Source organism: Budorcas taxicolor, chromosome 4 (genome assembly GCF_023091745.1).
Source record: "Budorcas taxicolor isolate Tak-1 chromosome 4, Takin1.1, whole genome shotgun sequence".
NCBI classification, from domain to species: Eukaryota; Metazoa; Chordata; class Mammalia; order Artiodactyla; family Bovidae; genus Budorcas; species Budorcas taxicolor.
Window position 1 is genome coordinate 13,884,170 of NC_068913.1, and position 125,044 is coordinate 14,009,213.

Below are 125,044 nucleotides of genomic sequence, written 5' to 3' on the forward strand. Positions count from 1 at the left end.
ATATGCAGTCTGGGCAGCCCTTCATGAACTGTAGATCTGAACTGTCAGATCCAAAGAACCACATTCACCCTAAACACTCCAAGAAGCAGTATATAAAAGAATAAGCTTTACAGGCCACAACGCTATTTAAGTAAATGTGTTACTCACTTGGAACACAAGAGCATATATTTATATATTACAGGAAGTGCTTAATAAAAATCTCATTAAATAAAGAATAAGTAGGTGAACCTGTTCCTAGCAATAAAAGATTCCTACTACACAGGAGGCAATCAAATAGTTTCTGAAGTAAATTTTGCCACACATCAGGCTTCATTAATAATATTTATTTTAAAGATCACTTTTTATCGTAACAAATATAAAGTCATCAATGTTTTACAAATTGTCAAAAATGCCTTAAGTACAAAAAAAATTAGTAAAATGAATGTTATACTGTATATTATTTGGTATATACTTAATACTGTCAACATGCATACCATATGTCAGAAAAGCTCATGCATTATTGGAAGAGAGAAAAAAAATGAAAGTGCTATATTAAGACTTCCCAGGTAGCTTAAGTGGTAAAGAATCCACTTGCAATGCAGGAGATACGGGTTCAATTCCTGGGTCAGGAAGATTTCCTAGAGGAGGGTATAGTAACCCACTCCAGTAATCTTGCCTGGAAAACCCCATGGACAGAGGAACCTGGTGGGCTACATTCCATGGGGTCCCAAAGAGTTGGACACAACTGAGTGACTGGACACTCACACACGCAAAAGTGCTTTATCGTCTGATTATAAATTCATTGCTTCGGTTAGTTTTCTTTCTTCAGGAATACCATTTACCTGCAATATGTAAGAATGAATATGAGTGTGAGTTAGACATGGACAACTTTTAGACTTTGAGCAAAACAAATTATGGCAAGGCATAATTTTCTATCTTCTTAACATAATTATGTTGCATTATTTCTTTGCATTTGGTTTTCAACAACAACAAAAAAGAGTAAAGTCTAAATTAGTCCTCTCCTTCTTGGAGAAGGAAAAGGCTACCCCACTCTTGTATTCTATCCTAGAGAATTCCATGGACTGTACAGTCCATGGGGTCGCAGAGTCGGACACTACTGAACGACTTTCACTCTTGGGTCAAAGTTATAATGTTTTATATTTCTCAAAAGGCATGGTCTGAAAATTCCTCCCACAATAAACAAAAAGAATGAGTTCTGACTGTGAGATGTATGACTGCATCATTTAATCATGCCTCTTTAGAAAAGATCGTATGGGTAGAAAGGACAGAGAAAATGAGAAAATCTGAAGGGACATCAGAACTGACGGCTTGGGCTGGTCTACACGGTAGTACTACTTACTGTCCGCTCTTAACTGCTCTATTATCTGAGCTAGCACTTAAGTGCAGGATTACAACCCCAGAAGTCAGTTCATTTCTTAAAGTTCTGATGATCTTTTAAGAGAAAACAACTAACTAAAGAAAACAAACTTCAAAATACACTCTCCATTGGCAAATTCCATAGAGGAAGCGCAAATAAAATATCTTGGTATCCAAGAGACAAACACTGTGCTTAAATTACCTTCATAAAGAAAACTGTGATACCAACATAATGCTTTGAGGTACTTGCAAAAAGCAAATTATGTAAACCCTGCACAAATGTTGTTGCCTCCTTGTGATACTAAGATCACCAGAATGTGGAGGGACAGGAAAGCTGTGCCATGATTATTTTGACACATCCATAGCACTGAATCTACGCATGTGCACACAGAATGGAATAAAATTGGGGAACAAACTTTGTTTTTTCATCCAAATGAACAGAAAGGGAGTAAGGAGTGTAATGTGCCCATTTAGCTCTTCTCTCCAGGAGTCACAAGTCTATTTGGTGTTATATTTATCCGAGGAAGAAACACAACAATCTATCATAATTATAAAAGATGCTAGGGTGGTTTCTCTCCCTTTAGCATTTAGGTACTTTGGGGACTCACTGAAAATGAGAACAAGTCAAAAATAACCAAGAAGAGATGGCGCAATAATATACCCCAAATTACAGAAAAATGTAAGAAAACAAGAAGGTAATAGGCTACCGTGTTAACTAAAAAGGAGATGAAAGCTTTCCTGACTCAGGCAAAATGCTTGTTTCCCAAAACCTGTTTTAGAAAAATAAGTTAGAAAATTAGGCTGAACAACCTAAAATCCCCCCAGGGAAATTCACTGGCTCTTATAACACTTGCTCAGGCATAAACTGTCTTTTAATCTGGAAACGGTGCCTATTACTAAAACATAGCAAGCTAATAAGTCTACTTGCTAAAAATGTATACAACTATTAAATAAATCTCTCTAACATCACATACTTAGGTTTCCTTATTTCCCCCAATGGGAGGGGAGAGAAGTAAAATCTAGATTTTTTTATATATTCAAAAGAACTATTTACTATTTTTCTAGATATTGTCTTCCTTTATTCCTTGTCTGAAATAATTAAGAAATAGCAGAAAAACATCTTAGGAGAGATTGAAGCCTATGAGGAAGAAGTTCTAGCATTTTCATTGTAGAAATACCCTTTTAAAATTTTATCTCTCGGGAGAAAAGTCATGAAATTAGTGGTAGTAAGGAGTCATTTATTTCTTTGCTCTTTAGACATTTATAGCAGTTTGTTCCTTCATCAATCACCTGAATGCTCACACAAGAATCACTGCATCAATATATTGAACAGTCTTGTTGAAACATGTTAACATTTAATTAAAACATAGCAATCAAAACTGTGGGGAAAATTCGTATAAACGTTATCTCGTACTTAAAATCTGATGAACAACTTCATTATACTTGCCTCAAATCTTTGAAAAGTTGTCAAACGAAAATCTCCTTAAATTCCCGAAAGCATTAACAGAGAAGATAATTTTTTGAATGGAAATATGCACAGATTTTCTATATGTGCCTAAAGTTCTAACGAGACTTACTTAATAGCTTCCCCACCACAATACCACTATTCATACTCAGAATTCCACATCCAACTTACAGTTTTAAAACTTCTCTTGCTTTTCCAAAAGAGCTACAAAGGCATTACTGGTTGCTTGGCAATCAGAACTAGGAATCAACCGCTAATTAGAAGACAATCATGAATAAGTTATCTACTTGGTACGGAGATGAATGAAATAATTGGCTGTGGAAAATTTTTAGGGACACTTGAAAGAAATAAACTTAAAGAAAGCAAGTCTTAGGGAAACAGGGAGGATTGTCCGCCATCTTGTTACTGGTCATGTTATAACAGCTTTTTAAAGCTGCATTAAAACCAGGCCAACCATTTCTCCTTTATCCCCCTGAAGCCTCACTGATTAGTCACAATGGTTTTCTTTTGTAAGAGTCAGTTTCAAGCTGCTCACTTACTGAGACAAATCCTGGAAGCATCCAAGCTAAGCATCTTTCATACCAAGGGGAAGAATAGGGAGCTTCGCTGAAGGAAGGGGATCTTATTCAGTCTTCCTTAATTAGACAGGACCTCCATGGATGCTTCTGCTTTAAGACCATTTACTCTGTGTTTATCACTCTGATGCCGATCTATGCAATAATCTAAGCTATTATCCTGAGGTTTTAACTCTGATTTAAGAATGACACAACTGTTTTGTCTTACTTGGTAAAGCTGAAGCTTCATAAATTATCCACTACTAAAACAATCTTTTAATCTATTAGCTTCATTCATAAACATCAGCTTACTATTCTTAGTACTCACCTGTAGTCTGCTGTTGGGGAATTTGAGTCTGATGTGGCAAGTTCCTAGAAATGATTAACATTTTTTAGTAAAACTGTTTTTATTCACACACATGTAAACAGAGAGCAGACACATTAGAATGAAAAACTTTATAGCTAGAAAGGACCCCAGAAATCATTTAATCCAGCACAAACATGGTCCCCCAACCCTCACAAGTTTATGGATGAGGAAACCGAGGTCTGAGAAAGAGGAATAATAACAACATTTGATAAGACTCAAGGAGATTCTATTACCTGTTAAACTCTATCTCATAAGAACACAAGGAGGTAGGTATCAATATTATTTTTCCCAATTTACAGATGAGGAAGTAGGCTGAGGTCCAAGGCTACATAGCTAGGACGTGGTAGATAAAGACGTGAACACAGGGACTGCTGGCCGTGTGCCTATAACCTGTACATGTTCAGATCCAGGTCTAGATCACATGTACACACTCACAGAACAACATGTATCACCACCTTCAATCACTGTGCCAAATCCGTGCTCCTCCATCCAACTCCCAGGAAATGACACTGGCTATCCACCAACTGGACAAGTCAAAAGTACAGGAATCTTCACTGACTCTCCCCCCTCATTCAGTCCCCAAATCCAATCACTTGGGAACCCTTCATGAGTCTCCTCAGTCCCCTGTGAGTCTGTTTACATCTTCCCCATCTCTAGCCTTGATGGAAGCCATCACCATTTCTCATTTGGATTTTTGCAACTGGTCTGAATCGTTTCCTCATTCCCATTCTTGCTTCCTTATCATTTACTGTGCACGTTGCAGCCAGACGATCTTCCAAGGCACAAATCTGACTATGCCATTCAAATGAACGCATCTCGTTATTTCCTTATACCTACCTGTGAATTAAGTTTCAAGTTTCTTAGTGTGGTACAGAAGTCCAACCCAATATATCTAGCTCCTATATGAAGCCCCCCCTGCACTGCTTGAAATGAAACCACCACCACCACGGCCTCTGTTACCTCTTGCCACCAACTAGCCCGCATTTATCCTTGCAAACTCAACCCAAAATTTGTTACAGTGGCCTCCTGTTACTCCCATAATTTAAAGTATCCCACAAGGAATGTTAATTAAAATATTTAACTTGTTAGTTTTAATTTATAAAGTAACATCTCAAGTACCCCCTCTTCTATGCCTCCTTCCTCTCCAAGCATTTCTTCCCCAATTAGGTTACCATTCAGCAAGCTTTCATCCTCATGTTGTCATTGTATTTCTCCCCACTTAATATTTAATTGCCCCAAAGTGCCTTAACAATGAGAATGTTCCTATTTTGTATAGTACCCCTAGCAGGAAGCATACAACGTTTGAATGAACACATACAAAAATGAAGACACTTAAAAAGATTCATATGACGTACATGTTCACGGACACACATTCACCCACTCATTTTCATATTTTGATATGAGAAGTAGTTTACAAAAATGTACAATTTAGATTCTGTGTAGAAGAAATTCTAAGACTCAATCTTGCAAGAGAATGGGGCCTGATCTAAGCCAGGGATTTTCAGGGTTTTTTGTTTCTCTTCAGGAATGGAATTCCTTTTAATTGAAATCCTAAGCAGAACTCTTGATGTACAAAAGAGATAAATGTGAGGTTGCCTGGGTTGAAACAAGGGAGCCAGGAATGCCGCCTCCTTTGTTTCTTTTGCCTCTCATGCTGGCCCCTAAGGCATTTTAAAGAAACCTCCAAGAAACAGAGTTTGAAAACCATTGATCTGAATCATTTCAGCCAGGCAAATATTATGCTCCCAATATAAGGACCTAAACTGGAAAACAGTACATGCTAGTTAAACATTGTTTAAACTCTTAAACTAATCCATAGGAATGTTAATGACTTCCAGTGATTTTTTTTTTTAATTTCAATTCTATTTAAAAGAGATGGTTAAGGAAATAAAATCAAATTGAATTCAGTTTGAAGAAGTTAGTTTATAATTCATCTCAATAATCACATTCTTTTTTTTTTTTTTTGCTATTACCTATCAGCCCTATTTATTCTTGGGAGGTCTCAGGGAGTATTTTCCTTTGCCTATTCTTTCAGTACTTCTCAAAATGTATTTGTAGTGCCTTTGATCACAAAAGCAAAAAGATGAATTTACAAATCCCGGAAAGGACATTAAGTTATAGATTTAAAGATGGAAAAACAAACACCTTTACTACCAAAGTCAAAAATGTAATTTCACTGGCATTTGGGAAGGGGATATTTGCCCCTTCAAGGGGAAACAAGAGTTTTGTTTTAACATCTCAGGTACAACTAACTTTGGGTCTATTCTATATTAGAAACAAATACAATATACCTTACACACACACACACACTCTCTTCCTCATTTCCTATCATCTTTAGCTCTATTTAGCCTATTGATGGATTAAATCAATACATTTTGACAAAACAGAGACACCAAATAGGACAAAGAAAGTCTCTCAAAAACCCTAGATAAAGATAACCAAACTCAAAAATCAAGCTGTGAATGACGTGGCTGCCCCCCACTCCCACCCCACTCACTGGTCAGCCCCTTACCCTTCTGTGGAACACAGGTTTCAAACCATAGATCAGAGTCAATCTATGCCCTGTAATTTCTTCTCTAGCCATCATTTTTCCCCCCCTCTTCTGCTACAACTTTCTAAACAGCTATGGGCTTGGTTAGGTTCGAAGAGAAGTGCCACACACAAATAAGCAAAACATTCAGAGAAGCATGAGCAATTGTGTGTGCCACACTGGTTTAGAGATTTGAAAGTGTTTGCAGTGTGTGTCCCAGCTGGTTAGCGATGTACATATGCTCCTTGCAACTTCAATGGAAACTTACATGAGTTGCATATATATAAGCACAGTGTGTACAAAAAGGTGCTCAACCAAAAATTTGTGGAGATTCAACATCCTCTGTCTCCAAGGTGTACACACATAACTGATTTTGCGGTTGTCCAAACCTGTGGCTACATGTGAGCCTGTGAGTGTTAATACACCCATGATGGGCATATCTGAAGTACGTATTTCATTTAAAGGCTGAAGGGAGGTACCTCATAAGAGGGCTGCTTAAGGCATACTGAAAAAATGCCCACTCCTGACTTTGCTATAGCTGAGCAGAGACTGCAGTAAGAAAATGGAAACGTTTTCATCTTTGGTAAAAGCAGGTTGCTAAAGGCAATTAGACAGGAGAGTGGGGTCTGACTTCAAATAGAAGTCTTATAATCCTTCAAAGAAAGGACCTTTTAAAGTCATAAGACTATTTAGAATAATTAAGTTATTAAAGGACTAACAGAAAGATTATTATGGGTAAACTGAATTATGTAGAGAAAAGATTTACAAAAACTGTAATTCTCTGAATTATTAGCATTAATTATTTTCTATTTTTATCATTAATTACAGGCATTTAAATAGAAAATTATGTAAATTAGCTATTGCACAAACTCTATCCTTTAAGATAGCAAAGGTAATAACTTGCAAATTAACAAGTAAGTGATTTAGGGGGAGTCCACAATCATTTATTATTTGTATAACCATTTTAAGATAATTTGATGTTCTTGGATACCCCGTTGAGTTATTCTATGAGTAAGGTTGATGATTATCAACTCATTATATTCCCACGTGCTTGAAGACCCAGAGCAAAGAAAGGTTAAGTGATTTCTATAAAAGCCACAGAATCTGTGCCAGAGTTGAAAACAAATGACATTAGTTTAGTTACGGGGAACATAAAACACTTCTCTTGTGAATTAGTATGGATTCATTTAACAATAAGAAATAATAACATCTTGGCATTTCTCAATTATCAACAAAAAGTGGTATTATCAAACCTTAAATTTTCTACAAATTCTTTTCTACAGAAATGCTGATTTGGGTCCTATGACTACTTTTACTAAGGAATCAAGTCATTATTTGGCTCAAAGAAGGAAGGAAGGACACAAAGAAATTGGAAACATCACCACAATTTTAAATTTCAAGATCTAATTTTAGTTAAAATCAATGTAGAATAAACATGCAATATAAAGAAGGAGATATTTGTTTATTTTAGGTTTTTCCCTCCTACTTTTATAAAGCCAAAAGCAAGTCTACCACAAGTTTAAAATGGAGTCAAAATCACTAGAACCAAAATCCATCAGAGAGATATACTTATTGCTTTTAGTGTTTCCTTGCTGAATTTTTTAAAAAGTCAATGGCTCTCACATATCCTTGGCTGCTTGACACTTCTTGTCAACAAGAAATTATCTTCATCTCCAGAAAGTCTCTCCAACTGATAATAACTTTTATTGAAACCTAATTTTTTATTGATGGAATTTTACCATGAAGTTGGTTCTCACTATTATCCAAGGGAGGACAAATGGAAAAATACTTTAGGTAAAAGCAAAATGATTAGTTACTAAATATCTATAATTAGAAGACTTAATTCTACTTTTATACTGTTAATTTGTAAAAGATTAAACACAACCTACTTCCTGTTTTGAGGGAGACCCAATCACCCTGGATTAAGTGTTATGTTTAGCATAATGAATAAGGAAAATTTTGGTATAGCCAAGTAAAATCTTCCTGGAAAATGTTTGGGTTACCTTCCCTTATCATTCCTTACATAAACTCCTCATTGAATATGCCTCCCATGCAGGAAAAATCAACTGATATTGATGTTGGTATAAGAAAAAAATAATGAGGAGTCAGATCTACCCCAAAAAAGACCACATTATACATTATAAATTTAAGAATAAATCATTTTTTAGAAAATTGAAAATTGGGGAGCCTCTGGTCAACGCTGTCCATAAAAATGCAAAGTGAGTACAATTTCCTGGGTGGTTTTTATCCTTTCCAGGTTTACCATTTCTCTGTCCCATTAAGACATCATTTTCTAGTCATCACTCACCTCTCACTTCTCCACACCATCCTCTTCTGCAATTTAAGCGAGTGTGAGAGCAGAGAGGCTGATGGGCATAATAAACTCATGAAGCCCAACAGTCTAGACTGCCACATCTTCTTTGGAACAGACCCCTCAAGGGGAAGTAGGAAAAACTGTTCCCCCTCCCACCACCCTCAGCAGAAATACCAGAAAACCTGAATCCTAAAACGGAAGCTCTTTAAATATTTTAAAGCTGGGATTCTCAATTTTATTTTTCCTGCTCCACCATAATACACCCTAGAAAGCAGGGCCCTGGGATCTGTATTGTTAAAGCCTCACAGGGGAGTGTGGCCTGAAACTTGCTTTGGGAATAACCAGGCTAGATTATCTCTCAATAGTCCTTTTAGGACCTAAAATCCTATGCCTTGGAATTTGACTTTCTTAATGTAAATTACTGTGTGTTAGTCGCTCAGTCATGTCTGACCCTTTGTGATCCCCATGGACCGCAGCCTGCCAGGCTCTTCTGTCCAGGGATTTCCCAGGCAAGAATACTGGAGTGGGTTGCCATTCCCTTCTGCAGGGGATCTTCCTGACCTCGGGATTGAAACCGGGTCTCCTGCATTTCAGGCAGATTCTTTCCCATCTGAGTCACCAGGGAAGCTCATAATTTAAATTAATATAAAAGCTTATCTTTGAGATACATAGTGTGTGTTAAGTCACGTCAGTCGTGTCTGACTCTTAGCAACCCTATGGACTGTATGTAGCCCCCAGGCTCCTCTGTCCATGGAATTCTCCAGACAAGAATACTGGAGTGGGTTGCCATGCCCTCCTCCAGGGGATCTTCCTGACCCAGGGATCGAACCTGTATCTCTTACATCTCCTGCATTGGCAGGCAGGTTCTTCACACAGCAGTTAAAACTATATTATATTTTTAATATTATGTCTTTGGTAAGAAACATAACATCTAATCACAACAATGATTCTTTGGGCAAAGAGAATTTACTCTTATTTTTAAGGTTTTTTTTTTTTTTAATGTGCACAGTTTTTAAAGTCTTTATTGAATTTGCCACAACATTGCTTCTGTTTTATGCTTTGGTTGTCTAGCCAAGAGGCATGTGGGATCTCAGCTTCCCAACCAGGGATCAAACCTGCACCCCTTGCATGGGAAGGTGGGGGTCTTAACCATGGACCACCAGGGAAGTGCCTAAAGCAAACTGACTTTTAAGAATTACTTGAGAGTGTGCTTTCTAGCAATAAATTATAATAAGTCAGGGAACTGCTTTCAGTGGGAAAAATTCTTCCTATTAACGGTCACATATTCACTAAGCTACAAAGACAAGCAATTAAGTGCAGATGTAAGAAGTCTGACTATACTTCAGGATGGGGGACATTTTACAGAAGACCTGGCCAGTGCTCCTCAAGACAAAGTCAGGAGAAACAAGGAGAATCTACACCACCTAGAGCTGCTGTGCTGCTGCTCAGTCGCTTCAGGCGTGTCCGACTCTGTGCGACCCCATGGACGGCAGCCCACCAGGCTCCCCCGTCCCTGGGACTCTCCAGGCAAGAACACTGGAGTGGGTTGCCGTTTCCTTCTCCAATGCATGAAAGTGAACAGCGAAGGTGAAGTGGCTCAGTCGTGTCCCACTCCTAGCGACCCCATGGACTGCAGCCCACCAGGCTGCTCCGTCCATGGGATTTGCCAGGCAAGAGTACTGGAGTGGGCTGCCTACACCAGAAGAGACTAAAGAGATATGCCGATTATTGTGTCCTAGATGGAATCTTGGAGAAGAAAAAGCTCATTGAGGGAAAAACTAGTGAAATCTGGAGGGGAAACAGTCTGAAGTCTGGTTAATAGTAAAGCAGAAATGTTGGTTTCTTGGGCTTCCCAGTTGGTGCTAGTGGTAAAGAATCTGACTGCCGATGCAGGATACATAGGAGATGCAGGTTGAACCCCAGGGTCGGGAAGATGCCCTGGAGGAGGGCATGACAATCCACTCCAGTATTCTTGCCTGGAGAATTCTATGGACAGAGGAGCCTGTGGGCTACAAAGAGGTGCAAAGAGGTGGATATGACTGAAGCAACATAGCATGCATGCATTATTGGTTTCTGGGGCAGTAAGATGTTAACAATGGGAGAACTGTGGTGGGGTACCTCTGTGAACTCTGTATTATCTTTGCAACTTTTCTGTACCTTTTAAATCATCCCAGAATTAAAGTTTATTAAACAATAAAGACATTGGGGCTTCCTAGGTGGTACAAGTGGTAAAAAAAAAGTCTGCCTGCCAATGCAGGAGACACAAGAGATGTGGGTTTGATCCCTGGGTCCGGAAGATCCCCTGGAGAAGAAAATGGCAAACCACTCCAGTATTTTTTGCCTGGAAAATTCCATGAACAGAGGAGTATGGTGGGCTACAGCCCACGGGGTGGCAAAAGAGTCAGACACAGCTAAGCACACACACAAACAATAAAGACATTAGCAAATATCAAATAAATACGCTTTATATTTCTACATGCAATAATTTTAAGACTGTCTGTGCTGTCTCTCTAATCTGAAAAGGAGAAGGAACAGAAAATAACTTCCTTTCTAGCAAGTCCCCTGTCTCTGGACCTGCTCCAGTTACCCTTTCTACTATCTGTTCAATCACCTTGCCTGTAGCCTGAATCAGAAATCCTAGAGGTCAATGATCACAGTATCTATCGCTAACTTGATATCAAGACTGGTTTTGACCTAATTTAAAATCTCATGAAATTAAAAGACGCTTACTCCTTGGAAGGAAAGTTATGACCAACCTAGATAGCATATTGAAAAGCAGAGACATTACTTTGCCAACAAATAGTCAACGCTATGGTTTTTCCAGTGGTCATGTATGGATGTGAGAGTTGGACTGTGAAGAAAGCTGAGCGCCAAAGAATTGACGCTTTTGAACTGTGGTGTTGGAGAAGACTCTTGAGAGTCCCTTGGACTGCAAGCAGATCCAACCAGTCCACCCTAAAGGAGATCAGTCCTGGGTGTTCATTGGAAGGACTGATGTTGAAGCTGAAACTCCAATACTTTGGCCACCTGATGCAGAGTCGACTCATTGGAAAAGACTCTGATGCTGGGAGGGATTGGGGGCAGGAGGAGAAGGGGACGACCGAGGATGAGATGGCTGGATGGCATCACTGACTCGATGAACGTGAGTCTGAGTGAACTCCAGGAGTTGGTGCTGGACAGGGAGGCCTGGCGTGCTGCGATTCATGGGGTCGCAAAGAGTCGGACACGACTGAGCGACTGAACTGAACTCAAAGTCTCTTATCCATGTCTCAATTTTATTATCTGCAAATGATTAAACATTTTTTACTATCTAATTTAAGGGGCCAGTCTGGAGTCATATGAAGCATTCTACCAAAAAGAAGGTTGTATAATTGATAAATAACAGTGGTAGTAGCCTCCCATTACACAGCGTTCTCTAGACTGTTTGTTACAAGGTTCGTTACACATCAGATTGACTTCTTTAAAAGACCCAAACAGGTTTCTGTGCAGCTCTGAAGAAAAGCTTTGAATGTTCTTGAGCCTTGCTTAGAAGTCAAGATAAACTTGCAACCCTATCTTATGCCTAAATATTTCTGATGTCAAATCTGAAGAATAAATACAAAATGATGTAGCTATCCACATTATGAACAATAAATTCAGTACAGTTAGTATGCCTATGTGAAGATGAAACTCACACCCTTTTAGAAAGAGTTTAATAAATACCAGGCAGGTCCATCCAAGGATATACCTGGTTATCAAGTTCTGTAATGCCTTATCAAATATAATATCTCATTTTAACACTGAGAATTCAGTTTGATCCAAATGACCAAAATATTTATATATGTGTGTACCTGAGCTGAAACAAACCTTCAAAAACAGGTTAGGAGTAAAAACTGAATTCACATAAAGGACAATTGTGATGAACCTGATACAATAAATTCCCTATTTTCTGGCATGGTTGGAAAATGAGGTTAATCACATATTCTGGCTTATAGAGAGTTACCATAGAGACCATGCACATATTATCCATTTCCAAGAATAAAAGAAAGATAATACACACTCAACACCGAAACTACATCGAATGTGATTTAATTTTCCTCTGATGAGTCAGACGCACTTGATGATCTTGCAGTGCCTCAGAATAATCATTGTGAGCATCATCAATTATCTATGTACCCTATTTGTATAGAAGTGCTAGTTAATGGACTTTTTCCATTAGCAGAAATCTGAATAATATAAAGGTTTTCTGGACTTAAAAATACATGTATGGTCAAACTGTTGCAAGTTCAATAAAATAATCTATTGCACTTGCAAACAGAGAGATCTGATCAAGATAATGACAGTCTTGATGGGGTTATGGAAGGACCAGGAAGATGCATTTAGTTATAAACTAGATAAGAAATTTTATTTTCCTTAGGTATTAGGAGCAACATTGTCAAATCCTAGTCACAGAGAATCAAAATAAAGCTTAAGGAGTTATCCTTATTCTCAACATAAATAGTTAGAAAGCACATCTAAAAAAATGACCCAGCCTTTTATCCTCCCTTAAAAGTTTTACTGACTTATTGTAAAATCACATTCAATTTCCCCTATTCACTATAATGAATATTCTTCTCTTCTAAGATTTGACAGCATTGTTATTTTGTCAGTAGAAGATTCCCAAACTTCGTTCTTCTGACCTTTTCCCATGGATTCACAGGGCATATCAACACCCTGAAGGCTCTGAGAACTCCCCCAGTTAAAATCAAAAACAAAAAGTCCCGTTTCTCAAATTTATTTGACTGCTTCTTTTTTGAAGATATATATCAACCTTTGAAGAACAGGTATTGACATTTACTAGCATTCTTAGGGAAAGAATGTGAGAAATGGAAACTTTAAAGAATTCCTCAATTCTTTTCAGTTTGAAAAATGAACGATAAAGCTGTTCATAATTTTCATCCAAGAAAGACAGGAGAGACTGCAAAACTGTGAACTATTACAATATTCTTGAATACTGTAATAGTCAACATTCTTGAATTTACTAATTTTTCTCAACGGCTTCTAATAATCCTGACAAAGAGGTTTCACAGTGACCCCACTAACCATTCAAGGACATAAAAATCCATCAGTCCCATTTAGTACAATTCGATTTTGTGAAACTTTAGTATTTATATAAATGACAGAATATTGTTTCCAAAACTCAAACTTTTAAATATATGCCATTTTCCCTACTGTTAATAGACTGAATCAGTTACTCACAGACACATACGTACACACACATGTACACACAAATATATACCTTGGCCTGTTCAACAATAAGTGCATACTGTTAGAGGACCTGAGGACAATAGTCATAATACTTTTAAGGGTTTCATGCTCTACTGACTGAGCTAGCTAGGCATGCTTTCATAATGCTTTGAGATTGTCAAAGTCTTCTGACAAATTTATAGTCTGTCTATACTATTCATATTAATCACTATTTTAATTACTGTTTAATCTTCAAATTACCACATGTCATTTACATGGCTGTAAAACAAGCATTTGCAGAGTAAAAATGTACCCAATATGCTGTCCAAATAAATCTCTAACCAGTAAGAGGTTACTTTTATATCCTATCCTAATATCTATGTGTGAGTGTCTCTGTATGTATGTATGTATGTGTGTTGGGGGTGGGAGGGATAGATATACTCATTCTATTTACAAAAGTCAACTGAAAAAGAGAAGACTCTCAAAAGCAAACTGTGACTTCCTTAGGGAAACTGAATTTAACCCATTTTAACATATGTTTAAAAGAGTAAGAGTCATGTTCTTCGAAATAAATGACACTTTCACTTACAATTTCTTTACACTAAAACAGAGTTTCTAGATATATAACGGGTTCTCAGGAACAACTGGAAATCTCCTCAACTAATTTCCTCTACACCTACCCCTTACAAAGGCGTCCTCCAAGCTTTCTGACCACAGTCCTTCTAGCACAACAGAGAAGGTCTCTACTAATAAAGTGTCTTTACAGCCAAAATTGGAACTACTCATTTTGATATATAAGCAAATCATTAAAAAAAAAAAAAAGAAAAAACCCCAAACCTTAAAAACCCTGAGGCAAAAAATTTAGATTAAATAGCTCTCTGATAATAACATTAAAAAACAGGTTAACAGAACCAAATAATTCTAATAATAGCTTTAAAAAATAATCAATTTGCTATGCTTTAGAATATGCCTCTCTTTTCACAATTAACTCATCTTTGAGCAAGCATATGTGAGTTCATTCAGTGTGCTAACATTAAGGTGAATGTCATCTTGTTTCGATTAGTGAAGGAAAAAAAAAATATTTCCTCAAAGTAATTTTATGTATTTGCTGTGCGGTTAGGATCTACACTATCAGTGTTCTCTGGGTACTTCTCTCCTCCAGTTATAAACAAACAAATGCAACCATAATGAGGAGCTCTGGTCTTGAAAGACAGTAAGCAGATACATTCATGCATTAATAATGACGGTTCCAAGTGGACACTTACTGCTGTGTTTGCATCAACGGCATATTGGTGCTCTCATAATTGTCTGTGTGTAGAGGGGGTAGGATTTCTCCAGTCACAGGGTGAAATACAGGAAGTGTGGACAGGGGCCATGCTATCTCTCTATTCTTGGACATGTCACGGAGTTCTTTGGTAGATTTCTGAATAGCACTATGATGGACCAGTTGGATGCTAGGTCAAAAAGAAATAAAACAACACAGATTTAAAATCACATATTAGCTCCACAGATTATCAGTTTGAAAAAGTTACAAAATCTTTTTTTTTTTTTAATAAAAAAACATTATTGCAGTTTGGGCATTCTACAAGTTATTTCAGAAAAAGATAAGTTTCACATATTTTTAACATAACAAAACTGAAAATTAGAAACTAACTTTTAAATAAATGTTATTTCTCGTTAAACTAAGCTATAAAGCACTGTGTTAATATTACAGCCCTAGGTAGCAAACTACTATTCTATTTAATCTCTATGATTAAGATAAAACTACCATAGCTTTTATACTGTTGCTTCTGATGGGGCATTTATACATACTCACATAAGTTTCACTTTATGGTAGGTTATTACTGTAGATTCAGGAATACGTGTATGAAAGGTCTTTTCATCTGTTCTCTGGTTTATAGAAATGCAGATTGGGAAATCACATAATATAAATGGCAAGTTAATATTCTGAATCTGAAATATTTTAGGTTTAATTTTTACCTATATAAGCTTAGTTTTCATATCTTTGTTTATTCTCTACCCCTCCTAAATTTCTCTATTTAGAAAGCAGCTTTCACATTTATGAAATAAACTATGAAAGATGATGAGTGAAAAAAAAGCATGACACACATGGATGGTGCATGATGAGCAGCTGAGACATGGAAAAGAAATGACAAAGAAAATAACAGGAAAGAAGACACTTACTCTGGTGTTTGCATGTTTCTCTTTTCCCTAGAAACAAAACAAAATTTATGAATTAAATACTAGCATTGAAATTTGGAACATTAAGACTATATGCTCACAGGTCTCGCATGAGGTGGAAATGCTGACATTGTCACTATTAAATGCAACCAGGCAGCATTTGCCAGCAGGTTGATGACATTACTTGGATGAGTGCACACACAGAAATGGAATACTGATGAGAAACACAGGAGAAAATGGGAAAAAATGGAGATCAAGCATCAAGCTCTTGGAAATAAATTCTATGACATAATGAAATCAGGCTACATGAAAAAATGGAAGAATGTGCTACTTGCTGCTTTATTAATATTTTATCATTTGCTTTGTCACCCTGACTTCCAGATAATCTCGGGAGATTATTTTAATTGACACAGATGTCCTGAAAGCACTAACTATTCATGAAGTGAAGACTCATTGCTCAAATTATCATTTTATTTTCCTTAATTTACTCCTAGGTTTACATATATCTGCATATGTACTTTTAAACATTTAGGTTGTACTGCCCTGGATTTTTTGACATCCAGAAAAATCGCAAGAAGAAATCTGACCATCATTTCTGATCAAACTGAGACTGAGACAATTTATTTAAAGTGCAATTACCATGTCAATAGGTTCCACAGTCTCTGCTTACACAGGACAGCTTATATAACCAAAATACCTAGCCTCAATTATCCTTGGGACTGTTTTGGCAGTATGAGCTTACATTTAGCCTTAATCATTTTTGAATATAATAATTACAACCTCTAGTTTACTAGACTCAAAACTATTTTAATTCATTTGAAAGGAATAAAGTACTGTAGTTTGACTTGAACATAATTTCATTTACAAGGTGTTTTATGAACTAAATGAAACTTGGGTTTTAATGGAATCTTATATATTATCTTAGAAGTTCTATAATTTTTTATTAGTGTTTTAAAGTACTCACACTCCTTCCCGTCGGCAGCACATGATATAAGCAAGTATTAGAAAAAGGACCAATGCTACTGCCGAGGGCACAGCCAGTGTAATTAGGAAATCCGTGTAATAGTCTCTGCTTTTCAAAGAATCGGAAGGGGGTTTGTACTCTCCACCATCAGGCAAAATCCCTTCTCCACGAATCACTTCCTGATAGGTGGACACTTGCTTTGTTTTATCAACCTGATACAAAAGAAGATAATTACACATGAAATTAATAGTTGCAAATAGTATGACAGCTTAAGATCTAGACATACCAAGACAGACTAATTTCTAAAAAGCAACCTTTCCTGATTACTTTATCACCTTGAACTTGCAATTATTTATGGAAACTAGGAAGAAGTAATAAGTGAAAGTTAACAAGTTAAAAGTTTATACTGGCCTTTCTAGGTCCTTCCTACAACATATATACATACATATATACGTACACAAAAAATGTGTACACATGTGTGACTGTTCTTTTTCACTTTACTTCCCCCAAAGCAAAAAGACACGTGACTACGAGTACTTCTTGTTTCCTAGTGTCAAATTTCTAGTGCAGATGTCAACAAACCGTCAACTGACAGATAACCAGTATGCAGGTACGGTTTCTAAGGTTAGTGAAAGGGAGTGAAAAAAGAGAGGGAGAGAGACAGTTTCTAAATGCCTACAACTTTGATCCTCTGCCATCCAGCAGACAGAAGTCATTTTTAGCAAAAATAAACTATTTTCCTTAAAAATAGTTTAAGGAACATTAAATGCTATCGCTTCATTAAATTCTATCCCAGGCACAAAAAATGTAGAACACTTGTACTATATTAATTTACCTCCACATTAACTGAATGCTTTCACTGAGCTGCATTTAATTATGCTAAATGTTTTTACTGAAGGACACAATAAAATAGCCATGTGAAATTTGTTACTACATTTGTTCCTGCCTTAAAAAATGTTGGGGAGAATTATCTGCAGCATTTTTCAGTATCCTCACCCTTAAACACCACTTGAAGAATTTTGCTACCGATAGAGTGCTAGTAAAAACTTTATCTTTTGCCAAGGAATTGATGCTCTGCCTCCTTTAAGAGGGAGAACTAAATAACAAATCAACTTCCTCATTTTACCAGGGACATTAGGAGGCTTACTGTCAAACTTGACCTTGGGCTTTATGTTTTGGTAAAGTGCAGGCCCTGATTTCCCAGTTCTTTTATATTTGCGCTATTATGCTTATTATCTGACTCTTAGTTAAGCATCTTGAAATCTTCTGTGGTAAGATGTAACCAATACATACATACATGCAAAAGGAAAAAACAAAAATTCCCAACCTTTCTTTTTATGCAGTCTCACCACAGAAAACGCAGTCTTCAGAGCATGTCATTTTTAAACCTTTAGAAATTAGATAACTTTCCTAAACATGAACAGTGCACAGCTCAAGCACAGGCAAAACGGCATCGCCGGGGCTCCCTGTCCACTGCTCTGGTGAGAGGCATCTGTTTAAGTTACGCCTGCAACCACGCCATCTTTTGAGCCCTTTTATGATCAGCACATGGCCAAAACACTGAGCTTTGTAAATTCAACATCCATTGAATAGAACATGTAAACCACACAGCATCTGAATACTTTTACTGAATTTGAGAAAACAGAGAAAGAAAGAGCATTGTTTTCCTAAGGCACATGTGACAGGGAAAGAGGACTCTGGGGCATAGGGCCACGGGTGCTAAGTGCTTCAGTGTGAGAAGGGAGCTCTCCCGTCCTGGATCTGGGAAAGGCGCCTGCAGCTGGTTTTCTAAGACATCAAGTGACAGTTGTGTTTATGTGTCAATCACTTTGTTCAAATGTCAACTTTAAACTTAGACCTAACTCACCACCAATCATTAAGAGTGGATTGAAGTTAAATCTAAAGGTCACTAAAGAAGTAAACCAACATTCCTAATTTCCAGAAAGGAGGATCAAAAATATAATAGAAATTATATGTATAATATCATATGTATTTGACATACATATGAAATCTTACTCATATGTTCCTAAGTCTTTGAGCATGCTAATTAAAAAGTGATTTGGAAAAAAAATTAATATTTAAGGGGTCCTGGGTAAGATTCTAACTTTCCTCTTCTTTTCCTTTTATTCCTTGATCTTTCCTGACAATGAGTCTCCAGGACACCGAATCATAGCACAGTTTTGCTTTAGTTTCAGATTTACCATTGCACTCCAGTCTCGCCTTCCGAAGTGGGGCAAGGCAGCATATTTGAGGCTTCCTGCCCATGTTACACAGACTCCAAAACTTGACTTAGTAGCCACCTGGATGTCCAGGGGATCATTCAGACCACCTGCCAAGCTAATCCGGCCCCAACAACTAATCAAGAGCAGACTGAATACAAAAGTGGAGGCACAATTTCTTAAATGGATGCACTGTCAACGGTCTCACCAAATCCTTAAAAGTCAAGGGAAGTCAATTGCAGTTAACAAAGTAAACCCAGGATTTGTTCCTAAAAGCAATTCCAATTTTAGTCAAATGCTCTTTGGCCACATCACTTCAAATTACAGTTGCAAAAACAAACTAAAAACTCACCAATGAAATTTTGCACCAGTCAATGTAAAATTGAGTACGGAATTTTTTGTCACATGTTATTACAGGCTCCATTTCTTGACTGCATCTCAATTGATTCTGTGGATTTTCAACTTCTCGTAAACAAGAAGAAAATGGGACGTCGGCACCAACCATGACATAAACGCTGCAAAAATGTGAAATTCTCAGGTTATCCTTTAAGAAAATTGGAAACACTGAAATAAATCTACCCTGAAAGCAGGATTTATCCTTTTGAATTGAGGGATTATCTGGAATCATCCCTAAGGTAGAGGCCTGGGCTTTTAAAGCAGTGATTCATGTAGGGGCTTCTTTTCATTCTTTCCTTTATTCAACCAATATTTACTGAGTGTTTTGGTGTACAGACACTCTCTTGACTCTGTTACTTCCTAAAAATTTTTTCACCCTATATCATATTTTGATTAGATTTGACAGACTCCATTCAAAATATTCTTAAATTGTTTAAAGAATATTATCACTAAGATAATTATCAGTAATAATTCATCTGATTTCATTTTAATAAGATTATGATATTACATCCTGAGGTGTGGAACTGCAGGCAGATCTATTCTTTCTAACAGTTCTATCTTTTAGGCTTTTCCACTGCACAGAGTCCCTACTGTTAGGTTCCTCAATACAAGGTCTCTAAATCTTTATCTAAGAAGCTAACATAAGAGAAAAACTACTGTTTGGTAAACACGAATTAGGCAAACAAAATTTATTTTCTTGATATGTATCTTGGCAACTAGGGAAACTCAATTTAATTGACCAATAAGAGTTTCACAATAAAAGAGAAGACAGAGATAATAATAGTGTTTAAGTAATCTTGCTTGAGCAGCTAGGAATTTCAAAGGTCTTTTCAAAAGAAAAGGGAAAACCAGAAAATTACTCTAAATAAATATTATTTCTTTTTTTAACGACAGTGCCATAATTACTTATAAAATGGAATAAACCCAACAAAATTTCTGCCATCTTTTTTTACAGAAATTGACAAACTGATCCTAAAATGCATATGAAAATTCAAGTGACCCCCCCCCCACACACATAAAATTCTTGAAAAAGAAAAACACAGCTGGAAGACTCACAATTACCAATTTCAAAACTTACTGCGAAGCAATAGGAATAAAGAGAATGTGGTGCTATCACAAGGCTTGGCATGCAGATCAAGGGACTAGAATAGAGTCCAAAAATAAAATCTTTAGCAAACCGATTTTGTCATGGATGCCAAGACAATTCAATGAGAGAAAAAACAGTCTTTATGGTACTTTAGAACAACTGGCTATCCACACGCAAAAGCAGGAAACTGGACCCCTACCTCACACCACATAAAAAACTGACTCAAAAAAAAAAAAATCAAAAGCTTAATGGAAGGGCTTATATACTTTAAATAGGTGAATTGTATAATATGTAAAATATATCTCAGTAAAGCTGTTTTTTAATGAAATGAAATAAAAGCATGGCACAAAAATTCAAAGTTATGTGACTATGAAGCCACACCCTTAATTAACAGCTGTGTCCTAGAGCACACTTACACAGATTCAGCTGGTTGCGTTTTATGTCAAGTTAAAAATTTATCAGTTCAGAAAAAGTAGAAGTAAGAAACCACTGGTAAAGAATTGACATGACTAGTGAGTAGAAATACATTCCATTTACAGGAATATTGCTCATCCATAAAAAAGAACAAAATAATGTCATCTGCAGCAAAATGGGTGGACCTAGAGATTGTCAAACTTGAATGAAGTCAGACAAAGGCAAACATCATATGGTATCACTTATACACAGAATCTAAAAAACAGTACAAATGAACTTACTAAGGAAACAGAAATAAAGTTACAGATGGAGAACACAAACTTATAGTTACTGGTGGGAAAGTGAAGGGTGGAGGGTGGGAGAAGGCATAAACTGGGAGATTGGAATTGACATACGCATTCTACTACATAAAAAATAGACAACTACTAAGGATCTACTGCATAGAACAGGACACTCTACTCAGCACTCTGTAATGACCTATGTGGAACAAGAATCTGAAAAACAGCGGATATACGTATATGTATAACTGATTCACTTTGCTACATACCTGAAACTAATACAACATTGTAAGTCAACTACTCTGCAATAAACATTTTAAAAGAGAAATATATTCTATTTAGAACAATTTGTTACTCTTAAGCTTCATAGAAAGCCAATTTCTATTCCCTTATTAACTGCCTTGCAAAGACCATATTTTTCCTTGAAAACTGTGAAATATATTTGTAAAATACAGAAATTAAATATTTCAAAAATTGTTAAAAGTCCTCTTGCTTTTACATAACATTGATTTGCATTTATAATTAGTAAGATTTTAAATTAATTCACTTCAAGATAATATAAGTAGGCATAAGCATGTTTTGGGTGCTCTGAAATGTTTTTTTCCCTCAAATTATAAAAGCGATATAAAAAAATTACATAAAACTTGGGATATAAAAACAATTAATTTCTATTACCAAGATCATGATTTTCATTTTCCAATGTACCTTGCAGAATACTTTTCAAGTGCATATATTTTAACCTAATTGCAATCATCTCCAAACTATAATTTTGTATCCTACTTTTTCACTTAATGCATCATAAGCATTTTTCCATATTTTATAATCTTTGTAATTACATTTTTATAGGAATATAATTTTTAAGTGCACATGATTTATTCATAATTACTTCAGAGCTGGCCACATAAGTTGCTTCTAATGTTTTGATGTTATAAATAATACTGTAAAGACGATCTCTGTGCGTATTCTTTACCATTACTATCTTAAAAGAGATGCCTAGAAGTGGAAACATTTTTATGACAGTTGACACATACTGCCAAATTACTTTCATCTCCACTTGGATGATCCAGCAGCTTCACAAACTTAGTATGTTCCAAACTGAGCTCATCATCACCCCATCCCACCTCCACCTGTCGCCCCTTCCATCTTCTTCTCGCTCAGTGATTGGCAAGGGCAGATGCTCAAGCCCCAGCATCCTTGACTCCTGTCCTTTTCCCTATCATCTGTCTCTGACATTTGCCCTGAAAGAACTCTCACACACACCTGTCCACTCTGTCCCTTCCCACAGCGAGCATCCCAGTGCTAGTCACAGGGAGTGAAGCAACAGCACCTTGACTGTTCGCCTGGAACTGTCTCCCTCCCTGTCCTCAGCGAGTCTGTTTGCAGCATGAACGATACCAGTTTAGAAACAGAAGCATTTGCATATTTGAAGGTTGCTAAGAAAGTGGTTCTTACAAGTTCTCATCACAAGAAAATAAAAACTAACTGTGAGGTAATGGATATTATCTGAAGTTATTGTGGTGATCACTTCATAACATATATTTCTATCGAATCTTCATGCTGTGCACCTTAAACTTACCCAATGTTACATCATCAATTGTAACAAAACTAGAAAAATCAACAAGTTAATTTAAAAATTGCAAACAGACTACTCAAGAGAAGTAGATATTGGATTAAGCTTGTAGGTTAAAAAATAGGTATTTATTTTATTTTATTTTTTTGTACAGCCAGTAAGTTTTAACATCTTAGCTTTTTAAAAGATAAATCTGTATGAGGCCATGTATAATAATTATAATTTCATGCTATACATGCTAAAATATATTTTTTATAATCTTCTCTTTTCCTAGATCTTTGCTATGCAGTTTTTGATTTACAGCTATTTTGACAGGCTAGCTTTTTGGTAGGCAGAAATTCAAAATTTTTATGAAGAGAAATGAGGATGATCTTTACATTTATGATCTTAGCCATGCTTTCAAACTTTCAAACATATGTAAACAGATGGCATGGCAGTGTATTATCAAGTATAAGGCTCTCAAGAAAATGTTAACAAAACATGATGACTCACAATCTTAGGAACTGAACACTCGAAATAAAGCTTGCTCCTGTGAAGAATTTTTTTCTTCCAATTTGAACAACTCAATTTCCCTTGAGGTAAAACCCATTTACTATGGTCTTTACACATACAAAATGCAGAACCATGCTACAGGTGAAAAAAATTATGTCAAAACTCTCCAGCAAAAGTCAGATAAACAGATCCAATGATTGTATGTTTTACCTAGTTGTCCAAATGATGAATGTATTTTATTTGTGATTCTATGTACATAAGAAAACAGAGGACAGTTTAGAGAAGAAAGTGTCCAGGTACGTTACATGCTGCCTGGGAACTCCTGAGCTCTTAAAAATGCATTTTGATTCTTGCCTCTGTTCACTTCTCTGTTCTGCGCATATCAGTCAATTAAAAAATAAGATGAAAAACAAAGAAGACATAAAACTAAATAAAGCATCTAATTCAGAATGAAAAATAAAGAAATGCATTTTGATTCTTGCCTCTGTTCACTTCTCTGTTCTGCGCATATCAGTCAATTAAAAAATAAGATGAAAAACAAAGAAGACATAAAACTAAATAAAGCATCTAATTCAGAATGAAAAATAAAGAATAAAGGTCATTTCTAGACTCTACTTCTACTCCTGTTTGTTGCTCCCCTTTACTGAAGAAGGGAAGAATGAGCTTATCAACTGGCGCCCAAGACTCAGACCTTTCTGGGGGATTTTGTGGGAGGATTTTCTGGGGGATTTTGTGGGAGGATTTTCCTGCTTCTGGGTTCGATCTACTTTTTTAGCTTGTGCCATGCAGTGGGTGGGGCCCAGCAGGCCTACTTGCTAAAATGAAAATGTTAACACACACGATTGTTTACAAGGTCCCTAGTGCGACACAAGATAAAACCCAAACAGTTCTTCCTGGAGTACGAGGTCTTAACATGGTCTGGTCTCTGCCTCTTTGGTCATTATTATTAGTGGGTCCCTGCCCCCCATTTGCGCACACAAAGCCGCTTTCCAAACCCACCGGGCTTCTTCCTACCTAATGGCTCCTGCTCAAGCTGCTCCCTCTGCCCAGACTCTCCCTTCATCATTCTTTGAACCGGCTGATTTGTTCATTTCAGTTCAGCTCAGTCGCTCAGTCGTGTCTGACTCTTGGCGACCGCGTGGACTGCAGCACACCAGGCCTCCCTGTCCATCACCAACTCCTGGAGTTCACTCAAACTCATGTCCATTGAGTCGGTGACGCCATCCAGCCGTCTCATCCTCTGTCGTCCCCTTCTCCTCCCGCCCTCAATCTTTCCCAGCATCAGGGTCTTTTCAAATCAGTCAGTTCTCACATCAGGTGGCCAAAGTACTGGAGTTTCAGCTTCAGCACCAGTCCTTCCAACGAACATTCAGGACTGGTTTCCTTTAGGATGGCTAATTTGTACTCATATTTGAAATCTCATCTCCTCTATGAACCCTCTGACATGGACCAGGAGTCGGGAAGGAGTCATCTCCACGAATACCTTAACTATGATACATACAACACTGTTTTCTAACTATCTGATTACTTTCTGGTCCCTAAGAGATGTGAGCATAGACTATACTCTTTATCTTTTAAATTTAATTTAATTTTTAATTGGAGGATAATTACTTTATAATCTTGTGATGGTTTCTGCCATACATCAACATGAATCAGCCATAGGTATACATATGTCCCCTCCCTCCCCAGCCCACCCCTCTAGGCTGTTACAGAGCACTGGTTTTGAGTTCCCTGCTTCAGACAGCAAATTCCCACTGGCTACCTATTTTACATATGGTAATGTATATGTTTCAACTGTACTTTAAATCACTGTACCCAACAGAGTAATACATTATTCCCCCAGAAAAAACATCTACTAAATGCTAAACAATGGAAGAAAAAAAATCGTCTATGCCTAGAACTTAGAAGAATAGAAACTAAAGACATACAGTTATAGACATATAGATATAGAGTTGCATGGATTTTTTTAATTAACTTATTTTTATATTTATAAAAATGGGCTTATATTGGCTTCCAATTTTGTTACTAAAGGCTCAGAAAGTCCAATCTCATATCATCATTCCCTAAAAGAAAGAATAGTTGCATCAAAAATACAGGAGGCATATTATTTAAGAATAAAGGGCTATCTTATAAATCACCAACGATGGGGACTGACTGAGCAGAGCGCTACAGACCGCCCAGGACCACGGCCTTGCATCAGATGAGTCTTTGGCAGCCTCTGACTTACATTTTCTTCTCCAAGTGTAACTTCTCTGTGAGCCCTTTACAGGGCACAAAGCAGACAATTAATTAGAGGGCACACTCTGTGAGATTGTCTAGAGAATAAACTAGGATTCTCTGTTGCTGATTGAGGCTAGATCCACAGGCTTTGGTAACCAGAGGAAACAGTGGTAGGTTTGACAATCTCTTATGAAAAGTGAGTATATTCTTTAATCCTCACACCCCATCATTCCCTTCATAACCACCATTTACACCACATCACTCACCCTGAGTTGGCAGCTACGCCATGCCCAGACTGAAATATGAACCTGCTCCTCTTTCCACCAGCTTTATCCCAGGCTAAATGCATCCATGAGTCCTTAGTCTCTGGCTCAAAGTCAAGAGCAAAAGCAGCCCTGAGACCACACCCAGAGACAGAGCACGGTTGCCTTGGGGTTATGGGTCTGGAAAGTAAAAGGGAACCTTTCCAGGAGGTTCAGCTTTCCTTTGCAGGAGCTTATTCACTCTGAAGGAAATCTTTACCATTGGTTTCTGTTAGATTTAGAAGTTTAAAAGCTGTCAGTGAGGTCTGCAGAAACGAGGGGGGAGAAACGCACATCAAGAAGGACGAGGAGCTTGGGCGCTATAGCAGGGACTCCTGGTGACTGATATTAATGCACTGTGGGCTGTGGAAGGGCTGGAGGCTTACTCCGAGGGTCTACCACTGAGAGCTCCTCTTGGCCATCTGCTGTGAGTTTGACTAATGTGGAAAAATTTCAGTTAGTAAATTGTGGCTGCCATGCATCATAATAGGAAATAATTTAAGGAGATTTTTTAAAATCACAGACTGAAACTCACTTAAAGTATAAAGCAGAACACAGTTAGTAGGTGTTTGATACTTCTGGAGTGTATTTTTTAATAAAATTTTAGAAAATAAAGTGATGCAATTCCTTTGCATCTCTGACCATATCCTTGATCTTTCCAGTATTTCATTTTTAATGACATTTGTAGGCCATGTTACTTTCAAAAGAAAGTACAGAGGCAAAAAGCTTAATAAGTGGATTAGGAATCAAGATGTTGTACAGTTGCTAAGTCACATCCGATTCTTTTATGACCCCATGGACTGCAGCCCACCAGGTACCTCTGTCCATGGGATTTCTCAGGCAAGAATACCAGAGTACATTGCCATTTCCTTCTCCAGAGAATTGTCCTGACCAGGAATTGAACCCACATCTCCGGCTGCTGCTGCTGCTGCTGCTAAGTCACTTCAGTCGTGTCCAACTCTGTGCGACCGCACAGACGACAGCTGCAGGTGAATTCTTTACTGCTGAGCCACCAGGGAGGCACCCCCCGACACACACAAAAGTTCAACAAGTGAATTTAGAATCATGATATTCGCCATTAAAAAGGAAGAAAGGCACAGGAGGTGAGTTAAGCACTGAATTTATTCTAAATTTAAGGCAAACAGGGTAAAAAAAAAAAAAACCAAAAACCTATTTTTGTTACCTTGACATTACGTAACAACCAAAGAAAATATGCAAAATTATTTCTAGGGACAAATTTTTCTTATGCAATTACACTCAAGTAGGACCCTACTCCATCAGTGCTCATATAGGTACACTGGAGTAATCAAGTTGGCATTGGGTACAATTTATAGAAATTCTATTTTAAATGACTTACCATATGAATACTTTGTAAAGGTTGCAGCTTAACATTAAATTAAAACTCATGGAAAGCATTTCTAGTTGGGAAGGGATCTGAGACAACAGGGTCCAAATAAATGCCACGGGACTGACAACACATGCCTCCTGCTAGCAGGTGCTGGGGGTCATCAGCTAATGACTAGATTCTCCAACCAGTACTTGTAGGACAAGAAATTCTGTTCTTAATTTAGACTCACATGCTCAGGCCCAGCCCTAGACTCAAAAGATCCAGAATCTCCAGGGGGGATCAGAGGCCAGGAACCTACGTATATTTTTAATAAACTCTACTGGCAATTCTCAAGCTAGACACATTTGAACAGTACCGTTTTAAGTCGGAGTTTGGTTTAGAGAGGTGTTAGCTCAATTTAGTCTCTGTGCTGTGCTTAGTCACTCAGTCACGTCCAACTCTTTGTGACCCCATGGACTAGAGCCCACCAGACTCCCCTGTCCAAGGAGATTCTCCAGGCAAGAATGCTGGAGTGGGCTGCCATGCCCGCCTCCAGGGGATCTTCCTGACCCAGGGAGCGAACCCAGGTCTCCCGCATTGCAGGCAGATTCTTTACCATCTGAGCCACCCTTAATTTAGTCTAGTGGTGGCTAAACGTGCTTCTAGGGAAGGGGTGAGTCCAGAAGAAAGCACACCTATGGCGAACTCTACCAATGACTGGCTTTCCTGTTGCTTCCTCCAGCATCTTTTGGTCATTGTTTTAACAATCACTGTGGAACACATTACTTTAAGAAACTGTTGAAAAGACTCCAGGGACTTCCCTGGCAGTTCACTGGTTAAGAATTTACCTTGCCATGCAGGGGACGTGGGTTCGATCCCTGGTGGGCGAACTAAGATTCCATACGCCATGGAGAAGCTAAGTCCATGCCCTGCAACTGCTGAGCCCGGCACCACAACTAGTCTGTGCACAACAACCTCAGATCCTGCATGCCACAGCTAAGGCTCAATGCAGCCGAATCAATAAACATTTCCTTAACAGACTCCACATCTGGAAAATGTCTTCAGAGGAGATACTCCTGTTCATCTCCTCCTACAGTTCTACTTTCATTACTCCCTGGGAAAAAGATCCAGGTTGTAACCTCTGAAGTAAAATGTTAAGCCCAGAATTCTGTTTTCACAGAGAAAGCCAACCAGCAGACAGGCAAGAAATAAAGCAACTATTTTTCTCCGAACGCTTGCAGGTATGCTTGACTGACTTCAAGAATCCATTATTGTACTGTACAAGATACAACTTAATTCTGAAATTTGTAAGTTGGACTTTACAGGTCATTGCTTATGATTCCATCCCCTTTCTGACTACTCGCCCTACCTTATCTGTGTCTGTTTGGGATTTCTTCCCTTATTTCCAACAAAGTTCTCCTTTGAAGTTGCCCTTAAATTTGATTCTTATTAATCCAGACATTCTGGTTAATTCAAGATGTCCTCTGTATAAATGTTCCCAAGGATATGGATAAAGGAGGAGCTGGAAAAGGATACGTTACGCACAATGTGATTTATTCTGTATCTCGTACTTTCACAGGATTTAGTTTTTTTAAAAAAAGCAGATTTGCCTCAACTTGCAGATTAGAAATTAAACAGGAAAATTTCAACAATGTGGGCATTCAATCTGTCATTGTGCTTGGGTATAAGTGTTTTATAACCCCTACAAGGGTGTAAGTCACATTCTATATCTGTAAAACTTGAGAACAGACAAGTCCCTTTCAAATGCATTCTCTCTTTAATCCTCGCAACAACCCCAAGGTTGTTCCCACTGGAGCAGACGAGGAAGCTGAAGCCCAGAGGGGTGCAGCAGTTTGCTCAATGTCACCCAGCTTGTGAGTGACAAGGCCAGGCTTTAGGAATAGGTTTCAAATCCACCCCAGCCATCAATCATTGCCACATGGTGGAAAGAATGTTAAAGGCGAAGAAATAGTTTCCTAGAATAAAGTTACAGCAATCTGTATGTCCTTCTGCAGCTGATAACTGGGCATCAATTTCCTTTGAAACTCAGGGCCCTAAATAATCAGCTTCTCTACAGAAGGTACAAAAAAGACTTAGCACTGTAATTTATGAGGCAAGTCCTGATCTACAATTAGCTTTCAAAGGACCTGGAACATCAGATACGAAGGACCATTAACGTAACCTCTTTGTCAATACAGAAAATTGCTATTTTTTTTCACATCTCTGCAATACCTATCGCTTATTAAAAAGAAAAATGCCACAGGCCCTCTTCCATCTACACTAAGTTTGGTAATATCGCCACATTTAAAATCCACACTTCAGGCGATGAGATGAAGTCCACTTACCCCTCCTTCATGTCGTTGATGGGCAGTGGGACCCGGCCGCCCCGGTCGAGGGCCGACGTGATGTTTATGGCGTTCAGGCGCTCAGGCTGCCAAACGTTTTTCACGGCCCCCAGGAAGTCTCCAAGAACCTCGCTGGCCAGCATTTCTTCTACGTTCATATTTTTAATGAAGAATTCTGCTTGATAGGGTAACGGGAAGTCTAATTTTGGTGGGAAAAGGGTATGAACACCTTTAATGAGGGAGTCTTTTGAAAGGGATACAAAACAACTTGAGATTTGTTGACGTGTCACAGTCCTGGCTTCGGGGAACAATATTATTCCTGACTTCAAAGGCTTTCCGTGTAATAGAGGCTGTATCTAAAAACACCACATACATTTGACCCAGAATTTTATCTATGATGTAATCAAATCCAAGGGACAGCAGGGCAGATAGCGATCATAGGAAAAAACAACAAAGAAAGAAAAGGAAAAATGCTAAATCTCATATCTGTCTCTAACTTGCCAGCGGCCTGCCAGCCTTCTCACCCGGCCGACGTGCCCAGGTAGAAGCAGCCCTTCCAGAACTGAGAAAAATATTTAGTGTTTGTAGTGTTTTCAAGTTGACAGATCTGTTTCACGTTGTTTAATTTAATCATTACAATCCTAGGCAGTGCTTTTTCTATTTGAACAGAGGAGGAAGCTGAGACATAGAACAATGTCCTTTCATACAGAGACGATATGACAGAATACCTGCGCTTGTTTGTGGGTTGCTTATATAGGATATGGAAAACCGTATCTTTAATTTGTGGTTATTACTGATCTTTTTAGAGCATGTTAAAACATTACATTTAACTAAAATAAATATTGACGGCATTTTCAATAAGTACTTTGAAATCATAACTATTTCATTCTTTGGATCACTCCATAAGTAGATACTCTACAGAAATCATATTTAAAATTTCTCTTCAAATTCCATGTCTCACATTGTTAGAGATTTACTTAGCTCTTTTCCTCCTCAATGTCTCATCAATAATTTCCCTCTAAAGATGCCAAAGAGAACATTTTAAGCCAACCCAAGGTCCAATTCAAACTCTTAATATAAGAAAATTGAAATAAATATAATTGATTTCAGCTTCTCACATGTTAGTCTTAAATCACAAACTGTCATTTCCTATATTCTGGCTGTTCTATTAAGACAAAGAATAACTTTCTTCTTGTTTAGTAATATTTCTGTAATAATAAAAGCTACTTTCAGTACTCTGAGGTAGGCCAAGCTAAGGGAAACAGGTGAATTACCATATTTAATACTCACAATCAGAAAGTGAGTAGGGACTTGTATTTTTCTGCATACTTTCAGAAGAGGAAGCTGATTTTTAGATCATATGAACTTACCTGACATGATTTTTACCTGAGCTAAAAGAGACTGTGTATATAAAGTGCTCCCCAGAGTTCCCAATATACAGTAAGAACTTAGAAAATATTAAACTTTAGCAATTATTATAATAATATGTGCAGGTTACTTATTTGGATTTTGCCATGAACATTTCTGGACTATCCACAGATTTAAGTCTCCAATAATAATTATATAATGTATTGTTGTTGTTCAGTGGCTCAGCCGTGTCCAACTCTGCGACCCCATGAACTGCAGCATGCCAGGCTTCCCTGTCCATCACCAACCCCCAGAGTTTACTCAAATTCATGTCCATTGAGTCAGTGATGCCATCCAACCATCTCATCCTCTGTTGCCCCCTTCTCTTGCCCTCAAACTTTCCCAGCATCAGGGTCTTTTCCCCTCTGACTTACTAGAACTCATGTACTATCTGTCCATTCTTATTTAATAAACAAAAAATTAAAATTTTACAATAAATAACTGAAACCTTGATGACTTCATTTATTATGAAACCTCTTTAATATAAAATGACATTTGATGCCAGAGCTGAAGTCAGGAGATACTCTGGCTCTAGAGTTTTCAGGAGAGTTTTCTGGAGTGTAGTATCTCTAAAGATTAAGTTTTTCAAAGCCCTAATCACAGAAGGCTCACTCTTCTCCTACACTGTAATTTATTCTGCTTATGATTTTGTTAGATTTGTTTGATGTATAGCCCATCTATAATCTTCTAAAATATGCTGTTTATTCTCTTTGATGTCAATAAGTTTCCTGTTTTATACAGATACATTTCCTGTTTTATATAGATAAACAGTAGCTTAATCATGTTACATTGCTCACCCCATACTGAGAAACAGTCAGGCAGAAAAATGTCAGGAAGAACCAGTGTCTTGGCAATAAATAATATTTATAAATAATACCAAGTATAGTTTGTTGAGTAGGCTAGAATTCTATCATCTATTCACTTCATTTGGTGTTTTACTATCCACTTGTCAAAAAAAGCCTGCAAAACTTTTTCCTGTTTACCATCAAGGCTCCTCCTTGGAGAGCTGCTCCCTGGCCTTCCCTAATGCCTGTGACCTTCCATGGCTCCTAAGGAGGCTGGCAGCTGTCACACCTCTCCGTGGCTCCAGGCAGTGTGAGCTGCCTGCCGTCTACCCAGCCAAGTGCTCTTGCCAAGTCTCCTAGAGATGAGTCACTGGAGCTTTCCAACTTTGGGGAAATCCCGCGCCTGCTATATTTGGCCATCACGGAGGCCAGGGGAACAGGAAGCCAACAGAGTGGTGGCACTAAAACCTGACTTGGAGAGTCACTCTAGTACTCTCCTCGAGCTTCACGCTGTGCGATTCTACACGACGCATTTCCCATTAGACCTCCCAGGGCAGGAGACAGAGCTGAGCACGGCTGTTCTGACGCTCAGCTCCTGTTACTGCTGTTCCTCACCTTATCTGGGGGCAACAGCCCACGTACAGGTCATGCCCACAGACGCACACCCTACTGACCACATGCACTCCAGCAAAGAGAGCAAGGGAAAATGACTGCCTGGTGGTGCACTGGTTTTCAGAGTTTCGGCCACTGCTGTCATTCACTCACTCAGTCGTGTCCAACTCTTTGTGGCCCCATGAATGGCAGGCACACCACGCTCCTCTGTGTTCCTCTATCTCCTGGAGTTTTCTCAAATTCATGTCCATTGAGTCTGTGAGGCCATCCAACCATCTCATTCTCTGTCCCCTCTTCTCCTCCCCTCATTCTTGCTATCTAATGCAGTCTAATAATCTATAAAAGGAGGCTTTCTAAACCCAGATATTCGTCCTCTCTCAACCCTAACTTAGATAAACAGCCCCTCAGGCCAACTGTCAATCCTATAGTTGACTAGCAGCCTTCCATTAATATCTGCTTGAATATGGTTCCCACACGTCAGCATCACCTGTTAGGATATATTCTGTGTCGACTGGACTGAGACCAGACTTGAAAAGAAAGCAGTTCAAACCACAGGCCAGGTTATTTTCCAATTTGTTGTTCAGTTGCTAAGTCGTGTCCAACTTTTTGCTTGTATGGATTCCCATACCTTGGAAAAGATTTCTGAGTCCCTCTGAGAACATACTAGTGAGGTCAGTGGTCCAAGTCCACTGTAAATAAGTATATAACTAAACTGATGGATTCCCAAGGAAAGGGAACGTCACAACCATTCTGCTCATTAAGGATATTCCAATTTTACATGGACAGCTTGGACTGGATGTAAGTACCCAATTACAACTGGAATAAAGAGTAAAAATTTCCTTAATCCAAATATAAGGACCTTACAAAAGCCCTTGGGAAGTGGAAAAGTGGACGGAGAATCTTCTGTCCCGACCAAAGGAATGGGCACTTGAACCTTCTTCTCATATATGAAAGGAACAGTGAAAGTCGCACGGTTGTGTCCAACTCTTCACAGTCCCGTAGATTCTAACCTACCTGGCTCCTCTGTGCATGGGATTCTCCAGGCAAGAGTACTGGAGTGGGTTGCCATTTCCTTCTCTAGGGGATCTTCCCAACCCAGGGATCGAACCCAGATCTATCGCATTGCAGGCAGATTCTTTACCAACTGAGCAGCTAGGAACAGTCATTTTAAATTTTAAACTAGCACATTTGTTGTCTGCAATTAATGCAGCTAAAACGCCAAAAGGAAAAATTCATGTTAAGGGATTCAAAATCATCAAGGATTCTCAATGGTATTGTATTACATTTTCATTTCTATTGAAATTAACTTTCTTTCATAGAGTGTAAAGATAATTTTAAACAGAGCCTTTACTGAATTACTATGAATTCCCTGATAAAATGTGTTGTACTAGTAAACAGAAGTAAGAATTTTCCTATCGAGGATACACAATTGTTTTTCTGTGCTGGGTTGGGGGGTGGAATATTGTATCAGTTCTTCTCCCATCACCCTCATAAATGATATCTGGTATAGCATCCCATGATTTATAAATTTTAACCACAAAATTTTTAGGGGTATGTCTTTCCCAACTGAATGCCAAAACAGCATCAGAATATGCTAAATGTCAGAGTAACTCTTATGTCCCTAACCTTCTAAATTCTAAGGTATCACTTCACAATTTGAGCATATGTAATTGATGGGAATACCAGACTACCTGACCTGCCTCTTGAGAAATCTGTATGCAGGTCAGGAAGCAACAGTTAGAACTGGACATGGAACAACAGACTGGTTCCAAATAGGAAAAGGAGTGTGTCTAGGAAAAGAAGTGTGTCAAGGCTGTATATTGTCACCCTGCTTATTTAACTTATATGCAGAGTACACCATGAGAAACGCTGGGCTGGAAGAAGCACAAGCTGGAATCAAGATTGCCGGGAGAAATATCAGTAATCTCAGATATGCAGATGACACCACCCTTATGGCAGAAAGTGAAGAAGAACTAAAGAGCCTCTTGATGAAAGTGGAAAATAAAAAAGTTGGCTTAAAGCTCAACATTCAGAAAACGAAGATCATGGCATCTGGTCCCATCACTTCATGGGAAATAGATGGGGAAACAGTGGAAACAGTGTCAGACTTTATTTTTTGGGGCTCCAAAATCACTGCAGATGGTGATTGCAGGCATGAAATTAAAAGACACTCCTTGGAAGAAAAGTTATGACCAACCTAGATAGCATATTGAAAACCAGAGACATTACTTTGCCAACAAAGGTCCATCTAGTCAAGGCTATGGTTTTTCCAGTGGTCATGTATGGATGTGAAAGTTCGACTGTGAAGAAGGCTGAGCACCGAAGAATTGCTGCTTTTGAACTGTGGTGTTGGAAAAGACTCTTGAGAGTCCCTTGGACTGCAAGGAGATCCAACCAGTCCATTCTGAAGGAGATCAGCCCTGGGATTTCTTTTGAATGACTGATGCTAAAGCTGAAACTCCAGTACTTTGGCCACCTCATGTGAAGAGTTGACTCATTGGAAAAGACTCTGATGCTGGGACGGACTAGGGGCAGGAGGAGAAGGGGACGACCGAGGATGAGATGGCTGGATGGCATCACTGACTCGATGGACGTAAGTCTGAGTAAACTCCGGGAGTTGGTGATGGACAGGGAGGCCTGGCGTGCTGGGATTCATGGGGTCGCAGAGTCGGACACGGCTGAGTGACTGAACTGAACTGAATTCTAAATTGCTGATGGACTCCAACAATTACTCCAGCTAAATGATTAGCTATTTGGAAAGGAGACTGTGACCCAAATGATGGTTTATTTCCATTGACATTTCTTTATCATCACATACAACTAGACTACGAGCTATGATAGATTTTAAAATAAAAATCCTACCAATGATGAATTCTACGACCAGCCCTACATCAAGCACACTTTGAGCCTTAAATGATCACTTCTTTACCTCAGAGTTACAAGAGGAATGGTATTAGTCCCACTGAACAGATGATTTAACCAAGGCCTGGAGAAATAAGTGGCCTCTGTATTTGGCTCCCTATCCTGAGGTTTTCAGCACCAAAACAAGTCATGATATTTTGTCATTAATTTTATTCCTTAGTTTTCTACATTTTACTATTTCATTAGGTATGGTAGGTATGTAGGGCTTCCCTGGTGGCTGAGAGGTTAAAGCGTCTGCCTGCAATGCGGGAGACCTGGGTTCGATCCCTGGGTCGGGAAGATCCCCTGGAGAAGGGAATGGCAACCCACTCCAGTACTCTTGCCTGGAGAATCCCATGGACAGAGGAGCCTGGTGGGCTACAGTCCACGGGGTCACAAAGAGTCGGACACGACTGAGCGACTTCACTTATGGTAGGTATGTGGAGCTTTAAAATCCTGAACGAGATTTTATATACCTATAAAATATAAGTGAAATACTTCTTGCAAATAAGGAAACAATCAATAACGTATTTTCCCATACCTACCTTCTGCTGACATTATATTAATTATCAAATTGTGCCTTGCGGTCTCAAAGGTACGCCTATTATAGGCCGTTATCTATTAGAAAAAGAAAGTCATATTAAAGAAGTGAAATGTTATTTGAAAAATGAAATTCATTAAGGGCTAAACAAAAACAAATTGTCATTCTTTCCATTTTCATTATTTGTCTATATACTTACAAAATATTCCTTCTCTGAACAACAAGAATCAGAGCTTTTAGCAATATTATGGGAAATAGATAATTAGTCAGGTCTATTAAACATGCTAAAACAAGAAGTTAAAATCAGAAAACCCCTTTTATAGAAGACTGTTAAGTGCCAGTAGCAAAGCAGATGCATCATTAGTAAATGGATTAACTATTATGAATTACTTACCAGAGCCATTCTAAACTTGGAAAAAGAAAACATACAAAATCTATTTCTGTGCTTTTGAATGGAACTTAAGGATCATACCAGGAAGTACACTTTAAAACAAGCACATCTCTGTGTTGTCCGCATTTAGTACTAAACTGCACACCAACCAGTGAGGACATGTCAGCACCCCTTCGGAAATCATATCTCACAACGGAGCACAGCAGTAGGGATCACAGTCTCATGGCACAGGCTCAAAGCCACAAATCAATTCCTTCACAAAAAAATACTGGTAAATGTTTGTGGAGTCAATGAACTTACATCAAAGTCAACTCAGAAACAGCCACTGCAAACAACAAACAAAGCAAAGGCCAACAGCAGGATGTGGCTTCAAAAATCTAAGAATAATTAACTTTATAACAGATATGAAATCACTCAGACAGGCCTTCGGTACCTCAAAAAAAACACAAAAAACAAATGATTGTCTTAGCATCCCAGCACTGTCCTGGCAGTAACTGCAGCCACAGTTGACACTGAGATAAAAAAGTAAGACAACAGAAATATCTTGCACACTCAGAACCAGTATCAAAGATTTTAAGCATCATATATGAGCTTTAAATACATCACCCTCATCAGAAATATCATTTGAGACAACAGCGAAAATCAGAATTTGGGAATTAAAAATTCTAAAACTTTAACAATATTTAAAAGCACATATTCTGAAAAGTGTATTATTCCACAAAGATAAAAGAACTCTCTCCACAATCTGTCAGATTTCTTCTGGATTCAGTAACTTCTTTGCTGCTCTCTGCTGGGACACATGATCAATGAGGTTCACAACCAAACACTAAAATTAAGACTAGTCGTTAAATAAATGGGGCATTATTGTTTGCAAAGAAGCAAAAGACATTTGGGAATGCTAATGAGTTTAAAAGTTTACTCTACAAAATTTTAATCATGTTCTCAATGGAAAAAAATACTAAATATTATTTGTTATAACATCTTAAAGCTAATGCTCAGGGAGAAAAAGTTAAACATTTTCAAATTAATTGTAATATTCTTCTGGCTAGGCTTTCCATAATTATCAGAAAGTTCATTATTGTAAATTTCATAATTTTAATAAGTTTTTAAAAATCATAGGCGACATAAGAGAGTGAAGAACCTTTTCATAAATCAGGAGGAAGGATTTTATTATCCAGATTTATATTTAATGCTCAATTTTAAAAGCTACAACAGAATGCAATTCTTCTATCATTTCTAATGAGATATTTAAATACTATAATATCATCTATCAAAGTCTACTTATCATGATGTGAAGCCCTTCATAGCAAAGAGCTATGCACATGTGTACGTTTTTGGATCCCTTATTTCTACAACTGATTTATTTTAGATGTTCATAAATATCTACTGAATAAATTGTCGATATAAGTGACTAAGTAAGATATGCAAAATCTTCTCACTATATTATTAACAGAATATTTTAAAGTGCTGAAAATATGTTTTTATAGATGGATGTAAAATGAGTTATTTACAGATAAAACACTACTTGTGTTAGATGAAAGATATGCTGTTTTCATCATTTTTTATGCATTTCATCATTTTTAAAGATACTTTATATTTATTCATAACCTTATATGTTGGATAATGCACCCCTGTGAATCATGGCCCAACACAAGTGTTTCTCTTCTGTCCTAGCTTCTTGCCTCTCTCCTACCAGAGAAACCATTTTGGATTTTGTGTTTATCATCCCCTTCATTTTAAATATAGTTTTATTATACATGCATGTATCTTTAAAATACATTGTTCACTTTGATGGCTTTTGAACTCTACAAAAATCATAAACTAGTCTTCAGAGGTTTGGGGTTTTTTCCAACATTATGTTTAAAGCATTTATTCATGTTGCCAGGCAAGTCAAACTTCATTCTTGCTGTAAGTGTTCACTGTGTGAAATAATAATTCCAGGAATTATTTATCTACTCTCTTGTTGATGGACTTCTGGTCTCGGTTGGTTTGTGGGTTTCCAATGTTTTCCTAGGCAAACATTGCTCAAGGAACATGACTGTGCATGCCTTTGGGTGCTGGACATTTGCAAATGTTCCTGTTTTTTTATATTTTGGTCACACCACGTGGCTTGCAGGATCCTAGTTCCTCGACCAGTGATTAAACCCCAGGTCACAGCAGTGAAAGCACTGAGTCCTCTCAGTCAACATGGAAGTTCATATCCACAGTCCATGGCTGATTAAAACTTAGGAGAAAAACGCAAAGCATGTAGCCTCCTGAGAATTTGTAAAATTACTACAAATTTCTGGTGGTAGAAAACATGCCTCCCATGACCTGTGCAAACCCCTGGCAATTCCACAAGCAGTTTTGATGCTGGTGCCCTGGTCACTACCAGTAAGTCTTTACAGAACTGGAGAGTTAAGTTCAAGAGGGTGGGGACACAGGTATACCTACGGCTCACTCACGCTGATATCTAGAGGAAACCAATACAATACTGTAAAGCAATTATCCTTCAATTAAAAATAATAATTTTTTTAAAATTCCAATTTAAGATCTTAGAGGCACTGAGGCCTAAAATTGTAGTAGAACTCTCTTGCCATTAATTGCCAGTGTAATTCTGATTTTGTTAGGTACAGTAAAGAGTGAAAGTAATTCTGATTTTGTTAGATATAGTAAAGAGTGAAACACATTTATATCCATTCATTAAAAAAAGTTATTTCCCATTAAAGGTTTGATGTCATCATTGTTTTCATTGTCTTAATTTCTTTTTTTTTTTTTTGGCCATGCCACGTGGCCTGTGGAATCTTAGTTCCCTGACCAAGGATCGAACCCATGTCACCTGCAGAGAAAATGTGGAGCCTTAACTACTGGATTTAACCACTGGACTGCCAAGGAAGTCCTTATTGTCTTAATTTCTAATATCTTCCAGGTATGATGTCAGGTAATGATAAAAATCTGATTAATTATAGCACCACCATAACTCCCAAAGTCAAGGTCAAACATATCTGCATGGCTTACAGAGCCCTCCACGATCTGCCCGTATCAGCATCAACACCTCTGTTCCCATCATTTGCCCTCTGGAGTGCATGCTGTCCTCTAACCACCCCTAAAGTTCTCTAAGACCATGTGGTTTTGTTTATGCCTCCAAGATTTTGATGCGCTGTATCTTCTTCCTAAAATAGCCTTCCTTCTACTTAGTGAATTTCTATTAACCCCTCTTACAACTCTGCATCAGACAGCACCTTCTTCTTATAACAGTTATGTCAGTGTTGGCTAAGTCTGAGTTTCCATTCCAGTGCTTCAACCTCAGAACTTTAAGACATGGCAGGGGATGGCTACTATTCATTTTTCTACCATCAACACCTATCATAACACTCAGTACATGGTAGGGGCTCAAAAGACATCTGTTTAAATGCTTGTATTTGAATGAAGATGAAATCTCAAATTAAAATTTGGAGGAAATAAGTGTATTCATCTTCTTAAATAGAATTCATAGGAATCTATTTATCTTAAATCTTTTAATTTTTTCACTAATTTAGACTGCCCTTTTTTATATAAAAGCTGAAACAGAAAACTCTGTAGATGAACAGAAAGAAATGGTATATTTCCAAATGTTATCTCATGTGTTTCCATGCATAAAATACTGAAAACCACTGCCAAATAATTTTAATTACATTTGAGACTCAAATTACAAATAAACAAGAATATAATTTTGCTCGAAGTAAATTACCTCAATGACTGTTGGTTTCCCCACATTTTCGGCTGTTGGAGACCCATAAAGGACTCCATCACTATATGGTGTCCTTTGGATATATCGAAGCCATCCAGGACGGTCTGGGTAACCCATTAAATTTGTGTTAAATGTTATGGGATCATTACTAATCTCACCTAGGTAAGAAACACAAAAGTAAGATATAAAAGTTATTTTCACGTGCTGCTTTGATAGTTTCAACAAAAATATGTCTGTCTAAAAAGTTTTTTCTTAACATTTGTTGCAAATTAAATAAAACCAAAAGAAATCCATCTGAGAATTTACATTAGGACCTCACATAAAGAAAAAAATCATTTTGGTGGTTTAGTTTGTCTAGAAATCTGATGCAACAAAGAGCATATTCATGCAATTTTTTTCAAACTATCTTTTCCTTTCTTTAATTTTTTTTTTTTGGGGGGTGGAGTCACATAGCAGTGGAGAAGTTCTATCAATGAGACAACTAACTTTCAGGAAAATCATGTTGATATGCTCATTCTTTTGAGAAATCTCTCTTTCATTAAACTCTGAACACTATCAACCTAATCTTAAGGGATATCTGAAAATTATAAAAGTATCATGAAAACAAAAATAATGTAATTCCAAAACACTGGAGGATGAGTTGAAAAATTCAAATCTAAAAGAGCTTCAATAACATGACATTTATTAATAATAAACAATAATAACAGCATCATTTTATTAGCATGTACCAAGCCCCATTGCTGTGTCTGGCCTCTACAGGCACTATTATTTCATCTGATTCCAAACATACCAATAAAAGTAGTACTATTATAGCCGTAATTTTACTGATGAAATATGTAATTTTCCATGTTAACTCCTCATAGTCAAATTAAGTGGGGAAACAAGAATTTAATCTTGGTTGAACCCAGAAACTATGCTCTTAACTATATGAAACTATATGTTTTCTTCTGCTGCTTAAAAGGTTTAGCTATACAGTTTTGCAAAAGTACAATGCCTCATGAGAAAACATTTTATAAATAATTGATGAAAAGATTGCCTTTTTTTCTTGAATACTAGCGAAAACATGCTTAACTATATAAGTATTTTCAGGTACGCTATTCACCATATAATCTACAAAAATAATATTTATGCCATATTTTCCAGAAAATTCATTTCTATTACTTAAGTAAGAGTCATAATAAGAATATATTGTCTCTTGCTATTCTTTCTATATCTTCATTAACTGGATGGTATTTATGACAATCGAACAAAACATAATTTAAACAAATAGATGATTAAATAAGGCTTTGTAATTGGTATTACTTTGAAGAAAAATTAATCTCCATTATATTATCATGAAGTTATATAAAATTATTTCATATTGTAAAAGTTTTTTTGAGAATTTTCTTAATATCATATTTCGTTCTCTTCTATGATATGTGGATACTTTTCCAAAAGTCAATGTCCTAGGTAAGACTCTAAGTCTTAATGTGGAAAACCATAATTTTACAGCTATAATTATTTCTATGAGAATACAGGTAGATGATTTGTCAGAGGTACAAAACTCAAGACTAGATAATCAGAAATGTGCTTTCTTCAAAATTCAAAAATGAATTGTTTTCTTCTGTAATTAAATGTTGAATCTTACAATGGGAAATATCCTGTAACAATCAATTTATCATATATCCTGACCATGTCAAATAATGTCAGAAATATCTGATTAAACATTATCTGGATTAGGCACACTGAATAGAAAGAAAAATTTAATAAATTAACCTCTTTTTTTTTCCCCCACCAAGAACATACCAGGTTTGGGGTAAGGTGGAAATTCCCCCTTAAAATACTCTCTTTCCAAAACATGAACAAAGAGGACGCCTGCGGAGGGGTAGACATTCCGATCAGAGTGTACCTTGGAGAAAATAGTGTACACTGCAAACAAAAAGGGAAGAGAAGAGATAGAAAGACAAATAATGAGGTCTGCTTTTGCAGATTCACTTACACTGTCAAACCGGGTTTCACTATAGACATTTCTGAGAAAACTGAAGCAACATGCAAGATAGTTAAAGTTTGTTTTAGGACAAACATGGAACAACTCTCAACTTGGTGTGTTTACAGACTTTTCAAGCACTGTGTAAGCAGAATTAGGCACAATTAATTTTTTAAATTGTTATTAAATAATGAAGACAACCATAACATCTCTTTGGTAATTTTTATGGAGATTATTACCAATGAAATACATCATGAGACGTGATCAACTATAAAATTGCTACAGTATCTTTTTCATTTTACCTTTTTTCAAAGAAAAGTATAAAGAGCAACTTTTAAATGGTAAGAATCTCCACTGTATTAACTGTTTGCCAGACAAAGCATAAATACCATTGATAAATATAAGGTGACTTTCAGAAATACTTATAAAAAGGCACTGGGTACTCTTTGAGTATTAGTTCTCATATCTCTCCTAGAAATGATTTATTCCACTTTACCTGATCTTGACATTTAATAATTCACACGTATAAGCTAGTCTATTATGCTATCTCCTAAATAAGCAATAACAATTACATAATAAAATTCAGGGCAAATCACTTCTTTAAGTGAAATGGGGCAGATTTTATTATTTACTGGTTCCTGAAGACACATGATGTGAGCACATTAAAATGACCAAATTGGTTTGATTAGTTTCAGCTTATCATTTTTTTCCCTCTGATATCATCATCTTCACCAACACATTATACCATTACCCTTGCCACCTCTCCAATCTCTTGGTTTTCTATCTTCTGGTTTGGCTAGTGGCTGCGATTTTTAAACAGATAAACCCTATCAGGCAAGTTCTTTCTCTTAGTCACTGATGGATTTGTAAATGTAGTAATTAACCTTAAGAACCCAAGGCTGCTCACTCCAGGCTCACAACTAACTAATAGCTCTGAATAGTAAAATCACTGACAGTAATTTTTCAGCATAAAAATAGGAACTCACAAAAAAACACTGCTGTATCTGTGAAAACTTGCCCCTGCAGTTCCATGGATGGCTGCCAAAAATGAGGAACTGAACTAAAACATTTGGCTGGTAGCTTCATGTATCCACAGCTTTACTACGGAAAACACAACTTCAGAAGCTAAAGCGACAGAAGGAGGGAAGCAGCAAGTAGGTGTAAACTAGGTATGTAGGGAGACTTGCTTCCGGACCTGTTTCGTACCAGCACTAGGAAGCATTCCCATGGTTTTAAGTACCCAGTCTTTACCCAACAGCAATTAACTCACCTGTGAATATGGTCTCATTCCAGAAAAAAAAAAAAAAAGAATGAACAAATAAATCGTAGAAATATAATGGGGATGAGAACTGGAGATTTTTCGCCAATCAAGACTCCAGTGTCCCCGGAGTGCTAGGTGCTATGGAGACTGTGAAGATGAAGGAGACCCAACCCCTGTCTTCTGTGAGTTCCCCTTCTAGTTTGGGACAACACCACCCACCTAACTAGGTATGACTCACAGAGAGACAGACTGCTCTAGCAAGACCCGGAAAGATGGTGAGAAGCAAAGGAAGCTGGAAAGATCTGGTAGAGGGTTACGGAAAAAGTAGAACTCAACATGGCTTTTTAAGTACCAGCAAGATTCTGAAACTCAGAGACGGACAATTTCGGTGGTGAAACATGCAAGATACAATTGTGGGAGACTGTGGGGCCCTTTTGAGAAAGGGCATTAAACCACTGATGCTAGATTCTGGTAGGGAGACGAAAACTGGGAAGAAGAACCAACTTACAGAGAGCTGTAAACTCCTGCTGAGAAGTCACTTCATGCTATACAGAAGGGTGTTTAAATTCCAGATCACAATCTTACACCCAAAGCACAGGAATGCTTTACATAATTTAAAGAATCTCTTCAGAGTTTATCCAGTTCATTCTTTCTAGAGATTAAAAACATGTTGAAGTCCAGCACTGAACTTTTTTACCTTTGTTGTTTTTCTGGGCACCTAGGAGGTGTCTGGCATATGTGAATAATTTTATAAATGCCTACTGAATGGATTAATACAATCTAATACATAGCAAAAGGTACAGGGAAACAGTTCTTATGCGTGTGTACTAAATACATATAATGCTTAACTTCAATTTCAGTTTTGTAACTTATATTAATTCCTATATGTGTGCATCAGTTTATGGGCTACCATTCTTCACTTACATTATAAAGTACTAACAGTCTTCCTTAGTCTCTGCTGCCATAAGGTAGCAAATGCTAGCTTCTAAATAAAAAAGAAAGGTTGTCCATAGTAAATAATATTGAAATGATGCTTTTTTCTCTATGGCTTGTGGCCGGGCCTGGAAGGGAACCATACAAGCAGCCTGTCGCTGCTTATCATCTCACTTCAAGGACTAGTATAGAACATCTCACTTTCTGCTTTCACAAAAAGAATTTCTTTTCTATGATCTACAGAGCCAAACCACAATCTACCATGGCCCTCCTGGGTTTTAAGATGACATGCACATTTCTTTATTCACGTGTACTCAACTGCCTTTCTGCAATCTGCTGAACTGCATACTTGCTGGTCAGTTACCTTGGCGACTCTGCTTCGCTTTAAGTATAGTATGCCATTCACTTTGAGAAAAACATGATACAGATGTACAACACATTCATCATCTAGAAATGGAAAATGACTAAGCCACTATATTTTGTTTGTGAAAATAATACTTCCTTTCTGTAGCATCAGTTTAAATTATGGGCACCCACACAACAGTTTAGAGAAGTGCCCTTTACCTTACCTTTCCCATTTGTTACTTGCAAAACAAACAGCTATTCAATAGAGGTTATTGGGGCAGTATTTACACCTAGCTTCCTTTCAAAAACAACAAATGACACAGAGAATTCAAAGTGATGAGCTCCTATTCTAAACATGAGCTATACAAACAATACTGAGCAAGTCTGCACTGACACCAACAAAGGCTGTTCCTTAACAGTGAACACATGTTGCACTCACAGATGTCTAGGTAGTCCTCACAAACAGTAAGTTTGGAGCATACTGTTTTCTCTCAAAGCAAGTTTTGAAAATCAAATTTAAACACTTGAAGAATCTCTGAAAGACATGTCTCTGAAATACGCTGAACAGTTTCCGAAATACACAAGCATACTGCGCTGTGCTAATCAAGCTGAGGTCACAGGGTCTGTGTACCGCAGGGCTCTGCAATCGTCTCCGGCTGCAAATCCATCACCTCTGCAAGCACATGCCATTGGATACAAATGAAACAGGAAACCAGTCTGTTGCTAAAACCATGCAAATCCATCACCATTAATGGTCAAAACAATTAAACCAAAAGTCCAACTCACAGGGGGTCAAAAAGATCATCTTCAAACCACAAGGGTAGCTAGATGTGCAAAGATTAAAAATTGAAAACAGGTAGTCATAAGTTAACAGAATTTTTTAAAGGAAAAATTACATATCTGAGTTAAGAAGAGCAAAAGAATATGTGGGTGCAAGTGGCTGGGGTAATATTTCACCGTCCTGATGCAGCTCCGAAATCCCTTGTTAACATGCAGGCAAAATCTTTCCATAAAACTATATTCTCTGTATGCTTTCGTCATGAGGCATAGAAACTACAGACCATTTTCAACAATGTATATTATGTGAACACAGAGAGCCAAGAACCAAATAACAGTGATGGCAGTAGCAATAAAGTGGGCCTCATGCTAGCTAAACAGCATCCTGTCTTTCTTTATTAATAGTCCATTTGAAATTTTCTCCCCATGGGAGCAACACTGAGATGAAAATAGGAGGGAGCACATTTGTGCGCTTATTTATAATTACTTAAAAACAAACGCAAATCTGCATGTGTTAACCAAACATCAAATCTGAAAGGAGTGAGGTGATACGTTGCCAACAAATCTAGAGCATGACACTTCACAATTATCAAAATGAGTTTTTAATGGCATATACATGTGCACAGACATATCTAAAGTCCACTCTCCACAAAAAAGTCCAGAGAACATTTACAAGCCCTTTGTCTGCATCAAGGAGGAGATGACTATAAACTGGCTGCTGAGTGTGGGACCAAGTCTCAGCTAGATTGAAACCTTAAAGCCTCCTTTCCTCTGAAATCTTTAAGAAGTCATAAAGGATTGTGAGTATTCACATCGAGGTGACCTTTATTAGGCAGCTATTATGTTGATCTCTCTCTCATAGAATGCTTATCAACAAATTAATCACTTTCAAAGGTCCACTTACATGATCTTCTCATTTTTTTTTTGCGGTTTAAGAGAATATGGTAAATTCTCAGTTTACCAGGAACCCCAAGGAAGGGAAACATTTTAGAGAGCTGAGTTTTCTAAAGTACTTGGTGGTCGATCCTTTTTCATTATGGGTATAAGATCATTTAGCACATCAATTATTGCACTCCGCTCTATTATACAATGACGCTCTTACGGACTGTTTCGTTGCCTTGCCATTTACCGATCATGCTAGTGCTTAGCAGGTAGCTGTCTGCTAATGCGTTTTGAGGTGGTGCATTTTATAGATTTTCTGTTTTCTCATCTGTAGACAAGCTGTCAGCTGTCATTTCTCATTGCTGTCAGTAATGTTTCCTCTAACTGCTTCTCTGGGCCTTCTAATTTGCGGCTATTAATCCACTGCAGGTTTAGAAACCAGACTACCAAATGAGGTGGGATTGCGTGTTAAAGTAAGAACAAATTTGTACTGTCGTAGCACTCACAAGGCTCTGTTAGAGCTGAAAAAAAGAAGCCTGCATCTGCCACGTCTCTTTTAGCAACCCAGAGACCCTTTTGCGGTTCCCGATTCTTCGTTGACACAGTATATTCTGAAAAGATGATCTTAGTATAATTGGGAGCCAGCCATGATTTGAGGAGATGGCAGCATAAACTCTACATATTAAATATATTCAGAAAAAAAAAAGTGTACCATAGAAAGCCTTTATTTAATCTATATGTTACATAAACAAACTGTCAAATCAAAATGAATGGATTTAATGTGCTCTATAAAATAATTTCTTACATATTTGCTGGGTGGGAAATACACTGCACAATTTAAACAAAGAGAACTATTGATTAAGTGATCTATTACCCTTAGCAATAGCTAAATCGGTCTAAGATTATAACACACTAAAATAAGTAATTTATTAATAAGAAATTGAAGCCTATTTACAAGAGCATTTCAATTTTGTTAATTTGCCTATCTTGTAAGCTACTCACTGGGAAGCATGACAAGGGTGCCTTAACCGAGTGCAAATTAGTTAAATAAGACTAAATGTTTTTCAGATGTTCACAGTACTGCTTTAATAGTAAATATTATTTGAAAAAAACTTTGGATAAAAATGATGAAGACGACTTTTAAATATGTTTAAGATACAAAGATAATACTGAATAGCCACTTACCTGGTACAGCTTCTCAAATAAACTTTTGCCTAAGCAACTAAATTTCCCAATTCCTCAAAATCCTACTTATAGAAGAGACACTTCTCTGCTAAAGTGAAGAATTGGATTATTATTAAAAAAGAAAGTTACACAAAAATACAATCGCTGAAAAGTTATTTTACTGTATGAGCTTTGCTGATAATTGAGAACTATAAGTGCTGATAGAAAAAACAACCCTTGTCTTCTCTTTACCCACTCCAGTGTTCTTGCCTGGGGAATCCCAGGGACGGGGGAGCCTGGTGGGCTGCCATCTATGGGGTCGCACAGAGTCGGATATGACGGAAGCGACTTAGCAGCAGCAGCAGCCTTCTTTTATAGTTTTAATATCTAAAAGCTCCTTATGAGGCTCAGAGCCCTGTATACACAGCACTCCAAGAAGCTTCTACCGATTAATCAGAATTGATTGTAAGAGATGAATTCCATTTTGCTATCTCTGCATCAAGAGAACTCATTCTAGGGTTTTCAGAGCCTGATATATCTATGGTTTTCTCCCTAATTTATTTTTCAATGCGTTATCTCTATAGTTTAATTGGAATTTAATTATTAAACCAGAAAATGTCTATAGAAAAATATTTTGAAAGGCATCAATATCCAGCTGGTATACAACCTGTTTTGCTTTTTTTTTTTCCCTCTTTAAACGTTACTGTGTGTTTTATCAGTCCAGCTTTATAAATCTTTGCTTAGAATCAAAAGCTTTTCTCGGCAGTCTGCCCTTCACCCCTTGAGTTTACTCAACATCAAAGTCCTGAAGATCATCCATTCAGCAGTGGTCAGCTATTGTTTTTATTTCAGTCCCAGACAGTCCACACTTGGGCTATAGAATTCATCAACGGGAAGGCATTAAATTGCCTTTTCAAACGTCATTCCTCTAAGAGATAGGACCACTTTTCTTTACATGAGGTAGAAAAGAAACCACTACCTGGATCTTTTTTCTACAAAAAACAGAAAGGTTTCTTCCTGAGATTTTTCCTCCCCAACCAAAGCCACTTACTAAAACCATTTTTCTACATGGAGTTAAATATCTTGATTTTTCCATTGAAAGATCACGTGTGTTTGTTTGTTCTGTTGTTATTTTTTTCATAAATGTCAGCTGGAAAGTGATTGCAAAACATTTTTAATTGGTAATCAATAAGCTTGGTCACATAGAACACTGCAATTGAAAAGGGCTTTATATATCATCCTGTCGGGATGTGCCAAACACCTTTCTCTACTAAGGGACAGATCATTGCGCTACTTCCTATTTGGATATGGCCTCAGCATTCTACTCAACCCAGAATTCCTGCTAGTTAATACCAATCAGAGTTAGCATCCATAAAAACAAGTTCAGTCCTCCAGTTTTAGAGTCAACAACATTGAACCCAGAGAGACTGAGTGACAGGTTCAAGCCTACAGGACTTGAGGAAAGAGGAAGAGCCAGAACTTGAACTGGTGGTAGTTATGCATTTTGTTGATTTTGATAACATAAGGTAATACACTTGGTGGCTGTCCATTATTATACCCCACACTACAGTAAACCCAGTGCTTGGTGCATATAGATATTTTAATAATGCAGAACTATAATAACAGGATTTAAATCAGAGGAGGACACCAGGAAGGGAGAAAAAGCTAAAGAGTGAGTTCAAGAGAAACTGGGGAAATAAGAGAACGTGGAAAACGGAACTGGTAGATTCAAGATGTATTGATCATTTCTATTTTGAGAACTATAGTTCTGGCTCAGGTTCCAAGGAGAAAATCATTGTGAGGGCCAGTGGGAACATGAAGCTTGAAGTAGGAAGAGATAAGGATCTCTTGGAGATTCTAAAAAATGTGACGGTAAAAGCCTTGGAATCGTATATTTCACTAAGAATACGACCACAGTGGAGGATTCAACTGAGCTTAACAGCAGGTGAGAGTTATCTATAGAAAATCGAACAGGAATGGAGTGACATGCTGAAAAGAGGACAGAGAGTCTAGACATCCAAGTTAAAAAGAAGAAACCAAAGAAAGGGGAAAAGAAGGCTGCAGGTGTGCAAAACAGTGTGAAGTCCAGAGGCAGGGTTTTGGTGATTTCATGTGAAGCAGCAGGAATCAGGGCAGATCCCAAATCCTTGGGAGATGACAGAATAGAAATACGATGCCAAATCTGGGGCATCGTATAGTTATAAGTTCTGAATACTAGTTATAAGTTTTCTTTTAACTAGAAAGATTAGGAAACAGGAAGAGTGGATGTGTGGAAGAAGCTGAAGGCCCTCAGCTTGATTAAGGAACAACCAGATAAGGTGGTGCTAGTGGTAAAGAACCTGCCTGCCAATGCAGGAGACGTAAGAGATGCCGGTTCGATCCCTGGGTCAGGAAGATCCCCTGGAGGACGGCAAGCTAATCCAGTCTAGTATTCTTGCCTGGAGAATCCCAAGGACAGAGGAACATGGCGGGCTGCAGTCCACTGGGTTGCAAAGAGTCGGACACGACTGAAGTGACTTAGCCAACACACACGCAGATCAAGTATTCAGAAATGAATCCCTTGAAAGAAATAGAGAAAATCCCTTGAGAATATCTAAGGAGGGTGTGGGGAAATGGCTATGGGACAAATCGCTTAGATCCTAGAAAAAGCGCATCTACTGCTTTTTAAAACAAATTTCTGCGAACTCTCCATGAGAAGTTACTGTCACAAAACTCTGTTTTCTTTTAGATATTAGAGACGAAAATTCCTTAAACACGCAAAGGTGTTCATGGGTTTGTTTCAAAGACAAAAGAGCAGAAGAGATCCTGGGAGCCTTGGTCCTACTGTGAAACCGATCTGGGAGTAGAAGATTTCAGCTGAGGAATAATTTGATGTTATCTGGAAAAAACTTAGTGACCCCCAACTCAGAAATGTAAGAAGAAAATGAGGTAAGCCAGGAATCACTCCTATAAATTCCAAGAAAGTCTTATATGGCAGTAAGTCCATTTTATCACAAAAAATTCCTATTTTTTTCAAAGTATTTTTATTTATTTTTATGTTTTTTTCCAAAGCATTTTTAAATTGCTGTTTTTTAATAGATAGTTTGATTTCCCCAAAGTCATAGAAAACAACCTACTGTTCTGCTACTGTTCCTGACCACATAGAGTAGAAATTTGCGGCGGGGGGGGGGGGGGGGGGGTGAAGGGGTGGGAGGAATGTAGTTAAGAGGGATTGTAAAAACAAATAATCCAGAAATATTAAGCGAAAGCTCATGATGATATTTTTAAAACAACTAATCTTTCCATTGTTAAGTAAGTCTTTTTCGCCCTAATGAAATGCATTATTTCAAAGGTCCTGACATATTGCTAATGGACACATTAAAGATAGGGAAGAAAAATTTAGAAGGACAATCAATCATTCCAGGGTCAGGACATCTTTTCAATAGAAAACAAATGCCATCTAATTATTTAATAGCAAAATACAAATCTGGTTTTGCCACAAAAATCATTCAAAAACTCATTGATAATTAGCCAAAATATTTTATGACTTTATGACCGTTTTTCTAAGGTTATGCAAATACTGTTTTTTGAGTGATTTATATTAAACATACTTCTTAATGGTTTTCAATGTTACAAATAAATTGTTACAACAGCTGCATTGCAATAAATTGTATAAGTGGCAAGCTAGTGACTGGATAGGTTAAAAACAAGGTATTATTTTTAGTTTAAAAAAAGGCAGAACTACAGCAAAGGAAAAAAAAACTGGAGAATAATGGATTAAGAACACAGACGATCATAAGTTTTGGATTAGGAAAATAAATTTTTTTCAGATTGACTTATTAAAAAAAAAAAAAAAAATCCACACATGACTAAAAAGCAAAAGGACTACTGGAAGCGGACATTTACCAGCTCCCCGAAAGGGCTTCAGATTACAACCTAAACTCACCATCTTTCTTCCCAGCAGTCATTTTTCTGCTGATAATAAAACTGTTGGCCTGTTTGGTCTTCCATTTAACTGTTCCATTTATGCCATCAGCACAGCTTAATAAAAAAGCTTTTCAGAATGAAACAAATGCACAAAAAATGAAATTAATTTCAAAATAAAATGACTATCACAGATTACCTATTGCTTATTAACTGGGATCAGATTCCTTCCAGCCCAGCAAGCTACTGAATTCCATTCAATACATATTTGTTGCATGTCAATACAGGGAATATGCGGGGATACAAGGTCAAGACACAGTTCCTGCCCTCCAAGGAGCTTACAGTCTAGAGGGACTGACACTTCACGTATAGAAATACATATGTCATATACAGAAACACATATATTAAAATATATAGTAATGTACAGATATATATATATACTATATAACCTCTTCCCAAGTGGTACAGTGGTAGAGAATCCACCTGCAATGCAGGAGGCCTGAGAGATGCAGTTTCAGTACTTGCGTCAGGATGACCCCTGGGGAGTAGGAAATGATAACCCACTCTAGTATTCTTGCCTGGAAAATTCCATAGACAGAGAAGTCTGACAGGCTACAGCTCATGGGGCCACCAAGAGTCGGACATGACTGGCCGAGCGCACAAGAGAGATGTAACATAAATATATATATATATATATGCATGTACAGAAATATATAGTATACTGTGTATGTATAGCAGTTACACATATACACAGAGCGGTGGAAACTGTAACTGCTACTGGAGGGAAAACAATTTTCCCTGGTGAGGAACGTCACGATAACTTTAACGTGTCTTTTAAATCTATAGTTGAGTTTGGGAAACATTACACCAGCAGCAACGGACAGAGAACCGGAGTAGGGGACACTAAATAGGGGCTATCTCTGGAATGTAAAGTAGCAATCAGCATAAACCAGGGGTTGAAGAAAGGAAGAGTAAGGGTGGGGCCAGTTATGAGACATCATGGGAGATAATGCTGATAATCCTTTCCAAATTGCTAGACGTGGGTGAAAAAAAGAATCAATGATGGCTTTGAATGTTTGACCCAGAATGACACAGAACAGTACTATACTGACTGAGTGAGTACAGGTCTCTTCGTTTCTGACACTTTTGTGACCCCATGGGCTGTACCCTGCCAGGCTCCTCTGTCCATGGGATTCTTCAGGCCACAACACTGGAGTGGGTTGCCATTCCGTTCTCCAGGGGATCTCCCCAATCCAAGGATAGAACCCAGGTCTCCTGCATTGGAGGCAGATTCTTTACCATCTGAGCCGCCAGGGCAGCCCCAAAAGGAGTTCATTTCTGGAGAGAGATGATAACTTTCATTTGGGATATGTCAAATTTGGGGTACCAATTGGATATCTAAGTGAAACCAGCTAAGAGGAAGATGGAAACAGAGCTCTGGTTCATAAGAGAACCTAATGCAGGCTTCAGATACAGATTTGAAGTTCATCACCAGAGAAATGATTGCTGAAGCCAAAGCCCCAGTGTACTTCCTTAAAGAGATCATGCCCTCAGGTAACATGTGTTAGACTGTCAGGTACAAAGTGATCTAGAGAAGATACACGTTAACGTTCTTGGCTTACTTGCCTATCCTGTTCCCAATTATCCAAACTGCCAACCTTACTGCTTACTCTCCCATCCTTCATCCTTATCTTCCAGACTTGATATCTGGGTACCATTTCCCTAACTACAACACTGGGTCACCATCTCATTCTTTTTTTTCCTCTAGGCATCTCAGATACGTTCCCTCTGGGTTTAGCTCAGTCCCCAAATCCCCCTGGGTGTACCCCGTACCTCTGCCCTAGCTTCTGGAGCTGAAATACAGAGCAAGAAGGGATCCACAAAAAGTGAAAGGGACAAAAAAGGCAGAGGAACATGTTAATAAATACATTCACGTAGCAAAAACACAAGACGATTCAGCAAAGAAATAAGAGACAAAGCGGTCAACTGAGCCTGAAGTGAAATATATATGTTAACGGAAGAGATGCCAAAAAGGAGTGTGATCAACATCCTCACTGACTGCGAAAAGGTCAAAAAGGATGAGAGCTTAGAAAACTCTGCTAGACGTGAAAAGGGAGAAGTTAGCGGTGACTCCTTAAAGTGGAGTTCCAATAAAGCGAGGCAACAGAAGCAGAAGGCCAAGATGCAGAAGCAACAGGTGCAGTGAACCTTTCAGGAATACTGGCCCGAAGAGGGAAGCAAAGAAGTGACAGGATACGGCAGACTGAGGAGCAGCAAGGTGGAGAGAAGGGCCGGTCCTTTCGGTGTGCAGAGACAGACTGTGTTTACAAGCTGAGGAGGAGACACAGGGAGGAGAGAGAGGCTAGGTGTAAGGAAAAGGAGCATAAATGATGAGACCCCGTCCCAGAAAAATTAGAACAGGTGGGACCAAGCACATATAAGCAAAGAAAATACTTTATGAACCAGAGAGTAAGGACAAGTGAAGACAGAGGTATTTGCTGGGTGTACAGAACACCTCATGGTAAAAGGGCTCCTCGCGCTACTGAATCAGAGATGAAATGTTTCTTTTCTTTTCAACTGAATTTTGAGTAAAATTCTGAACTTTAAATTACAAGACATACCGAGTCCCCTTCCAAAATGAAAAGAGAATACAATTCAAAACCCAAGTTATTAAAAATAAACAACTGAACAAAACCCCAGGTGATCATCTCAGTGATACTTGGGAGTGGAAAGCAAAGGCCTTAGCATCCAAGTGAATAAATGACTTGGTTGGTATTGAATGTTTAAATCATGCAAACTAAGTACGCTAATTTTCTATCTTCTAAAAGATCAATCTCACAGCTGATTCGCCTAATAAATGGTTTTTTCACCTAAGAACTGAAGTTATGTCCTTTTAAATCTAGATGAAGGCTACCGTAGTCATTTCCCAAGTAATTTAACATGAAATAGGGTCAGAAGTGTTCATGGTCTCTTGTGGCAAAATACCCCACCCCCCAATTTTTCCTAATTGCTGGGTTCCAAAGGCAACCTGCTGGTTACATAAGAATCATCTGGGCAGCTCTAAAAATACATATTCTCACACACCCTATCAAATGCATAACAAAAACTTTTAAAACACATATTCATGATTCCACCACGGAGAGCCCAGCTGAAGCGGGTTACACAATTTCATCAGGTGATTCTCACACACAAATACGAACTCTAGAAGACCAACAGAAGCCTTACAGAACCCAAGAGTATATAAGATATTCGACCAAGGTGTGTCAAAGTTGCCAGATGTAGGGGTAGCCTTATTACTGAAACCTTCACTCTATCTTAACTCCAGCTGGCCCATGGATGTAGCCAATTTGCAAGAACACGTAAGTCACTGTCGGGCAGTGAGAAATCTCAACCTAGACAGACGGGAAGCAGGTGGCCAAATTCTCCTCCACAACTCTTCAAAGAACAGAGTATCTATGTGGACCTGAAAAACACCACCTACATTTAAATCTATTGCATCCCTTAGTCCTGAGTTAGGTGCTTTCATGTAAATTGTCTAGTTCAGTCCTTACAAAACCAAGAGAATGTGTTAGCATGTCTGAAGGTTACAGACACTTGATCCTACAGCAGAATGGAGTAACTCCTGCAAGCAAGCAGGCACTGTCAGAGTTCCAGACTTCTTCATCGAATGGGAAGTCACCATAAAAAAAGAATGGGGTGGGCGTCCACACAGTACCCCTTTTGTTCCTTTCTTTATTCTAGTCCAGTGGTTCTCAGACCATGCTCTGCCTAAGAGTAACTGTTCAGTTATATACACAAAACTACACATATGTACTTTATAGTAGCTTAAAGGATTTAATAGGGTAATTTAAGTTTACGGAATTTTTTTAGTCTTACACTCTGGCTTTCAGAACCTCACTAAACCCATAAGATTTAATGCCATTGTACACCCTTGGGTGTTCTTTGGAAGGAATGATGCTGAAGCTGAAACTCCAGTATTTTGGCCACCTCATGCGAAGAGTTGACTCATCGGAAAAGACTCTGATGCTGGGAGGGATTGGGGGCAGGAGGAGAAGGGGATGACAGAGGATGAGATGGCTGGATGGCATCACCCACTCTATTGACATGAGTTTGAGTGAACTCCAGGAGTTGGTGATGGACAGGGAGGCCTGGCGTGCTGCGATTCATGGGGTCGCAAAGAGTCGGACACGACTGAGCACCTGAACTGAGCTGAACTGTACACCCTTGCTGGGTGAAGCAACACGCCATGACTCATACTTTCCAGGTCCTGTATAAGTACAGTCTACTTGACTTTTACAGACAAATTTCAAAATTCAGATCTGATTGGTGCTTCAATTGTTAAAAATTAGAGGCAGGGTGAAATATTTTAAAGGGCTTCCCAGGTGGCTCAATAGTAAAGAACCCTCCAGCCAATTCTGGAGATGCAGGACTCACCGGTTCAACCTCTGGGTAGGGAAGATCCCTTAGAGGAGGAAATGGCAACCCACTTCAGTATTCTTGCCTGGAGAATCCCACGGACTGGAGAGCCTGGCAGGCTATGCTCCACGGGGTTGCAAGGAGTCAGACATGACTGAGCGACTGAACACAGCACAAAGTAGTTCAAACACATCTTACAAATAAGGCTCTATTTGAAGGCTGGCATTGCTTTGCGCATGTTCATTTTTTTAAAGTTTACATTGATCCATCTAAAGTCCTACTTTGACCACATAAGACCACAGTCCAATAAATCTCAATAAAAAGACAACTTCTTAAGCCTCTGCTCACCAGACAGTATCAATAAAGGCAAGACACAACACCATGGGTAACATGTCCGCTTAAAGGTTCAAGTCCCACACCTTGAGGGAGCAATCTCAGTAATACTGAAATATCTATTTTTCATTATGCATTCAAGATCATGGATCAACCCAACTAACGTCTTGTGTAGAAAATTATTATAATCTCTATAATGGTGACTATTGTCTTCTTCCTTAGATCTTGAATTTCCCCTTTAGTTCATTTATGCTTAATAAAAAAAACTTTTTGAAATTCATTCTTTATTGACTAAAAGATTATTTAAATTAAACAAAGAAAATTATTACAATCTGTACATTAAGAAATGGAGGATATTTACTGGTCAAAAAAAGCTAGTATTTTAATAACTTTGATTTTCATTGAAAAAGATCACCCTATTTTTTTCTATGAGAACAAATTTCTTTAGTTAGGATGGGAAAATATGGCTCAAATTTTTAAAATATTTATTCTATACATTACAGTTCAAGATTAAATCCAGTGTTTAAAAAGAAAAATGTCAGCCTGTATAGACTGGTTCTTGGACTCTTTTCAAAGATAATGGACCATCCTCAAAAATCCTGAAAGGAATTCCACTGTGCTCATTGGGTTCATGAGCTACAGTTGTAGCTGGATGTGAGTTTCACTCTAATTCATAAATACAAAGCAAAGAATAAAATGAATCTTGTGTTTACAAAGCCCAAACTAAGACAGTCACACAATTAGCTAACATAGCATGGTATACAATTTAACCAGTTCTTCAATGCTCCCTCTCAAAAATCCTCAAAGCCTGAATTAACGCAATGGTGGCTGGCAGAACCTTAAATTCCCTAGAAACCATTCAATACTTAGAGTTTGTCTTAAGAATCCATGATTCATCTGGAGTCTTGTAGCAGCATGAGTACAGCTCATCTGGCCGGGGGCAAACACTCTCTGAAGAAACATTACTCTTTCCCAAACCTGAATAATTTGCTGACTTAGGGAGGTGGGGTTTGCTATTTAATAAAAGCCATTGAAGAGTTGTGAATAGTGACTGATTGCTGATGATCTAATCAAAATGTCAAGGGATAGAAATAATAAATAATAACTTAGTCCGACATCACTGTTCAAGTAAATAGCAGGATACGCCAAATGAAATGTAATCTCATTAACATACTTACCTTAGAACCAATCTGTCAAGTCTTTCTCTGCCCACTGTTTCATCTGTCTCTTTTCCTATTTCACTCAAAGGGGGCATAGACGAGGACACAAAGGGAGGCATAGGAGGGATACACAGCTCATGCCCCCCTCATCTCTTCCCCTCTCTCACCGTCCCCCATGTCATTATGTCTCTCCTTTGCCTTCTATGTTTTCCCTTCCCTTTTTCATGCAACTATCCTTAATATTTTGTAGACTGTCTCTTATACTGAAATCTTGTTTTTATATTTTTCTCTCTAAAAAACGTTAGCTGACATTATCCCTGGCTACCAAGTTTTGTGTGCTAAGTGCAAGGTACTAAAAGTTTTCTATATAACTAGTTTAATCCCTACATCATCAACTATGTAAAATAGGTATTATTAGTTCCATTTTAAAATAAGAATAAGAACTCCTAGGAAATTTTATGACTTAATCCCAGATCATATGTTTAGTAAGAGGCCGAGATGGATTTTGAACCCCTTTCTTGGCTGACTGCAAAGACACCATCATCTACTCATCAATACTATCCCCAAATGGTTAAACGAGGATGCAGTTTGTGAACTATATATTTTATGTAATTTGAGATAGTATTATTATTACCAGTAGGTCCTCTTCAACTTATTTTTCTTTCTAGAACAAAATAAATTTTCCCTGGCTGCTAGATTAGAAATAGCTAGCAACGAGGAAATGCCCATGGAAATTAATCCTGTATGTTAGGTACAGACACAAACAATTCATTAAAAGAAGAAAGTTAAAAGGTTAGCTGGAACCTACGGAGAGAAAAATGGCTTTGCTGAGAACTGTCCACCCCAACCTCCAAGGGAGTCTAGGAAAAATATTCCTAAGAGAAGTATAACTCCAAGAATTTAAACCGAGAATGCCGGAATAAGAAGCCTCTAAACTTTGTTAAAACAGCACAGCCTGGCAGGGCAGAACATAAATAATTATTTAATGTAAAGTTATTAGAATTTCATAATTTTAGCATAAGCTTGGTAAGATTTTAGGCTTCAGAGTGAAATAAAAATTAAGAACACAGAAAGGCTGGTGTTTAGTGTTTAAAATCAGCATCTCTGGAGACAGAGCACCTGGGATCCAAATCCCAGTTTCTGTCCACTGGGCAGGTTATTCAAGGTCTCTGAATCTCAGTTTCCTCATCTGGTAAGAACAAAACAGTGCTCACCTCATAGACATCGTGAATATACGTAAAACCCTGAGAAGCATGCCTAGCGCCTGATGACATTCTCAAAAAATGAGTTATTATTACACTTAAACTTCACTTAATATGAAGGAAACTTTAGATTTCTTTACATGTGTTTTGTTTTTTAAAAAAACAGACATTCAAATGAAAAAACCATTGTCACTACAGTTGGCATTACAGAATACAGAATTCTTTTTTTTTTTTTTCTCCTTCACAGTCAGGAGACATGAAAAAATGGTATTTGTATGGTGGAGTGGAATAAACGCTGGAGGCTGCTCTCCAGCCGAGACAAACGCCCAGGGGTTCCAACCATTCCAAACTCCACAGGGCTGAGAAGATGGCATGTTAGCAAGTCTTCATTCCCAGTATCTGCTAAGGCAAACTGGTGGAGAGCTGCAGTTTAACCCTTCTGAGGAAAGCCAGGTGTAATGAGAAGTAAGTTACACTGACATCTGTACTGTCTGACTGTCATAAACTCTTGGGTATTTATTCTGAGAAAATAATGCAACAAAGGCAAAAACCGCATGGGCACAAGATTCAACTCTGCATCACACATATCAGAACCGGAGAAAAACTGAAACCTCCAACCAAAGAAAAAGCGCTGGTTTGATAGAATGGTTTGTGGAGAAGGGAGGGTTATCCACTTCTCTTTGTGGTTTTACTCTGTTGCTCAAAGAGCCCAACCAAGACACACACTGGGTTTTCACTGACGGGATACAGTACTACCTATATTCTATCTCAAAAATACTAGAGGAAGAAGGAGCACCACTGAGAGCCTTGAAAATGGGATACATAAAACATGCAATAGTTCTATGCATAACAATTTAATGTCCCCATCTGCAAAATGATGGACTGTTTCGAAATTATTAAAATTAGTGAAAGGTAGAATACAAAACACCACACAAACTGAAATCTAGCCTAACACTGCAATCTAGTGGGAAAGAATTAAAAGGCAAAGCAGTAAGAGCGACTGGGCTCAGGAAGTAAAACTGTAGGCAAAAATTCTGTCCAAAATAAAAAGACATAGTAATACAGTAATAATGAGTGTTCATTTGAAACTGTCATTATTTTTCTTTATTATAGAAGCCTCACATTTTCACTGTAATACATCCAAAGAGATAACCAACAGGGTATGAAATACAAAAGCTCCTTCCTACATATCTATTGCTGTCCCTCCAACGCCACTGCTGAGGGTATCCCCTCTCAACAGTCCTCACATCATTCCATATTCTATGCATATATAAATGTATGTTTGTACACAAACACATGTAAACACACACATACCATGCTTTTCTTTCCATGATGTGATCACACTTTTTTTCCCTAGCATATATCTTGACATGTTTACATATCATCACATTTTAAGACTGTATAGCTTTACGCTTTGCGGCTCAATTGTAATTTATTTATCATCACCTCAAGCTCCTGATCTTTCCCTTAAAGTCTGGTCTTCTTCCAGCATTCCTTATCCTGAGAATGGCATCACCATTCATTCTCATGAATACAACAGAAATCTAGAAACCATCCTTGATTTTTTTTCCTAGCGAAAGCATCTCTGGTAACTCTCTGCCCAAAATTCACCCCCTGGCCCACTCCTGTCGCTGTCTACCCCTCAACATGCTTCATCTGCCCACCTCCACTCTAGCAAGGGAGATAAGTCTATTCCTCTCTGCTCCGGATTACTAATGTAGACTTGGAACTACTGCTTCTATCCTGACCCCCCCAATCCTTTCATCACAATGCAAAGTGCTCTTTCTGAAACACAAATTTGATCAAGTCCTGCTTAAAGCCCTCCAAAGAGGTAGGTTTCAGATTGTAGGATGAAGATTACACTCTTTAAGGTAGCCTAACAAGGTCCAGCAAAATTTGCTCCCTGACCCCCACACCCAGCCTCTTCATACCGTGCTTCCCCTTCTACCCGGGCACCAATCTCACTGGACTTTCTAGAGCACCTCCTGTTTGCTAGGGCACCCTGCTACAGAGCCTCTACAGAGCTCTTCCTTTGACCTCCAGTACACCTCTCCTCTTCACCTCACTCCCATCTACTCATCCTTCAGGTCTGAGCACCTTCTCAGATAAGCCTTCCTTAAATGTCCCTGACTGGCCAAATCCCCTGCTTAGAAATTCTATGAATATTTGTAACACTTAGCATAGTTCTAAGAGCACATTGATATGTGTGATTGATTAATCTTTGTCAACACCCTAGTATAAAAGTTCCCTCATCTAGGACCGTGTATTCCACAGCATTTAACACAGTCTCAAAACCAGTCAACACTCAAAAAATAAATGAATAAAAGAAGTACTAGTACGAGGAGCCACTATTTTATCTAATTTTTCATTGACTACTATCAATATAAACATCCTTATACTTTTATTTTTCATCACCTAAAGGAGTATCTTTGTAAGCTAAACTCCTAGAATTTCAATGGCTAGACAAAAATAACATATATCTCAAATCTTGATAAGCACATGTAGCAGCCTGTTCTGTTTCTCCTTCGGCAGTACTGGCCTTTGATTAGAATCAGCTCTGTAACTACAGAAGATGAAAGATGTTAAAGCGCTACATCGATTAACTCTTTCAGAGGAGAGAAAAGCCACTGTCATTTTATTGCACAGCGAGGAACACCAATTTGCTAAGAAGAAAAGAAAAATGAAAAACCTTGGGGCTAAGTTTTCTCTCCCTCTGCATTCCAAGGTAAAAAAACAAGAAATCAACTTTTACTTCTGTGCCTATTGCTGCAGAAATCCCAGAGAACTAAAATATTTCACTTTAACTGCTATAGCAAAATTAACTGTGATCTCTTCTTTCAAATTGACAGTGAACTCCAAATCTCCATAAGAATCAAAGTGGTGACCAAGTGAATGAGTGGAAAGCTAAAGAATGGGAAAGAATTTACACTGGAGCTGCCTAACTCCTAAACATTTCTGAAATGAGGTTTCATTTGTCAGAAAAGAGAAATGTCTGCCTTCTGTGTCACAACATAAGCCGGGGCAATATCCGTGGTACAGAATGCCAAAGAGCTAGTCTAAAAAACCTGATTAGTCCAAGGCAATTAACTAGAAAATGAGACATGCTAAAGATGGGTGCTTTTAAAGTGATGAAACACATTTAAAACACTATTGCATAGACACTGCATAGGAATTCTCGGATGAAGACATAAAACATAAGATTTTTACCAAAGTGACCCAAGAAGAAAACAGCATTTTTCTAACATTGAGTTTGGCAAGAATATAACATTAACAAGTATACCAGCAGTACATGTTTTGCAGCAACCTGCTTATTTCCCAAGGTAACTTCCTGAAGTTTTAAAATTTAAACACCGGGGATTATTTACTTCCCAAACCGAGCAGCAGGAGCAAGTACTGCATTCAAGGAATTGCAAGTAGCCGCCTGCAGATCAGGTGCACGAGCGTTGACAAGGCAAGCACTCAAGCTTTGAGCATTTCTCTCGCTCGGAAACATGAGCTCAGCTCAGGAACGCCTGTGGCATCTTCAACAACTGGGAGCCGGGCCATCGGCCATCGAAAGCTGCCCAGTATATTACTACAATCCCACAGAAGTGCATTACACTTTTATATAAGATAGAGAAAACAAGAAGAGAATGTGTTTAACATTAAAAATACACTTCACATATTCAGGATTCGAGACCATATCTCTGACCTCACCATCTGAGTGGAGGAGAAAGTTCTGGGTGTGGGGAGAAGGGACAGGAGTAAAAGAAGGGTGACAACGTTGATTTTAAAAGATGCCTGAAGAATGGTGTCTTCTTTCTTCACATTTGTCATCAGAATCCCCTTAAGTTTTCAAGGGTCACTCACAGGCATAAAAATCATCACCATGGAGTGAGACGTGTCGGGCTTATCACTTCTTAGAACTGAGGTCCTATGTGCCTACTTCACTAAGGAACATTGAGCAATCACATTTTCACAGTTGGAGATAGTAATCAAAATAAACAATCCACAGGCAGGTGGAAAGAAAATCTGCCCCAAGACATGTTTGAGACATGAAGCCGGTGCTCCTAGGGCAGTGATGAACCAGGCTCACTTCAAAGGGAGTTAAAAGAGCACAAGGTCAGCGGCCTACTTTTGATTGAAAGGTTTTCTTTTGGAGTGAAAAGCTAAAAATTGTAACTGTTATGTATTACAAGGACATAGAAGAGGGGACTGCAGAAGGAAGAAGGATGGCCTCACGTTTCCCCTGGGTAAGAGGCTCTAGCAGCGTAGGGCTCAGCTGTCCTGTATCAGCGGCTGGCAGCAGCCTGCTCCCCTTTAACCCAGGGCGCCCCCCGGGCACCCGCAGCGAGAAACACCAGGGAAGGAACAACTTCAGGAAGCAACTGAAAGCCACTTTAGTTCTCAGATTTTCACATTTGAAATGAAATGAGAAGGGAGGAAAGGATGCGTTAAAATGTCCAGTTGCAGCTGTTTTCAAGTTGTAAGAAATCAACCTGCATCACACAGGACTACTCTTTTAGACAGTTGATCAGAAAAAATAAAATGTTTACACCGCAATATCAGTGTATCTTTGCTGTCCTGCACTAAAATGTTATCATGGCCTCAAATTAAATATTCATTGCAAGAAAGATAAATATTTCTGACCCTTGAAAATAAGAGACCAAGTAGAGGTGCTAAGCTGATTCCCTTCTCGAGCTTCACTGTTAGAAAGGTCTCAAGTTGAAACCCATCTCTCGCTTTCACCCACTACAGCTGCTTCTGCTTTCTGAAGCAAACAGAAGAGAGTTCATGTCTACTTTTAGTCTTTAAGTTAAACGTTTCCAGACCCTTTGAGGATACCTCCTATGACAAGATTGCCAGATCCCTCACCGTCCCCACGGATTATTCTGGAAGTTGTCTGATTTGTCAATGTCTCTCTTTAAACGTGACAGCCAGAAATGGACACAGTACTACAGATGTGGTTAATTAGAGCAGGCTACTATTAATTTCTGTGACATATGGACACTATACTGTTACTGGAATCTAAATTTGATTTTTTTTTTTTTAAATTTTGCAGCCACACCATGCCACTGGTTCATATTAAGTGTCCTTCTTCTCAAAAACTGCTACCATATAAAGTCATCTCCTTCCTTTACACAAGCCAAAGAATTATGAGGCATTTACTGCTACAAAATATATTTCTGAATAGCACTGCAGCCTACTTAAACCATATTAACTCTCAATTCTGTTATCTATTTGTAATAGACTTTTTTGAAGTCAACGATGGATTTTAATGCAAGCGTCTTAGAACTTCATCAAAGTTATCCATAAAAATGTTGAAAAAGAGAAGACCAAGGGCAAAGGCTTGTGATCCTTCACCTAGGACCACTCCCAGACCCAAACCCAGTAACCAACACGGATTGCCCCAGGCTCACAAAGCAATCCTGCTTGTCTGTACAGCATCTTACATATGAGAGCCTCCGAAAAGCCTTGACAAATGCTTAGCTGAAAGTAAGATTCGCTTATCTTTCAAAGCAAAGTGTAAAAAATCTACACACATGAAAATTAAGAGTCAAGTGAAAATACATATGCACATGGAACAAAGACTAGAAGGGAAGGCACATCAATGCAAATGTTTGTTCTGTCAGACTGTGGAGACTATTTTTTTATTCAATACGGTCTTTATTATAGTTACATTGTTTGAAAAGCTGAAGTCCCCGGAATTTTGCTTAGACAGAAATGTGCGTGGAAGCTGTTCAGAAGCCATTCACGTGAAACAACTCTAAGAGCATCGAGCCTCTATCTGATTCTACCATCCTGAAAACCCCAATCAGGAAACCCAGTCACTTGAAAAGACTTGTTGATCTTTAGAAACACTAGTTTTCGTTTTTCAATTCTGCAGTGCTGCTTGTGGCTTAATATTTCTAGAAATCAGGGAGGCAGCAAACTGAAGAACTGCATCCTAAAGTTCAGAAAAAGCCTCGATGTCTTGCATGTGTGTGTGCCCATGTGTCCATCTGTCCATGTCTCTCTGTCTGCCTGCCTGCATGCCCACGTCTGCCGGTCTTTCTGTCACGTCTCTGTTAGAGAAGCTGGAAAGGACAGAAAGAAACAAAAAGCATCACAATAATATTTCCGTGAAGCTCTGGACTTCACAGAGCTCCAGCCCAAGGATCTGTAGCGGACGTGTAAACACATGTTATCTATTCACGTAGAGTCCTTTTTTACACCAAGAGTGGGTAATAAGATCAACAACAGAATCTACCCTTGGGTGTTTAGAACTGAGGGAACAGTAAGTTAAAAGAAAAGGGACCAGACAGAGCAAGCATGGACGCTTAGTAAAAAAGAATTAAAAACAAAGTGCCTGGTTATTTTAGAGAAAATGCGATCCATAAATACTGCACTTCTTAAAACCCCGACCCATCTGAATAACTGACGGAGAATTTTTTTAACATGTCAAGGTCTCTTCACTGCTTTAACGTTGTTATTTCAAGCCTGGTTTTCATCAGTTAAAACCAGTGCTAGAAACTGGATATGCGTTATCTTTCTCATCAGTTTTCTCTGGTGCTGTCCCTTGCTAATTTTCAAATCCGAGAGACAAGTGAAAATTCCACTTTGCTTAGAAAAACAATTTGCCTACCACACTAGAATTTAAAGTAAACAGATGAGGTCGATCGAGTTTTTAGACTTATGGTAAACTCTTTATAATAAATGGATGAAATGGTCAAGTATTAAGTCTAATTAATATTTGACAACTGAAAATTCTACTTTGCTGAGAAATAAATTTTTCCTGCCACACTAAAAGTTAAGTCAAATGCATGTAGTACATCAGCAGATTCATAGATCCCAAGCAAACTGTCATCCGAAATAGATCAGATGTCTAACTAGAAAGTCCAGTTATTGCTTGGCAAGTGAAAATTCCACTTTTTATGAAATACATTTTTCCTACTCTAGACGTTAAGCTAAATGTAAGGGGTAAATCAACAGCTTCACAGATACGTGGCAAATTGTCTTAAATAAGTAAAATATCCAATTAGAAAGCTATTATTTGAAGTTGGGTTTGAAATACAATTTTCCTACTACACTTGAAGTTAAACACAGGTAGTTAACAGCTTCATAGATCCACAGGAAATCTCATTAAAATGTATTAAAATATTCCCATACAATGCCCAGTGTTATTTGATAAATGCATATTAGCATCTCTTTTTGCTATGCGTGTAATCTTGTGCAAGACGGGTTAGAAACAGATAACACTGGGAACAACAATCTGAGGAAATCCAAAATTCACTTATGACATCAAATATCAAAAGAGTGTTTTAAATTCTTATGTATTTATGTGAGGGTGATTTTTTAATGTTGTTTTGTGCTTTAGGTAACATGAAAATGTCATCTCAAGTATTTACCTATTAACAACACTGTATTTTTGTTTTCATGTTTAACATTGTTTTGCTACTTTAAATTTTTTTTTTCAAAGCTACTTATCTATTGTTTTTTTCCTTAGAAAAATCTATTTCTAAGCAAAGTAAAAATGTTTTCATATATATAGAATAAAAAACACAAGGATATATACCAGACTACTGCGTGTGTGTTAGAACAGTGAGATCAGAGGAAACTCTCAGTTCTTCAGTTTTAAATATTTTTGTACTAATGTTCATCTAAATTTCAATTAGAAAAAGTAATCACTATTTCCATTTTTAAAAAGATTCTGAAATTTTAATGTTATTTAGATAGCTAAGGCTCCTTCAAGAGAAAAAATGGAGGAAATTAACTTGATCCCATTTTTAATTTTTAGAAATTATACACGTGCAACTCTATGAAAAATATACATTATTTTTCATAATACATAATTTTTCATAACTCTGGGCATGTGTATATGCACAGAGAAAGCAGAGTCCATAATGTTTACTGGGGTTGTCACAGGATAAAGAAGTTACAGGTGATCCTGATTTTCTTTTTGGGTCTTTTTTTTTTTTCCAGTTTTCTGGAGTTTTTCCCCCTAAATTCTGTACAATGAATAGGAATTACTTTTATTATGATAAACACTAAAGCTGGGTTTTTTCCTCCACCCCACCCCCCAAAAAAAAGTCCTAACATTCTGAAATAAAAATTCAAATAGGTTCAAACTTGTTCAAACTTTTTTGATTTTTAAACCTGAGTTTTTTCTATCACCTATCCTGTCTTTTAATCTCATGTTTTTAGAAAAAGAATGTCTATTAATTACCAAACAACTAGATGAAGTAACTTTCCTGGATTTAAAAAAGTGTAAGAATTTGAAGGTCTGGCAGTCACCAAAACAGTATTCTAGAAAACACAAGAAATCCTGAAAGCATTCAACATTGCAGGGAAGAGTGAACATCCTAAGCATGGAAAGACACTAAGACACTTCTAAACACTATAATTATATTCCCCCAACTTCCTAGGAAAATATCTTTCAGTGTTGGAAATCTGCACTTGATTTATTCATATATCTGATGGTCAATATTTTATTTCTGATTAAAAAGTAGAGTTTCAATAAATGTGCTAGAGTTTTGTTTACTCTTAGAAAGGCTGGCTTTAACTGAGATCTCTACCGTTCTGTCATCTACAACGGGTCAAATTCTTATCTATCCTCTATGTACAAATTAATATGTAGCAATGTTACTCAAATCTGCTATTTTAGCCTTTAAATACAAATTTCATCTGTGTCTCGGGAACCGCAGTTGTAGACAATTGGTTTTTTCATTTTAACTTAAAGTTCTTTTACTAAGATTATCAACAGATTTTCCCTTTTCTTAGTGCCTAACACTTTCCTAAATTGAAATCCACGTTAAGGCTTTTTTATTTCAGCTCCTTCCTCATCAGTATTTTAGTCTCGTAACTCACTGCAATTTTCTCTAATGTAAAATATATACATTTATAAACATAACACAAATATTTGTGGCCAAATCTTGGCAACGCACTTCAAAGGATTAAACTTGCGGTTACCGTAACTAAAGGTATTCATTTACCCTACAAGATTTAGAAAAACGTAACATTGCAGGGAGATCCATGTCTCTGCGTAAACCTCGTAATCATCACCAAAAGGCCATAGCTGGGAGTCTCCGAAGCCCGCCAAATACACCGGAGGCATCCACAGCTGTTTTTAATTGTTTTCGCTTTCTCAAAATAGTGTACTTGGTGGGGGCAAACCCTTGTGTTTGCAGCGTCTCTGGCCCCCAGCCGAGGTTAACCCTGACCTCAATGCCCTGTTTAGCTCCTAGCATTTCACGAGTCCGTTTCCCTGCTCCGCAAAACCTAAGAAAAATGAGATTTCCGTTGCTGAGAAATTCGCTTAGGCAGAAAGGAGAATTAGGCGTGTCAGATGCATATTTTTATGTTCCCTCCAGATCGTATTCAAGAAAAGGGGGGGGAAAGATGTGGTGTGTTGGCAGAGCTAGGCACAGCTCGACACCCATTTCCTATGGCTCGCCTCTGGGCCACAGAGCCCCATTCGCACGGTAAGCCCCCAACCTCCAGATGGTCGACGACCCCCAGCCTCTGAGGCAGGGATCCGGAGAGGTTCATCACCCGGACTGCTGTGGATGGGTGGGGGGCAATGGGAATGGAAACTGGAGACGGAATTTCGGCGCTGCCGGGCAGGGAGGGGCCCGCCGGGGGCGCAGAGAAAAAAGGCCAGGGGTCAAGCCTGGCAAGGGAAACACAGGGCTCCAGAAGCGGGGTGCGGGGCATCTCGGAGGAAGCGTGCACTGGGGATTCCACAACACGAGGGGCTCATGCCCAGAAAATGCACCCAGGTACCCCAAACCCGGGAAGGGGGGGGGGGGTGGGGAAGCAGCGGCCTGTGGCCCCAGGACCTCCCGTCGCGCGCGGGCCACTAACCTGTCAGCAAGAAGGCGCCAGTGGTCGCGGGGCTCATCCTGCGTGTCCCCCGACCCTGTCCCGTCCAAGCACAAGGGTCTCCCAGCTCCCACCACCGGGGCAATTGCATTCTTGGCCTGGCTAGGCCGGCAGTCCTCAATTCTCCCCTCCCCTCCCTTTCTTCTTTCCTCCCAGCTCGGCCAGTTCAGCATCAGCATCCTGCACCCCCCTCCTTAATCCCGAACTCCCTCTAGCGGCGGGCCAGCGAAGCGGGGCCATCGCCCCCACCCCCATCTCTCCCATCCCCCCATCCCCTCCGCCCCCGCTCCCCCTCCACCCCGCCTAACCCGCGGAGCACGCTGGGATTTGGCGCCCCCCTCCTCGGTTCAGCCTATATAAGGCTCCCGGTTGGCGCTCCCGGTACACGCGCTTCAACTTCGGTTGGTGTGTGTCGAAGAAACCTGGCTACGACCTGAGGAGACCAGCGGAGACAGACCACCGAACCTCGAGGAAGGTCCGCTGAGCGGGCTCGCGTCCGGAGCCACTCCGGGCTGCCGAGCACCCAGCGGCCCCCACGCCTGGCACAGGTGTGGGACCCCGTCTTTCCAGCCTTCGCAGGGAGTCCTCGCGTGGTGAGTATGCGGTGAGGATGTTTCTTTTTCTTTAAGATCACGTTCATTCCCCGTTCTTATCGAGAGCTGCGGGAGATGGAATAGCGCCCGAATGTCTCCACGCACACCTTGTCACGCCTTCACTGGCTGCGCCCCAAAACTGTGTGAAGAATCCAAGCCCTCAGGGCTTTGATTTCTAGTACCTAAGTCTAGATACGGGTGGTAGACAGATATGAGCTGCAGACGGACATGAGCTGCAGACGGACATGAGCTACAGACCAATTTGCAGATGTGCTGCAAAGTGATATCCGCTACAAACTAACTGGCGCTTCAGATGCGCTACAAACTGATGTGCGCTTCAAATGCGCTACAAACCGATAAGCGCTTCAAATGCGCCACAGACCCGATAGGCGCTTCAATGCGCTACAGACTGATGGGCGCATCAATGCGCTACAAAGCGATGGGCGCGTCAATGCGCTAAAAACTGATGGGCGCTTCTTTTGCACTGAAGCCAGTATGAACTGCAGCGATTTATGAATTGCCGCGATTTATGAACCACAGACTGATGACTGATTTGCGCTTTAAATGCGCTACAAAATGTGAGCTGTAGAAGATTAGCGCTTCAAAAATGATACGATAGCACTACAACGGCGCCTCGTTGCGCTGCGAGACTCAGGAACCGCAGAGGTACACGAGCTGTGGAACGATTTATACCTAAAATGCGCTACAGAGTAATAACAGCTGCAGAAATAGACAAGCTGTACTGTTTTGCGCTACAAAGAAACCAGTTGAAGCGGACAGGAGCTGAAGAGTAAGATCACTCTGTTCTTAGAGGAACCCCACCCTTTGTCTCTAACACACCTTTGGAATGGCTCCCACTATGTTTTTTCTCCAGGACGGTTCTCTGATGGTGCTGTTAGACAAAATGGAGCCCTGGGCAAAAATTAGTGTTTAACATTCGGCCCACACCATTCCTGCTATGGCAGTGGAGTGGAGGGGCTCTGACTGTAGCGTAAAAGGGAATCTTTTGGTGGTGGCAGGGCTGCCTTGCTTAGTTGCGCTTGATTGAAGTGGTGGTGTAGTTGTAGTGGTGGCGCGAATTGGCATCCAGCAACAGTTTGTGGAAACTGTTGGTTTGCTTAGTATTGGGAGGTGTGGGGTGGTGGTGGGGGGAATGGATCTGGGGGTGATTGCTCTTGTTGCATGAAATGAATCTGGCTGGTGGAAGCTGGTGGGAGGGGTTTCGGGAGGGGGGATCCTGGGAGAGGCATGCAGCCCATCTTAGACCAGCCCCGCCCATCCTAGCGCGCCTTCTCTGCAGTATCTGCTAAGAGCAGGCTTAGCGCCGCCCAGCGCCTGCTCCGAGCGCGCCTCCTCTGTGGCGCGCCTTCCCAGAGCGCGCCTTCTAGATCCCGCCTCTGCCGAGCCCGCCTCCTGTGAGGCGGCTTCCCTAAACCCCACCTTCCCCTGAACCCCGCCTCCCTTAGGTGGTACCTCCAGACCCCGCCTCTCTCTGAGCCTGCCTCCTCCGAGGTAGCTCGTCCAGACCCCGCCTTTCAAAACTCGGCCCCACCCTGAGCCTGCCTCTTCTGAGCTGGTCTATGGCCCCGCCTCTCCAGAGGGTGCCTGCGCCTGCGCAGTGCGAGCCCCCAACCTCATCGGTTCCCCCCCCCCCCGCCCTCGCTCTTTTGCGCCTGCGCACCTTCGCTGCCTGAGCCTGGCTGCACAGCCCCGCCCTCCTGCGGTTTTTCTGCTGTGGTTTCTCTTCGCAGGTTTTGCCTTTTATCCACTGGTGTCTAATAAATATAAGAATAATATATAAGGACAATTAACAACAATAACAATTATACATGGCATTAAAAAGCCACTTTGTATATATTAAATAACATAAACCCACAATTTAAATTCCTGATAGTGGGTTATGAAGGGTGCTTCCAAGCTGACATGGCTGGTGCCTCTAAAGGCAGTCTAGCTAAATGTTTTTACTACAAATGAAAAATAAAATATTTAACATTTTTAAGTTTTAAGGTTTTTTTAAATCTTAATAAATATTTAACTTTTTTAAAGTAAAAAACTTTTTAAAGTGTTTCGGACACACTAGTGGACCTTTGTGGTGGGACCCAATGGAATCAGATGGTTTGGTGAATACAAAATAAAGAACAACTTGAACTTTGTTTCACAGGAGTTTTAAGTAACTTTGTTGGTGCTGCTGGCTTGGCCTCTAAAGGAGGATGATGTGTATTTCTGGATTTTTTTTCTTGGAATCTCTAGGGCATCAGCCCTGGCTAACTTGCCTACATATTATTAATTGGGTCTGGCATATTGTAGGCATTCATTAAATGATCAGAGTAAAATGGTTTATTCAGTGTCTTCCTTCGTGTGTGCAGGTGTTTTCTGGTTTTTTGTTCCTGGCTCTTTCCTGTGGTGTTTTGCTGTGCTAGGTTGTCCAAGATGCTGCTTGTTTTATCTTGCTCACATTTAACAGGATCTTAAAAAAAAAAATTGCATTTTTAAGTTTGAATAATGTAAGCTGTAATTATAATTCAAAACAGCTAAATTAATTCAAAACACTAAAAATAATTAGCTTTTTTATAAACCAGAAAGCAAAGCTAATTATTTAAATTTGGGGCAAGTGGATTAGTTAATGGTACATAATTGTCATATTTAAAATTTGTGTAATGTAACAAAGTGGTTACACAATATTGATTGACAGTTTTAGCTGGCATTTTAAAATACCTATATAAAACAAATTTATAGTGTACTGCCAGTTAGATATTTATGTTTCTAATTAAATGAAGACATTTTAAAACCTGGTTCCATATGTTGTAGACCATGAACCAGGACTGTTACAGGGGCATTTGGAAGCGCTGGCTCCCCAAATTTGTCACTCCCCACCAATCACCCCCCCCCCCACACACACACACTACCTCCAACAAGTATATAGTCTATGGATACATGGATAACATATCATAATTACAGCTTCAAGTCCCCAGGTTCCATTTACCAACCTTGCTGCCCTAACCCCTCTTCTCTTTGGAAATTCTGTGTCTGCATTATAAAGAGGTTCAAAACAATGGTTTTTAAAATTTGCATTTCATTAACTGTACAGTTCTCAAAAAGAAATGTGGACATTTGCAAATGTAAAACAATTAAGCATTGCTTGGTGACTATCATTTACTAGTGTGATGGTTAACATGTGATGGGTTTTTGCTACTGTTGTGCTTTGGTGTCTTTGGTGGGGGCATTGAGGGAGGGTAGGGTGGGGGGGACAGAAAGTTTCAAAAATCATTGTGAAGAGTAAAGATTAATCAAATGTATTTAATTCTTAAATAGAGTGATACTGTTTTTCGTGTGTAAAGGTGGCGTCTGTCCCAGGTCGCTTAGCTATATGCTGTGTGTTCTTTGAGGTTTTATTTTAGGAATGGAGCCTCTTGACCCCACCTCTGCAATCCAGTCCCTACTAAGGAGGCATTTAAGGAGCCATAGTCTTGTCATTCAAATCAAGTCACAGTGCTCCAGTTGCTGTTTAAACATTTGTAAACTTTACTTCTGCCTTTAACTTGCTTGCCCACTACCCTATCAGTTTTGTTTTTTTTTTATAGTTTTTTATTTTATTTTTTTTAATTATTTTTTATTTTTAAAATCTTTAATTCTTACATGTGTTCCCAAACATGAACCCCCCTCCCACCTCCCTCCCCATAACATCTCTGTGGGTCATCCCCATGCACCAGCCCCAAGCATGCTGTATCCTGCATCAGACATAGACTGGTGATTCAATTCTTACATGATAGTATACATGATAGAAAATCTTTAATTCTTACATGTGTTCCCAAACATGAACCCCCCTCCCACCTCCCTCCCCATAACATCTCTGTTTTAATGGATAAACAACTCTGTTCTGGGCAGTTGACCCTTTTAGGACTTAAGAGTCCCACCCCAAAATTACAAACCCTGGGAGTGGGAGCCTTAAGCCTGATACTGGTAAAAGTTAGGGACCTCAAACTAGTAATCTCACAGGTCAAATAAGGCCCTGAATTTGTTTGACTGGCGCTGGATTTAAAAATCATACAAGAGTTAAAAGAGTTTGTGGGGGTTGGGGGAGGCATTCATCCCCAAGTGAAATAGCTGTAGTCCCTCCCGATTGCCCAGTCTCTTTTCACATTTCTGTACCTTCGTGTCCCCAAAAGCATTTGAATTTTAAGGTCTTACTGATCTTCTGTTTCCATAAACAATTCAGTGATTGTTTACTGATTTCCTAATGTATTGTTATTTTTGTCCTGTCCTTGTGTTTTGCAGATGTGAAAACCATCAGACCTGGGCCTCAATAAAGCCCACCCCAGTGACTGTGATTGACATATAGGTGGTTAACCTTTCTGACCTGCTGCAGGCCATGCTGTGAAATGCCTTTTCCAAAGTCTTGTCTCTAACTTTTGAAAGTATTAGTGTTTTGATGACAGAAGTGGCACCTCAGTCATCATGACATGACACAATGACCTGTGCTTATTAGTCGCTTTATAATGGGACATTAAAACACTTCACTTAATTAATAAAAATGGCATTATTTTGTGACCTCATATTCTGATAGTCACCAGTGTAATCGTCTGAAGGAACTGGACATGAAACAATGTCACAGGCTATGATATGTTAATTACATCTCATTTTCTAAACTTGAATGTCTTATCTTCAATGTCAACTGTTAATTGTTTCCGTAGTCTAAGTTATTAAAGTAATTAAGTAATAGTTTAAAAATATTAAAATGGCACAGTAATTCTGTCCCTTAAGGACTCTGTGTGCTGAATAGCCTCCTTGAAGAGGCTGAACCAACAGCCCAGGGCATAAGGGGAAATGGTTGTGGTTGGTGGGGCTGGGGCAGGGGAGGGGCCTAAAGAACTTGGAGGGGTCTCAAAAAGAGGAGGAGGAAGGGGTATTTCTCTGTAGCCAGGTACCATCTTTAATTACCATCACCTTCCTGCCCCCACCCATACCCAATTGATGAAATATTAGCAATTTTTCACCTAACTTCTCTGAATAGCATGTTTACTTTTGTGGCTTTATTTTACATAATTAATTTGGTGTCTGTTTTTGCCTTGGTGGGTCAGAAAGGAATAGGTGGCCAGGACTGCCAAGTTAAAATGGAACAAATAGGTAGTCTACGGGCTTTATATAGTCTATTTAAGTTTTGAGCACTTTCCTAGTTTTCCAAATATGAACACTTAATGTCCATTTTAAAAATCATTGATGTGTTAAAATAATTACTCTAAATTTAACCCTATTTCCAGGAAGTACACATGCCCCTGTGTGCTGATTTAGTATATGTGTAATTTATTGTCACCCTACCCATAATTAGGGCATTAAGTCCCCTCATCATTTCCCCCTTACACAGTCATTCACCCCTGTAGACACAGTCTTTTTTTTAAAAAAAATCCTGAGTATCATTAGGTGGGATGTGGGACCCAGGTTGCCATAGTTGCAGCCCCTCCCTGTTTTAATCTCAGCCTCATTATATAGAAAGTTAAAGTTTCTGTTTTTATTAATAACTTTATTAATATCAGCTAACAGTTGTTGAATATGCACTATGTGCTTTACTTGCATTATCTAATTAAACCCTCATTGTAAGTTTGAGGGCCACTATTACTGGGCTTCTTTGAATGTTCTATTTTGTAGCCTAGCTACTCCTAAGAGGCATCAATCAGTAATTGTTGGTTGACTGCATAATAAGGAGAGAAACCAGTATATACAGGTTGCTGCTCAGTACCATTTCTGTCCCAAAGGGGAAATCTAATTCGGGTTTGAAAAGGAATTTAGACAGTTTTCTGTTGGCTTTGTGGCAGTTGTTTGTTTTGATGACCATTCATAGTTACCTTCTCTATAAAGGTGGATCAGGGTAGGGACAGTGGGCCAAAGTGCCACCCCCCCCTTGATGGGTTGATGAATAACAGTCATTGTGATTTTTAACACCACCCCCCCCCACACACACACCTTTCTTTTTCTTGGTTCTTTATTGGCTGGAATAGTAGCTGTTTTTCAGGTAACAAGTAGTTATCATTTTGGCTTCATTTTACATAATTTTTTGGTATCTTTGCCTTGAAGGTTTCTTGCTCTGCTTATAAAGGTTCTTATTTGGAGTATCTCTACATTATTTGTCAGTAAAGGTAACCATGCTGCTTATGAGTTGCATATTGTTAAATTATGATGAACAGGTGATTCTTGAGGAGGAAAGGATCATTTGGACATCAAAGAGGATTCTTTTCATTGTCCACAGTCCTAATTGATTAACATCTTTTTTGTGGGGCTTTGGTCTGTTTATTAACTATTGATGTAAACAAGGGGAATAAAGAGGTACTTTAAATACTCATGTATTTAAAGTACTTTAGCAGATACTTCCTATTGTGGTGCTTTGAATGTATGTGTTGAATTTATGCTTTTATCTTCATTTACAGAAACAGAAAGCTTCTGAAAACCAGAAGGCGAAAAGGTGGACGCGGAGGCCAGGACACAGGCCTCCATTCCCACAGGAGTGAAGCTACTACGCCTGGGAGGTCTCCTCCCACCCCAACCATCACCCTGGGGCCCGACTGCCCACCACCTCCGCCTCCTCCTCCCCCCAACGATCCTTCCTCCCCCTCCCATTCCCCCTGCAGCAGCCAGAGGGGCCAATACAACCGCAACCTGGGAGAACGCCGGCGGGAGGATCTCTCGGAAGAGATCAACAACCTCAGAGAGAGGGTCATGAAGCAGTCCGAGGAGAACAACAACCTGCACAACCAGGTGCAGAAACTCACCGAGGAGAACACCACCCTCCGCGAGCAAGTGGAGCCCGCCCCCGAGGAGGAAGAGGACGACATTGAGCTGTGCGGTGCAGCCGCCGCCGCCACCCCAGCCACCCCTATCGAGGAGGAGTGCCCAGAAGACCTTCCCGAGAAGTTCGACGGCAACCCAGACATGCTGGTTCCCTTCATGTCCCAGTGCCAGCTCTTTATGGAGAAGAGCACCCGCGATTTCTCTGTCGATCGCGTGCGTGTCTGCTTCGTGACCAGCATGATGACGGGCCGCGCCGCCCGCTGGGCCTCGGCCAAACTGGAGCGTTCTCACTACCTGATGCACAACTACCCAGCCTTCATGACCGAAATGAAGCACGTCTTCGAAGACCCCCAGCGGCGCGAGGCCGCCAAACGCAAGATCAGACGTCTGCGCCAGGGAATGGGGTCGGTGGTCGACTACTCTAACGCTTTCCAGATGATCGCGCAGGACCTGGATTGGAACGAGCCCGCCCTGATCGACCAGTACCACGAGGGCCTCAGCGACCACATCCAGGCGGAGCTGGCGCGCCTCGAAGTGGCCAAGTCGCTGTCGGCGCTGATCGGCCAGTGCATCCACATTGAGAGAAGGCTGGCCCGGGCGGCCGCTGCCCGCAAGCCGCGATCCCCGCCACGTGCGCTGGTGGCGCCGCAAGTCAACAATCACCACCACCACCAGGCAGACCCGACCGAGCCCGTGGGGGGCGCCCGCATGCGCCTGACGCAGGAAGAGAAAGAGAGACGTCGCAAGCTGAACCTGTGCCTCTACTGTGGGAATGGAGGCCACTACGCTGACAACTGTCCTGCCAAGGCCTCGAAGGCTTCGCCGGCGGGAAACTCCCCGGCCCCGCTGTAGAGGGACCTTCAGCGACCGGGCCGGAATTAATAAGGTCCCCCCAAGATGATGCTGCGTCATCTCCACACTTGCAAGTGATGCTCCAGATTCATCTCCCGGGCCGACACAGCCTGTTCGTCCGAGCCATGATCGATTCTGGCGCTTCTGGCAATTTCATTGATCACGAGTACGTGGCCCAGAACGGCATTCCTCTGAGAATCAAGGACTGGCCCATACTTGTAGAAGCAATTGATGGACGTCCCATAGCATCGGGCCCAGTGGTCCACGAAACTCATGACCTGATCGTCGACTTGGGAGATCACCGCGAGGTGCTGTCGTTCGATGTGACTCAGTCCCCGTTCTTCCCCATCGTCCTGGGGGTGCGCTGGCTGAGCACACACGATCCCAACATCACGTGGAGCACCCGATCGATCGTCTTCGATTCCGAATATTGCAGATACCACTGCCGGATGTACTCTCCAATACCACCACTTCTCCCACCACCAGCGCAACCCGCGTTCTACTACCCAGTAGAGGGGTACAGAGTTTACCAGCCTGTGAGATACTACTACGTGCAGAATGTGTACACCCCAGTGGATGAGAACGTCTACCCAGACAACCGTCTGGTGGACCCTAACATAGAAATGATCCCCGGAGCACACAGTATTCCCAGCGGGCATGTGTACTCACTGTCGGAGTCTGAAATGGCAGCCCTTCGAGATTTCGTTGCCAGACACGTGAAGGATGGGCTGATCACTCCCACCATCGCGCCGAACGGAGCCCAAGTTCTCCAAGTGAAGAGAGGGTGGAAGCTGCAAGTTTCTTACGACTGCCGGGGTCCCAACGGTGTCACCATCCAGAATCAGTATCCTCGACTCACGATTCCAAATTTAGATGACCAAGCTCACCTGGCAACGTACACTGAATTCGTACCTCAAATTCCAGGATATCCGACCTATCCCGCCTATGCCGCATACCCGACCTACCCAGTAGGATTCGCCTGGTACCCCGTGGGGCGAGATGGACACGGGCGATCCCTCTATGTCCCCGTGGTGATCACCTGGAATCCCCATTGGTACCGCCAGCCGCCAGTGCCCCAGTACCCGCCGCCTCAGCCGCCCCCGCCGCCACCCCCACCGCCGCCACCGCCTCCTTCTTACAGCACCCTGTGAATCGGCATCCTGCCCTTCAGGATCTCCACCCTCAAAATGAACTCCTGTTCAGCTTCTCATCAGTGACTGTGTGCTACATTGGGCCGCTGTACCTTCAGACCAATCTGAGCACAGGCTTTCCTCTGAAATGGTTACAGAAGGTCAGGGCCACCCTGGACTGACACCCATTTCAAAGCACCCACTGACCTCCACTGTTTGGTGGGAACAACAAAATATTTACCAACAAATTATCTCTGATTTTCCACCTTAACTGCCAACCTAATTAAAATTCATAACAAGTTTACTTCCCAGCAAACCCTGGAAACCTGGGTTTTACCTGCTGAAACCTCTCTCACCATCTGAATTACGAGCTGTCAGATTCCTCATTTAACAGTTACTGAGAAGCTGATGCAAACACAGGAAATGCTGTTTTCTTTACTGAGGGGGAGGCGAGGAGGAGGACAGGACTTTCCTTGCAGTTGAGGTACCTTACAGCCTTGGAGGAGGGAGGCCTTATGAAGGAAGCCACAGTTACTGGTGCAGTGCCAGCGGCTTCCGTGATCTTCTGGCTGCACCCTTTGAAACTTCACCATCTTCAAACTCCACTTTCATGACTGAAGGAGCGGCAACTCAACCGGTTCTCTGGGGAGCAGGCAAAACCCCTTCAACAGAACACCTCAGGCCACAGGAGGAAGGGCTCTCAGAGGGACTTGTGCATGTTTGAGTGTGCCTTCACATCCTGGTGCAAATCATACGTACCCAATAACTCTGACTTTGTCACAACACCTTACCATCACCATGCCAGCAATGGCTTCCACACAAAACAAAAAGCCTGGTAACCAGAGACTGCTGGTGACTCCAGGTGGTTAGACATTTGTGAAGTGTGATCATCTCTCAGCCATGTATGAGGGCTAATGAGTAGCTAATAAGGACTCCTAAATTGCTGTACCCAGCTCTTAAAGGAGAGACTCACCGTTAATGGTACCACCTTGACCTGGAACTTCAGAAGGAATGTTCACGAGCATTGTTCACTGGCTGGCAGTGTGTCAGCTGAAGTCTTGGGCGCATCTGTCCTTGTCTCTGCCTCCATATGCACCTGGGCATTTCATTATCAGTCCCCTCACTAGACTATAGCACTGGGATGCTAAGGGAGGGGGAGTGTATTTTACCATCCTCTAGGGGATGGAGCCAATAAGCTGCCAATGAATGAAAGGCCTCAGAAAGCAACCCAAAGCAACAGACAACAGAAGAGTTGTCTTCGGTCCAGTGACATCAGCTGGTGTCTCCTGGATGCTTTGTGCTAACCTGGGACTGCCTGACTTCCTTTAGCCTGGTCCCTTGCTACTACCTTGAACTGATTATCTAACCTCTCTCTCTGTTTACTACTGCCACTTACCCTGCTGCAGGATTTGACATCCTGCCTGCCTGGTTGCTGAGACTCCAATTTGCTGCCATGGCATGGAGAAGAAAGAGGCAGGCTTCTGGGAGCATGTGTTTCAACACAGTCTCCAACCATTTGAGCAGTAGCAAACGATATGGTGTATTTTTCAAATAACCTGTCATGAAGAGGAGTCCAATGGTGAAGTTTCACTTTTCATCAGCATCACCCTTCACACGCTCATTATCACTCACCCTCACCCTTGCATGTTTAAATACTTAAAAGTTTAAGCTGTAGGTTGATAGTGTCCTTTAATGGTGTTTTAAAGTAGTGACTCTGCTTTCAAAGTTATTTCCATTGAATTACTATCCAACTCTTCTTAAATCAGTTAAAATTGATATGTAAGGTAGTATAAAATAGTTCTTTACTGTGAACTTCTCTTACAACACTGTGAATAAGAGGCTCCTCAGACTGGAGTACTTGTATAATAGTTCATCCTGTTCATCTTCAAACTTCTATTTTAACATCATCTATAGTTTAATTTTTTTTTTTGATTGGGCCTTTAAAAATCAAACAAAATGAGACACAAATTCAAAGAAAATACCTAATTGCCTAATTGGCTGTTTAATCCAAAACAACTTTTCCTTTTTCTTTTTCTTTTTTTCCAAATGGAATCTGAAAGCTTGTTAGTCGCTCATGTGTTTTGGGTTAACTTCTTTTTAAATGGTGCATTTGTGCTTCTGGACTTTTTGAAGCATCACGTCAGTTTACCTCAATCAACCCATCCTCCATACATTTGAATTCAAGTTGCTTTGTGTCAAATTTACAGTTGTCAGTTGATCTTCAAGCTGCAGAGGGCCTAGAAGTGGGCTACTGTCTGCAGCCCCAGCATGTGCACACGGACATTGCCATCGCTGCAAGCGGAAGTCTGGAGATGTGACGGCAGCAAGCATGAGGGAGCATGGTGGTGTGGGTTAACTCCCGGAGGAAATCCCTGACACACCTTTGGCTGTTTCGTAGAGCTTGTGAAAATCTGTTTGGCAGTGTGTACGATGCCCTATAGCTATATATACTATCTATATGCGTAGGTGTTCAAGATAAGTAATCTCAAACTTATTCTGTAGAATCGGAATTTTATTAAGTTTCCTTTAGCTCATGTGTTTTCATCAACTTTGTTTTAATTGAATATTTTAAAAATTTTTGGCATTTTCCAACAAAATGCCTTTATTCAGAAGAAAGGAGAAAGCAAATTAATCTCTAAAGAATGTGGAAAGGGAGCAAAATAAAGACAAAGATGATAAAGAAAACATCAAAATTATTAGCAAAGCCAACAGTCTGCCTTTTGAAACAATGACAAAATTGATTGACTTTTGGCCCAAATTTTCAGTGTTGGTTAAAAAATGAAGGAAGAAGATATAAGCTCCCATTGTTAGGCAGACCTGGAGAGAACTAGCTAAGGTCACCATGCTAGGTTGTTGAAGTGGAGGAAGTTTATGTACATTTCTGAAGGGTCAATTTAGTTTGAGCAGTGAGGTACTTGTATTAGATGCTGGAAAATGGAGAGTTAGTTGGAATAAATCATGTGAGTTAGCACAGTGAACTTCAGGTGGACAAAATAAGAGGGGCACACCTGCAAAGTGCAGTCAGGATTTCTGTTTAAGTTTGCAGGTACCTCTTGGACTCCTGAATTGATCCAGTCATCACGCACCACAGACATCTAACATCAGAATTCCAAGACTGGCAACAGAGAACACTCTGCCGGAAAGACCTGGGCAGAAATGATGAGAACCACCTGCAGAGATGAAGAGCCTGATGGGAGCCATGCCACGCTTTCATCTTAAAGAAAGAAGGCACATCAGTTAGGATTGAGAGTTCTTTGTTGTTTCAGATTGTAGAAAGCTATCAAAGTGGTCTGTGGAAACTTTCCTTGTTTTTATTTCTTTGTGTAACGATTTAATTGGGGACATATATAATCATAAGTATTTTAGGGGGGGGCTATTAAGTAATCTTAAGTGGGTGGGGTCAGTTAAAAAGCATGATACTCTGCATTAGATACCTTTATAAGTAAACGTGTATCTCCTTGTGATTCTTTACTCTGATTGCTACCCCTAAAGATTTCAGATAAACTTGAAGGGAACTGCAGGGAGATCAACCTTTTGGGGGCTGTTGGACACAGATAGAAACTAGCAGGAGAAAGTTCAGGGATGACTGGATAAATAGTCTTAATAGAGGCTCTTTGCCCTGAGTATTAACTCCGGGGATTGAGATTGTAAGCAGTCTTTAGAGAGTTAAGATAGATAGATGCCCTTTGAGAAATTGTTGCTGGAGTGATATTGATAACGATAGATGGTAAAGATTCATGGAAGTTACAGAAAAGTGATGAATAAGAAGCGTTGCTTATGCCCCTGTCAGTGGCCCTTCTTCTTACCCCTGCCCCTTTTTCCTAACTCTGCACTTCCCACCTGCCCCTGCGCAACATCCCTACCCTTGCCCATTTATTGCTATTTACTCTGTATTTCTCTCTATTTGCTGATGTATCGATTGATGTTATAATAAAAATTCAATAAAGATTTAGTGGTTAAGTGCAAACTGTCTTGATCATTTCAGCGTACACTGGACATCAAGTGGACGGGGTTGAGGAGGATGGGGGAGGGGGAGGAAGAGGAAAGGAGGGGTGGAGAGAGAACAGAAGAGTTGGTGAAGGAAGAAGGCAGAGTGAGGAGGGTAGGGGAGTCTAGAGGATGGGGCTGGGGGTGGGAAGACAGCAGGGTGGGAAGGGTGGGGGTGCTATATATCAATCGAGCAACACCGTGTCCCATTATTTACCCAGAATATTCCAAGAAATTGAAGTCATTCCCAATGCAAACCTTTATAAAAATAAAGCCCCATGATTAATAGCAACTCTATGGACATAATATAAAAAACTTTCTAAGCTGAAAAACGTAAGGCCACACAATTAATAAAGATTCTGTTGACATGTATAACTTTTTATATGAATTTACCATGGGGTCACAGAGTCAGACACGACTTGGTGACTGAAGGACAACAACAAAAAACTGGGAATACCTGAGATTTATTAATAGAAAATTTTTAAAAACTTAAGGATAAAAGAAGACATACCAAATGTACTCAAGTATGACATGAAGGGAAATTAGCAGACATGTTTTTAACACCAAATAACACTAAAACAATAACAGAGTTAGCATGAAAATCATCTAAAGTGACAAATGAGGTTGAGTGACTCCTATCGAATTTTATAACGGTTGTAGGGTAATATAGAAAACCTAAGCTAAAGGTATGATGATAATTTCACAAAATATATGTTGTCAAACTATTAAAGCTGCTCACCTTATATATATTAATTGATCTCAATAAAACTGGAAGAAAGAATAACATTGCCAGCTTCTGCCATTCCTTGGAAACCCTGAGAAAAAGGACTCAGTGATGGGCAAGTTTTGAAGGATTACTGGGTTCATTGATGGGGTAATGATGTAAATGCAATCATTTGTTGGGAGTTACACATGGGAGACAATGACTAAATGGAATGATTTGGGGTAAGAAAGGACACACACAACCTGAAAACTTTCACCTTAGAAGCACACCATCCTGAATGGTTATTCATCTAGCCCAGAGTTCATGGGCTTCAACAGTGTGCTGAGTGGTGGGCGGGATTTGAAAAATTGGTGGTGGGACACAAATGCTTACTTGGGGGTGGGCTTTACAAACAATGCTGTTCACCAAACCACTTTGAAAAGAAATGGGAGTATCCATACGTTTCTGTTTTGTTGCACCTAGACTCCTCCCCTTTCTGACCCCCACCTTGATTCCTAAACCACATGATTAAACAAAACTTAAGGGAAAATACACAAATTATGAGTGAGTGAGTGAGTGAAGTCACTTAGTCATGTCCGACTCTTCGCGACCCCATGGACTGTAGCCCACCAGGTTCCTCTGTCCATGGGATTCTCCAGGCAAGAATACTGGAGTGGATTGCCATTTCCTTCTCCAGGGGATCTTCCCGATCCAGGGATCGAACCCAGGTCTCCCACATTGCAGGCAGATGCTTTAACCTCAGCCCAACACAAATTATAAAAACATATAAAAGCAATTAAGTATTAATGTGGGAAACTTTTTGACCCATACCTCAAAAACATACACTCGTGAATTCTAGATAGATCAAGAACTACAAAAAGGAAGAAGTACATAATGGCAGAAGAGGGTAAACAAAATTACTCATGGAATTAAATTAGCAATCGCAACTAAGACCAGTGGTTTTGAGTTCACAGAGAACTGTTCAACATAATGAAAAAATGCATGGCATACACCTATAAACTATGATGACTAGCTAATTTACCAAGCAACTAATATTTTCCTAGAGACATTAAATACCCAGCCCCCACCCTTTACTCATTTTGGGGCTTTAAAAATATATAAAGAATAGAGATGGGTAAATAAATAATAAATTAATAAATGTGTGCACGTGTGTGTGTGTGTGTGTGTGTGCGTGTGTGTGTTCTGGCTTCCTTGAATATATAGAGAAAAATCTAAATGGATAAAAAATAAATACATGTGTGTGTATGTGTTTTTGCTTCCTTTCTGAATATATGTAGAGAAAAATCTTCATGGATAAATAACTAAATACGTGTGTGTGTGCACGCACGCGTGTTCTGGCTTCCTTGAATATGCATAGAGAAAAGTCTACATGGATAAATAACAATAAGAACACACATATTTATTGTTTAATTAACAGAATAAATATGTGTGTGTGTTCTGACTCCCTTGAATATATGTGGAGAAGAATCCTGTTGGATAAGTAATAAGTGTGTGTGTGTTTCCTATGTGTTCTGGCTTCTTTGAGTATATATAAAGAATCTAGGTGGATGAATAATAAACATTTAAATAAGTAAACAACGGTGTGGTCAATAAGTATGAATTTCTCTTCATGTGCCAGACACAAAGCTGGCGTTGGGGGACATGATGCTGGGCACAGACCTTGCACGGAGATGCCCGCTGCACTTGAAGGATGAGCACCCAGGGATTCTCTAGCCAGGGTACCCCAACTTTTTAGGCATCATAGTTACCCAGGTTATTTTTGACCAGGCGCAATCTAACCATCATTTACTGCAAGTTCAGTTCAGTTCAGTCGCTCAGTCGTGTCCGACTCTTTGCGACCCCATGAATCACAGCAAGAAACTTGCTTAATTTCTGGCATTATATATTTTTTCTAGAATACACTAAATTTCTCAAGTATTTGTTTTTATTAGTGTTTAAATGAGAATTAGAAAGAATCAACGAGAGAAAGAGAGCCTAGATGGCTCTTTTCCTCCCAAATTAAGAAACCTTTTCAGCACACAGTAAACCTCCTCCCTAATTCCATTCCCAGATAATCACTGGAGATGGATGATACACAGACATCAGAAATCTTGTATCCTGGAACTCAGGGTAATTTACAGAATAACATTTTGATCTAAGACAATAGCTATTATTAATTATTAATTACTCTGAAAGATCATTGATTACTATTTTTTTTGTCTTATTACTATTGTTTTATAGTCCAACATAAGAGAGCAGCTGGATTAAAATGATCAGTTATGTAACTGTATCATTGACTAGTTCTTTCAAGCAGTCCATGTCACAAAGCAAGAATGAAACAGGTGCAAGTTTTACCTAGAGACAGACACTCATGAAAGTTTATAATGGATAAAATTCTTTTCAAAAATAACAAATTTTTTCTGTTCTAAGAGGTTTCAACATTATTGAAGGAACCTAATGTTGGAATAATTCTAATAAAAAACACAGCATCTTACCTTCTAAGCCTAACCAAACTTTGAGACTATGTATTTTTCATTTCTGTAACTTTGAATCACCTGAGCACTGCCACCTCAATTTTCATCACCGCCTGCAGTTCTTAAGACTAATCACAAATAGGGTAAAGGCATTTCGCTACTTTTAGAACCACAAAATCTGTATGTCGAATTACCAATTTTGTGTCAACACAACACTGAAATAATGCCCAATTCTGACAACTAGGTTTAAGCTTTGTTCAGTTCAGTTCAGTTCAGTCGCTCAGTCGTATCAGACTCTTTGTGACCCATGAATCGCAGCACGCCAGGCCTCCCTGTCTATCACCAACTCCTGGATATCACTCAGATTCACGTCCATAGAGTCAGTGATGCCATCCAGCCATCTCATCCTCTGTCATCCCCTTCTCGTCCTGCCCCCAATCCCTCCCAGCATCAGAGTCTTTTCCAATGAGTCAACTCTTCGCATGAGGTGGCCAAAGTACTGGAGCTTCAGCTTTAGCATCATTCCTTCCAAAGAAACCCCAGGGTTGATCTCCTTCAGAATGGACTGGTTGGATCTCCTTGCAGTCCAAGGGACTCTCAAGAGTCTTCTCCAACACCACAGTTCAAAAGCATCAATTCTTCGGCGCTCAGCCTTCTTCACAGTCCAACTCTCACATCCATACATGACCATAGGAAAAACCATAGCCTTGACTAGGCGGACCTTAGTCGGCAAAGTAATGTCTCTGCTTTTGAATATGCTATCTAGGTTGGTCATAACTTTTCTTCCCAGGAGTAAGCGTCTTTTAATTTCTTGGCTGCAGTCACCATCTGCAGTGGTTTTGGAGCCCCAAAAAATAAAGTCTGACACTGTTTCCTCATCTATTTCCCATGAAGTGATGGGACCAGATGCCATGATCTTAGTTTTCTGAATGTTGAGCTTTAACCAAACTTTTTCACTCTCCTCTTTCAGTTTCATCAAGAGGCTTTTTAGCTTCTCTTCACTTTCTGCCATAAGAGTGGTGTCATCTGCATATCTGAGGTTATTGATATTTCTCCCGGCAATCTTGATTCCACCTTGTGTTTCTTCCAGTCCAGCGTTTCTCATGATGTACTCTGCATAGAAGTTAAATAAGCAGGGTGACTATATACAGCCTTGACATACTCCTTTTCCTACTTGGAACCAGTCTGTTATTCCATGTCCAGTTCTAACTGTTGCTTCCTGACCTGCATACAGATTTCTCAAGAGGCAGGTCAGGTGGTCTGGTATTCCCGTCTCTCTCAGAATTTTCCACAGTTTATTGGGATCCACACAGTCAAAGGCTTTGGCATAGTCAATAAAGCAGAAATTGATGTTTTTCTGGAACTCTCTTGCTTTTTTGATGATCCAGTGGATGTTGGCAATTTGATCTCTGGTTCCTCTGCCTTTTCTAAAACCAGCTTGAACATTAGGAAGTTCATGGTTCACGTATTGCTGAAGCCTGGCTTGGAGAATTTTGAGCATTACTTGACTAGCATGTGAGATGAGTGCAATTGTGTGGTAGTTTGAGCATTCTTTGGCATTGCCTTTCTTTGGGATTGGAATGAAAACTGACAGTTTCCAGTCCTGTGGTCACTGCTGAGTTTTCCAAATTTGCTGGCATATTGAATGCAGCACTTTCACAGTACCATCTTTCAGGATTTGAAATAGCTCCACTGGAATTCCATCACCTCCACTAGCTTTGTTCATAGTGATGCTTTCTAAGGCCCACTTGACTTCATATTCCAGGATGTCTGGCTCTAGGTGAGTGTGAGTGATCACACCATCATGATTATCTGGGTTGTGAAGATCTTTTTTGTACAGTTCTTCTGTGTATTCTTGCCACGTCTTCTTAATATCTTCTGCTTCTGTTAGGTCCATACCATTTCTGTCCTTTATCGAGCCCATCTTTGCATGAAACGTTCCTTTGGTATCTCTAATTTTCTTGAAGAGATCTTGTCTTTCCCATTCTATTGTTTTCCTCTAGTTCTTTGCACTCATCACTGAAGAAGGCTTTCTTATCTCTCCCTGCTATTCTTTGGGACTCTGCATTCAAGTGGGTATATGTTTCCTTTTCTCCTTTGCTTTTCACTTCTCTTCTTTTTACAGCTATTTGTAAGGCCTCCTCAGACAGCCATTTTGCCTTTTTTCATTTCTTTTTCTTGGGGATGGTCTTGATCTCTGTCTCCTCTACAATGTCACATCCATAGTTCATCAGGCACTCTGTCTATCAGACTAGTCCCTTAAATCTATTTCTCACTTCCACTGTATAATCATAAGGGATTTTATTTAGGTCATACCTGAATAGTAGTTTTCCCCACTTTCTTCAGTTTAAGTCTGAATTTGGCAATAAGGAGTTCATGTATCTAAGCCACAGTCAGCTGCTGGTCTTATTTTTGTTGACTGTATACAGCTTCTCCATCTTTGGCTGCAAAGAATATAATCAATCTGATTTCGGTGTTGACCATCTGGTGATGTCCATGTGGATTACCGTGATATTGAATGGTTTGCCTTGGAAACAAACGTATAGTGAGATCATATAGTGCTTGTCTTTCTCCGTCTGACTTATTTCTCTTAGCATAATGCCTTCAAGGTTCGTCCAACTTGTCTTAAAGGGCAAGATTTCATATTTTTCTGATTGAATAATATTCCATTGTATAGGTGTGTGTATATATGTATATATATTTTTTCTTTATCCATTCAGCCATCAATGCACGCTGAGAGTGTTTCTCGGCTATTGTAAATAACACTGCAATAAACATGGGGTTGCAGATATCTTTTTGAATTAGTGTTATCATTTACTAGCATAAATGTGCAGAAGTAGATCATGTGGTAATTCTGTTTTAATTTGTTGAAGAACCTCCATACTGTTTCAACAGTTACTGCAACCAATTTACCTTCCCTTTTCCACACATCCTTTCCAACTCTCATTTCTTGCCTTTTGGATGATACCATTTCAAAAGGTGTAAGGTGATATCTCATTGTGGTTTTGTTTTGCGTTTCCCTGATGATTACTGATTTGGAGTATATTTTCATGTACCTGTATGTCTTATGTGAAAAAAAAGTCTATTCAGATCGCTCACATTTTTATTTCAGGTTGCTTTTCTGCTGTTGAGTTGTAGGAGTTCTTCATATATTTTAGATACCAACCCCTCATCAGATATATGATTTGCAAATATTTTCTCACATTTGGTGGGCATATTCAGTTTCTTCATGGTTTCCTCTGCTGTGCAGAAGTATTTTAGTTTGATGCAGTCCCATTTATTTATTTTCATCTTTGTTGCCTTTGCTTTTAGTATCAAATTGAAAAAATCATTGCTAAGACTGAGATCTAGGAGCTTATCATCTTTTTTCTTCTAGGAGTTAAATGGTTTTGGGTCTGACATTCAAGTCTTCAGTCCATTTAAGTTGATTTTTGTGTATGGTGTAAGATAGTGATTCAGTTTATTCTTTTGCATGTAACTTTCCTGTTTTTTTTTTTAATACCATTTATTGAAGAAACTATCCTTTCCTCATTGTATATTCTTGGTTCATTTTATGTATATTAATTGACCATATATTTGTGGATTTATTTCTTTGCTATCTGTTCTATTTGATTGATCTGTTTGTCTGTCTTCACGTCTATACCATATTGTTTTGATTACTATAGCTCTTTTGAAATATAGTTTAAAATCAGGAAGCAAGACACGTCTAGCTTTGTTTTTCTCTCTCAAGGTTGCTTTGACCATTCATGATCTTTTGTGAGTCCATACAAATTTCAGGATTGTTTATTCTGTCTGTGAAAAGTGCCATTGCAATTTTGATAGAGACTGCACTGAATCTATAGATTGCTTTGGGCAGTATGAAGATTTTTTTTAAACAACAGTAATTCTTCCAATCCATGAGCCTGGAATATATTTCCATTTGTTTATGTGATCCATTTCTCTCATCAGTATCTTAGCTTTCAGTTGACAGATCTTTGGCTTCTAGGTTAAAATATTCCTAGGTCTGTTATTCTTCTTGATGCAATTGTAAATGTGATTGCTTTCTTAATTTCTCTTTCTGATAGTTTGTTATTAGTGCACAGAAATACAACAGATATTTGTTTATTGATTATGTACCCTGAGGCTTGGCTGAATTTATTTAAAACAGTTTTTGTGTACAGTATTTAGGGTTTTCTATATATAATATTATGTCATCTTCAAGTAGAGACAGATTTACTGTTTCTTTTCCTATTTGCATGACTTTTTTTTTCCTTGACTAACTGCTCAAGCTAAAACTTCCAAAACTATGTTGATTAAAAGTGATAGAGTGGAGGCATCCTTGTCTTGTTCCTGATTTTCAGCTTTGAGTATGATGTCAGCTGAGAGCTTGTTGCATATAGCATTTATTATGTTGAGGTACATTCCACAAATAACAAATATTGGCAAGGGTGTAGAGAAAAGGGAACCCTTGAACACTCTTGTGCAAAGGTAAACTGATGTAGCCACTGTGGAAAATAGTATAGAATTTTCTAAAACAAACTCAAAATAGAGCTACCAGAGACTCAGCAATTCTACATCTGAAAAAAACAGAAACACTTATTTGTAGATACATGCACCTCAATGTTCATAGCAGCATTATTTACAATTGCCAAGATTTGGAAATAGCCCATGCGTCTGCCAACAGATAATGGATAAAGAAGATGTGGTGTATATATATATATATATAACTCAGTTATTAAATAAAATAAAATTTTTCCATTTGCAATGACATGGATTGACTTGCACAGTATTATGCTGAGTGAAGTCAGTCAGAGAAAAGACAAATACTGAATGATGTCACTTATATGTGGATTCTAAAATGTAAAACAAACTAATGAATATAACAAAAACAGAAAAAGACTCAAAGACATAAAGAATGAACGTGTGATTACTGGTGGGGAGAGGGAAAGGGGAAAGTTCAAGATAGGAGCTGGGGATTAACAGCTTAGTGACCAGAGATGTATGTGTTTTGCTACCTGAATGTTATTGACTGGACACATTTCAATATTCACTTTAATAACAAATGGCCAGCCACAGGCATTAGTTTCTGCAAAAATCCCCCAATCAGTAATGTTTTAGGAGCTGCAAACTACTATGTATAAAATAAATAAGCAACAGGGATATACTGCATAGCAGAGTTCTCCTACTGAGAGCTTCTCTACCGCCCACACGCCCCCCGCCCCTCACCACACCCTCCCACCCCGAATCCGGGCAAAAACAGAGCATTAATTTCTGCAAATGTGATGGGAAAAAGCTTAAAAAGCGCTTGTCAGGGAATAACGGGTATCTTTCCTGAAGGACCCAGAGATAAAAGGGAGACAATGTGCTGACCTTCCTGAAATGGTGAAATAAGGAAAGGTTCACTGTGGTCCAGTTAATTTAAACCTGAAGTTACATGTTCTTTGTTCTTTTCTCCATGTCCATTCGTGTCCATCTGGGGATCAGATTTTACATTGGTGACTTACTCCAGCCCAGGAGGTCATGGTGGATTTTCATTTTCCATGAAGTAGCATTTGCACATTATTTAACTTTTCTAACTGGGGTTAGCTGTAGGCTAGAGAACATTCAAGTTGGGACTGTCCCAACTATTGCACAATTCTTTAATGAATTGGCTTCCCAACTGGCCTATGGCCAGCTCCCATTAGCAACCCTGTTGACTCAACACTTTGCATTCCTTTGCGCTTTCTAGCACTCATCCTGCTAGCTACTTTATATTTTTAAGAAATTCCTCAAATTTTCAGTATCATTAGAACATCCTGCTTTGTTTTCAGTGCTGTAACAGATTTGTTGGTTTTCGTGTATCATTCCTATTTTTCAAGGTGATCTTATAGATGAAGGAAAATAATGTCTGTCATCTTGGTGTGAAGGGCACTTTTTTTTTTCCACTTCACAATGGGTAAATAAAACCATGGGTAAAATCAGAATGAACAGGCTAACTTAGACTAAATAGGCATTGGTCTGATTGAAAATTCAGCTATTTATCAGTATTTTTGGAATTTGTGCTTGTGCCAAGAATAATGGACATGAACATCTTTATCACTTTTAAAATGCAAAGCATTATTTGATGTTTATACAGTTTGATGTTTGTACAGTCATTTCAGCACCCCAGAGAAATTTTTTTCTCAGTTCTTTTCTGAATCACATCTATGTCCATTAACATAAAAAACAATAACATAAATAGATTTTTATATGAGGAATAACCATTTATTATGGTTATTTTGGAAGGTGAAATTTTGACTGACATTATTTTCATTTCTAAATGTATTTTCTACAACAAACACACATGTAATTAAAAGGGGGATGTTTGTTTTCTTTCATTTTGCTAGACAAATGTTATACCATATCCACCACTACATAAACAAAGTAATTACATTTTTGAGCAATAAATTTAAGGTATGGAAAATCTAAGGCATGAACAGTCTTATACATTCTGGTTGCACAGAGATCTTTTTGTGAAGTTTAAAACTTCATGCGTTATTTCTTTTCTACTTTTTCCTGCCAGCTGCTGACCTTCAAAGTAACATTATTATTGAGATGACTCCTGAGAGTCAGTGTGAAATAGAACATTTTGCTGCTGGAAGTTCTTAGATTGCTTAGTACTATTTGGCAGTATTGTATAAAGGAAGAACAAAGTTATAAAAACTAAGAAATTAGCTCTGTCAGCACACCTTAAAAGAACTATAATTTTGTTAGGAATGTGTAATAAAAGAGTCAGTGTGAACTATTCATTTAACAATAACATTTATTATGCAGAAGAAATAATGTGTTACTAGCATTAGAAGATGAAATCTCTTCTAAGGTCTAACCTGGCAAATACATCTTTTAAAAAAAAATATTTACTTATTTATTTGACTTTGCTGGATCTTAGCTGTGGCTTGTGGGATTTTTAGTTGTGGCATGCTAACTCTTAGTTGTGGCATTTGGGATCTAGTTCCCTGGACTGGGGATTGAACCCAGGCTCCCTGCATCAGGATGGAGTCTTAGCCACTGGACCACCAGGAAAGTCCCAAGATAACATCTTTTAAAATAAAAAATGTTTTCTGTATTCCTTAACTGTTTATCAAGTTGTATTATATGATTATTATTAATCAGAAATAATTTCCTCCTTGTTATCATTTAAGTAGCTTGTAAAGAGTCCTTTTCACATTAACGTAGAAATATACAATGTGGATCAATGTACATTCCTTACAAAAATTTGGTGGCATCTATATTATTAGTAGGTAACAAAGAATACATATTTTTGCACCTAAAAATAATAATAGAACATGGAAGCTAGGAGTTTATGTGTTTTTCCAGAAGTTAAGTAAATAGCTGAGCTATTATATAGTGATCAGTTCAACTCCCAATTTATCACTACTTTCCTGTGGGTCCTGGGAAATCCCTAAGTATTTTAGTTCTTTTGTATCACTGTTGGCAATACAATGACAAGTACAGTAACATTTATAGCTATATGATATATTAATTTTGAGAAGCTATAGGTAACATTTATAAATTGGATGGTTTAGTGAAAAAAAAAGTAGTATTAAACTTGTAGTATCTTCAAAACCACCATGAGATAGTATTTCACACTTGTTAAAACAAGTACTATTTTTAAAAAAAAGAAAACAGAAAATAACAAATGTTGGCAAAATTGGAACCCTGATGCACTGTTGGTGAAAATGCAAAATGTTGTATATGCTATGGAAAACAGCGGCCTCAAAGTATTGAAGACAGAATTAGCAAGCCTGCTGCTGGGTATATACCCAAAAGAATGGAAAGCAGAATCTTGAAGAAATATTTATACACCCATGTTTATAGTAGCATTATTGACAATAGTCGAGAGCTGGAAGCGATCCAAAAGTATGTGATATACATAGAAAGGAATATGATTCAGTTTTGAAAAGGAAGGAGAGCATGTCACAGGCTACAACATACATGAATCTTGAGGACATCATGCTAAGTGAAATCAGCCAGTCACAAAAAGTCAAGCACTGTATTATTACACTTATTCAGTTCAGTTCAGCCACTCAGGCTGTCTGATTCTTTGCGACCCCATGGACTGCAGCATGCCAGGCCTCCCTGTCCATCACCAACTCCCAGAGTTTACTCAAAGTCATGTCCATCAGGCTGGTGATGCCATCCAATCATCTCATCCTCTGTCATCCCCTTCTCCTCCTGCCTTCAATCTTTCCCAGCATCAGGGTCTTTTCCAATGAGTCAGTTCTTCACATCAGGTGGCCCAAGTACTGGCGTTTCAGCTTTAGCATCAGTCCTTCCAATGAATATTCAGGACTGATTTCCTTTTAGGATTGACTTATATGAGTTATATGATTACATTTATAAATGTGTTATCTATAGTAGCCAAACTTCTTGAACAGTAGAAGAGTTGTTACCAGGAGCTGGAATGGAGGGAGAAATGGGGAGTTGTTACTTAATGGATACAGGATTTCAGTTTTACACCATGAAAATGTTCTCTAGAGGCATTTCACAACAATGTGAATATACTTAACCTTAGTGAACTGTACAGTTAAAAAGAAAAGCTAATATGGCAAATATTATGTTTTCTTACCACAAATAAACATAGAAAAACGTATATCAATCTGTCTGGATAGGATTAACTTTATGACTTTATAAGAAGGCAGCTATAGGAACAGAGAACTCACTAAAGGATTCTCTTCTCTCTAATCTCTCTTTATGCTTTAAATGCCTCCCTTAGAGCATCATTCATTGGGTTATAGCATATTCCTTATTGTGAGTAAATAGCTAACATAATGACCCATAGTCAAGTATTTACATTTTAAGAACATTTATATCAGATTGTTAAGAGTAAGCTTTGAAAAAAAAAAAAAGAATAAGCTTTGATAGAATAGGGCTTCCCTTGTGGCTCAGCTGGTAAAGAATCCGCCTGCAACGTGGGAGACCTGGGTTCGATCCCTAGGTTGGGAAGGTCCCCTCAAGAAGGGAAAGGCTACCCACTCCAGTATTCTGGCCTAGAGAATTCCATGGACTGTATAGTCCATGGGGTAGCAAAGGGTAAGACACAACAGAGTGACTTTCACTTGATAGGATAAGGGAGGAGAAAGAGCAGAAGGGAAGGTGTCCTTGGTGAAGGAGGAGTCGGAGCCTGGTGAAGACTAGCTGTTTACCAAAAGTTCATCTATTAACTCCATCTCAGACCTGCAGAAAAAATTTCCCTTCCTATTTCCTGTTGCCCCGGGGAAAGATTCTGTTACCATAGCAAAGGGATTCTCTATGTGTAACCTACACATGCCTTTCTAGGGGCACACAAAAGAAACATTGTAAGGGAGTGACTTTCACAGCTCTTCCCCTAACTCCATCAGGGTGCTTCGTTTTAAGCAGCATTTTCCCTGGTTTTGAAATTAAATCCCATATGGATTGTTTCTCCTCATTTTCACATCTTCCTTTAGTTCAGCTGTAGAACAATACATTATGATCCTTCCAAGGGGACCAGAAGTGGCCATTCATTCTAAGATCCATTCCAACACAGATCACTCACCTCCCAGCCTTGTGCTGTGGGACTCTCTTCTGGAAGAAACTCCATTTTTCATTTTGCAATTTTTACATATATGAATAGTACTCCTCCCCGGCCACCACCACCAAAAAAAAATGGTTACTATGGAAACCGGGGAGTTAGTAACTTGGAAACTTTAAAAGAAGCCTTTAGCTGCTGTGGCCAAAGCTGGGATAATAAACATGCATTTACCGGGGGAATACAGAACTTTCTGTCATAAAGTTGGCTACTTTTTCTGCCAGGTGCTCCATAACTCTTCTACAAGTGTATTCCCAATACAGGAACAATATTTTCTGTATTACTGATGTAGGAAAATGTTTATTATTTTGACATAGCAGTATGGTGGTTAGTGAAAAAAAATTAATTAAAACTTGATTTATATTACCTTATGTGTATACATCTTTCCCTTCTCTTCAGCCTAAAGCTTCAAAAGGGCATCCTTGAGGGTTTTATAGGTTTAAGTTTCCTTTATTTTTAGTTAAGAATTGAAGTGATTTATTACACAAAATTTGGATAGCAAAGTAAGTTACAAAGGTGAACAAAACCCATAAACTCATTCTCCTAACTCACTCTAGTAACTGATCTATGCTCTTCCAGTATTTTTTCTTAAGCATGTTTTTTACACAGTTGAGATTATTGAAGGCTTTCATTGCAATAAATTTTGTTTATCACCTAGATCTTGTACCATCAGATATTCAAATTGTTGATACTCCATTTAGCTGTTTCCTATTTCTTAGGCTTGATAATAGGAAAGGGTTTGACTGTTGGTAATAGGGGATGGAGAGGGGGCCATTATCAATATGTAGAACTTCTTTTTCTAGTCTGAATATTAAATGCTTTAAGCTCTTCTTCCTCTAAAAAATGCTCCTAAAAATACTCTTTATCCAAAATTGTTCTGTGGTCGTTCTTGTTGTTCTTGAAATATTTCTTCTGGTTGGTGCCCACATCAATCTCCATTCTTTCCTATTCTTGTGGCAACATAAACAGCATAAACTGTAGCCCAGAATTCACACATGGAGTCTGAATATACTAATTTAAGGCTGAAAAAATATGCTATGTAAGTCTTTGATCCTCAGTATGACACTCGAAGACACTATTGGGAATTTAGAAATCACATGTAGGGGCAGGTAGATAAAGAGCTTTCCTCACAAATAAATTCTGAAGCTGGAGAAATGCTGAACAATTAGCTAAGATGAGGGTACCGAAAGTATTCTCAAAACAACCCTGTTTTTCCTGCAGTTTCTCTGCACACACAAAATGATAAAAATAATACTCTTTCAAAGGCCCAGAAGCCATCCCAGCTCTTGCCTACAAGTCTCAAAGAATAGGAGGCTTTAACATCCCTGAAAGTCCCAAGCATAGTGAATTTGCCATTAGCAAAATGTTTGAACTTCTGAGGACCAGAGGCTGGAGACAAAAGAAAGGTAATTTATCCTTAAGCTGAAACTACAAAGGCTATATATATTTTTTTATTTTCAGCTGCCAAACTGCTACTATGTAAACATTGCTTAGAATGCCTCTTTAATCTAGATGCTCTATAAAATGAATAAGATGTCAAAATACTCTTCTAAAACAAAGAATTCTAAAGTTCAGTAAAACTTAAAAACTGACCAGTGTTGGCCTACACCCTGCACAGTGCTGCCAAAAAAAAAATAATAATAAAATAAAGCTAGAAGTCATTAGCTGGGATCTGGGGCAAGTACATAGGAAGGTCAGTAATGTGACATGGTATAGGGGAATTAATCTTTGACAAAGGAGGCAAGAATAAACAACGGGGGAAAGTCAGTTTCTTCAGCAAGTGGTATTGGGAAAGCTGAATAGCCACATGTAAATCAAAGAAGTTAGCACACATTCTTACACCACATACAAAAATAAACAAAATATCTTGAAGACTTAAATACAGGGCTTGAAACCATAAAACTCCTAAAAGAGCACATAGGCAAAACATTCTTTGACATAAATCATACTGATGTTTTCTTAGGTCAGTCTCCCAAGGCAATAAAAGTAAAAGCAAAAATAGACAAATGGAATCTAATCAAACTTATATTTTGCACAGCAAAGGAAACCATAAATAAAATGAAAAGATAACCTATGGACTGGGAGAAAATACTTGCAAATAATGTGAAGGACAAGGGATTAATTTCCAAAAATATACAAACAGCTGATATATCTCAATAACAAACAAGCAAAACAAAAAAATGGGCAGAATACCTAGACATTTCTCCAAAGAAGACATACAGATGGCCAATAGGCACGTGAAAAGATGCTCAACATTGCTAACTATTAGAGAAATGCAAATCAAAACTACAATGAGGTGCCACCTCACATTAGTCTGAATGGCATAATAAATGCTGGAGAGGGTGTGGAGGTATGATCCAGTAATCCTACTCCTGGGCATATACCCAGACAAAATTATAATTGGGAAAGATACATGCACCCCTATGTTCACAGAAGAACTGTTTACAATAGGCAAGACTTGGAAACAACCTAAATGTTCATCAATGGATAAAGAAGATGTGGTGTGTGAGTGTGCATGTGTATATACACACACGATGGAATACTACTCAGCCATAAAAAAGAATGAAATAATGCCATTTGGAGCAACACAGATAAATCTAGATATCCTCTTACCAAGTGAAGTAAATCAGAAAGAGAAAGACAGATGCTGTATGACATCACTTGCATGTGGAATCTAAAATATGACACACATGGACTTACCCATGAAACACAAACAAACTCACAGACACAGATAAAAGGCTTTCGGTTGCCAAGGTAGAGGGAGGCCCAGGGATGGGAGACAGGAGTCTGGGGTGAACAGAAGAAAACCGTCAGAATGGATAAACGACAAGACCCTACTGTATAGCATAGGAAACTACATTCAATATCCTGTAATAAATCATAAAAGAATATGAAAAAGAAGATATACGCATGATTGAATCACTTTGCTCTATAGTGATTTAGAGCAAAAAGCAATTTAGATCTAAAGCAAAAATTAACACAGCATTGTAAATTAACTATACTCAATAAAATAAAATTTTAAAAATAGTCACTGAAAGGCACAACCTTTCCGTTGTAAGACTAAGTCTGGGCATCCCATGTATAACACAGCAATTATAGTTAATAATACTGCTTCATATACTTAATGTTTCCAAGAGAATAGATCTTAAATGTATACACCATGAAAAGAAATTGCTAATAATGTAACACGATGAAGAGTTAGCTAAGATGGTAGTCATTTTCGATATATAAACATATCCAATCAACAAGTTCACCTTAATTGTATACAATGTTATATGTCAATTATATCTCAATTAAGTTGGAACATCAACAGCAATAATAACAACAACAAACCCTTAGTCTCTGGCAAAAAGCCAGAAGCAAGTAATTGTGAACTGTTTGCTTTACTAACAGGAAAATGTATGCTTTAGCTTTCCTCTCCTAAGAAGGTAAAAGTAGGTAAACTTAGACCTGCGCAGCAATTAATGTTCCTTTATTTATCCAATTTGAAATGACTATCCAGAGAGTCAACAAATTCTCTTCAGTTTAGTTTAGTTAGGAAAGACCCTGAAGCTGGGAAAGACTGAAAGAAAAAGGAGAAGAGGGCAGCAGAGGATGAGATGGTTAGATAGCATCACTGACTCAATGGACATGAATCTGAGCAAACTCCAGGAGACAGTGAAGGACAGAGGAGCCTAGCGTGCTGCAGTCCATGCGGTCACAAAGAGTCACACATGACTTGGTGACTAAACAACAACAGTTGCAAGTTACCAAAACCTGAAGACTGCTTTAGACAGACATTCCCAAAGCATAGTTATTTCTAAACCGTTTTAAAAGGTCTTTTTTCCTCCTCACTCTTAGAGATCACATAGGAGTAAAGTTTCTGAGAGCCCAAGTAGATGACTTATATCTCAAAAGCACAAGAACAGAAATACCAATTCCTTCTAGAACACTAACTTCCTCTAATGGTATATGCAAAGTCCAGCTTTAAAATGATAAAACAATTCCCACCTTGGCCATTTTCAGAGATCCTTTTTTTTTTCTAGGTTCTAAATAAGTTGAAAGAAATAGCTATACAATATATCATTCACTCACATTCATACACCTCACTTTCAGAGGAACAGGAATCAGCATGCAAGTTAACCGATACCGCGACTGTTAACTCCAATCTGTGGCCTTTCTTAAATAGAAAGCAGTTGCTAGCCTGCAGTTGCTAGCCTGCAGCTGCGGCCACCACCTATTGTCTCTTTCTTTCCCGTAAAAATGGCAGCCAAACATCCCCACAGTAACCTTAGGAGGGTCTATGATTTCTCGGTACTCTCTTGGTGGCCCCCATTCATCAAGGACCGTCACCAAAGGGCCCTACATACCAGCGGGTGGCCACGCCAGGGTTACAACCTGCAACGTTCAGGCCCCACCTGCTAGGTCCCTGCAACTTCCCATCCCCCATCTCTATTTCCCAACATCTGGTGGCTCTTGGGAGTTCCCTGGGTCTCCTGGCTGATTCTCTACTTCTTGTGCCGCACCCCGAGGCCTCCAAAGCCTTGCCCAGCTCAGGACCAAAGAATGAGCCCGAAGGCAGTCACAGGGACATCAGTGGTTTAATGGACAGGGGGATCTTCATCTGAAGCAAGGTTCTGGAGCGAAATCCCGCCATGTGCAGACAGCAGGACTTGGCAGCAGTGTTTGCTGCTGGGGGCAAGGGGAGGTTATCTACCAGGGGAGGAAGTGGCATCAGATGGGCTCATAGGTTATCAGGGAAATAAGCCTTTGACAAACATAGTGAAGAGTTCCAATCTAAAGCTAGAAATCATTAGCCAGGGCCTGGGGCAAGTATGTAGGAAAATCAGCTGGGTGAGTAGGGGGTAGGTGAAGCAGGCATCGGTTGAACAGGGGATGTACAGGGAGCAAGAGAACAGCCACTCGGGAGTTCCCTGGTGGTCCAGCACAATGGTTAGATGTGCTCACTGTTGTGGCCCCAGGTTCAACCCCTGGTCAAGAAAACATCTTCAGTGACTTGACCAGACAAGTAGCTACATGTTTTAAATGGTGCTTTACCACTAATATCAGCTCAGTTCAGTCGCTCAGTCCTGTCTGACTCTGAAACCCCTTGAATCGCAGCACACCAGGCCTCCTGGTCCATTACCAACTCCCGGAGTTCACCCAAACTCATGTCCATTGAGTCGGTGATGCCATCCAGCCATCTCATCCTCTGTCATCCCCTTCTCCTCCTGCCCCCCAATCCCTCCCAGCATCAGGGTCTTTTCCAATGAGTCAACTCTTCGCATGAGGTGGCCAAAGTATTGGAGTTTCAGTTTCAGCATCAATCCTTCCAATGAACACCCAGGACTGATCTTCTTTAGGATGGACTGGTTGGATCTCCTTGCAGTCCAAGGGACTCTCAAGAGTCTTCTCCAACACCACAGTTCAAAAGCATCGATTCTTTGGCGCTCAGCTTTCTTCACAGTCCAACTCTCACATCCATGCATGACCAGTGGAAAAACAATAGCCTTGACTAGATGGACTTTGTTGGCAAATATAATATAATATTCATTTAAAATAATAATTTTAATACTTAAAATATTTAAAATGTCAATATCTGATAATTTTAAAATACATAAGGATAAATTTAGACCTTTTTCTACTGATTAAGAAACAAAGGTGCTTTATTTTCTTGCATCAATTATGTAAGACAATGCTTACTATACTTAAAATAATATTTAATATGAAATAAGTTTTATTTTGGGACTGAATAGATGTTTAAAGATATATGAATGTGTAACTAAATGTTATACATCAAAAAAAACAAAAATGACTTTGCAATTTTAACATAGTCTTCAAAAAATCAACTGATTTGTTAATTTTGTTAAATTATAAGGCCAAAGCTGTGTTTTCAGGCAATTTCTGGAGATCTTTCCAAAATAAAATAATAACCTTGGGGTATAGTAATTATTGATATTTTACAGCACATGGCTAACACATTATGTTTTCTCCTTTTAACATAAATTTTTAAAGTCCTTTTCTTGAAGAACTATTTAAGAGTACTATAGCTCCTGGATTTGATTAAAAATAGCCTTTTTATTATAACCCTTGAGGAAACAGAACTGCCTACTTCTGAGTATGATTAAACTTATGAGATTGATTTATTACAGTGACAAACAACATCAAAATTGAAACAGTAAACTTTTCCATTAGAGTACAATAGATAAAAAAATTTTAATATATAATATTTCTAGGATTAGATTCCATTGTGGACAATGAAGGCATTCACAAACCTCCTGACTCTGTCAATTTATTCTGCACAATGTACAGTCTCAGAATATTTTATATGAACTACCTTTTCATTTGATAATTCTCATGAATTCCTTATATAGTGATGAGTTAGTTCAGGAGTATTAATATAAAGTATATCAAAGTAACCTAAAATATTTCTGGCATCTCTCTTTTTATAAGATAGATGTATAAATCATTGTGATTTTCCAGGGGCTCTTTGAGAAATGCCATAGATAATTTTAATTTTGAAAGACATCTAATTCTCATTTTGGCAGCACCTAAGCTAAAACTGGAATGATACAGAGATTAGCATGGCCCCAGAACAAGTATGACATTTAAATCTGTAAAGTGTTCCATATTTTTTCAGCAAATGTTGCCAGAAAAATTGACTATTCACATGCAGAGTAATGAAGTTGAACTCTTACCTTATACCATATACAAAAGATTAACTTAAAGTGAATCAGAGACCTAAACATAACAGCTAATACTAAAAAGACACTTGGGAGAAAACCCACTTAAGGTCGTTAAACTCAGAGGACAGAAAGTAGAATATTGGTTGCCAAAGACTGGGAGGAGGAAGGGATGGGGAGATATTGTTTAGTGGGTATAGAGTTCCAGTTGGGGAAGATGAAAATGTGCTGGTGACAGATGGTGGTCATGGTTGCACAATAACGTGAAGGGACTTTTTGTACCTGATGCTATAGAACAGTATACTTAAAAGTGATTAAGATGGTAAATTTTATATTACATACATTTTGACACACACACAAAAAGACATCTTAAATTTTCAGTTTTTTGAATTTAGGATCAGTAATTCTTTCATAATCTTGAGGAAGCAAAATAAAAGTTATCAAAACGATTTGGTCATCTGATTGAGACAGGAGCACAATTACCTGTAAGCAGGGATGAGTATACATAAATCAAAGTAAAAACTACATTTTACGATAAAGATAGAAGGTAACACAATAGTAAGGAAATTTAGCTGTTCTGAAGAAAGGAATTTTTTAAAAATAATCAAGGGCTTAATAACATCAGCACAAATTACTAAGAACTTATACCTTGAACATTACCAAGAAAACTATAGATCTTAGTCTTAGCAAACTTAGTGTTAGCAAACAGTTTAGGTAAGATTATGAAGGATGCTCTTCACCATACAAACAGTAAAGGCAGGGAAAGGACATTCTTAGTATCCATGCAAAAGACATAAAATTATGACCAAGTGTATCATGTTCACAGCTTATGAAAAATCTTATAAAACTTAGAAATAAAGCCAAGAGGGTATAGCCGATCATTAGAAAGATGGTAATGATAACCCTGTATGAGAGACAGCAAAAGAGACACAGATGTATAAAACAGCCTTTTGGACTCTGTGGGAGAGGGCGAGGGCGGGATGACATGGGAGAATGGCCCTGAAACATGTATATTATCATATGTGAAATGAATCGCCAGTCCAGGTTCGATGCGTGATACAGGGTGCTCGGGGCCAGTGCGCTGGGATGACCCAGAGGGATGGGATGGGAGGGGGTTCAGGATGGGGAACACAGGTACACCCGTGGAGGATTCATGTCAATGTATGGCAAAAACCACTACAATATTGTAAAGTAATTAGCCTCCAATTAGAATAAATAAATTTCTATTTTTTTAAAAAAAAGCACACACACACACACACACAAACATCTGAGTGTTATTGTTAAGAAAATGAAACTGGCACTTTCACCTATATTTTACCATTCTCTTTCCTATTTGACTAGAACTCAGACAATGTAAAATTCATGTGATTTTGTAGATTTCTATGTGATAGAAAAGTTAACTTCCAGAATTATGTTGGGGTTTTTTTGTTGTTGTTGTTCATTTTTTTCTGTGAAGTAACAAGTTTCGCATCTCACCTAAAATCTTTCTCTAATATTGGTGCCTATAAATAATTCCTCAAAATGTTTTTGAATTAGCTTTACCATCTTACTTGCTAATGTTAGGAGAGAATTCTCCATGGGTGTCTCACATTTCTGTGTGTCTTATGAGCAGAGGCACTAACTGCGTTTGTTCAGGATTATCTTTGAAAGAATGTTTGTATAGCAACAGCCTTGGAACACAGTATTTGCGTCCAGAGAAATGTGCAGGTTTGCTCAGAGTCTTGGAACATAGAGAGATAGATTCTCCTTCTGAGTCGGATGGGAGTCAGGCATGCTTAGCACGCACTACCTAAGCTCAGCGTTTCTCTCCTGAAAGGCACCCATGTGCAAGTGTCACCTGGCCTTCTTCATATCATTGTGCAGAAATTGTGTTTTGAGAAACTGGCACCAAATATGCTTATGTTCATACAGCTTGTTGTGCTGTGAGTAATACATCTCTTCTTGCCTCTGACCCAAACATCTTGTGTCTTCTGCTGGCAACCATGAATCCTTGGCAGGCGGCCTTTCAGCTTGTAACCAGGGTAAAATCTCCACCCCTTCACGGTACTTGATAGTTTCTTCACTTTTTAAAAAATAAGCAAAATATGTGTTCATTCTGTATTGATAAGAGAGCTTGGTTTCAATTATTTGAAAACTGTACTTCAACATGATGATAGATCATCCACTGAGATACCCGAGCGGCCTAACCTGCGGGTTCAGTAGAACAGCATTGTGCAAGAACTGAGCTTAATGTGTCCTTAAGCTGAGGCATGTCTCTCCTTGACCCCTGCAGGGATTCCCAATCAACTGTAGAAACTTAACCTTTGTTGACTCACTGTCTCCAGCTTTTTCCTTTCTTTCCCCTCTCCTGATTTTTGTTTTCTTTCTTGGGTAAGTGTGTGAGTTGGTCTATGCTTTGTCTGAGTGTTTGGGCTAAGTTGCTTTCCACAGTCAACTGCAGGGACAGGTCAGCTTGCTTGCGTAGTCAGTTGAGCATCTGTTGTGTAAATAATTTGATTTGTGTGTGGCTGATCAATGTTTCGTGATTGATTGCAACAATTTCTGGTAATCTCTTTGAACTGTCCTGACATTTAGTAATCTCTGTGAGGGTGATGGAGACCTGTTCTTTGTCAGGTAAGAGATAACAGAGAATCTGGTTTGTTTTCCTTTTTGACTATTTGTGAACCCATGTCAACTAAGAAAATATTTCTGTGTCCATTGGAAAGGAAAAAGAACTGGGGAGCTTTTGTGCTCTGTGTTTACATTTACCCATAGCTGAGGTTGGAGAAGTAAAGCTGCAAACTTCTTCTGTGGTTTTGGTGACTGAGAAAGTCTTTAGCTCCTTCAGGGTGATTTCAAATATTTTTCTATCTCCAGAGGGTATTGGTAAATTGGACTGCAAAGTCTTACAAAAGCAGAGTTCTGTTCTGATTATTTTATATAAGTTAATGTTATTAAATACATATAATGTTCCCAGAATTTCTAGAAGTTAAATAAACTAAATTCTAATATTTTATATAGGTTAGTTTTTAAAAATGCATTTCTAAAGAAACTTAGTTCAGAAGCATTTTTATATAAGAATCCAAAATCTACATTATGAAGATGAAATTTTGGACAAATCAGACGAGATCTGTAATTTTGGTTTAAACTAGGGTTTCTTCAGTTTGGCACTGTTGACATTTTAAGCCACATAATAAGAATTTAAAAGATTAATTTTCATTTAAACATACTTTAGTATTTTTTTAATCCTAAAAATACTTGTGGAAACAAAGATAACTTACTGGATCTATGGAACTGATGTAGGAAATCTTAGACATTTAAATCATGAAAAATTAAACTCATCTTGTATTTAACTAAAATCTTTTGCTAAATATTTTGCAAGTTGATAAAATTAGCAAGAAGACATTATGTTGATTTTAAACTACAATTAAAATATTCTAATTTGTCCAAAGAATTATCTTTTTAAGAAGACTATCTTCCTGGTTTTTTATATATAGGTAAATCTCTGTAATAATCTCAAAAATTTTAAAGACTGTGAAACTTTGCTGGAACTTCTCAATGTTGAGTTTTTCTTTCTAGCTGGGAACCACATGCATTGCTTAACATCACAGTTAAATTTTCTTTTGAGTTTCACTCTTGGTAAGGAAAAACATACAAATGAAACACAAACAATATAATATTTCCTCCATCCTCATTATATTTTGGAAACTTCAAACATTATATCTGCATTAGATACTATAGAATTTACACATCATGACTGAGCAAAGTTCATGAACAAATTAACTTCCAAATTTCCAAAGAGAAGGGGAAAAGAAAAGGAAAGAAGAAATAAGAGAAAGTAAGCTTAAGACAGATATAGAATTATCAATAAAAGGCTAATTATCTAACCTCTGCAAGGAAGAGAAAGGGGTCAGATGAAGGAAACTCTATTTATACAGATATGCACACAAGATTAATAAAGCATTACAGTTTATCTGAATAATAACTAAGATTTTTAGCAAAACCTTATGATTAAAAAACTGGTACCCAGAAGATCCCTTGGAGGAGGGCATGACAACCCACTCCCGTATTCTTGCCTGGAGCATCCCATGGACAGAGGAGCCTGGTGGGCTACAGTCCATGGTGCTGCAAAGAGTTGGACACGACTGAAGTGACTTAGCACGCCCACACTCAGTAATCACCAAAGTGGGAAAACTTAAGAGGGTGAATCTCTTATGTCAAAAAGTAATCTCTTTTACATGTAGCTGTCCAGTCTTCCCCAAACCACTTACAGACCATCTTTTATCCATTGTATATTGTTGCTTCCTTTGTCATAAATTAATTGATCATATGTGCACAGATCCATTTCTGGGATTTCTATTCTGCTCCATTAATCTATTTGTCTGTTTTTGTGCCAATACCATGCTGTGCTGATTACTGTGTCTTTATAGTATAGTCTGAAATCAGGGAGATTGATATTCTGTCTTTGTTCTTTTTCTTCAAGATTGCTTTGGTTATTTGAGGTCTTTTGCAGTTGCAAACAAATCTTAGTGTCATTTGCCCTAATTCTATTAAAAAGTCATGATTATTTTGATATTTCACTTATATGTAGAATCTAAAAAATAAAACAAATGAATGAATATGACAAAACATAAATAGACTCACAGATACCATAAACAAACTAGTGTTTACCAATGGGGAAAGGGCTAGGGGAGAGGCAAGTAGAGAAAAAAACTAAGAGGCTAAAAACTTCTAGGTATGAAATAAACAAGATACAAGGATGTGCATGGGGAATACAGCCAATATTTTATAGTAACCTTAAAAGGAGTATTAACTATAAATGTATTGAGTTACTATGTTGTACACTTAAAACCAATGTAATACTATAAAACAATTATAACTCAATTTTTTTTTAAGTTACCTCTTATTTGGACACATAAGTCAGAGAATCTCCTCCCAAGATTTTCTTCCCATTTGCATCTTGTTCATGTCAGGAATTCCCTGAAATGGCCAGAGTAATTCTAAATCCTCCTTGGTGAAATAGGTTAGTGAGAGAAATACGCACGAGAATGAAAGCTCGAAAGCAGTACATGCGTGCCTCAGAGTGTCAAAGACGAGCTTATGAAAACCACAACACTTGGTGAGAATCTGGCCAATTAGCAAGCCTCACAGCCTTCATATTTCCATCTCCAAGCAAAAGAAATTAAATTAAGAGATGAAACAAAGGCCAGACAAAGAAACAGCTTTATGAGTTTTGGATTGGTGGTGCAAGGCAAAAACGGTCCTGTAAGGATGAGGGTCTGATAAAGTGTTCTGAACTTGTCAGCACTAGGGGATGGATTGAGAGGCAAACTGCTAAACCTATGCTAATCCTTCCCCTCTCTAAATCTTCTCTGATGGCCTTACAACAAAAAAGTGACAAGAACATAAAAAGAACCTTTATGCTGTGCTATGAATAACAAGTGTAAGTTTTCAAACTGGGCCAGATAGACAAGGGATTCCCATGAGGAATTCTCTTATTCCCAGGAAACAAAATAAACTTGGCTTAAGAGAGTTTCACATAAATCTACTGGATTTATCTACTGATAAATCTACTGAGCACCAATGTAGGACCTACTTGACCACTGCAGAGGAAGAGATCCCTGAACAGGATGTTCAAGAAGCCTCAAGGATCCATGTGGTTTCACAGCTGAGGATCTTGGGCTGTGTCAACCAGCTGGTGTTGATCAGATCTTCTTGTGTCTCCGGGCTGTCAGTGTCAATTCACCAAAAGAACAGCAGAGAAACCTATTGATCAAGTGACGCTAAGGTTATTAGAGTTGCCGTCACAAGGGGGAGCACCCCCATGACCTTATATGAGAAGGAAGATTTCAAGAAGTAATATTTGCAGGGTTTAAGAAGCTGGACTTACAAGGTTTATAGCAAATATTTCATAGCAATTTATTTTTGTGATATTATTTTGACACAATAATTTGGAATTGGTGGACATAGCAAGGTGTTTTGATGACCAAACTGCTGAAGAATAAAGCTCTTTACCCAAAGCAGCTAGAGAGTATTATCTCAATAGGATAACTGTTTATCCAAATGAGCAAAGTGTATACCTGAACTAAATTGGTTTGCAGAAATTCACGGAACAAACAGTAAAATGTACTGATTTACAGTCTTAGCTCCTTGGGGCATGAGCTTCCCAGATGGCACAGTGGTAAAGAATCTGCCTGCCAACGCAGGAGATACAAGACATGGGTTCGATCCCTGGTGCAGGAAGAACCCCTGGGGTAGGAAATGGCTACCCACTCTAGTATTCTTGCTTGGAAATTTTCATGGACAGAGGAGCCTAGAAGGCCACAGTCACAAAGAGTCAGACATGACTTAGTGACTGAGCTTGTTCGCACGCCATGGGCCAGAGTTCTCTAGAACAAATGGTTGTGTCATGATGGCAAAGGTGGTCCAAGTTCTTAGAACCTTTCTGTTCTGTGACCCCTGCCATGGCTTGCCTAGTGGCATACATGGAAAGTATCATTGCTTTCAGATGATTTCCCTTATAAAAATTAGTAAATATCTTTCATAGGAATAATTTTCTTCTCTTTTCTCAAAATATACCCTTTCTTCAGAGTGGTATTATCCTTTCACTGATCTGGTAATGTTTCTTTTTTCCATTTTCTTGCAAATAAGTTACTAATTGTTAATAGCATGCATGCCTGCTAAGTTGCTTCAGTCATGTCCAACCCTTTGCAGCTGGAGAATACTGGAGTGGGTAGCCATTCCTTTCTCCATGGGATTGTCCCAATTCAGGGATCCAACCCACATCTCTTACGTCTCCTGCACTGACAGGCAGGTTCTTTACCACTAGTGCCACCTGGGAAGCCCAGTCGTTAATAGGCTGGAGTTAGAAGTTTCAACAGGGTTTAGATCTCAGATTCTTTCCAGCTTCCTGGGCACACTGGGCTCTCCTTCCTTAATCTGCTTCTATTTATAGCTAGCAAGCATTCATCAAACTTCTAAGGATAGTAACAATTTTTTCTGACTTTAATGTTTTGCAATTATTTCCATAAAAATCTAGGTTGAGAAAAATTAACAGTTTGACCTTACGGCCCTTTTGTAAAGCAAACAAGTCAGACACTTTCATTCTAACATGACCTGTAAAATAAAAAATAAGATTACAGATGACAGAATCTGGCCACTGTAATACGACCACTGGCCACGTTGTAATACAGCTGCTTCAGTGTTTTGGATTACAGTAAAAACGTTTTCATCCATTGTAATGAAGTGAAGTAGCCTGAGATACATATGTTACTGCTTGGGTTTATTAAAACAGAGAATTAAAACCTAAATTCTAATGTTGCTCAATATTAGAAACATTTCTAGAAACCATACAAAAGAGCTTTTTAATTCAACGAGTCAGATTAAGAGGGAGACAGAAACAGACCATACAGATACAAAAGGAAAACGACCACATTGCATGTCCAAGTGCCAAGAGGAAGATTTTCAAAGTCAAAAGTGCAAAAACTAAAAAAGCTATGGAGATGCCTGGAGGGTAATTACATATTTTCTAACATGTATAACAATTTGAGCCTTAGAAGATAGAAAGAATATGAAAAGAATGCAAGATATGGTCACGTCCAAGGCTTTTTGAAGATAAACAGGAAGCTACTTAAGTATGTCAGGACACAAAGAAGTGAAAAGCCAAATAATATGAAGCAAGAAGCAACAATCAGTGGGGGCCCCACACTCCTTTTGGAAGACAAAAGTAGGCATCTTCTGATTAATGTCAGTAAACTGTTCCTGACAATCAACACTTACACACAAAATTGTTACCAGAAGCCTATGTCCAATTATTTTAAACAGAAACATGTTTAATATGTTAACCATCAACTCAGTGCCTCCAATGAGTGTCTTAAAATACAGAAAACAGTTGCATATGAGTAACAGACTCTAACATTAGGATGTGAAATTACTATAATTAAATGTGTTGTGTGCAATAATGCTACTATGCCTTTTTTTAACACTATGGGCATCATAAGAATCACAATAAAAAATATTTTTTATTGGCATTATGTTATGCTTGTCAAGGCTTCTACTCTGATTCTGTCATTCTGTCAATTGTATTTGGATCACGAGTCAACACTTTTCCCTCTCATCATTTTCATTTAAAAAATATTGCATTGAGCTTTGGGAATGAAAATATACATTTGATCCCATATAAACACCAGCCTAAAATATTGTTTTGAGAAATAAACATGTTTTATGACGTTAGGGGCATTAAAATCTAAGAGGCATCCTAGTGGGAAAACCTTAATTGTGGAGAGAATCAGCAATTTATGCCTATGTTTAAAAAATTGTGACTTATTTGAGGCTTAAATCTGTAAACTATGTGAAATTTCTCCATCCCCTTTTGGAAGGTACAGTGATTATAACCAAGACTTAGTTCGAACCTCTACACTATTGTCATTAGGGATCATTCTAGGGCCTTCCCTGGTGGTCCAGTGGCTAAGACTCCACACTCCCAATGCAGGGGGCCTGGGTTTGCTCCCTGGTGGGGGAGCTAGATCCCACATGCCACACTGAGAGCTTGCATGCCACAACTAATAATCTCATATGCTGCAACTAAGACCTGGCACCAAATAATATTTTTTAAAGATCATTCTAGAATTTTGCTTAAATAGGAAGAGAACTCTGATACACTACCATAAGGATGAATTGGAGAGTATTAGGCTAAGTGAGATAGCCAAACACAAAGAGACAAACACTATAAGATGCCTCGTATATGAGGCATCTGGAGTGGTGGCCAAATTCATGGAAAGAAAAAGCAGAAGGGTGGTTGCCAGGATCTGCAGGGAAGGGAGAAATGAGAGTGTTTGTTTTTTTTAATGGATATATAGAGTTTCAGTTTTTTCCAAATGAAAAAGTTCTGGAGATCAGTTGCCCAACAAAATGAATATACTCAACATTATTGAAATGCAAACTTATGGCACAAATGGTAAAGATGGTAAAGTTCATGCTATGCATTTTTTTTTTTTTACAAAAAGAAAAAAAGGTGGTGGGGGTGGTGGGGAGAATTATTCTAGATGCTCAGCTTACTCAGAAACCATCTCTAAATGTTCTTGGTTTGACATATTATATCTTTAGTGATTAAGCATCTTTTTGCCCAGGAAGAATCAGGAGTATGTATAAAAATCTTAAGATAATAAAATCCATAGTGTCAATATTTTGCACTAAGGAATCTTGCATGTTTGTCTCTGTGGTGCTTTAGTCACTAACTTTTGTCCGACCCTTGTGACCCCACGTACTTGTGAGCCTGCCAGGCTCCTCTGCCCATGAGGTTTCCCAGGCAAGTATACGAGAGTGGGTTGCCATTTCCTTCTCCAGAGGATCTTCCCAACCCAGGGACTGAACCCAGGTCTCCTGCATTGCAGGCAGATTCTTTACCAACTGAGCCACCAGGGAAGCCCTATTTGCCTCTGTATTTTCTTATTTATTTGTATTAATACCCTCGTAATTCCATTTGCCGAAGCGTACTTGTATAATTGATTTAGGTTTGTGGTATTAAATTCAATTCTTACTAAGTTTATGTACATTCTTTAAAAATTTAAGATAACTGAATGAGATTAAGAAGAGTTAAGTAGCCAGGAAAGCTGTATTTAAGCTAGGCAATTGTTTTGCCAAAAAGAAAACTGAACATTTTAATGTAAAATCCTAAACGTAAAAGGCAATGTAATAAACTGAGATGTTTAAGGGAATTTAATACGGTTCTAAAATCCAGCTTAAAAGCAACTGTAAAAATGTTCTAGACTTTTAGAAAGAATTCAAAGACTATAAAGGTACATTAAAAGCTTAAGAAAGAACCAAGTAAATAAAATATTCATTTAAAAAGTAACTTAAGTAAACCTCTAAATGGCCTTTTCTACACATAAAAGCTGTCCTTGAGGGCAATTAAAAACACACACACACACACAAAACCTCACTTTCACACAGACAATAATACGGAATGCAAAGAAGGGAATGAGAGCTGGGTTGTAGCAGCTAACAAGTGGTTGTGAACAGCCACTGACCTGTGAGCAAGTCAGGTATCTGGGAGAACAGAAATAGAACCAAACTCAATTGACTGCAGAGAACCACAGCTCAAAATGGACGTGCAGACTGCTATACTATTTAAATTATATCGCAGTCTTCTTGATAATTTTTAACCTCAGAGCCTTTCCTCAGTTTTTTATTCATTAATTGCCTCACCAGCCGGCAATTTGTGAGTTCTAGGGTCGGCCTGAACCTGTGGGGCTAAGACTACCAGGAGCCTTGATAATGAGCAAGGCTTAAGCCTCTCTTCCTCACAGGGACAAAGTAACATAATTCTGCTAAAAATTATAGCAGAAGCAGCGCAAAAGCAGTTTGAAACTGTCTCTGTCTCCGGCTCTCAAAGATTTTTCTCACAATCAAAGAATAGATTTTCCTTTCTTTTTAAGCAATCTGCAAAGCACCTCACTCAGTAATGTGTACATTAAATAATTTGGGGGGAAAGTATTAAGGATGGCCTGGTGTGATACCATTTTAATGAGCCAGTTTCTCTCTAAAAGAGCTCTGGGCTTTGGTGAATCAGAGGCACAGTTTTAAATGAGTCAGAATCATATATTGATCACCCTCTGTGTGCAGATGATCGTGTTAGTGTTACTGACAATTTAAATGAATAACAAAAGAGCCTTGGATTTCAAAGAGTTTCTAACAGCCCGTTTGGAACACGGAACGCTTAGAGACAGGTAAGCCCAGGGTGACATGCTGCAGCCATATGTCACTTCAAGGCCTTGAGTCACACAGCAGGAAAAGGGGAAAGGAAATGAGGGCTCCAAGTAGGCTGTAAAAGTGAAGTTGCCTTCAAAGGAATCCTCAGACTAGTCATCAGATGGAAGATGTCATGCAGGGACTGGAGGAATGCATCCAAAATTATACCTCTTACTAAACACAGAACTTGGTCCAACTGTCAGTTTGATGAAGACTTTGCAGATTAAAAAAATGAAAAGTCACTGCCCTCAAGGACAGCCTGAAAATACTGGTAGATAAGATCAGAATGTGTATCACGTACAGCTTCGCCCCAGGCCTCTACAGCAATCAGCCGGAAGAACCACAACTTGGTCAGCAACTGCCAGCTCCCTCTCACTGGGGGACCCAGCTTGTTGCCCAGGACCAACCAGAAAAAGCAAAGTATGTGTGCTTAGCCGCTCAGTCGTGTCTTTGCCACCCCATGGACTGTAGCCCACCAGGCTCCTCTGTCCCTGGGATCTCCCAGGCAAGAATACTGGAGTGGGTTGTCATTTCCTTCTCCAGGGGATCTTCTTAACCCAGGGACTGAACCAGAGTCTCCTGCATTGCAGGCGGATTCTTTACCGTCTGAGCTACCAGAGGCCAAATATATATTTTATATATTTTTTATATATTTATATATATTTATATTCCCAAATCAGTCATGGAGGAGGACCCACCTCTCCTCAGCCCACTTCTGGCCTCCCCCCAGAGGCCTATCCTCCCACTCTCGCCTCATTAAGCCTCCTTTCTTGTCTTGGAGTCACTGCTAAAAGCAAGTGATTGGGTTTGAGTGCCCCAACTGGCATCAAGCTCTGAATACATCACCTTCTGAAATTCTAATTCGGCTGGTACTCATTTATTTCCATAGTTCTGGTGGAAGCCCCACGCAGACACTGTGTACTCTATATGCGGCCGCAGACCCCAGACTTCAACCAGACACAAGAGACCCCTCCCCTCACCACCCCCGAGGGTGCCCCAGTTATCTGGCTGCTCGTGGCCTAGGGAGGGCACGCCAGAATAGTGGGTCAAAACTGGGTGGTGAGCCACCTCTGGGTCTGGACACTGCACTCTTTGCAGACCTCCTCTGCTATTCATCCTCAGATTATTAGGCAGGCTTTGCTACCGGCTCTCATTTGTTTGGTGTTCTTGGTGGAATCAGGTCATTCTTCTTTACCCTTCTTTGCAGTGTTATGCGCTTTCTGTTTTGTGTGGCGCTGTCTGAAAGTGTTGTTTGTTATAAGAGAGTTCCAGCTGAAAACACAGGCTAGGTGTCTGTCAGGGTCCCACTCAAACATACCCTCTTTGGGGCTTCCTTGTAGCTCAGATGGAAAAGAATCTGCCTGCAAGGCAGGAGACCCGGGTTCTATCCCTGGGTTGGGGAGATCCCATGGAGAAGGGAATGGCAACTCACTCCAGTATTCTTGCCTGTGGAATTCCATGGACAGAGGAGCCTGGTGGGCTACAGTCCATGGGGTCACAAAGAGTCGAGCACTACTGAGTAACTAACACTCCCAGTGCCAGGCTCCATAAGTCTGCTCGGTTACTTCACAGACCCATGCATTTGTTCTTCTAACCCAACAGGCATCCATTTGAACAAATTCTGCTAAGGGTCACCAGAAACCTGATGAGTGTTTTCTCCCATCCTGACTTTTTATCTTGAGAGCTTGGCTTTGATCTAGGCTGACGGTTCACTCTGGAATCCTGCCTGTGGGGTGAAGAGTTTGAGGGGAGGTGTGAAGATTATTGGGTCTACATTTGAAGGCAGCCAGGCCGCCTTCTCATTAAGAGCCCAATATGTGAGGACCACAAGCAGCACATTAGTAGCTCTCATGGCGTCATCTAAGCCTAAATCCTATCCTCGGAAAGAATCTTCCCCTGTATACTCCTATTACCATCCGTTTTTCTGAGGCTCTCTTACTAAAATAACATAACTTCACCAAGGATGATCTGGGCCTTCAGGGGCACTCTGGAGAATATTTGACTTGAATGAAATTGTTCACTCAGGAGGTGCCCGGGAAAAGAAAGAAAATAATGTTTTGGGGGGCCTGATGGGCAACAGTTTTTTGATTGGTATGAAGAAACCTCTAAATGAAATCCTAAATCAAAATTTGCTTCACTAAAAGAGGCTTTGACCAAAAACAATGAGCAATTTAAAGAACTTAAGCAAAAGCAAACTAGTCTTATTTCCCTGGTAGGGTCTTCAGTTGCCTCCTTGTATCCCTTCCCTTAAACTCTGATCTCTCTCTTTCTTCTTTCCCTGGTCCAGATCCTCTTTCTCCTAGTGACGACCCCCCAAAGACTCTAAAATAGCACTTGCGTCTAAAGATCCATGCCTCCCATGAGCCTGGCATGCAGACAGCTATAGAATTTAAACCTTTGAACCAAGGTGAATTAAAAGCTGTACTTAAGGATTTCCCCAACACAGATAAGACCAACAACTATTCATAGATGAATATAGACTTATTTCAGATGCATATGACCCAGCATTATCTGGCCTCTATCAACTTGTACATATGGTAGTCAGAACTTCAGACCTAAATCTTAGATGGGAAAAGTTGATGGAACCAACTCAGAAAGGAACCTACAAGATGTCTTTCTGCTTTTCAAAAAAAAAAAAAAAAGTAATGTATTTGACTGCACCAGGTTTTAGTTGCAGCACGTGGTATCTATTTCCCTGACCAGAGATTGAACCCTAGGCCCGCTGCATTGGGAGCATGAAGTCCTAGCCACTGGATGACCAGGGAAGTCCCCAAGATCTCTTCTGACAGTCAAGCTGAAGGTCAGAAAGAAGCTCAAAAAGGAGACCACAGTATTCTAAAAGCCAATACCTGAAACATTTCCAGTAAAAATTGTTTGGACCCTAACTGACTTATACAAACAGAAAAGAAAGATGAAACTTTAGGAACAGGTTCTCAGTCAAGATTTAAAAGATCTAAACTTCCCCTGTGATTCAGTTCTGATGCAACATAAAGATGATGTCATCCTTTGTTCAGAGAACAAGGAAGCCTGTGGGGAAAAGATGCCATTTACAGTCACAGAAGAAAAAAGACATCAAGTTTCTAAAGACATTACAGTTTTTCCAAAATATTACTCATTATTTAGGGCATGACCTAATTAAGAAGAGAAAAAACCCTCTCTGAATAAACTAACAATATCCAAATTTAGCCTACAGTCCTTATAAAATGACAGTTGAGAGAATTCCTAACTTAACCGGATGTTGCAGACACTTGGGTGCCAAATTTTTTTGAGTTTAGAGCACTTCTTTATGAATTGAAGAGTTTGCAGTTCATGACTATGGAGACAGCTGAACAATCTCCAACTGGTGAAGATCTGGGTCTCTAGCCGTCCCTGAACTGGTCAGCCTCTCACAAGTGATGGAGTGAGCAACGTGTGAGGGGAGGTGGACTGAGAGACACACAGATGGACGCCAGCCAGATCCTATGTGCAATCCAGTTCTGACCCGCCACTTCTGCTGCAGTTGGCCCAGAGAATCAAAACTTGGCCGATGACTACCAGCTTTCCTAATTTTTGCCCTAACTTCCAACTTGGGAGGAACCAGAGAAAGCTAAGTAATCTATACCAAATTAATTACCTAGGATGCCCCATTTTTAGTTAGCCCTTGTTTCCTCTATGATGCTTTTGCCTCTGAGTCCCTCCCAAGTGATGGAGACTGCCTTAATATAGCAAACTCTGAATAAGTAACCTCTGTTTATCCTCACTTGGGCTGTCTTTATTTATTTTCACATCTTCCATTCAGAATTTTCCCACTGGAGAATTTTGGTTTCTAGTTATAAAAGTTTCTAAGCACCATCCAGCACACCTAGAGCCAAGATTAAAAGGAGGCAACTTGATCCCAAGGGCTTCCCAGGTGGCTCAGTGGTTAAAGAATCCACCGGCAATGCAGGAGCTGCAGGTTCGATCCCTGGGTTGGGAAGATCCCCAGGAGGAGGGCATGGCAACCCACTCCAGTAATCCTGCCTGGAGAATCCCATGGACAGAGGAGCCTGGTGGACTGCAATCCATGGGGTCGCAAAGAGTCAGACATGACTGAAGCGACTTGGCCCAGATGCACAGAGAGGAGACCTGGGTTCAGTCCCTTGGTCAGGAAGATCCCCTGGAGGAGGGCAAACTCACCCACTCCAGTATTCTTGCCTGGAGAATCCTATGGACAGTCCATGGGGTTGAAAAGAGCTGGACACAACGGAGCACACAACCACTGATCCTGAACTGCAGAGTCAGAACCTCTGAGTGAAAATGCCATTTTGTCTTACTTTCACTTTCACCAAAGTCACACTCAGTGAAATACCAGCCACCCCTGCAATAACGATAACATATTGTCTCCATCAAGGTGATAGAAAAATAATCCAAAACCAGAAGTAGGTAAAAGCGAGTGTTGGGTATTCCCTAAGCACAGTGCCGGGCCTGCTGCTCTAACTTCTATTGCCTGCACTATCATGTAACTCTGTAGGGACAGAGGTTACCATGCAGATTGTTTGTTCAGTAGAGACATAAATAACTTCTATCCTGTATCATTTATTGTCCTGTAAGATATGAAACAGCTTAGTATCTACCTCAGAAATCTACTAGTAATATTCTTTTAGTAGATTAAAATTTACATTCCTGGCTCCTCAAAAGCCCTCTGAACTAGTTTTACCGTCTTACTGGCTCCTTCATTGATTGATAAGTTGAATAAAATCTTTAACACATGTTCATTTGATATTTTCCTGAGACACGATTTTGTTTTATGAAAATTATACTTTAACCATTTAAAATGTAAGCTCTGAAAGGAAGAATGTCACATTTTTTTCTTCTTAAATATTGTAATATGATAATATATACTAGTAGCTGTCCTAATATTGACTCAATCGTGCATTCCTGGGATGTAGTGTACATGATATTGTGGTGCCAAACTCTAAACTACAAAATATGCAATTAGAATTTGGCACCACATGCATACATACAATGGAATATTACTCGGCCATTAAAAGGAATGCCTTTGAGTCAGTTCTAATGATGTGGATGAACCTAGAACATGTTTTACAGAGTTAAGTCAGAAAGAGAAATATAAATATCATATGCTGACACATATATACGGAATATAGAAAGATGATATGGCTGAATTTATCTGCAGGGCAGCAATGGAAAAACAGACAGAGACAGACCTATAGACACAGGGGGAGGGAAGGAGAGAGAAGGTGCGATGTATGGAAAGAGTAACATGGAAACTTATAATACCATATGTAAAGTAGATAACCCATGAGAATTTGCTGTATGACTCAGGGAACTCAAACAGGGGCTCTGTGACAATCTAGAAGGGTGGGATGGGGAGGCAGATGTGAAGGAGGTTTGGGAGGGAGGGGATATGGTTGTACCTAGAGCTGATTCTTGTTGATGTTTGACAGAAAACAAAATTCTATAAAGCAGCTATCCTTCAATAGAAAAAATAAAGTGGCAAAAAAAAAGAATTTGGCACTACAAAGAAAGGAAACCTGGAAAATGATATTTCAATAAGATAGTAACAGCAAGGAGATAAAAAATATAAGACCAAATAGTATAGCTGGAGGTGAAAAATACAAAAATGGAAATGAAAAATTCTGGAGGGGTTCACTAGCAGATTTGAGGAGGCAAAAGAAAGCATCAAACAATTAAAAAATAAGTCAAGTGAAATTGTGCAGTCTGAGTAGAAAGAAAATAAAAGGAGGAAGGAAAATAAACAGAGCTTAAGAGAACTGTGGCACACTGTCAAGCATGTGAACAAATGCATAATGGAAAGCCCGGAAGAAGAGGGGAGAGAGAACTGGGATAGCTGAAGGATACACAATATTGCAAGCAATAGTGGCCCAAAATTTCTCAATTTAAAAAGACATGCATCTATACATTCAATAAGCTCAACCCTGCCTGTTCATTTTTGCTCATTCTCTCATTTTTACAATATTTTATATATATATTTCATCCATTCTATGGCTTTGTTTATAGTGTTTTATTGATAGATGATTTAATTTTTATATCAGCAGTTCTTTTTGTTTATTTATATTCTGGGGGTTCCTGTATTGCTTATTAGTTACTCCATCCTCTTCAATATTATACAATTATTCTGTTATATTTGCTTCTAATATTTCTATAGTTTAATTTTTAACATTTAAAACTTGATTCCATCTGCAATTAACACTTCTCATGTGAGAGATCAGGGAAATAAAACCTTTTGTTCTAAATGTTCAACCAGTTGCCTTGACATAATAATTGAATAATATATTCCTCTCCCCACTAACTTTTTAATACTACCTGTCTCTACCCTTACCCTTTAAGATTTAACATATACATGGGAAAATGTATAGATCCTTTGACTGTCTCTTTCTATACCAGCATCTTTGCAGATTCAAGAAAATTGTCATATCTAATAGCACAACTACTTCAATGTTATTTTTTTTCCACAAACTTCTTGGCAAGTTTCATTTATTTATTCCTTTACATGAACTTGAGAATTATTTTATTGTATCAAATTAAATATCTTTGGAATTCTGATTGGAATTGTATTCGATTTATATATAATTCTGAGGAGGATGGATATGAAGACTTAGCCTAGAAAATGATGTCTCTCTATTTAATAAGATTTGGTTTATAATCTGAATAATTTTCAAAGTTCTTTTTATAAAATCTCATTCTTTTTGTTAAATTCATTAATTTAATCATATTTTTTTCCTGCATATCATATAATTTATTATGGATACAGGAAATTTTTCTATTTTGATTTCTATCTGGTGATTTACATATAAAAACTATTAATTTTTATATGTTTTTTGTTAGTGGTTTATTAAATTCTCAAACTAGCTGTCATAGTTTGATTTTCTTGGTATAGATCCATAATAACTATAAATAATAATAATTTCTTCTTTCAATAATTATTTCTTGTACATTTTGTATTAGCTACACTCTAGGAAAAAATGAATAATAGTGAGTGAACAGTAGACATTCTTGTCTTTTTTACTTGTTTTCTTGGCAATGCCTTCAGTATTTTTCTGTTTTATATGATTTTTGTTGTTGGAAGTAGTTTCTGACAAAACATTTTTTCTGTCTTTAAGGAATTTCTCTTTCTTTTTGCCTGGAGTTTTAATCAGGAAAGGCTAATGAATTTTACCAAATCTTTAAAAGTTATCAATTGATATCACATAATTTTGCTTTTTATAATTTGAAGCATTACTTTGATAGATCACCTAGTTATAATTGCCTTTCTAGAATAAATCCTATTTATTTTTCAGTAAAATCCAGGGCATTAAATCATGCCCTGCAGGATCTGGTTCTTACCTATTTTCAACATCTTTTGAAACCCATTTCCCTCTTAGCCCTTCCTGGCTACTATTCCACCCCACTAGCCTAACTTCTGGAGAAGGAAATGGCAACCCACTCCAGTGTTCTTGCCTGGAGAATCCAAGGGACGGGGGAACCTGGTGGGCTGCCGTCTATGGGGTCGCACAGAGTCAGACACGACTGAAGTGACTTAGCAGCAGCAGCAGCAGCAGCAGCAGCCTAACTTCTATACCCCAAGATCACCAAGCCTTTCTTGCATATTGTTATATTTGCCAGGAGTGTTTTCTCCCTAATGCTTCACAGGTCAGACACAGTCTCACCTTATAGACCTCAGCTTCTCTTCAGAATCTCTTTTCCTGACTAATCAGTCTAAAACTTACTCTTCTGGGTATTGTTTGCCTGATTCACTGATTTGATTTTCTTTACATCAGTTTTCAAAAACTATTATTATCTTGCTGGGGTGTTTTTGTGGTTTATTTCAGGATAAGCAAATTATTTCCATAAAGTGGTAGGTAGTGAATATTTTAAACTCTGGTCCTGTTGGTCTCTGCCACAGCTGCTCAATCCTGTGACCCTTGTGTGTAAGCAGCCATAAACAATACATGAAGAAATACATGTGGCTATGTTCCAATAAAACCACAACACAGGCAGCAAGCCTGTGGACGGGGTCTGTTGACTTCTGGTTGTAACTTTAGTTGTCTTCTCTCAGTTTACCAAATTGAGCATGGATCAAGATTTCTACTTGAAGCACATGTTCAAGCAGAGGTGAGGCTGCATTCTTTTAGGTTTTTATCCAAAATGCTATCTTTTCTTTTACTCTCTGGGTGACTTTACATTTCATTTTTAAATTAAATTTCTTCTTAGAATTATATTGAAGTGTGCTTTCAATTATGAAAAAGTTTATTATTTTCTTGTTATTCATTTTAGTTTTTCATATTTTAGTGAGAGTATTACTAGTGTTCTTTATTCAAATTTTTTCCAAGCTTCTTATTGGAAGCTTCCAGGCTTCCTGCCCAATTACAGGAAATTTTTTTACAGTTGTTTTGAGTGAAATAAAATAACAAATACATATAGTGATAGAGATACAAAATATCATATACATATATATGTATGTTTTGTTCAAATGAGGAGTGTTCTTAATTATTTGATAAATATCAGTGATTATCATATCAATTTTGCTGTATTTTTATCATTATAAATATCCCTCTTTTGTAAAATGCTTTTAAATTCTACTATATCTGTTATTAGTAATATCATCCTCTGATTTTTAATTTGTGCTTGCCTAATGTTTTCGTTCCCATCCCAAAGAAAGGCAATGCCAAAGAATGCTCAAACTACCACACAATCGCACTCATCTCACACGCTAGTAAAGTAATGCTCAAAATTCTCCAGTCCAGGCTTCAGCAATACGTGAACCGTGAACTCCCTGATGTTCAAGCTGGTTTTAGAAAAGGCAGAGGAACCAGAGATCAAATTGCCACCATCCGCTGGACCATGGATAAAGCAAGAGAGTTCCAGAAAAACATCTATTTCTGCTTTATTGACTTCGCCAAAGCCTTTGACTGTGTGGATCACAATAAACTGTGGAAAATTCTGAGAGAGATGGGAATACCAGACCACCTGACCTGGCTCTTGAGAAATCTGTATGCAGGTCAGGAAGCAACAGTTAGAACTGGACATGGAACAACAGACTGGTTCCAAATAGGAAAAGGAGTATGTCAAGGCTGTATATAGTCACCCTGCTTATTTAACTTCTATGCAGAGTACATCATGAGAAAGACTGGACTGGAAGAAACACAAGCTGGAATCAAGATTGCCAGGAGAAATATCAATAACCTCAGATATGCAGATGACACCACCCCTATGGCAGAAAGTGAAGAGGAACTAAAAAGCCTCTTGATGAAGGTGAAAGAGGAGAGTGAAAAAGTTGGCTTAAAGCTCAACATTCAGAAAATGAAGATCATGGCATCTGGTCCCATCACTTCATGGGAAATAGATCGAGAAACAGTGGAAACAGTGTCAGACTTTGTTTTTTTGGGCTCCAAAATCACTGCAGATGGTGACTGCAGCCATGAAATTAAAAGATGCTTATTCCTTAGAAGAAAAGTTATGACCAACCTAGATAGCATATTCAAAAGCAGAGACATTACTTTGCCAACAAAGGTCCATCTACTCAAGGCTGTGGTTTTCCCGGTGGTCATGTATGGATGTGAGAGTTGGACTGTGAAGAAGGCTGAGCACCGAAGAATTGATGCTTTTGAACTGTGGTGTTGGAGAAGACTCTCGAGAGTCCCTTGGACTGCAAGGAGATCCAACCAGTCCATTCTGAAGGAGATCAGCCCTGGGATTTCTTTGGAAGGAATGATGCTAAGGCTGAAGCTCCAGTACTTTGGCCACCTCATGCGAAGAGTTGACTCGTTGGAAAAGACTCTGATGCTGGGAGGGATTGGGGGCAGGAGGAGAAGGGGACGACCGAGGATGAGATGGCTGGATGGCATCACGGACTCGATGGACGTGAGTCTGAGTGAACTCTGGGAGTTGGTGATGGACAGGGAGGCCTGGCATGCTGGGATTCATGGGGTCGCAGAGTTGGACACGACTGAGCGACTGAACTGAACTGAACTGAACTGAATGTATCTTTCTCCATCCCTTTGTTTTTATTCTTTGTTTCTTGCAGTCCGTTTATGGCTAGATTTTGTTAAACCAATCTAAAGTTTGTCTTTTTATGAGGGAATTTAACCAAATCAGTTGTTCAGTTTGATTTTGTTTCATCTAACCTATTTTATATACTCCTTTATATATTTTGCTATAACCTTGTTTCCCTTCCTAGGGGCTTCTTGCATTGACTGTTTAAAAATGATGTTTCCCTTGGTAATTTATTCTAGTATATAACTCTACAGTTCTATTTTAATCGACCATATTTAAACTTCTAATTCTCTCTAATGGCATGCCAAAATGAAACAATTCTTGTGAAGCTGTGTCCCAACTCTCTCTTCTATCATTCTCTGTTTTTTTCTGATGCTGGGGATTGCTGGTCTCTGAGAACTGTGGAGGCACAATACCCACTCGAATATTCTCAGGCTCTCCTAGATATTCTAACTGAATGTAGATAGAGCTAATGAGGAGGGGAGACTAGGGACAAGAATTTCCTCCCTCAGAATGTATCTACAATGAGAAGGTGATGTCCAGCCAATTTCCGGTTGTTGACCCTCTTCCTGTCAACGGGCTGCATACATTCCCTGCTGCACTGTTCCAGGGCAAAAGGTCAAGCTTTCATTGGCTATGATTAGACTTGTTTAAACCTTAACATCTGCTTGTAATTAGTATGAACCCTTCCAAGTTTCTGATATATGATGAATTCTAATCCTCAGTTTCCAGAGCCATTGCACATGTTTTTCTAATGTGTGTTTTCATAGATATTTCATAAAAATTTGGGGGTTTCTTTAATAGATATTTAAAAAGTAACACATGTTGCCTAACGTTTAGAAAAGGCAGAAAAGTCCCCAGAAAGAAAACATCCATAACCCATTTATAAAAAGATCATTTATCAGACTGTTTATATATATATATATATTATTCTAATTCTGATTTTATATCTGTCTTTGTAATACTAGAGTCTATTTGCAAACTGTTCCATATTTTAAAATTTTATATACATGAAGTTTTTTCATTCTATTTGGTATTCGTCAACAGCATAATTCTTATTGCTACTTAGCATTTAATCTATAATTTCTAGAGAATTAATTTTCAAATTTATTGGTAGAGCTGTGCTAGTATTTTCCTTTTACCTTTTAGTATCCCCTGGACTATGCAGATATCTGCTTTCTCATTCTTAAATTTGTTTATTTGCGTTTACTTTCTATTATTTTTATTAGTGTATGTAGAGGTTATTTTAAAATCAACACTTTAAAACTCTGGTAAAATTTTATTTTAATATAATTTCAAACTTGTATAAAAGTTGAATGAGTAGGAGGACATACCTATATGCCCATTACCCAAATTCACCAATTGTTTGCATTTTGTCTGCTTGCTATATTACTTTATATGGGTATATTATATATATAATATAATATGTACTGCTATCACTATTCTACATCACACTACTATTTTTCTGAGCCATTTGGGAATAAGCTGAAGATATGCCTCCTTTTCCCTAAATACTTCCATGTGTATTTATTGTGAACAAGGATATTTTCTTACTTAACCATAGTATAGTTATCAAAATTAGGAAATTAGACATCGATAGACTATTGTTGGCACAGCAACCCACTCTAGTGTTCTTGCCTAGAGAATCGGTACTATGGATAGCAGAGCCTGATGGGCTACAGTCCACAGGGTTGCAAAGAGTCAGACACAAGTGAAGTGACTTAGCACGTGCACACACATTATTGTTGAAACCACAGTTTATATTCAAACTTACTTATGCCTCAATAATGTCCTTTATAGCATTACTTTAGTTATCATATCTTTTTAGGATTTTTAGTCTGGAAGAATTCTTTCTTGAATTTAATGTTTTGAAGAGGGCTGTTATTTTTGTTGTAGTTATTTACTCTTTTTAAAAAATTAGTTAATTTATTTTAATTGGAGGCTAATTACTTTACAATATTGTGGTGGTTTTTGCCATATATTGACATGAGTCAGCCACGGGTGTACATGTGTTCCCCATCTGGAACCCCCCTCCCACCTCCTTCCCCATCCCCTCCCTCAGGGTCATCCAAGTGCACCGGCCCTAAGTGCCCTGTCTCATGCATCAAACCTGGACTGGTGATCTATTTCACATATGGTAATATACATGTTTCAATGCTATTCTCTCAAATCATCCCACCCTCACCTTCTCCCACAGAGTCCAAAATTCTGTTCTTTATTTGTGTCTCTTTTGTGGTCTTGTATAGAGGGTCATCACTGCCATCTTTCTAAATTCCATATATATGCATTAATATACTGTATTGCTGTTTTTATTTCTGATTTACTTTGCTCTGTATAATAGGTTCCAGTTTTATCCACCTCATTAGAACTGATTCAAATGTATTCTTTTTAATGGCTGAGTAATATTCCATTGTGTATGTGTACCACAGCTTCCTTATCCATTCGTCTGCCGATGGACATCTTGGTTGCTTCTGTGTCCTAGCTATTGTAAACAGTGCTGTGATGAACATTGGGGTACACGTGTCTCTTTCAATTCTGATTTCCTCGGTGTATATACTCAGCAGTGGGATTGCTGGGTAGTTTGGAAGTTCTATTTCCAGTTTTTTAAGGAATCTCCACACTGTTCTCCATAGTGGCTGTACTAGTTTGCATTCCCACCAACAGTGTAAGAGGGTTCCCTTTTCTCCACAGCCTCTCCAGCATTTATTGTTTGTAGACTTTGATAGCAACCATTCTGACCAGTGTGAGATGGTACCTCATTGTGGTTTTGATTTGCATTTCTCTGATAATGAGTGATGTTGAGCATCTTGTCATGTGTTTATTAGCCATCTGTATGTCTTGTTTGAAGAAATGTCTATTTAGTTCTTTGGCCCATTTTTTGATTGGGTCATTTATTTTTCTGGAATTGAGCTGCATGAGCTGCTTGTATATTTTTGAAATTAATTCTTTGTCAGTTGCTTCGTTTGCTATTATTTTCTTCCATTCTGAAGGCTGTCTCTTCACCTTGCTCATAGTTTCCTTCATTGTGCAAAAGCTTTTAAGTTTTATTAGGTTCCATTAGTTTATTTTTGCTTTTATTTCCATGAAGAGGGTTGTTATTTAGAGAAAGTCCCTTAATATAACTTTGTCTGATCTTTCTTCATGAGAAGATTTAGGCTATGCATTTTGGTGGAAATATCACAAGTGATGTTGTGTCACTTTCCATGCATGATGTAAGGAGAAATGTTAGTTTTGGTCTCTTGGTTAAGGTGGTATCTTCAGGTTTCTTCACTTTAGAGTAATTGTTTATTCCTTTGTCATTCATAAGTAATTTGTGGAAAGAGAGTTTCAGACTATGAAAAAGTCCTGATCTTTTCTGCCCATTAATTTTAGTATCTCAGATTGACTGATTTTTAACTTAACCACTCCTTCTATATTTATTGCCATTTTACTAAAGGAAAGCAATTTATTATTTCTTTTTTATTTTTTACATCTGTGGATATATTTTATCTCATAAATTCTT

The 125,044-nt window shown here is 38.9% G+C and overlaps 2 protein-coding genes and 1 non-coding gene across 4 annotated transcripts; 2 read left to right on the forward strand and 1 right to left on the reverse strand.

Annotated features, from left to right (window-relative positions):
* Positions 1 to 465: 465 nt before the first annotated feature.
* On the reverse strand, positions 466 to 68,205 carry SGCE (sarcoglycan epsilon). 2 transcript variants are annotated; one of them, XM_052638656.1, is made up of 12 exons: positions 68,097 to 68,205; positions 51,186 to 51,293; positions 41,718 to 41,840; positions 39,933 to 40,090; positions 35,837 to 35,909; positions 29,587 to 29,785; positions 19,508 to 19,670; positions 16,937 to 17,148; positions 15,976 to 16,002; positions 15,057 to 15,245; positions 3,704 to 3,747; positions 466 to 821 (listed from the first exon to the last, which is right to left on the reverse strand). In XM_052638656.1, the coding sequence occupies exons 1-12, from the start codon at positions 68,203 to 68,205 to the stop codon at positions 805 to 807; spliced, it is 1,422 nt and encodes a 473-aa protein (XP_052494616.1). In that variant the 3' UTR covers positions 466 to 804. The 2 variants fall into 2 exon arrangements, with proteins under 2 accessions (XP_052494616.1, XP_052494617.1); XM_052638657.1 differs by lacking the exons at positions 15,976 to 16,002; positions 51,186 to 51,293.
* Positions 68,206 to 75,400: 7,195 nt separating this feature from the next.
* PEG10 (paternally expressed 10) lies at positions 75,401 to 77,490 on the forward strand. The gene is given in 2 exon segments (XM_052639090.1): positions 75,401 to 76,310; positions 76,313 to 77,490. Coding segments are annotated over 2 exon segments (2,073 nt in total). The 5' UTR covers positions 75,401 to 75,415.
* A 23,201-nt stretch (positions 77,491 to 100,691) lies between these two features.
* Positions 100,692 to 100,795, forward strand: LOC128047128 (U6 spliceosomal RNA). The gene has a single exon (XR_008199315.1). It is a non-coding gene; the product is annotated as a U6 spliceosomal RNA (small nuclear RNA).
* The last annotated feature ends 24,249 nt before the right edge of the window (positions 100,796 to 125,044 follow it).

Coding starts and splice junctions, on each gene's coding strand:
- SGCE (XM_052638656.1), bottom strand. CDS start 68,205: ATGCAATTGCCCCGGTGGTGGGAGCTGGGAGACCCTTGTGCTTGGACG. Junction 35,910..39,932: donor GGAAACCAACAGTCATTGAG/GTAATTTACTTC, acceptor TTTTTCTAATAG/ATAACGGCCTATAATAGGCG. Junction 17,149..19,507: donor ACTGGTGCAAAATTTCATTG/GTGAGTTTTTAG, acceptor CTTTTGTATCAG/GTTGATAAAACAAAGCAAGT.